Here is a 126678-nt window from a genome sequence, read left to right as displayed (position 1 = left end):
AACCCCTGCAACAAGCATTTAGGTAAGCAGCACTTATGTGAAATAATGTGTACTGGGCATAACGGCGGGTGCTATAATGTGTACTGGGCATAACGGCAGGTGCTATAATGTGTACTGGGCATAACGGCAGGTGCTATAATGTGTACTGGGCATAACGGCGGGTGCTGTAATGTGTACTGGGCATAACGGCGGGTGCTGTAATGTGTACTGGGTATAACGGCGGGTGCTATAATGTGTACTGGGAATAACGGCGTGTGCTATAATGTGTACTGGGCAAAACGGCGGGTGCTGTAATGTGTACTGGGTATAACGGCGGGTGCTATAATGTGTACTGGGCATAACGGCAGGTGCATTAATGTGTACTGGTCATAACGGCGGGTGCTATAATGTGTACTGGGAATAACGGCGGGTGCTGTAATGTGTACTGGGCATAACGGCGGGTGCTGTAATGTGTACTGGGAATAACGGAGGGTGCTATAATGTGTACTGGGAATAACGGCGGGTGCTATAATGTGTACTAGGAATAACGGCGGGTGCTATAATGTGTACTGGGAATAACGGCGGGTGCTGTAATGTGTACTGGGCATAACGGCGGGTGCTATAATGTGTACTGGGAATAACGGAGGGTGCTATAATGTGTACTGGGAATAACGGCGGGTGCTATAATGTGTACTAGGAATAACGGCGGGTGCTATAATGTGTACTGGGAATAACGGCGGGTGCTGTAATGTGTACTGGGAATAACGGAGGGTGCTATAATGTGTACTGGGCATAACGGCGGGTGCTATAATGTGTACTGGGCATAACGGCGGGTGCTGTAATGTGTACTGGGCATAACGGCAGGTGCATTAATGTGTACTGGGCATAACGGCGGGTGCATTAATGTGTACTGGTCATAACGGCGGGTGCTGTAATGTGTACTGGGCATAACGGCGGGTGCATTAATGTGTACTGGTCATAACGGCGGGTGCATTAATGTGTACTGGGCATAACGGCGGGTGCTGTAATGTGTACTGGGCATAACTGCGGGTGCTGTAATGTGTACTGGGAATAACGGAGGGTGCTATAATGTGTACTGGGCATAACGGCTGGTGCTATAATGTGTACTGGGCATAACGGCGGGTGCTATAATGTGTACTGGGCATAACGGCTGGTGCTATAATGTGTACTGGGCATAACGGCGGGTGCTATAATGTTTACTGGGCATAACGGCGGGTGCTATAATGTTTACTGGGCATAACGGTGCTATAATGTGTACTGGGCATAACGGCGGGTGCTATATTGTGTACTGGGCATAACGGCGGGTGCTATAATGTGTACTGGGCATAACGGCGGGTGCTATAATGTGTACTGGGCATAACGGCGGGTGCTATAATGTTTACTGGGCATAACGGCGGGTGCTATAATGTTTACTGGGCATAACGGTGCTATAATGTGTACTGGGCATAACGGCGGGTGCTATATTGTGTACTGGGCATAACGGCGGGTGCTATAATGTGTACTGGGCATAACGGCGGGTGCTATAATGTGTACTGGGCATAACGGCGGGTGCTATAATGTGTACTGGGCATAACGGCGGGTGCTATATTGTGTATTGGGCATAACGGTGGGTGCTATAATGTGTACTGGGCATAACGGTGGGTGCTTTAATGTGTACTGGGCATAACGGTGGGTGCTTTAATGTGTACTGGGCATAATGGTGTGTGCTATAATGTGTACTGGGGCATTACAGTGTGTGGTGTAATGTGAATTGGTATTATTATATGGCCTCACCCCTTCCGCACAAAGCCATGTCCTAAATTTTTGGTGCGCGCCTTAGGCACGCACTGTCCCTGTTTTCAGGATTATGTATTTTCTAGTTTTGTATGTATTCTGCTTTATATGAGTGGGCCAATGCACACTCCCCCCCCCCCAGGACCCCCATGTGTCATGCTGTGGGAAGGAGAGAGGAGGCTTTATTCCAATGGGACCCAGAAAAGGTCGGGTAGGACCCCAATTTTTCTATCTGAGGGGTCCCATGGACCCACTATTTTTGGGGGGTTTTCACGAACATTGTGTGTGTGGCATAATATGTAATGGGCATTATGATGTGTGATATATGTAATGGGCATTATGGCATGTAGCCTAATGTGTAATGGGCATTATGATATGTAATATAATATGTAATGGATGTTACGGTGTGTGTGGCATAATGCCTAATGGGCATTTTGGCATGTGGCATAATGTCTTAATGGGCATTACGGTTTGTGGTATAATGTGTAGCATAATGTGTAGTAGCTCTCAGTTCAGAAGTGAGACTGTCTGCAGGAGGCAGCCATTATATGGGACTTCTTGCCACCAATACTCCCACCATCCATACCTGCTCCACATAACTACTAGTGCTTGAGGAGGTGTGGACCCCAGAAATATCATGTATGAGGCCCCAAGATTTCTGTTGCCGGCCCTGCTGACTAATGGGGGCTATGATGCTACTACTGTCAGTGTACACTGTGCTTCCAAAGCAGCAGAACTTACCAGCCCAGCTACATACAGGTGGCAAGCACTGTACATGAGGTAATGACAGCTTATTTGCCCTACAGTATCAGAATGTGTACGTCTGGAGGTATCCAGAGCCAGAGTGCGATGACATGAGGTAAATCCGGTCCAGTGCATCTCCCTAACAAGAACGCTCCTTTCATCCAGAAGAAGGCCAGGTTAGTAGCTAGTACACACCACCATGAAGCCGAACCTTATCCATATAAACACACCAGTAGCGTAACTCTATCTATACACACACACACGTAGCCTAACCCTATCGATACACACACAGGTATCCTAACCCTATCTATACACACACACACACACACACACACCTAGCCTAACCCTATCTATACACACACACATAGCCTAACCCTATTGATACACACACACAGGTATCCTAACCCTATCTATACACACACCCACACATAGCCTAACCCTATCTATACACATACACACCTAGCCTAACCCTATCTATTCACACACACACAGACACACATGTAGCCTAACCCTATCTATACACACACCCATAGCCTAACCCTATCTATACACATACACACCTAGCCTAACCCTATCTATTCACACACACACACACACACACACACACGTAGCCTAACCCTATCTATACACACACACACATAGCCTAACCCTATTGATATACACACACACACACACACACAGGTATCCTAACCCTATCTATACACACACCCACACACACATAGCCTAACTCTATCTATACACATACACACCTAGCCTAACCCTATATATTCACACACACACACACACACACACAGACACACATGTAGCCTAACCCTATCTATACACACACCCATAGCCTAACCCTATCTATACACATACACACCTAGCCTAACCCTATCTATTCACACACACACGTAGCCTAATCCTATCTATACACACACACATAGCCTAACCCTATTGATACACACACACAGGTATCCTAACCCTATCTATACACACACCCACACACACATAGCCTAACCCTATCTATACACATACACACCTAGCCTAACCCTATCTATACACATACACACCTAGCCTAACCCTATCTATTCACACACACACGTAGCCTAACCCTATCTATACACACACACATAGCCTAACCCTATTGATACACACACACGGGTATCCTAACCCTATCTATACACACACCCACACACACATAGCCTAACCCTATCTATACACACACCCATAGCCTAACCCTATCTATACACATACACACCTAGCCTAACCCTATCTATTCACACACACACACACACGTAGCCTAACCCTATCTATACACACACCCATAGCCTAACCCTATCTATACACATACACACCTAGCCTAACCCTATCTATTCACACACACACACACACACACACACGTAACCTAACCCTATCTATACACACACACCCATAGCCTAACCATACTTTCCTACCTGACCCTCTCCATGAAGGACACAATGCTCTGTTCCTGAACTTCCCTGGTAATGTAGGATTGTCATCACCTGTGGTGAAACACCTTTTTTTATCAATTAACTAGCTCACCACAGGTGATGGCAATCCTACATTACCAGGGAATTCCAGGAACAGAGCATTTTCTCCCTGAAGGAGAGGGTCAGGTAGGCAAGTATGAGTCTAACCCTATCTATACACACACAGTCAGTCAGTCCTCAGGGCCCACACAGTGCAGGTTTTCCAGGTCTCCTCACAGAATCAAGTGAAATAATTAGCTCCACCTATGGATCTTTTAAAAATGTGTCAGTCAGTAATGAGTGCACCTGTCAGGTGATCTGCAAAAGTGAACTGTTTGGGGTCCTGAGGACAGAGTTTGAGAACCATTGGCCTAACCCTATCCATTCACCCTTCCCTCCCAAAGTCTAAAGCCCCGTACACTCGGGGGAGATATATTACTCAGCCATATATTGCTAGCAATATATAGCTGAGCAATATATTGCTCAGTTTCTCCTTTTCATCAGCGACCAGAGATGGTCGCTGATGAAAAGGAACCTCAGCCGGCGGTGCTGCAGAGGTAATCAGCTGGTCGCCGGAGCTTGAGAAAACGTGAGCGCGCACCCAGCGATTTATCGCCGGGGCACACTCCCATCACTGGCAATATGGTCGCCAGCGACCATATTTCCAGCGATTTCAGCCCCTATCGCCCCCGTGTGTACACAGCTTAACCCTAATCTTTCAAACACCCTGATATGCAGCATAGCTGTGGTGGGGAAATCTGGTGAGGGGGCGTGGTCAGCCCGGATGGGAAGGAGTGATATGAGGCGGGAGTAGCCCCGCCCCCTTGGCTTAGCACGCCCCCTCGCTAGATCCCACCCCCATTAGGGCTGCTTTGAGCAATTTCCCGGGCTGGTTTAAAATCCCAATCCGCCCCTGCCCTCAAGGCACCCCAGGGTGCTACGGCACACAGTTTGATAACCACTGGTATAGGCTGTCTTATTTAAATAAGATAAGTGATCAGGAAAAGGTTAAACATAATAAGTAAATACACAAACATAATAGAACCAGTAATGCACTCTCTTAGCTCACAATCTCCCACTTCATGGTAAGGCTCCTGTTTTTTCCTCCTGGCAGCTGCTCTCTGGTCCTTTGCGATGTTTGAGTTCAGATCCACACATACAGTAAATGTGGTAGAAGAAGCTGGTACACTGATCATGTGCAGCAGCTCTGCTCTGTCCCTTACACTGCATGATGTGGTGGCAGCTCTATTGATCATATTATATACCAGTGCTATTGTCATAATTTCAAGGCACTTGCCAAGAGGATGGGGGTTTCTGCGCAACCAGAAATCCCCCCTGCATTTGCCTATGAGGCATATAACACTGTTAACAAAAAAGTTCAAGGAGACTTTATACGCAACAAGTTATTACCCAAATGTACACTAAATCAAAGTCACCCAATTGCAGATCAATTCAAATAGAGTCTAATTTAATTAATTACAGTCTAAATATATTTAAACAGTCATAACATGTGCAGCTCCTCTGTAATCAAGGCACAATAAAAATGTCCGATAATAACTTGTTGCAGCCTAAGAACCACACCCAGGTGTCACCCTCCGATGGGTGACACTAAAATGACGACTCCTCCGCAGTGACAAGGACCTGGGTGCTGCACTGTGATATTATCATGCAGCTCCTGTCACTGAAATGGAGCAGTAGTGTAGGCAGACGAATCTCCAGGGTACTTGCTAATTCCAAGTGAGCTAAAGACTTTTCATACCTGGGGAGAGGAGCAAGGCCGAGGGCCTTGCAGTTTCACTATCCATGCCACCACTGGTTGCATTTAGTAACCCGTGTGGGTCCGTTTGGGTACCTTCTTCTGACCTTGCTCCTCCCCCTGTCCTGCCATGTCACGTAGCAGGTCCTTTAGCCCACTTGGAAATAGACCTAGCCAAATCTCCAGAGGCAGCCCAACATTTCCAGGAGTGCTCGGCACCTTTGAGTGATGAAAATAGGATCCAGCCTAGAGGTCATGCTCTTGACCCCATTGGTGCCCCTGGATAAACTAACAACCAATCAGCTCCCCTGTCATTTTTTCAAATACAGCCTGTAGACTCCATTTCATCTTTCTCTGAGCTTTGATAATTTTCCTCTATCATAATACAGATTTACAGTGACAGCAAAGTTATGAGCTACATCTAAAAGTGCAATTATATTTGAGCCAATAAAATGGTGCAATAGAACTAGACAGAGTAGATGATGCAACAGATAAAATATATATTAAAGTGTATATCAGAAATTCCAGGGAAATAGCATGTAATAAAACTTCGCTCATTTTTATCTCTGTTTTACTGGAAAAATCTGCTTGTTACAGCTGCTCCATTCACATTCGCTTCCTCTTTACTTGTCTCACATAGACCAAAAAGAAATACATGATCTAGCGTACTATTGTTTTTAAACCAGGGGTTTATCTATGGCAGGAATTTGTGAGTTGGACAATTTGGTCCCCACCCCTGACCGTTTCCTCAGCGGGCCACAAGTGCTGACGATGCATGCCTGTCCAGAGGCTGAATGATGTTACAGAGAGCATTCCAGGCACACCGCAGAGAGTTGGGGGGAAGCAGAGGAGACCGTATACTTCAAATGAGATTCCTGATGGATATTGCAACAACATTATGTTTAATATCCTCTCCAACTTCTATGGATGAGGGCAACTAGCTCTAGTAACCTCTTCCCCAAATGACATCGCTGATCACAGGTACAGAATTTAGGCACACAACATAAACCAGAGAATATACAGGGTGACTTTTAATCTGCACAATATTAGTGTATGACACGTTATTACTTTTATTTTATTATTGCTAAAGCAAATGTGTGTATGTAACTGCCATGCATGGGTCATGCACAGGCCAAAGATTTAGGAAGCACCTTTATTTGTGAAGTCAGGTTCTGAAACAACAATGCATAAATTGTCAAAGCTAAAAATGTAATGCTACCCATACACTTATGCAATCGGATTCGATGCAACATCGAAAGTGTGATGTCCATCGAATCCGATCGCATCTTGTGGTGCAAAAAGTGCCCCCTTTCAGCACCCGATGTCGCATGCCATCTTGAGATGGCTGGAAGAGGGCAGGGCCAGTGCCAGACAAGGGGGGGGGGGGGGAGGGTATTCGGCTGCTCCACACAGGGGGAGTCCAGGTATTGCGGCAGCAGACCAGCTGCTCCACACGTTGGGAGGGGTGCCGGCGCTCACCTGGGGGGGGGGGGGTATTCGACCGCTCCACACGGGGGGGGGGGGGGGGGGTGTCCGGGTATTGTGGCAGCAGGCCGGCCGCTCCATACAGGGGGGGTGCCAGGTATTGCGGCGGCAGGCCGTTGCGGCGTTCCACGGGGGGAACGGGTGATGCGGCCCTGGCCGCTTAGTCGCTCCGGAGGGGGGGGGGTTTGAGATACGGACACTGCCGCCACTCACCTCCATCCAGGGGGGGGGGACCTGCTCCAAATTGCTGCCCTCCAGTGGCCGGTGCCCTAGGCAAATGCCTAGTGGTGGCGCCGGCCCTGGAAGAGGGTAGGCAGAGGGCGGCAGAGTAGCGTAGAGCTAGCAGGCGGCGGGGTTTAGCGGTGACGGCAGATTTGTTTAAAACACTGGGCAGCCCAGAGAGAGCTCAGCCAATCAGAGAGCTGCCTAGTGTTTTAAACAATTCTGCCGCCACCGCTGACCCCGAGCCACCTACTATCACTACTTCTAGCGCTGCACTACTCCACCACCCTCTGCCCGCCCTCGCCACCAGCGGTTCCTCCGTCCACCTCTCCCAAAACCCTATGCCGGGAAAAGCATTAACCTCCGCCCCCACCCACGGATTGCATTTGAGCAATCGCATGCGGTTAAAAACCACTTGTGACCGCTCCTGCAATTCGATAGATTTTATGTACAGAACTAAAGATCTATTGACGCGACATTTGACGGTGTGCCCACGCTTCACGTTGAATGGTTCTTTAAAAATGCATACAAACGGCCAGATGTGGTCAAAATAAAATGATTGCATGCAATATCTCACAAGTGTATGGGCAGCATTACTCTGTAGACCTAACGACTATAATTTTTTTTTTATAATCGCAGAAACTAATTTTACAATCCTATTTCCTATTGTAAAATAAATGTATGTGATTATAAAAAAATGATAGTCATTAGGTCGTTAAGAGAGAGAATAATTACCAATCAGTTCCTTACTCTCATTTTTTTTTTCATGACAGATATTGGTCATTAGGTCGACATGTATTGGGTTTGACCACTGAAGGTCGACATGGCTTAGGACGACACATGAACTAGGTCGACATGGCTAAGCCCGACAGGGTTGGAAGGTCAACACAAGCATTAGGTCGACAATGGGAAGGTCGACAGTCAAAAGGTCAACATGGGTTTTTCATCCGCTGCCCAGCGTACATGGGGGGTTATTCTAGTTCACTCACAAAGGCACAATCACTCTCTAATGGTCAAAACCATATGCACTGCAGGTGGGGCTGATGTAACATGTGCAGAGAGACTTAAATTTAAATTTCGGTGGGGGGGGGGTGTGGTGCCCCAGAACTGCACACACCCCACACTCCCCTCAGGACACTAGGGGTTACTACATAGTACTATTCCCCACACAGGAGATATGGGGTTAATAATTCCCTGGGACTTCGCGCCACTGGAATGACTGGCAGGCGGATGGAGGAGGGGATTGGCTGAGGAGAGAAGGAGGAGTGAAGGCTGGGAAGGGAAGGACTCACGTGAGAAGGACGGCGTGCAGGGAGAGAAGAGGCGAAGCGTGATGGCGCCTGCCAAACAAAGCGTGTGGTGAAGAGGGAGAGCCCCAGGAAGAGAGGAGAAGGAGAGCGGAGGACGACACCAGCCAGGCAGCGTGGAGAAGCAGCGTCACAGCTGATCCACGGCGACCCCGGTGCTGACCGCGTCACCCGTCAGACGACGCGGCGGAGGAGAAGACCGAGAGGCTGACCGCCCCAGCCGCTTCCCCTATCCAGCGACAGGAGGGCCGGCGGAGTCACGGAGTGGGGCAACGCTGCGCTTGCAGCGCCCCCACTAGTGCGCCCCGGTGAGGAAGATCAGGCCAGCAGAGACGCCAGTGGTGTGGAGAGCCGAGCTGCCGATCGTGACGGGCAGGAGCCTGCAACTGCTTCCTGCCATCAGGTACCCACTCCCAGGCCAGCCTTCCAGCAGCCAGTCCCCAGTGCCGCCACCCCCACTGACCCTGCAGCCACTTAGCCCCAGTGCCGGCACCCCCATACTGGGGGACCCCCTCCTTTGTAACTGCACCACCCGCATCTAAGAAGGGGACCCCGTGCCTAAAGCCCCAACTTTCAGCCAGGAACCTTAGGAGAGAGATCCCAAGGGACCCGGATTCTCTCTGTGGGGTTATTGGTTCTATTCTAAGCTATACGGTGCCCAGCATATTGTCCAGTGGACAGCTCCGTTTAGTGAGGACAGCATCATCTTGTGGCCAATTCTGGAATACCTACCTCCGTCAGTAAGGAAATTCCTGTTTAGGGCCTTATACAGCTGCTTATTTGTTAAAGTTCCCTTCTACCTAAAGGATTTCATCTCTATCGTTATACGGACACTCGTGTGGACTTCACGCCCTCTCCTGTGCACAGGTAGACCGAGACTGGGCTATCCCAAGGGTGACGTCACCTCAATTAGTTAATCATACTGGTATACCGGTTAACCGATTTAGTATTTCAAAAGTATCTCGGTTGTGATTTGGTTATGTATAATGTGAGTTGAATACATGCAAAAGGTAGCCTCCAGTGTTGACGGTACCGTGTCGACTCGTCAACCCCATAGTAGCCTTAAAGCGGGGGTGTTTTACCCCGAGCACTGCCACGGTACCAGGAACACCTGGAAACTGTAGGGTCCTAGTGGGGACGGGCAGATACTGGTTAAGTTATCTATGTCTGATACGTATTGAGATTAACCCTTCAACCATTATTGCAGTCTACTGTTCCCTGTGATAGGTGCTGAGTGTTAGGACAACTGTTTGTCACTGTTACTATTCGCTGAACGTGCCTTAATCCCCGAGTACTGCTGCGCAGCAAGGGTCAGTGGGCACAAGTTGCCTTTATTTCCTAATAAATTTGAGTTGTACCGCAGAACGTTGTCCCCTTTCATTGAGGTGTCCCTCCTCCAGCCACCGGAAGACAGAAGAACGGACGAACCTGAGTCGCCACTGAAGCGGTAAGGTAAGGGGAACCCGTTCCCTTCGTGCACCGGCCACCACATAAAACTTGGCGTCACACCGAACAGGATCCGGGTGCATCAGGAGAGGGACAGCTCGGTGAAAGATGGAGCAGCAACAAGGCGGAGAAGCGGTGCAGCAGGTAAACCCGCAAAACCAAGAACAACAGGACGTCCAAGACACAACACCGGCTGCGACCATAACTCTGCCATACTACTTCGGGGCCCCGTGGCTCCCGACCTATAGTGGAGATGATGACCAGCTACAGAAGACCTCGTTTGCAGACTTCAGGAACAACATCGAATCCACGTTCCGGATGTATAAGCCTAGCGAGCAGCAGAAGGTGGAAATCCTGATGGGACAACTGACGGGGTCGGCACGCAGAGAAGTGGCCTCATGTCCGATGGGAGAGAGAAAAAGTGCGATGGACATGCTGAAGAAAATCTTCACCACGTTCGAAACGATGACAATCCCTGAGCTGAAGATGAAACTGTACGCCCGCAAGCAGCGGCCAAATGACTCCCTACGGGACTACGCCCTGAGTCTGCAGGAGACACTAAAGGCCATCATGGCAGTAGACCCGGAGGAAGTACGAAACGCTGATGAAGCCCTAACGATTCAATTCGTTGAAGGAGCGTCCCAAGAGAACGTTAAGGTTCAACTGCGATTGCTGAAGTCACAGATGCCAGGCAAGACCTTCCGGGACTTTAAGACGGCTGCTTTCGCCATCGTCGGTAACCCCAAGGGAAGGGAGGAAGAGTACCCGGAACTGATTGGCTTCAGAGAAGGGGTGAAACCAACGGGATCCACAGCCAGCGGCACGGAGAAGGTGAAATGGCCCCACGACTTGGCGGTACAGGGTGGCCAACAGCCCGACAGGGACGCGATGCAGACACTCCAAAAATAAATGGAGGGGTTGGCCGTAGGGATGGTAGAGATGCAGAGGGAGATGCGCCGAATGGCGAGCTCGCCAGCACAGAACTATTCGGAGCCAAAATGGAGAGCCGAAAGACAAAGACCGGCCCGAAGTAGGTGGGAACCGCCCCGAGAGTATGACCGGCAGCCTCCCGACCAGTTTGAGGGGCAGGGACGTCCGATGCACTACCGAAGCCAAGAGGCCGGACGCACAGAGAGAGGTTGCGACCAGGACAAAGATTTAAACCCCAACGCCCCGAGGTCAAGGGCCGAGCCTTGGGGAGGACAGGAAGTGTAGGTCCAGCTCCCGGAGATGGGCAGGCTTGCTGCGGCAGACAATACTATATTGATGCAAGCGAGTTACCTGCCACATCGGACCGTTACCCTCCAACCCGCATGAAGAACCAGGGAAGAGTGGTCTGGTTTCATGTACAACGGGGATACGGTTTTATTAATTGCGCTGACGCAGAAAGGGATATCTTCGTCCACTTCACAGCTATCGAGAAGAAAAATGCAAGAGATTCCTATCGAAGTCTCGGGGCCGGAGAGACAGTGGAATTCAACATCATCAAGGGAAGAAAGGGCCTCCGAGCAGCCGATGTCACTGGCCCTGGTGGAGTCCCCGTCAGAGGCACCCAATATGCCACAAGAAGGAAGCGCTGCCGGAATTACCCAAGTCGCCAAAGCCGTCCACGATACTACCCCCCGAAAAATCCACCTCAACTGAATGGTATGTACCCCAAGGGAACAGAAGATGGGAAGACGTCCGGATGTAGCCAAAGGAGTCCTCAGGTTCGAGTGCTGAGCGAGCCAATGAGGGACAAGCTTTCAAGATTCGAAGTGAACCCCAAGCGGGGGCTGAACTCGTACGCAGTCGAACCCATGTCGACAACGGCGGGTAGCTGGACCTCGAAGCTCGGCAGCGTCCGCCCAGGACTGGATCAAAAGCTAGAAGCAGCATCAAAGGATGATGGGGATGAAGAGCCGAATGGTGAAGCGGTCCTCTCGCCTCCGCTGCCCACTGACCCTCTCGAGCTATTGATGATGGTGGGCTGGTCCACTATGCCGCGTCAAGCCCAGTCTAGGCCGCCAGTTGAATCACGCACGCCTCGCGCGGCTGTGGAGGTGACCCCCGAGTCTGAGCTAAGGCGCTCCGAAAGGAGTACTCGGGGTACACTTCCCCGACGGTACCAGGATTAGATAGCTGCCTGTAATCTGTTGTACATATATTGTAACTGTAGAGCATTGTCATTGTACTGTTGCGATTGTAATTTAAGTGTAAAAGGACTATTATTCGCTATGCTGCGATGAACGGGGACACGCATCCTAAAAAGCGAGGGTGAATGTGGTGCCCCAGAACTGCACACACCCCACACTCCCCTCAGGACACAAGGGGTTACTACATAGTACTATTCCCCACACAGGAGATATGGGGTTAATAATTCCCCGGGACTTCGCGCCACTGGAATGACTGGCAGGCGGATGGAGGAGGGGATTGGCTGAGGAGAGAAGGAGGAGTGAAGGCTGGGAAGGGAAGGACTCACGTGAGAAGGACGGCGTGCAGGGAGAGAAGAGGCGAAGCGTGATGGCGCCGGCCAAACGAAGCGTGTGGTGAAGAGGGAGAGCCCCAGGAAGAGAGGAGAAGGAGAGCGGAGGACGACACCAGCCAGGCAGCGTGGAGAAGCAGCATCACAGCTGATCCACGGCGACCCCGGTGCCGACCGCGTCCCCCGTCAGACGACGCGGCGGAGGAGAAGACCCGGAGGCTGACCGCCCCAGCCGCTTCCCCTATCCAGCGACAGGAGGGCCGTTGGAGTCACGGAGTGGGGCAACGCTGCGCTTGCAGCGCCCCCCACTAGTGCGCCCCGGTGAGGAAGATCAGGCCAGCAGAGACGCCAGTGGTGTGGAGAGCCGAGCTGCCGATCGTGACGGGCAGGAGCCTGCAACTGCTTCCTGCCATCAGGTACCCACTCCCAGGCCAGCCTTCCAGCAGCCAGTCCCCAGTGCCGCCACCCCCACTGACCCTGCAGCCACTTAGCCCCAGTGCCGGCACCCCCATACTGGGGGACCCCCTCCTTTGTAACTGCACCACCCGCATCTAAGAAGGGGACCCCGTGCCTAAAGCCCCAACTTTCAGCCAGGAACCTTAGGAGAGAGATCCCAAGGGACCCGGATTCTCTCTGTGGGGTTATTGGTTCTATTCTAAGCTATACGGTGCCCAGCATATTGTCCAGTGGACAGCTCCGTTTAGTGAGGACAGCACCATCTTGTGGCCAATTCTGGAATACCTACCTCCGTCAGTAAGGAAATCCCTGTTTAGGGCCTTATACAGCTGCTTATTTGTTAAAGTTCCCTTCTACCTAAAGGATTTCATCTCTATCGTTATACGGACACTCGTGTGGACTTCACGCCCTCTCCTGTGCACAGGTAGACCGAGACTGGGCTATCCCAAGGGTGACGTCACCTCAATTAGTTAATCATACTGGTATACCGGTTAACCGATTTAGTATTTCAAAAGTATCTCGGTTGTGATTTGGTTATGTATAATGTGAGTTGAATACATGCAAAAGGTAGCCTCCAGTGTTGACGGTACCGTGTCGACTTGTCAACCCCATAGTAGCCTTAAAGCGGGGGTGTTTTACCCCGAGCACTGCCACGGTACCAGGAACACCTGAAAGCTGTAGGGTCCTAGTGGGGACGGGCAGATACTGGTTAAGTTATCTATGTCTGATACGTATTGAGATTAACCCTTCAACCATTATTGCAGTATACTGTTCCCTGTGATAGGTGCTGAGTGTTAGGACAACTGTTTGTCACTGTTACTATTCGCTGAACGTGCCTTAATCCCCGAGTACTGCTGCGCAGCAAGGGTCAGTGGGCACAAGTTGCCTTTATTTCCTAATAAATTTGAGTTGTACCGCAAAATGTTGTCCCCTTTCATTGAGGTGTCCCTCCTCCAGCCACCGGAAGACAGAAGAACGGACAAACCTGAGTCGCCACTGAAGCGGTAAGGTAAGGGGAACCCGTTCCCTTCATGCACCGGCCACCACAGGTGCACTTCAAACTGATATCTATATTGCAGTGTAAAAATAATGCAGCCAGGATTTACCCTGCACAGAAACAAAATTTTCTAACTCTCTCTGCACATGTTACATGCCTTTCAGAGTGAATCTGAATAACCCCCTATGTCATAATGTGAATTGGGGGTACGACAGATGTGTCCTCATGAAACTACCCTTTTATACCAATGTTTCCTCCATTGTGCCACTTTTTCCATAATTAGGGCCGAATTCAGAATGAATCGCTAAGCAGAGACTTTGCAAATTGAGCAGTTAACGTAACGATGGTGTATGCGTATCATTCACACTGTGCATGGAAAACAGCAACTGAAAATACGCATGGTCGTACACGCAACACAGCCGCTGTTTGACTGACAGGAAGCTGGCTTTACTGGTCGGAAACCTGACGTTGTGGTTAGAAAACAGCAGGTGTGCCCAGACAGTTAACATCAAGAGCGTCTCTGATGTCAGCAATGACCACTGCCTGTATAAGTCACAGAATAGAAAACAAAGGGGTTATTCTGGTTGATTTGCAAGGCTGCAAATTCACCCCTGACCATCGATAGGTAAAAATATCGATGGTCATCCATTGCATAGTTTAGCACTATCGATGGCCAGTTGCATTATTGCCATCGATGGCAACCATTGATGGCAATGGCAACAATGGCCATCCCTACAAAAAGCAGCAGAGTGTACCTGCTGGGGACAGGCCTAATTTCCACCAGCCACATGGAGCACAGCCTGAATGTACAGTGTGTCTGGGACTAGGGAGGCGCTGCACTCTAGCTCCCCCTACCTCTGACAGGAGGAAGCTGTCGGTTATCGCACCACAGTCAGTCTGTTCTCTAGAGAGCAGCGGCTGCTTTATACAGGTATATGACAGCTAGGCCGATGGATTGGCAGGCAGGGGTGGTTTCTATAGTTGGATCCCTCCCCCCCCCCCCCCCCCCCCCCCCCCGCCTATGCGGGTGATCTGGTCCTCCCCCCATTACCTGGAAGCAGGAGCTTCTGCAGCTCTGGGACTGTCAAACAGCAGTTTCTCCATCATGACACAGCAGGCTTGCAGGATATCTTCCAGTGACAGCTACTGCACTTCTTATACTCTGTTACATGCTTAAAAATATTGTAAATACATTTAAACTCTTCAGTGTTTTGGAGATATGTTGTGGAGAGATGTGATTTATCAGAGAATCATACCAACTTCCTACATACAAAGGATGGCTATGGTTCCTAATGCCACTAGGGGGAGCAAGTGTCACATCCATGCCGTGCTCACTAGTCTGACCTCTCTGATGCACTCTTCTAATATTGTACACATCAATTACATTGTGAGTAAGCTCTGTCCCTGCCATGTCAGCCCGCAGCCATATTGGAGAAATGTTCATGAAAAATACTCAGATCATGAGCTTTGCATGCGCCATTGACATCGCCACTGGCCACTGCTACCACCACCACCACAGGACCGCATGCCCTGTGTGTGAATTGTGCTTGCGAATGGGTGGAAGAAACCGACGTTTCGGGGCAACAACACCCCGTTTTCAAGGTGTAGAAGTGACGTCACTTCTACACCTTGAAGGCTGGGCTCAATGAGTACCTGTCCCTGGGTTGCTTCCTGTGATCCATGGCCCCCTTTAATTATTGAATGATTGAATTATTGTCTCATCTTGGCTCATTAACTCATGCCCTTTGTCTTTCTCAATTGTGAGCCTCACGTACATTCCTGCCTCATACTACCGCACATACTGTATTATTGTCCATGTCTTTTTGTTTATTTCTCATTTCATTTGCCGCTCATTATTGATTTGCCGCTCATTATTGAATTATTGATTTATTGTTTCATCATTGCTCATTTATCCATGCCCTTTTGTCCCTCTCTCTTACTTCACCAGCAAGCTTCTGTTACATTGATATTACACGCTGCCGCATTATTGCCACTGTATACATTTTTCTTGTACCTGATGTTCCGCTGTATATACTGACAGCATCCAGCCGCACATGGCCGGGTTCGCTCTCAAATTGACTGGCCTGTCTTATGTCATTGTGCAAGATGTACTGTAGTTGTGCTTTAGTTACCTCCGCTGCACATTTGCCATGCCTCTCTTTGACTTATTTCACAGATTTTTCTTTATGCAGGTTACCATAGCAACCCGCTCTGGTTGATGCGGGACGCGCTGTCTATGACATCAGCCCTGCTCACCTGGCCGGGGGAGCATGGGAACTGCAGCACGGGTGTCGGTGCGGGGTAATCTATTTAGGTAAGTGCTTTGTAACCATTCTTTGTACTCTGACGAAGGAATTAAACTTTCCAAAACTGTTAGCACCAGCTGTCACGGTGTCAGCTTCTCATTTCATATCAAGTACCTCCCTATGAGTGTCACCTGCACCGTGAAAATACTTGAGATATATATATATATATATATATATATATATATAGCATCAGTGTTGGGATGATATGTATAATACAAACGCAACATAGAAACATACATGTGTGTGCATTACATATTGCATCAGTGTTGGAGTACACTATGAAGCACCCACAATAGAAAGGGGTCCAGTTATTGGAGGCAGAATGACTAGACCTTAAGGAGAAGGTACTTTTACCAACTACCTACTGCTATATACTATACATAGCATACAGGGCCGCCATCAGGGGGGTGCTTGGGGTACAAATGTCCTGGGCACTGCCTCTCGGAAGAGAGGCCTCGGCCTATCTATCTCAAACTGCTGCCAACCAGTCACTGTTATCAACACCAGGTAGCAGGTCGCTCGCAGCCTGCCAGCACACTGTCCACCCGCCAGCTAGCCTCAGAGACTCCGCCTTCAATAGTAATCAGCGTTGCACACTGCCCGTGCCCCCAGCCTGGGAGACTCCTTCACTTAACTGTGCCGGGACATGGGTCACCTGCTGCCCGGTGCTCAAGCAGCAAGTGGAGCGCGGGATCAACATAGAAAGCCCCCGCGTACAGCACGGTATCCGGACTGATCATAGACTAACTCATGATAGACAGTCATATGGTCCACCAGTAATGGTCGACAGTGAAAAGGTCAACAGGGTCAAAAGGTCAACAGTCAAAATTGGCTTGCCGGCACAGTCTATTTTTTTGTGATGCTGATCCTATGGGGGCACATACCGGCATCGCAAGCTGTAAACACAAAGAGCTATTTGTGCTAATTTTTCTTCCGATTTTGACTATATAGTCAAAATTGGAAGCTCACATTGCACCAGTATGTATGCACCTTGTAGTCTATATAGAAGTCTTCTCAAGAAGTAAAAACAGATATCAGTCATCATGACCCATGACTTTAGATAAAATGCTTGATCATGACTAATTATGGTTGTGGTCCTTGCATATCTAATCACCTAAAGTCCTTAAAACAACTTGTATTCATGTTATTCATTACTGTCACTATATGCCATCTACTATCCACAGGAACACTATATATATATTTTATCTAAAGGCAAATTCACTCTCTAATGGTCAAAACCATGTGCACTGCAGGTGGGGCAGAAGTAACATGTGCAGAGAGAGTTAGATTTGGGTGTTATATTGTTTCTGTGCAGGGTAAATACTGGCTGCTTTATTTTTACACTGCAATGTAGATATCAGTTTGAAGTACAAACCCCACCCAAATCTAAAGGTGCCCATACACTAGTAAGATTTATCTGCAGATCTGGCTGGTTGGAACAAAAACATGGTTATGGATGAGTGACAGTTTGTCAGTTTTCCAGCATTTCCAAGCAAATGGTCAACTGTCATTTGCTCTTATCCATAACCATGTTTTTGTTCCAACCAAACAGATCTGAAGATAAATCTGCGTGTGTATGGCCACCTTTACTCTCTCTGCACCTGCACCCCACCTGAAGTGCATTTGGTTTTGTCCATTAGAGAGTGAATTTGCCTTTGCGCGTGAACCAGAATAACCCCCATTATAAGGAAATAATGGGACTGATTCAAGGGTGGAAACAAAGCCAATGTTTGCATAGTTCAGTTTTTTTTTTGTACGGTGAAAATACTAATTTTACAGGCTGTGTTTAAAAGTTGCACTGTTGTTGCTCCAAGCTTTACAACATCTCTCCCTATGTCTGTGCACAGATGAGATGTGCCCAATTTCTTGTAGTACGTTTTGTTAAAAAAACTCTCTAAAATAGCATGTAAATCCTTCCGTCTAATGGTGACATGCAGCCAATGGGGCAGACGTATTAAGTTTGGTGAAGAGTCAGGGCCGGTGGAAGACTTCTCAGCACCCTAGGCAAAACTTCAACCTACTGCCCCCCCCCCCCCCATACTTCCACCAATACCCACTTTTCAACCCCTTAAGGCATACTTGCCTAACATTCTGGAATGGCAGGAAGGATCCCAAAAACCAGGTGGTCCACCCAGCCACCCGGGAAGGTGGTCAAGTCTCCTGCTTTCCCTGGAGGTCCCCCTTTGCCATCCACAACAGAGTACAAGGAGGAGGGGGGATCAAAGTAGGTAAATATGCCCCTAGGAAAAGTATTGAGGTGAGGTCTTAGAAATTCCACAGCAGCCACCTGCATTAAGTACAACAAGGATCCTCATAGACATCAATGATTTTTTGATAGGCAGACTTGGTGGCGCCCCCCCCCCCCCAGGGCCCCGGCGCCCTAGGCAGTTGCCTAAAGCTGCCTAATGGTAGAGCTGGCCCTGTGAAGAGTTAAAGTGGAGAAAGTAGAAGGCTATAACACACCAGCCAATCAACTCCCAACTGTCATTTTTCAACTTCTTTCTCCCCAGGTCAAGGATCAGCTCCCCCAAATATGGACATACAGCCTGCTGCTTCTCCAGCTACCAGCTCTCATCTTTATTGACCTCTGCAGATACAAACCAGTCATCGTGTGTCAGGGCCTGTGCCAAGTCATCACCTACGGACTACTGTGCTTTGAGTCCAGTTTCCAGGCCATGCAGTGGCTTCAGGTTACATCAGCCATGGTCACTGCATGTGAAGTTGCCATCTTTTCTTATGTATACACTGTGGTGACAGCTGACCAGTATGACAAGGCCTTTATCTGTTGTAGAACATATAACTTGCTGGGATACACCATAGGAGCTCTAGGTGGTCAGCTCATGGGGACATATGGCCACTTCTCCTACTACCACCTGAACATTATTTTCTTGGGAAGTGCATCAATGGCTTTTATCATCGCCATTTTCTTGCTCATGCCCAGCATGAATGTGCCAAGTTCGGAATGTTTAAATGACCAGATCAAGCATAAGTGGGAACGCTGTGCACCGCTGCTGCAAGGTGGTGGTCAGGTTCCTCAAGCAGCAATGGCAGGACATCTGTGAGTGCTGTACTTCCAACACCAGATACTGGTCTATATAGTGGTTACTTGTGACAGTTGGCTCCCACCAAGCGACAGGTGCTTCCCAGGCACTCTGGGAACATCTCATAGCAAACACTGACAGTGTCTTTCTGCTTAGCGGAGATATGGAAACTGTAGCAGCGGTGCTAGGTAAAAAATAGATTACACTTTGTGGGTAATTCTGTGTCTCAATCACCCTAATCTATACCACACCCACATTGACCAGGGAGGGTAAGATCTTAAGCCCCATACACACTAAGCGATTTTAATGACGATATCGCTCATTTTGGCCCGGAGCGATATGGTTCATAATATCTTTCAGGACATATGCTCAATATCGTAATGATACCAGATGATGGGGGGGACTCACAACTGCCCCCCCCCCCCCCAGCCGCGGGCCAATGCTTGCGCCAGGCGGGCTGCAGGAACATCCCCAAAAACTGTGACGTTCCCACGGGCAGTTGGGAGGTATGTTGTCTCACATGTGCATGTAACACAGTGATATATGTCTGGTCACACTCCTATGACTTACACTACCCACTGTATCACCATGTCCTGTGCTATATAACTGATGCATGTCTCACTCCTAACCTAGGATGAACATCGCTGTGACGGTCACTAGGAGCAGATACACTTTTGTGTTTGGGTTGAACTTTGCATCCATTCTCCTGAGAGAACTTGTGACTCATAATAACTGGTCTCAATCTGGGGATCTATGATCAGGTAAGGAACACCCACAATGCATGTACAAACTATTACAGGCATTATTATGTTCTGCAAAAAAAAGTATAAAAATCTAGGTAATGATGGAGAAATCTCTGATTGTCCAGCATTAACTCTTTAACAAAACGGCACAATCTCCCACAACAGCCAGTCTGCAGAGAAAACGCCAACTTCTTGGCTTATCGCTGTAGAATAGGCCCCAGTCTACGTATTACAGATATACTGTATATTATTAAATTATAATCTCTCTACTAAAACCAGAACTTTACATTTCATTATATTGAATTTTCTCTAGTCTTCTTCTTTCAGTTTGTCGCCTGCAATTTATTATAACATACTGACAGTGATTTCCATCAGCATCGCAGTCTGGTCACTGATTGCCAAAAGGTAGAAAAGCAGCAGTCCCCCAATACTTGTGTAGTGATGTGCCCCGGTGCTGGGACTGCGCCCCTGCTCCCAACACCAGAGCAGCAGCAGCAGCAGTGACGGGGCAGAGATGGAGCTGTGTCCTCCACTGGACACAGCTTCCCCTGGCACAGGGATCAACTGTCTGATCCCTGTGCCTTCAGTCTGGGTGGCGAAGCGGCAGCGGGGAGTGACAGAGCGGCAGCGATGGGGAGCTTTTTGGGCACCAATGGAAAATGTCACCCACGGCGTTTAAACACTGCTGACGTTCGGGAACCAAACATGGCTCCTGAATCGGCGGCCAATGGGAGACGTCCACAGCGAGCCTATCAGCGCTCGCCGTGCCATACTCAGCCCCGGCGTCTGACATCAGATGCCGCCAGGAGGTCAGAAGAAGGAAGTCCCCCACCAGCAGAGTGCAGTATCGCTCCGGAAGTAGAAAGAAGAAGACAAAGCTGGAGGAAGAAGATGGCGAAGGCGGCCAGAAGTGTTCCGGTGGCCGCAGAAGAGGCCAGAAGATGCCGGGATTAAGAAAAAAAGATCTCCAGTGTCTTCTGCAAGAGGAGAAGAAGCGGCGCTGCCGCTGGCCAGGATGGGCCAGTGGCAGAAGGATAGATGATGGTGGCTCCTGGAGAGGCCAGTGGGGGTGGCAAGCAAAATAGCTAACAAAGCTCGCCCCCACTGCCTCTCCAAATGACAGGTAGGCGGCCCTTAAGCCACCTACACCACCCCTCCCTAGACCACCGAGGGTTCGGGCACTAGGCCCGTAGGCAGAGTTAGGCCCTTCCGGCCTGCGGGCACTGTTGTCGGGCCCGGGGATATTAAATTGTCGGGCCCCCCTGAGGGGCCCTTCAGGCCCGTAGCCCCCCTGAGGCCCTGCACCAGGCATTAGTCCCGTGGCCCATATAGCCAGGCGCTAGGCGATTGGGCTCATCTAGCCAGGCCCCCAGGCCTGTGCCTCTTACCAGGCCTCCAGCCTGTGCAGCCATTTTAGGCCTCCTGTGGCATGTGCAGTCATTTTAGGCCTCCTCAGGCCAGTCAGCCATTTTAGGGATTGAACCTTCTATTTAGGCATCTTAAGGCCTAACAAATACTTGGACCAAGGGTGATTTTCATCCTCTCCTGAAGGGTCCAGCCTCTGGCAACAGTGGGCTTTGCGGCAGCTCTTCCCAGGGCCAGGATTGAGTAAGGAAAAGGGAACAACTGTTCCCTACATATTGTCGCGAACAGCTATTCGTGGGCAAGGGCGGCTGTAGGTAAAAGTGAGGATAGGTAAGCAGCAAGTAACCTCCCTCTATATACGGGTTCTGTCATCTTATCTTATTGGTTATATGTTTGGTATAGTTAGTGTTGTGTTGACATGTTAGTCAATGGATGTTTAGACGTATTAGTCTTTGGTGTTTAGGCATAGTAGCCCTTAAGGTTTCAAAGTATTAGTTAACTAGCGTTTACATAGTATTGTTGAGGCGAGCGTAGTTTAGTCAGCACTGTGCTAGAAAAGGTTGTAGGACAGGGAGGTTGTGTTTTCATGCTGGACATCTCTCCCTATGTATGTGCACAGATGAGATGTGCCCAATTTCTTGTAGCACATTTTGTAGCACATAAACTCTCTAAAATAGCATGTAAATCCTTCTGTCTAATGGTGACATGCAGCCAATGGGGCAGACCTATTAAGTTTGGTGAAGAGTTAAAGTGGAGAAAAAGTGGAAGGATATAACGCACCAGCCAATCAACTCCCAACTGTCATTTTTCAACTTCTTTCTCCCCATGTCAAGGATCAGCTCCCCCAAATATGGACATACAGCCTGCTGCTTCTCCAGCTACCAGCTCTCGTCTTTATTGACTTATGCCGAAACAAACCATTCATCGTGTGTCAGGGCCTGTGCCAAGTCATCACCTACGGACTACTGTGCTTTGCCTCCAGTTTCCAGGCCATGCAGTGGCTTCAGGTTACATCAGCCATGGTCACTGCATGTGAAGTTGCTATCTTTTCTTATGTATACACTGTGGTGACAGCTGACTGTTGGCGTTTCTGCAATGGAATCTACCAATGATGTATGCAGCGGTCAGCTTCACATAAAAGATGGTCACAGGTGTTACCTTGCAATCAGATAGGATGAGTCTTGTAAAGGTATAACTTCTTTATGTATAACTGAGTAACAGGATCAATATAACATTACATAAGATCAGCATTCAGTGGTATCTTGTTCACACAAGATGTCTGCTACATGTGCTTCTCCATTCCTTCTCTTAAGACAACAACAAACAGGAAACATCAGAGAGATACAGGATTATAACAGCAGACAAACAATACATATGACAGTATATCGCCATCTACTGTCCCTCCAGTGTACATACACATGTATATGCATATGAGTGAAACCCACAGTCTGTTGCACATATTCCAACACTCACCAGTATGACAAGGCCTTTATCTGATGTAGAACATATAACTTGCTGGGATGCACCATAGGAGCTCTGGGTGGTCAGCTCATGGTGACATATGGCCACTTCTCCTACTACCACCTGAACATTATTTTCTTGGGAAGTGCATCAGTGGCTTTTATCATCGCCATTTTCTTGTCCATGCCCAGCATGAATGAGCCAAGTTCGGAATGTTTAAATGACCAGATCAAGCATAAGTGCAGGAACGCTGTGCACTGCTGCTGCAAGGTGGTGGTCAGGTTCCTCAAGCAGCAATGGCAGGACATCTGTGAGTGCTGTACTTCCAACACCAGATACTGGTCTATATGGTGGTGACTTGTGACAGTTGGCTCCCACCAGGCGACAGGTGCTTCCCAGGCACTCTGGGAACATCTCATAGAAAACTCAGACAGCGTCTTTCTGCTTAGCGGAGATATGGAAACGGTAGCAGCGGTGCTAGGTAAAAAATAGATTACACTTTGTGGGTAATTCTGTGTCTCAATCACCCTAATCTATACCACACCCACATTGACCAGGGAGGGTAAGATCTTAAGCCCCATACACACTAAGCGATTTTAATGACGATATCACTCATTTTGGCCTGGAGCGATATGGTTCATAATATCTTTCAGGACATATGCTCAATATCGTTAATGATACCAGATGATGGGGGGGACTCACAACTGCCCCCCCCCCCCCAATGCTTGCGCCGGGCGGGCTGCAGGAACATCCCCAAAAACTGTGACGTTCCCGCGGGCGGTTGGGAGGTATGTTTTCTCACATGTGCATGTAACACAGTGATATATGTCTGGTCACACTCCTATGACTTACACTAGCCACTGTATCACCATGTCCTGTGCTATATAACTGATGCATGTCCCACTCCTAACCTAGGATGAACACATACCTCCCAACTTGTGTCCGGATGAAATAGGGACACTCGCGCGGCGAAGCCGCGCGAGCGTCCGAAAAGGGGCGTATGCAAATGATGGCGCGGCTTATGCTAATTAGCCGCGACCTCATTTTCATACGAGAATAGACGCTGTGCGCATGCGCACAGCGTCTATTCTACTAGATTGGGGGGTCTCCCAACTGCCACCCCCCCGCAGACAATGCCTGCCGCGGGTGGGACAGCGGGACAGGACCCGAAAATCGGGACTGTCCCTCTAAAATCGTGACAGTTGGGAGGTATGTGAACATCGCTGTGACAGTCACTAGGAGCAGATACACTTTTGTGTTTGGGTTGAACTTTGCATCCAATCTGCTGAGAGATCTTGTGACTCATAATAACTGGTCTCAATCTGGGGATCTATGATCAGGTAAGGAACACCCACAATGCATGTACAAACTATTACAGGCATTATTATGTTCTGCAAAAAAAAGTATAAAAATCTAGGTAATGATGGAGAAATCTCTGATTGTCCAGCATTAACTTTTTAACAAAACGGCACAATCTCCCACAACAGCCAGTCTGCAGAGAAAACGCCAACTTCTTGGCTTATCGCTGTATAATAGGCCCCAGTCTACTTATTACAGATATACTGTATATTATTAAATTATAATCTCTCTGCTAAAACCAGAACTTTACATTTCATTATATTGAATTTTCTCTAGTCTTCTTCTTTCATTTTGTCTCCTGCAACTGCTATTATAACATACTGACAGTGATTTCCATCAGCATCACAGTCTGGTCACTGATTGACAAAAGGCAGAAAAGCAGCAGTCCCCCAATACCTGTGTAGTGATGTGCCCCTGTGCTGGGACTGCTCCCCTGCTCCCAACACCGGAGCAGCAGCAGTGACGGGGCAGAGATGGAGCTGTGTCCTCCACTGGACACAGCTTCCCCTGGCACAGGGATCAACTGTCTGATCCCTGTGCCTTCAGTCTGGGTGGCGAAGCGGCAGCGGGGAGTGACAGAGCGGCGGCGATGGGGAGCTTTTTGGGCGCCAATGGAAAATGCCACCCACGGCGTTTAAACACTGCTGACGTTCGGGAGCCAAACATGGCTCCTGAATCGGCGGCCAATGGGAGACGTCCACAGCCAGCTTATCAGCGCTCGCCGTGCCAGAAGGATAGATGATGGAGGCTCCTGGAGAGGCCAGTGGGGGTGGCAAGCAAAATAGCTAACAAAGCTCGCCCCCGCTGCCTCTCCAAATGACAGGTAGGCGGCCCTTAAGCCACATACCCCACCCCTCCCTAGACCACTGAGGGTTCGGGCACTAGGCCCGTAGGCAGAGTCAGGCCCTTCCGGCCTGCGGGCACTGTAGTCGTGCCCGGGGTTATTAAATTGTCGGGCCCCCCTGAGGGGCACTTCAGGCCCGTAGCCCCCCTGAGGCCCTGCACCAGGCATTAGGCCCGTGGCCCATATAGCCAGGCGCTAGGCGATTGGGCTCATCTAGCCAGGCCCCCAGCCCTGTGCCTCTTACCAGGCCTCCAGCCTGTGCAGCCATTTTAGGCCTCCTGTGGCCTGTGCAGTCATTTTAGGCCTCCTCAGGCCAGTCAGCCATTTTAGGGATTGTACCTTCTATTTAGGCATCTTAAGGCCTAACAAATACTTGGACCAAGGGTGATTTTCATCCTCTCCTGAAGGGTCCAGCCTCTGGCAACAGTGGGCTTTGCGGCAGCTCTTCCCAGGGCCAAGATTGAGTAAGGAAAAGGGAACAACTGTTCCCTACATATTGTCACGAACGGCTATTCGTAGGCAAGGGCGGCTCTAGGTAAAAGGAAGGATAGGTAAGCAGTAAGTAACCTCCCTCTATATACGTGTTCTGTCACCTTATTGGTTATATGTTTGGTATAGTTAATGTTGTGTTAACATGTTAGTCAATGGATGTTTAGACATATTAGTCTTTGGTGTTTAGGCATAGTAGCCCTTAAGGTTTCAAAGTATTAGTTACCTAGCGTTTACGTAGTATTGTTGAGGCGAGCGTAGTTTAGTCAGCACTGTGCTAGAAATGGTTGTAGGACTGGGAGGTTGTGTTTTCATGCTGGAGTGAGTACTCTTTACGTTTGTCTGTTTTCCCTTCCCTTGAGGAGGGGACTGCATACGGACGTGTAAGTCCTTTAACTAAATACCTAGGTGTGCGAGTGCCAATAGATGAAACTGGGTTTCCAATGATGACCATTCACTCAGCCGGTGAAGGTTGCGGCCACCCGTAATCCCCCACATTCAACCCGCTGTGCGTTGAACTGTGGAGCCTTCTTAACCCCAATTTTGTTCCTGACAGTACGGGCAAAGAATACCTGGAGGGAAGACCATCGTGTCCAGGTGCTGGAGTTTACCAGGAATGTACTTCATCACGGCCTGAAGGTGAGAGGTTTCGGCGCAGGTAAGTGGTCAGTATACACCTGCACGGCAGCAGGCACCACATTGCTCTGCCACAACAACCCTCTCACACCTGAGTAGGATGTCCATGCTCAGTTAGGCCCTTGCACAAAACTAGGGTCCCTTCCAGTGGGCTGGAAGCTTAAAGGCTTTGATTAAAAATGGTAATTCTTGCACCACTGAGTTACCGTGCTACAAACACCAGAGCAGAGAGCGACGCCCCAGACAGGAATGATGACCTGCATGGGTTTTGAAAGGTACCGGGTGCTAGAATGAACACTAGATCAAGATACCTTAGGTGTTATTTGCTAAAGGGTCTGTTCCTATGTTTTTATGAAAAGGATTGGAAATCACCATGTCTGAGATACCGCATTTTGAATTATTTTAAATAAAAAATAGTTTTTTTATCAACAGTGGTATTTATATAAAAACAATTGTATATTATGAGGAAAATAGCGCACTTTCCATTTTCCTATCATATATATATATATATATATATATATATACTAGGTGATTCATCGCGCCCTACGGGCGCTCTTCACACCGGCGTAAGGGGCTACGCCCCTTAATTTGTGAACATTTGTATTGTGAGAAATATGGTTAGAATTGTATGAAAGATGCCCTGTATTGCAGCTTCTGGCAGTGGGTGAGGGTCCAGCGTGGCAGCACAGGAGTACCGGACGGTGGCCCTGAGTCAGTGTCTCCTCCTACTGGGTGGGAGTTAGGGTGCATGAGAGCAGGAGGCTGGGATATGAGGCATGATAGGGGTATGTGGGCAACACAGCGTCAGCGATTACCCAGTGGTGGAAGTTACGGTTCAGGAGAGCAGGAAGCTGGGTAGTGATAGGGGTGTGTGGGCATACGGGGGACTAAAGAGGGTGGTGGACACTGTGCAGCTTCTGCCAGTGGGTGAGGGTCCAGCGTGGCAGCACAGAAATACAGGAGTCAGTGTCTCCTCCGACTGGGTGGGAGTTAGGGTGCATGAGAGCAGGAGGCTGGGCGGTAAAGCATGATAGGGGAATGTGGGCAACACAGGGTGAGCGGGTCTCCACTGGCGGAAGTTACGGGGCAGGAGAACAGGAGGCAGGGCAGTGTCCTCCCACATTGATGGCAAAAGTATTCAACATCGGCCATAAACCATCGATTATTTGAAAATCATTGATGGTCGATGGGCATCCCTAGAACTGGAGGAGGGTGGGGGACAGTATGCAGCTCCCGGCAGTGGGTGAGCGTCTCCTCCCACTGGGAGGGAGTGAGCGTGCATGAGAGCAGGAGGCTGTATAATAGTGGTATGTGGGCAAGACATTGATAAAAGTTGTGGCGCTGGTGCAGAGGGCAGTGGGGAAACCTGCAGTGCGGCAGCCAGGGCCGAATTTCCCACCTAGGGGCGGTACCTGCTTGTGGTGGAACAGGATCCCCCATTGTCACGGGGGTACGTGTAATGCGGGAGTGGGGGCCACGGTGGTCCGCTGGGGGGTGGAATTGCCGGAAGGGGGTCTGGGGGGTCTGCAAATTGCGGGAGGGGGGGTGGTGTGTGGGGATCCGCGGTTAGCGGGAGGGGGGGGGTCCGCAAATCGTGGGCGGGGGCGCGGGGGGGCTTGAATCGTGGGAAGGGGGGTCCGCAAATTGCGGGAGGGGGGTTGTCGGGGTTAGTAAATTGCGGGAGGGGGGGTTGCGGAGGTCCGTGAATTGCGGGAGGGGCGCGTGGGGTGCCGTGAGTCAAGGGGGGGTGGTGCGGGGGTCCGTGAATCACGGGAGGGGTCATGAATCGCAGGAGGGGGGGGTCGTGGGGGGGCTGCGAATCGCAGGAGGGGGGGTGTGGGGGGTTGCCGTGAATTGCATGAGGGGGGCGTGAATCAAGGGAGGGTGGGCGCAGGGAGGGGCATGAATCGCGGGAGGGGGGGTCGTGGGGGGGTTCCGAATTGCAGGAAGGGGGGTATGGGGGGTGCCGTGAATTGCGTGAGGGGGGCATGAATCGCGGGAGGGGGGGTCCCCGAATGTGTGAATTACGGGGCGGTCGCAAATCGCGAGAGGTGCCGAGGGGGCCCGCAAATCGCGGGAGGGGGGGCGCTACGGGGGGTTTCGTGAATCGCGGGAGGGGGGGTCGTGGGGGGTTGCGAATCGCAGGAAGGGGGTGTGGGGGGTGCCGTGAATTGCGTGAGGGGGGCATGAATTGCGGGAGGTGGGGTCCCCGAATGTGTAAATTAGGGGGCGGTCGCAAATCGCGAGAAGTGCCAAGGGGGCTCGCAAATCGCGGGAGGGGGGCGCTACGGGGGGTTCCGTGAATCGCGGGAGGGGGCGGCGCGAATTGCGGGAGGGGGGTCGCAAATCACAGTAGGGGGGGGTGCCGTGAATCGCGGGAGGGGGGGTCGTGGGGGGCCCTTTTAATGCCGGGAGGGGGGGTCGCAGGGGTCCCGCGAATCGCGGGAGGGGAGGATGCAGGGGTCCTGCGAATCGCGGGAGGGGGCTCGCGGGAGGGAGGGGTCGCTGGGGTCCCGCGATTTTCGGGAGGGTCGCGGGGGTCCCGCGTTTCGCAGGAGGGGGTGGTCGCGGAGGTCCAGCGAATCGCGGGAGGGGGTGGTCGGGTCTGGGACGGATATTAGACAGCACTTACATCGACAGCCATTACATCGACACCATTCGTTCGACAGCTCAATAGGTCGACATGGTTTTAGGTCGACATACCATTAGGTCGACATGTCATTATGTCAACAGCTCATTAGGTCAACAGCTCTCTAGGTCGACAGCTCATTAGGTCGACATGTTTTTAGGTCGACACTGCCATTAGGTCGACAGAGTCTATGGCGACAGTCAAAAGGTCGACATGGGTTTTTTCACTTTTTTTTGGGCCGAAATGTCGACACAGTTGACATGGACACAGTTTGAAGTGTACCGCAGCCGTTTGCTATGATTCGGGCACACTATTTTATTCTCTCACCACGCCCTAGTGGATAGTAGGGCATGAAATACCGCCTGTCGGCACATGTCGGCTCAATAAACAGTGAAAAAACACATGTCGACCTTTTGACTGTCGACATAGACACTGTCGACCTAATGGCAGTGTCGACCTAAAAACATGTCGACCTAATGAGCTGTCGACCTAATGAGCTGTCGACTTAATGAGCTGTCGACATAATGACATGTCGACCTAATAGTATGTCGACCTAAAACCATGTCGACCTATTGAGCTGTCGAACTAATGGTGTCGATGTAATGGCTGTCGATGTAAGTGCTGTCTAACAATAGTCCGGATACCGGGGTGGTCGCGGGGGTCCCGCGAATCGCGGGAGGGGGGGTTCGCGGGGGTCCCGCGAATCACGGGAGGGGGGGTCGCGGGGCTCCCGAGACTCGCGGGAGGGTGGAAAGCGGGGGTCCCGCGAATCGCGGGAGGGGGGGTGCGGGGTCCCGCGAATGGTGGGAGGGGGGGTCACAGGGGTTCCGCAAATCGCGGGAGGGGGGGTCGCGGGGGTCCCGCGAATCGCGGGAGGGGGGTCGCGGGGGTCCCGCGATTCGCGGGAGGGGGGTCGCGGGGGTCCCGCGATTCGTGGGAGGGGGGGTCGCGGGGGTCCCGCGAATCGCGGGAGGGGGGGTCGCGGGGGGGTCCCGCAAATCGCGGGAGGGGGGGGTCGCGGGGGTCCTGGCAGAGGGTAGGGATGTGCAGGAGTAATGGTGGATGGTGGCTGTGGAGTAATGGTGGATGGTGGGCGTGTACTGTAGCCCTGGCTGGGCGGGGGGAGGTGATGTCAAGGGGGTGGAACGTCATACACATGAAAGTGAAACTGTTCTACACAGGAACGTTCTCCACAGGGGTTGAGTGACAGATCTGGCTAAATATATAAGAGATATATATATATATGATAGGATATTTTCTGCCTGACGACGAAGGATTAAAGACTTCGAAACGTTGCAAATTGGTTGAGTCTACCTGTACATTTATTTGCTGAGTGCCACTCCCGCAACCTTTCTCTCTCTCTCTCTCTCTCTCTCTCTCTCTCTCTCTCTCTCTATATATATATATTTATTTATGTATGTATATCTATATTTATATATATATATATATATATATATATATATGAACTTAACTCCGTCCCCAATGTTAGGAAAAGTAAAGGACCAGCGCCATAACTGCGCCAATCCCACCCCATTGTCTGCCCATTTATTCAGGGTTCAAGAATCAGCTGGAGGCAGCACCATAGGTTCCCATTCAACTAAAGGGGTTTCCCCATAGCCAGTGGATACAGAGCCGACTACAGGGTATTCACAATGCCAGCTGCCAGTGTATTAGATTCAAAAACAGAGCAGAGCAGTCCTATACATTATCAACTTAGTGTTCACAAAACAAGAATGTGCATATCACATACGGCATGAGTGACATGTAAAGACAAGGATCCTAAGTTGCGAAGTCGAATCTGAGGGTGTGGTAATACCAAAGCCACTATTGTGCCAGCCTGGTGATACAGTCACAGCTGGTTAAATGTGGCTAGGGTGACAGATTTTTTGACCGCTGTGGGCAGGTATATAATAATAATAATAATTTTATTTATATAGCGCTCTTTCTCCAATAGGACTCAAGGCGCTTAACAGATAGAATGAATGTAATACAGTACAGAAAAGCTTTTCATAAACAACACTTAAGGGACTGAAGGAAACGCTTGAGTAAATAGGAAAGTCTTGAGTCTGTTTTTGAAGCATTCTAGAGTGGGGGTCTCTCGAACTGTGAGGGGAAGTGAGTTCCATAAAGTCAGAGCGGAATGGCTAAAAGCTCAACCCCAAGATGAATTACGGGAGATCCTAGGTACTGCTAAAAGTCCTTCATCTACAGACCGCAGTAATCGGGTGGGACAGTATGGAATCAGAAGGGCTTTGAAACTCAATAGATTGATCTTGAAAATTATTCGCCATTTTATTGGCAGCCTCGTGAAGGGAGTAGAGAAAGGGAGTAATGTGGCTAGAGCGGGTGTCAGTCCAGTTGGGTGGCTGTGCTGCTGTCTTGTCCTTTGATGTTAAGGTCCAATCATAAGGACCTCTGTTTTATCAGGATTTAGTCTCAGCCAACTGGCACTCATCCATTCCTGGAGCTCAGCTAGACAGCCATTTAGGGTTGCTATTGGGTTTACAGTGCCGGGAGCAAAGGACAAGTACAGCTGTGTGTCATCTGCATAGCAGTGGTAGACAAGGCTATGGCGCCTAATTATTTCACCCAGTGGCAGCATGTACACTGCAAAAAGCATGGGGTATAATATAGAACCTTGTGGGACACCGCATGGCAATGGCACGGATGAAGATCAGTTTACTCCAGATGAAACTCTCTGTGACCTGCCAGCAAGAAATGATTTAAACCAGCTTAGTACTGTGCCATCCAGTCCACAGAAATTTTTTAGCCACTCAATCAGAAGCCCATGGTCCACAGTATCAAATGCTGCAGAGAGATCCAGAAGGATTAAGATTGAACAGTCACCTCTGTCTCTTGCCATCAGAGGATCGTTTAGCACATATACCAGGGCTGTTTCAGTGCTAGGTATAGGTGGGACAGAGTTGTCAGTGTATCTGATACAGCAACAACTACATCGCAGTATAGACCAGACTGGGCGCTGCCATGCTGATTAGCCTCTGGTTCCTGTCTGCCCTCTGTCTTACTCTTACTTACTATATTCACCCATTGGTTCCACACGTATAAGCCTGTAACTGAGGAATCTTCAATTGGTTCCACACGTATTTGCTTTGAAATTTGTAGAAGGTGCAATGGAATCCATTCCTAGGTGCCCAAATGTCCGCCTGGTGTTAATGCAATCCAGGTGCCTCAATGACCTTGTATGGTCCACAGTGGGATGACATGCCCCTATCCTCAATAATAGTCCATCAATGAGGTGCTGGTGGAATTAGACTGTTGAACTGTCCAGAGAGTGCGGGCAAAATTGGACTGTGGACTTTGAATGTTCAGAAGGTGGGTATGCTACCCTGGTTCTGAGAGTCTTGAGGGCTGGTCTGGTTCCAATGGCGAGAATAGTTCAAAATTTGCACAAGCTTAGTGAGTTGAAGGGTGCACAGGTGTGATGGGTGGATCCAAAAGGGATAACTTTTAATGCGTTTCACTGCTTACCTGCAGATTTTTTTGAACCTTTGAAAACCACGTCAGCAAATTACAGCTGTTTTACAATTGATTAGTCTCTATGAGATTTTATGTATATTATTATTCATTATATATTATTTTTATCCATTATCAATTAATTTATAAAACTTAAATTGTTTTCATTTTCATTACCGGTGTTTAGCGCTGTCACATATTGTTTTTTTCCTGTATACCTTTTGACTGGGGGATTTACTACTCCTAGTACATTGTAACAGCAGCTTCTTGGCACACCAGCTCAACACAGAGAGCCCTCATTATATCGCTTGATATAAATTTTCTGCTCATGCTCCTTAGTCGCAATGGTGGAGATGCAGTCAATCAGTAGTAGCCAATCAGTCTCCGAACTACAGTTTGGTAAGAGGGCCACATTGGAGTAGGTGTTGGGTCATGTTTGATGTTTTGACCTTAGTTTGGACGCTCCTGTTGTAAATAGTTTATAAAAGACCTGAGGGTAATTCCAGCATGGACATAAATTAACCAAATTATGAATCATTTAAAATGATAGCGCATGGTATAGAGAGTACAGGTAAATGAAGGGAAGACGAAGGCTCGTGCTCCAAACTGGGACACTGAAACACAAACCAATGGAAACGGTAACCACTTGTATGGAGTAAATAGCTTAAACAAACAGTGTTAGGCTGGCTGCACAACTGAGCGATGGCCAATGGTCCCGATGGCTGGGCAGAATTCCCTACGGCCTGGACCATGCCCACCAGGGAGAGTTAATGAAGGATGGAATGATCGCTGTTCCGTCCTTCAATAATATGCACCTGATCGCATGCAATATCTTTCGATTGGCCGTGCAGCACGGCCGACCAGAAGACATAACATGCAACCCGTGAGAGCACGAACTAGCACGTACCCGCTAGACGACATGCATGATTGGTCATGCGGAAATGACAAATCATATACCAAAGATTTATCATTCTAAGGAGTTGGAGGATATCAGATTAAAGTCTCCACAGAGGATCAAAGGGTTGGATAATCTAGGAGTAAGGGAGGCAATGCGTTTTTGAAAAATGTATACGTTGGGGGCGTATATATGGCAAAATACTGTAAGTATGGTTTTGAATGGATCTTGAGAGAAACAACGAGAAACCATCTTTCAGGATCAAGTACATTGTCAATTACTTCATGAGGGATACCACTTTTAATAAGGATAACAATGATATGGGCTTTAGAGGAGAAAGGGCTAGAGCCTAATACCCAGCCACACTAACGTATTGAGTTTCTCAACTTCTGAGAGGACCAAATGGGTTTCCCATAAGAAAGCTAGGTAGATACCTTTCTTGTTTAAGCACATGAGGATTTTTCTTCTCTTCACATGGGAATTGAAACCGCCAACGTTCAACAAACCATTGTTTAAATCTGACATAATCGCATGTGGAGAGTGTAAATACGCATTGTTGTCTGAAAAATGAAAAGGAGGTTATGGAGGAAGAGGGAAGAACATTGAGGGAAAAATACACCACACAGGGGAGACATAGAACAGACAAGGACAGAAACATATAAATTCACCATCACGATATCACTATAGGTTAGAAAAGAATGAGAGAAAATTGTGAGGTACAGTGATATCAAGCTTCTGGCTTAAATTTAAAACTGTAAACAATAAAAAATGAAGACGTAACAAGGATCCGAACAGAATATAATAAACCATGGAGGAGAGCTCTGCAAGACTAACCAAAGTTGTTATGCTGGCCATACATATGCAGTTTGATTGTCAGATCTCGCTGGTGGAAACAAAAACCTGGTGACCTGAATGACAGTTTTCCAGCATTTCAAAGCAAATGGTCAACTGTAATTTGCTCTCATCCATTACCAGGTTTTTGTTCCAACCAGCCAGATCAGACAATAAATCTGTAGTTGTATGGCCAGCTTAACATAAATAAATAGTACAATATGGGGCCGATTCAGGATCGCCCGTAGCGATCCAAATTCAGCCCCTTCCGATGATAGGGATTTGTGCATGCGCATGTGCATACCCCGACAGCCAACGGCTTCTGCGGAGAGGGAGGGTCAGAGGCAGACACTGGACAGGACCAGGGGAATAGCCAATGTTTTATGGGCATCAGCCTGCTAGGGGCGGACAGCTGATGTCACATGACGTCAGCCGCCCGCCCCGCCTTCGTCCTAGCGCACATAAATAGCAGTCAGTTCAGACTGACTTTTATTTGTGAAGGCAGGAGAAATCATTCGATGGTCATCAACCATCGAATGATTTCTCCTGCTAGCGGTTGCATGCGAGGGGATGTGTTCTTGTTACACTGGGGCAGATGTATTAAGCCTGGAGAAGAGATAAACAAGAGATAAAGTGGCAGGAGATAACGCACCAGCCAATCAACTCCCAACTGTCATATTTCAAACACAGCTGATTGGCTGGTGCATTATCTCCTTCCACTTTATCTCTTTGCCAGGCTTAATACATCTGCCCCAATGTTACTGTCGGGATCCCGACTGTCAAAACCCTATACCACACCCAGGTTGCTCAAACTCCTCAAGAAAAAAAGTTAAAAATCAAACCTAAAAAAACAAAACTGCACATGGGTTAAAGTTCATTTAGACAATAAAAAACATTTATTAATACTTTAGAATCAGGGTAAAGAGGAATTACAATGTAATCATATTGTCACAATAAGGCCTTGGTAATTCCACTATGGAATATAAAAAACAATAAAACTAAACACAAAATAACAATAATATAAAACCTAATAGTTCCACAAAAGCATACAGAATTAATAGCGCTTTTATGCAGTAGCAGTATAACAGTGTTATTTGTTAGTATGGGCAAGCGTAGGATTAGCTGAATATATCCATATTAGTTGGCATTTGTAATGAAATCCTGTAATAGCAGATATTATACTGCAAGCTGCTAATTCATAAAAATAATTAGTGAAGTTGTTAGTTCCAATGAAAAAGCATGTAGTTGAACTGATTGTTTAGTTGTTATGTCTGCCCAGACAATATACAAACAGTACCCTGCAGATTGACACAGAGTAATATGTCACATATTTCCCAGTTGCTGGTGCTTAATAACCTTGAAAAAGCAACTTTATCCGTAGTTGGAATTTGATAGATCCTGGAGCTGTGTCCACTGTAAGTAGAAATTGGTGGTTGTGGCCGAAGAGCCCAGCACACAGGGTTAATTGCGGCCACAGCTCTGAAGGGGTTAGCCGTCTGCGCTGCGGCACCATTTTGGACAAGGGCACTTGACATGTTTTTAACTGTATGAGCAGCACTGAGCTGGGACTACACCATATATTTTGTATATTGTATTGAGGAATGCATTCTAAACTTAAAATGCACTTTGCACATTTCTGGAGGAAGGAATTTAGCAGTCTTTGTGACGAGGAAATGGGGGGATGCTAAATAGTCCTTTTGCTAATGTCTGGGGAATGACACAGCACTGCAGGTAGCAGGCTTTGTGTCTGTAGTTCCTGTGTAAAAGTGTTATTAAGGAGCCCAGCACGTAAAAACGGGAGCGGTACATCTGTCAGAACAGAATTAGGTCTACAGTCATTAGGTCGCCCCCGGAAGGTCGACTGGCCCCAAGGTCGACAGGGTTAAAGGTCGACATGGGTCAAGGTTGACATGACTTTCGGGGTCGACCTAATGACTGTCGACCTAAGTCTGATCTGACAGATGACCGTTTCCCGTAAAAACACATATTGTAAATTATATGTGCAGGCACTGAGCTGGGACTACACGTCCCATGCTGCAGTGCTGCAGGGGGATTAAGCCTGTGTAAGACAATGTATAAAGTGTACAATGTATTTAACATGTGGTGTGTGGCTTTGGAGCCTGTGCAGTGCACAGGCTCAGTGTGTACAATGTAACACATGTGTGCTTTAAATTTATTTTAAAGAAAAAGTGCACTTACTGTAGTTGTTATGTCCCAGGGGGAATCCAGAGTCCTGTGTGGGCAACAGGTTTCCCCCCCAGTCTTTATCCCAAAAACTGAATATTTTCCCAGACAGGGAAGGTAGCAGGGAACATTAGCTTTCTACCATCTGAGTGGTTCCCTGGGGCTCCATGGGGCTCTCCGTCGGCAGGCAGAAGACCCGGGCAGGGGATCAGGGCTGCCCATCTCTGGAGCTCACGTCTGGGCTAGAGGTGTTCAGCTGGTCCCCTGACAGGCTCCTGGAAGTAGGTTTTGGAGGGAAACCTTCCCCCTAGCCAGACAGACCGGCACCTGGATGGTACCTGGCCATCCCAGGTGGGCTATGGCTCAGAGGAGTAACCACTCCCCTCTGTCCATAGGGGTCAATACAGAGTGTGCATGTGCCCAATGCATGCTCGTCTCTGGCACTTAAGCTGATTGGTTGGAGACCACAGGGTGGGTTTACCCCCTGTGGTAAAGTGTATTGGAGTTGCATAAAAGGAGGGCTGCTGCCCTGTGTAAAATTGTACTTCTGCCTGACTTCAATACTGTAACATCATCTGTATTCTGTGCCTCCTAGAGAGATCTAGGAGAGGGCTCTTTTAAGAGCTTATATTTGAGCAAATACAACTTCTATTGCCTCAAGACGACCGCTTTCATCTTGCGACCAACAGAATTACTGCACTAATTCCGTTTTCCGGCTGTACTGGGTATAGCGTCCAGCATCTCTGAGTTCCGCTCTGCCAGCTACCGAAGCAGAGGTCTGGTCCATGACCAGTGGGGAACCAACCGACGCCAGTCGGGGTGTGTTAGCAGCGTGTCTACGCACACACTCCAGCAGGTAATACTCAGGTGCCAGTGTTTGGGCCTGAGGAGGTAACGGTGGTTCCAGGCGTCGCCTAAGTAGCAGCCTGGTAGTGGCAGCAATATCCCCTCCCTCTGCGTAGTGGGCAGAGTCAGTAGCAGGCAGTTACTGATGATAACAGGGAATCCCCTATTTGCCAGGTCCCGTAAGACCAGGAACCGCCATCTGCGGACTCGAAGGGCGTAGCCAGAGCGTAAAGGCAGGCGTCCGGTCACAGTGGTCTTTTGTTCATTGGAATCTGAAAAGTGTTGTGAGTACCGACGCATTTCTCCGCCTGCTTTGCGCTATCAGCGGCTTTCTCAAAGAGATGAAGGAAGACAATGTACTGCGATCGATCTGAATAAGGCCCATACTGTATGCCAACATTTATAACGTAGTAGTATACAATAAGTACATTTTTAGAATTATGTTGTATGGTATTAGAATGATGTTATCCAAAATAAGATACTTAAGAACTTGTGGAGGACTTAAGTAATTGAAAAAGCAACAGCATAATTGATGTAATAATTACTGTACTTCCTCATGCATGTGGACTCTAGACCTGCAATTAAATGTAATACATCTAATGCTGTACTTTCCATTATCTGTTAAACTTTAACTGTATCCTTTTTAAGTAGGTCTTGCACCACGCTCTAATAAGTTAGTCTTCAGCAGACATCAAACATGACGTGCACAGAGAGTTGGACGTCTTGCAATGGGTTCTCTCTGCTGTTGCTTACTCTGTTGGCCATCGCGTTCAACCTGACTCCACTCATTGCTGATTATGTAGAAGATGGGAGACTCTTCTATAGCCCTATTTCATGCTATGAGTGGTGGCTTCCAGGAGTGGTCGGTGGAGGGTTACTTGTGAGTATTACTTAGAAGGACTGAAACCTCTTCTAGCAAAGTAAGAGGAAATATGCTTTGACAATGTATGCAATGAAACAGTGTGGTGGTGGTGGTGGTGGTGGGGGACACTATCAAACCCTATAAAGAGGACTAGTTGGGGACATGCCACTTATAACCAATCAGCTTCTAACTGTCATTTTATAGGAGTTATCATAGATATTTATTACAGCTAAAAGCTAATAGGTTGTTGTAGACAACTTCTCTGCTTGCCCACTTTAGAAGTCTGGGAATAATTTGATCATACTTAAATAAGAAATAATTTAGTGGTAAATTTATGAAGGCTTCTATAAATAAAAAGAGGTAATGTTGCTCATAGCCACTAATCCGATTCTGTCTATTTATTACATTTCCTGTCAAGGCAACGTTCTCACCATCTGTGATCTGGGTTACTTCAAATGCAGTCATTATAAATGGCTTAATTCACAATATTATAAATTTTGCTCCATGAAATAAAATTAGCTATCTTCTATAATTAGCTATTCCTATAGAAAATATAAATATAATTAGTTATGTGTTAATGCACATGTGGGGCTGTCAGGATGCGTGTGCTCCAGTACAAGCAGACAGGCGAGAGGTATTCAGGATCCTTCTCCGAAAGGCAAAGGATAGGCTAATATGAACAATCAACATCCTCAGTAGGTATTAACAACCAACCAATATACAAAAAGCTAAGCTTTAAGGAACCTGATTAAATGAACCGTATTCACAGCACCATTGCCAGCTACTGTGTCTGTGAAAGTTAGCAGGGGTGTCGGCTGGCCTCCCAACAGTCGGGTCTCCGACGGCATTACACTGACGTTGGATTCCGACTGACAGGGGCTATTGTCCCTCGTAGAGATCCACGACCCACGTAGAGAGAGAGTAGAATAGGTGGTAAGGGCAGAGAACCCGCAAGGGGCTTTGTTGTGCTCGCCTCGCTGTCTGGGTCCGGGCAGTCGGAATTCCAATGTCGCACTAATGACTGTCGGAATCCCCAACAGTCCCTGTCGGCATGCTATACCATAAACCCATAGCAGATATCTCTAATGCATAGTTGCCCACTGCTTTCCACTTTGCCTGGCATGCCTCTCAATTAAAGTATATTGGTGTTGTTCTAACTAGAGATCGATCCCAACAATACTCAGGCGCTATCAAATTAACCAATAATACTTCAAAATGAATTAAACAACCAGCTTCAAATAAAAATTATGCCTGTGAGGGAATATAAAAATTTAAAAAGACGAACCGATGGCAATATATAGCTATATATATATATATATATATATATATATATATATATATATACACACGTAATATTACTGCGCTGTATACCAATGGTTTTATTATATAAAGTTATATACATTCAAATTAATTTTGTTGGTTATTGATGTATTTAATAAATATATAAAGTAAAATAAATATACAAGTACGATGTCTGTCCATGTCCATCCTGCTATTGGTATTTGTGGTTAATTTTACTCCGCTCCTGACCAAACTTCACTCAGATTTACAGACCATTTTCTTGGTTTGGGAAGTTGGGTATCGTTAAAATAAACTCCCTTGCAATAATTCTATATTTATTGCAAACCTTGCCTATTAAAGTACCTCTCAAATTGGTTTTGGATGTTCAGTCCCTTATTAGAGCCTTTGTTTGGGGATGGGGGGGGGGGGTAGACCACATTTCAAGCTGGATCTGAAGTAATTTCTATTGAATTGACAATTCCTTCCGGGTATTGATGGTAGTCAATCATGATATGCTGTGGGACTGTAAGAGTTGGACAGCTGATTAGTGGGAGCAAGATTGTCTCTTTCACTGAATTACAGGACAAATAGAATTTACCATAGAGAGTACTGGTGCTATTTACAGGTCCATCGCTTTCTCCAATCGCATGGCCCGTTTTTTGGATCCACCACTTTTTGAACACTTGAGTGGTAGTTTGGCTGCTCCATCACATAATATATGTCTGATTTAGAACCTCAAGTCAGTGGATATTTGTGGCTAGTATATTTCTTCCCCATTTTACTGGGGTGTGGGACCTTGAGTTGGGTGAAGAATTGGGTAAAGTTAAATATGGGAAAATATTTATCATCTTGTGGTAGAGACCCAATATAGGCTTGTAAGCTTGTCACAGAAAAAGAAAACCAAATTTTGCAGCGCTGTTAAAAATAAAAACCAATAACTAGTTGGATTGACTTCACAATTTTTATATAATAAAATATTTTTAAAAAGAATAACACAATTTAATAGGCCATATGGCCACACATGTAATACATAGACTGGTAAAAGTGCATGGGTGAAATAAGCAGAACTCGGATAAACTGAATTACTGTCCGTTCCTATAGTGCCTTGGAATAAATGATAGGACCACCTCTGTATTCAGAGTGGGTTATAGTTACCGTCCTCCTTGCTCAATTTGGGCGGAGAATGGATCCTGATGGAATATAAATTTCCCTTAGTACGTCCAAAAGTCCCTTTTTTGAATAGAGAGTCCTTTAGGTAGGAGTGGGGCTTGCCACTTGATGTTAATGGAGCAGGTAAAGGAGGAATATTCAGTCCTTTCAGGCTGGTTCGGGCAGTTGGAAAAGCAAATATGCTGGGGTCAGTAGTCCGCTTCCGCTTCTGGGGTTAGTGTCCATCTGACGCGTTTCGCTCAAAACAAGCTTTTTCAAAGGTGTAATTACACCTTTGAAAAAGCTTGTTTTGAGCGAAACGCGTCAGGTGGACACTAACCCCAGAAGCAGAAGCGGACTACTGACCCCAGCATATTTGCTTTTCCAACTGCCCGAACCAGCCTGAAAGGACCGAATATTCCTCCTTTACCTGCTCCATTAACATCAAGTGGCAAGCCCCACTCCTACCTAAAGGACTCTCTATTCAAAAAAGGGACTTTTGGACGTACTAAGGGAAATTTATATTCCATCAGGATCCATTCTCCCCCCAAATTGAGCAAGGAGGACGGTAACTATAACCCACTCTGAATACAGAGGTGGTCCTATCATTTATTCCAAGGCACTATAGGAACGGACAGTAATTCAGTTTATCCGAGTTCTGCTTATTTCACCCATGCACTTTTACCAGTCTATGTATTACATGTGTGGCCATATGGCCTATTAAATTGTGTTATTCTTTTTAAAAATATTTTATTATATAAAAATTGTGAAGTCAATCCAACTAGTTATTGGTTTTTATTTTTAACAGCGCTGCAAAATTTGGTTTTCTTTTTCTGTGTATATTTTCAGGTCTGACACACCTGATCTTGTTGCAGCTGCTTTTGAGTTAAGCAGGTCACACCTTGCGCCCCCAGGGGACCCCCCACTTGCTTCTATAGCAAGCAAAGGGACCCCTTTCTTTCCATTTTTGTAAGCTTGTCAATCTGATAGCAATGCCCTTTACTAAAACCCTTCTAGACAGAAGTCCTTATCCTTACTGCTACAATCCTGGGGGAATCCATTCCTATGCATCCTCCATTTGGATATTTATTTTCTTGTCCTGACCCATCTGGATATATATTGTGTCATTTGAACAACGCTGCCAAATCCTTTATCCCTGTATGGTGGAGCTTCTCCTATCTTCCAATAGTACTTGATTGGTTTAATAAAATAAACTTTTTAGAGACACCTGGTTCTGATGGATGGACTTTGAGGATTCTAAGCTTTAAAAACCATCATATCTTTTAATCCCCCCCCCGGTGGCTCCAAGGTTCAAATGCATGTTCTGAATTACACCAACACTTGACATCTAATTCGGATTGACTCTTCTCTCACTTCTATGGCTGCGTCTACACATTGCGTTTTAGCAGAATGCAGTTGAACAGGATCCTGTTTAGCTGTATATATATATCTATGGGAATAGAAATACCAGGGACCCAAGGTATTATGAAATGTATTTAAAGATATTCCATGGAAGCTATGAACCATATGTTATTAATTAATGCTGGTGAAGGGGGAGCAGCAGGTGGTACCCAATGTGTAGCATTTATAAGCTTGGTAGCATTGAAAATGTGGCTACAGAGTTTACTCGCAGACTTTGCGATTCCCTTGAGCAGTTTGCAAAGTGTGGATGGGGTCTTTTGGACTGGACAACAAGAAAACCTTGTTAACAAGAATGACAATGACACCCAGTAGGGTGTAATTACAGGACAGTCCCACCAAACAGGTAGCAATGTACCCTTGTGCCCACAGTGTCTCCAACATAAATCAGAGTATATCGGGAAAATACAATGAAGTTATTAGTAGATATCTGTCTATATACTATAGACTATAGACTGTCTATACAAAATGGCTTAGAAGTTTATTTCCGTATACAAACAAGGACGGGGCACAGGGAATGGATGCAAAATGCAGAGAGTGCTCTTTCTATAATAATGCTCAGTATTTGGCAATTTTTAGTACTGTGCAAGGTCCAACAAGGGAAAAATTAGAGTAGGTAAACATTCTTAGGCTGTTTTTGTGCTGGATATTTCCTTATCCCTTAAATGACCATGACCTTATTACAATAAACACATTAATTAAGGTTTATGTGACTATCAATGAGTTGTGGAATTACTGCATATAAACACATCAATCATCAAAGCAATCCCTATCTGGCAGCTACGTAATAATGTTTAATCATAAAACACATAAATATACAGAACAGTCATCATCAATAATACGAGCTCGGATTAGGCCAATATAAAAACAATAACAGAAAAATGGGGAATAAAAAATAATAATACGATGGACCAAATTCCTGGGATGTTGATATAGGTGTAGAAATGATACACACCCTTTTACAGAGTTCAAGTTGGAATGCATTAGATGCTCCTGGTAGCAAAAGTTCCGGAATAATCCCCAGCATGGGGTGGGATAATTACCCTGTCAGATGTATAGAGTCCGTCTGAGTATTAGTAGGCAAGTTGTTCTCGCTGGGCTGTACAACGGAGGGTACTTATATGTTAGTTGGGCTAAGCTATTTGCTTAGTTTTCCGTGTCCCCTCGCGGGGCTCGCTACGCTCCCCAGGCTTCGGGCTCGGTGGCTCACTGCGCTCGCCACACTATATAATATCAACTCCATACCGACATGGATAGTGGGGGTATGAGCGTAGTAACTATAGTGGGCGCCCAACTAACATATAAGTACCCAACGGAGACAGCAGGGTCCTCAACCACTTGGCTTTGGCCTGAGGAAGGTGTGATTCACATACACTGAAATGCGTTTTCACCCCTGTTCTGGACCAGCACCAAAGCCAAATGGTTGTACAATGGCTGCTATCTCTGTTGTACAGCATTCCTTGAGTACCCGTATATGTGTGTTTAGCAGCATTACCAGTGGTGCAAGTAGAATTTTTTTCTTGGTGGTACTGATGGCCTCCACCAAAAATGGGCGTGGTCATGTGTCATGAGGGGGCGTGGCCACACAAAGCTAGAGGAGTGACTAAATGACAATAGTGGCATGGCATCAGGAGACAGGGAATGAGAAAAAGGGAATGACTGGGGGTGGGTTGGCTTTTGCTTGGGGGAGAGCTGAGCAGCTTGTGTTTACAATTGCGGAGCCTGCTCTTCATGCTGTCGGCGCCGCTGATGCCTGTCAGTGTGACAGGGTAAGTCAGCAGTAGCCGGTAGCTGAATACAGCACCAATAATAACGCTGGGTGGGCGGGCTGCAGATGCATTATATTTAGACTTAATCTAAAAATAGAATTGACTGGGTTAAGGGGTAAGTGGTAAGTGGTACTGCGTACCTGCAAGATATTTCTTACAGGTACTCCGTACCACGCCGTACCCCCTAACTTGCAACACTGAGCATTACAAGGAGAGCTACATGTGTATTAGCCTAGGGCACCTGGAACCTTTAATCAGGCCCTGACCAGTGGTCCCAAGATGGCACCCAACGAAGCTCCACCCCCTCTACTCCTATACATCTAGCATGACAGAGCCCCAGGTCTCAGCAGCTCCGTCATTTTGACGAGCTGTTGACTAGTATGATATTAATATACTGTATGCAAGCATGTCCATGTTGGTGTTTACTTTTAATCTGGTTGATGGGGTGCATACAGAAATAGCCGTTAGCCCTGGATGCACACCTACAGTATGTGATTTCTGGGTATTATCAAATACGTATTGTTTTTATCAATTCTTTCTATAGGTTTTACCAGCTGTTTCAATGAGTTTATCAGCCAGGAAGAAAGGTAGCTGCAATTCCAGAGCAGGGGTAAGTAAGTACACCTTAACTGCACATCTATTTGTTGTCAATTAAATTAAAACGAAGGTGTTAGTGTAAATGTAAAAGCAGGAATCGATTGTATAGGATATATTTTTATCCTATATCAGGCATGTCCAAAGTCAGGCCCGGGGGCCAATTGCGGACCGTGCTGTCATTTCAAGCGGCCCGCTTAAAATTAAAAGCTGCAGGTGTCATTGCCAATACAAAAGAGAGATACCAGTAGGCGCCTCTTGCACACAAGTATAAAATTTATTGAATAAACATATCATGCGAACATTATTAGTACTGTACAAATTAATAAACACAGGATATACACAAGAAGTAGATGTGATAAATAATGAAATAAGGTACTAATGGAACAAATTAATACCAATAAAATTAAATTAAATTAAAATACAAATATTGAAAAGTAAAGAAAAATAAATAAATAAAAATAAAAATAAAAATAAAAATAAAAAATATAAAGAATAAAAAATAATAAATAAATAAAAATAAAAATAGATAAATTGAAAAAAGGGGAAGACAAGGGGGGGAAAAAATTTTTTTTTGGAAGAAAAATTGCGCAGATAAATGTAAAAGTATTATTATTAAAAATGCATGTGCAAAATTAGCAACTGTTTAAAGTGCAATATATAGTTACCAGGTCCTGGTTAATTGGTTTCTTTTCATATGCGCATATGAACCAGGAGATGATGTCCCAATTGGGAGATAAGTCACCACCACTTTGTGGGAATGAAGGAAGGCTGTGAAATGACCCAACAGGGTATTTGTAATCCACAAGGGTTATTTTCCAAAGGGTTGTGAGAAATCAGCAGGATAGATGATATAGCGCTGTAGTCGACACTTGTGTCGATGAGGTCGGCAGCTGTAATCTTGTATAACAAACTGGTTACTCTGCAACAGGTTTGGGTCCGAGATCGTAAGCCATGCCAATTGCCCTGCGTGCTGTGTTAGTTGTTAGTACAGCGGCTGTGCCGGCCAGAAAGCCAAACACAAGCCGCTAAACACTGACGCCGGCAAAGGCTGTGTATCGGTCTCCTGCGCTCCACCAGAGACACGGGGCGGCTGTGTGTTTGCAGGGAATTCGGTGTCTGCTGCCGTCTTCCGTTAACTGCCACTGCTGCGCCCGTACGTGATTACCAGGGACCGAGGACGGGTGAATATAGTGAGACTCTGGAATTGAGTATTTACCTCCAGGTCCTCTGGTTCAGATGGCGGCAGCAGGGCTCAGGTCCAAGACGCGTTTCGCCGCACTACGGCAGCTTTTTCAATTGGGGATAAGAGGTGCAGCTATGTGGGCCGGTTTTATACCTTGATTTTGTGCACAGGTGTGTGTGGCCAGTTGTCTATGGCTACACAATTAGCAGCTTCATTACGGTGTTTCACTTTAAAGCTCAGCTGCAGCAATCATTACAGCTTTCCTATTTTGCTGTTTACTGCACAAATAACGATCAGTTCTGTTAGCACATGCTTGCATATATAATATATGCATATAATCACAATAAAAATAAAAATAAAATCGACAGGAGAATATTAGAAAAAATTATTAATAAAAATAAAAATAAAAATAAAGATAAAAAATAGAAATAAAAATAAAAATAAAAATAAAAATAAAAATAAAAATAAAATTAAATAAAAATAACTATAAAGATAATAATGCAAATAATAATAAAAATACAAGTGAATATAAATATAGAGATAAAAATAATAAATCAGTTATAATTCTGCAAGTACAGAATACATTTTGGGACAACACTATATAGTATAGCAAATCCAATTGCTGGTACACATAGGTTTTATAGTGTATACAGACATTTCCAGGGGCAGGCATTGCATTTCTCATTATATTTCGATGTGTCTTTAAGATACACACTTCAAATATTTGTTCATATCCTGATTTTAGAAAAGTCACACTGACTCTCGCTGTCATTGCCAATACACAGCAGCAGAGACAGCGTTGTCCCCAGCTGCAGCAGCCGCAGGCTCCGGGCTGCATGTGAGATCTCGCGATAATAGCTGGATCCGGCCTTCCCCTGAGGAGCTGTCCAGAGGAGAGACAGCACATCAGCACTAGGTTCATGTGTTGCGTTGCTGTAGCAGGGATCACCAGAAGGGGGAGATTTCACATCCTTGCTCCAGATGACAAGCTGTTAATACATCTTGTCAGTGCTGCTACTGCTTCGCATGGGTAAAGAGGTGAAGCTGGAAGCATTATACCCAGACTGTACGTGCAGGTATAATTCATCTACCTGAAGTTAAGAAGCTGGAGCCAGGAGATTGCCACATAGGCAAGGAGCCTAGAGGGGAGGAAGACTGGATCTCTATTCAACATCAGCCAGGACTAGGACAGAATGCACTACTGCCAGGCATGCAGGTGAAGCTGACTGTGGGTCGCATTAATAAGCAGGTGGGCGGCACTGCAGGACTCCAGAGTGCATACAAAAGAGGGAGAGTGGGTAACAAATAAATAATAGGCATTATTTAATCAGAGTCCTTACTCTACAAATAGTACTTGTTGGTTAATGCAGTAGAGGTATACACATATAATTCTGTCTACACACATAAGCAACTATGTACATATATGCTGCAACAATAGAACTATGTGTATTAATAATCTGTCCCAAGGTGAGAGCTCTGGGAGTCTCTAAGAGTCAGTGGGGTTATCAAAGTAAAGGTGGCTAATGTATCGTGTCCAGGTGGCTAATGTACCGTGTCCAGGTGGCTAATGTACCGTGTCCAGGTGGCTAATGTACCATGTCCAGGTGGCTTGATGAAGTCTGTACTATTGGCGAGTGCGGATGATGATTCTGGGGAGCCAGCATCCAACATCCCCCAAGGTCCAAAAACATGCCCTTCTGTCGATCTTGTGCTCACCTCATTGAGAGCGGTAGCTAATGGAGTAGGTGCTGTGTCTTTGTCCTGTAGAGACGGTTGATGAGCTGTATACAAGCCACCCGCTGTACAGCCAATTGCTTCTTTGGAAGCAGCAACTTCCGCATAATTGCAGTCAAAGTGTCGGTATGTATACCGCTGTATGCCGACACACTTCAAGCATTGTCTCCACCTAATTCCCCTTTTTTTATTTATTCACATAAAAGCCGGTATTATGCTTGGCACTGTATCATAGTACATCACAGTTGTAAATACTTTTGATATAAGTCACTTTGGGGCAGATTTATTGAGCATAATAAAATTCAAAAGTTTCTGGTGACAACGCACCAGCCAATCAGCTCCTGTCCTTGACAAAGCTGGCGTTAGTCTAGGGAAACGCGTTGGTGGTGCTGTTTTGGCTATCCTGATCCAGAGAGAACGTGGGAACATACACCTGCTTATTCTTCTGACCACGGGTCCCCAAATAAGTGGAATTCTTCGGCTAAATACCTGTCATCTTGGATACAGAGTGCCACGAGGTTGTAGTCAGGCTCACTACATCAGCCACTCCCTCGGTGGGCACACAGGACAATCCAATGCTGCAGTTACAGGACTCCATCCAATTGGGACCAGTGCATTGTGGACAGTGCACAGGACATACTCCCACCCCGATTGGGGTTCATCAACCCACGTGAGATCTGATCACTGAGCTATTGATATATATTATCTTTTAACTGATTCCCCCCAATGTATACATTTTTATTCAATTGATTCACTAATTTTTATCTGAGCGCTGCTTCCCCTTGTGTTTTTCTTTTTGAAGTTCTTCATGGGGATTGACCCTCCCACCTCCAGCAACTGCTTCTATTTAAGAAAACTCAGCATCAGCACTCCCGGGGGACAACATTTTGGTGTTGGCCCCATATTGCACTCTTTTTTTAAACAAAGTCTGTAACATGGCAGTTAGGAGCTGATTGGCTGGTGCCTTATCACGGACACTTTATCACTTCCCGAGACTCTTTGTTTTCTGTGATATTAATACAGTATCTTTTATTTATAAGTCCCAAGTGGTCCACAGCGCCATACATAAGGCACACATTCGAACAATGGTTCCTAACTCCGGACCTCAAGTACCGCAAACAGCTCACTTTTTCAGGTCACCTGTGGATTTTTAAAATGTGACAGTTGGTGATGCACAGTGCACCGGCTGGGTGACTTGGAAAATCTGAACTGTTAGGGATACTTGAGGACCTGGCAAGGGATGCAAATAGTTTTAGCGTCTCCACAATGAAAACAGCACCTATATACCCCCCCCACACACACACACACACACACACACACACACACACACACATACACACAGTTTTCAGTTTTTGCTCAATATGTTCAAAAGTGCTCACAGCCTTATGGGGCTTTAAAAAGTGCCACTGTTGCCGCGCTGACTCTTCGGTGCGAGATATGCACAACCGTTTGATCTACTAGTGTCCATGCACCATATGTTACATAGTTACATAGTAGATAAGGCTGAATAAAGACTTGCGTCCATCTAGTTCAACCTACGTTTTAATAGCTTATCCCTTGTAAAAGACAGAATATGGTTCTTATTAGTACCCCTGGATATTTTTATCCAATAAATGCTTGTCCAACCTTATTTTGAACGTATTTATTGTATCTGCCAACACCACCTCTCCAGGAAGAGAGTTCCAAAGTTTGACTGCTCTGACCGTAAAGAAATTTTTTCTTTTGAGGGAACGAAATTTTCTTTCCTCTAAATTCGTGCCCTCGTGTCCTAGTTTCCTTTCTTGCAGTAAAAAGAGTGCTTGAGAGTTCCTTATATTGGCCCCTGATATATTTGTAAATATATTTGTAAATGTTGAGCATGTCCCCCCTTAAACGTCTCTTCTCTAGTGTAAATAGTCCTAGCTTGCTTAATCTCTCGTCATAGCTTAAATTCTCCATTCCCCTAATAAGCTTTGTTGCTCTTCTTTGGGTTTTTTCCAATTCCATGATGTCCTTTTTATAGTGTGGGGCAACTGAGCCACTCCGAGAGGTGCATTGTGCCATCTTTTCACTTACATTTTGCATCTTATTCACATTGCAGATGCAGCAGAAAGCAGAACACCACACATGGGGTTTATTCTGATTTCATTGTCCCCCGATGGTTTTTTTTTTCTGCGCATGCGCATTATGATTTATGCACATGTGCAGGCTCCCTTGGCGAACTAACTCTGTGACTTGTATAGTCACCGGCTCATTCGCACGGAGCAGTGTGGGCAGGGGGCATGGGGTGGTGGGCCCTGGTCGCGCCCAGCGTTTCATGGGATTACGGCCAGGGCGAGGAGTACCGGAGGCGGGGGGCTGACGTCACATGATGTCAGCCACCCTCCCTGTCTTCGTTACGCTGCCCGAAAATATAAGTCAGCCTCCACTGACTTATATGTGCGAAGGCTGGAGAAATCATTCAATGGTCGGTGAGCATTGAATGATTCTCCTGCTGCGGGCACAGGCGAGGGGATGTGTGTTTATGACACATCCCCTCACATGGTTGCAAGGGGATACAGCGACGGCGGGGGGGGGGGGGGGGGGCGACTCTGCGGGGCAGGTCCTCTGGGACTTGGTAAACTGCGAGCTTCGTAGCTTACCGAGTCAACCACAATCAGGGCCACAGTGTACCAAAGGCACTGGGCTGTGAGTTCGAAGCACAAAAGAACTTGGTGTGAGATAAAGCCACAGTCACTGGATCATAGCACTTCCTATACCGATTCCAGAGCACATGCCATTGATCAGTGCAAGGGAGCCATGTAGTTCTATTGCTCCCAGTGGTTTTATTTATGTGAATAGGATGCGCATTTTGAGCTAATAAGTTACTTGGGGCCAGATGCACTAAGCTTCAAAAGTGATAAAATGGAGAATGATAAACCAATCAGCTCCTACCTGACATTTTTCAAACACAGTCTGTGACATGGCAGCTAGGAGCTGATTGGTTGGTGGTTTATCACTCTCCATTTGATCACTTTTGAAGTTTAGTGCACCTGGCCCAAGGTGTGGCTGAGTCACATGGTACTATTGTAAAGCGCAACGGAATCTGCTGCGCTATATAAGAAACTGCAAATAAATAAATAAATAGTACACCAAGAGGGGCTACTGGAGCCCAGTGTAAGATCACACGGTACTTATGTAATATCTGGGCTCCCGTTTTTCTTATGAGACCGCGTCCCCTCGCGGGGCTCGCTGCGCTCCCCACGCTTCGGGCACGGTGGCTCGCTGCGCTCGCCACACTATATAAAATCAACTCCATGCGTAGTTGGATAGTAGGGGTATGAAAAAATGGGGTGCATTTAACATAGGAGCCCAGATAATACATAAGCACCGATCACACATCTGTACTTCAGCAATAAATTGTGTACATGCACTAACATATGTGGTCTGTGTCCCGCAGATGCTGTCCTCCTCCCTGTTGAGTGTTGTCGCTATTATCGGAGGGGCTTATTGCACTGTGATAGCCATCTTTGCTATCAGTAAAGGACCTCTGATTTGTGAGAAGGGGAGTAAAAGCTTGGAACAGTGCGATTATACACTGGGTAACCTCAGGTAAATGTATGATCCATCCCCCTCCGGCAGCCCCTCAGAGTGGTTGTCTGGTGGGTTTATGCCATTTACACAACAAACACATTTTCCATCATGTAAAAAGTAAGAGAAGGTATTTAGCACCGTAGCTTATAATGATGCATGTCTGAGTACAAGTGCTTGGTGTCATATTCTCTGAGCTTATTCTAATGTTTCTGTAAATATTGTAATTGAATGCTGTAGTTATGTACGCAGACATGGGCCTCTGAGGGGCCTCCCTATACCATATCCCTCAACATTGGTGGCAGTGGAGGAGGGAAATCAGTGCGCGGCGAAGGCGCGCCTGAAATTAGGGAGCATGACCGCCCGGTCAGGGGACGTGGCCAAGTACGTGGTGTACCCGCAAGGCAACACATAACCCAGCATTTACCGCCAATTACCCTGCATTTCAAACGCCAGTTTATTTGGCCGCCACCGTCAGACCCCCTTCACACAGGAGAGCAAATTTCTGGGTCTAAAATTCAGACCCGGAGATTTCTCTATTATCCGGATCTTAAACTCCGGGTCTCCGACCCTGGTCATTTGCAAGGTCGGAGACCCGGAGTTTAAGATCCGGATTGACCCTTTCACACAGATAAAGGACCAGTGTATTTAATGAAATTCCCGGGTGGAACTGCTTCACCTGGGAATTTCATTTTCTGTTTGAAAGGGGGTATTCGTCATCATAGTTACAGTATAATAAATTGCGTACTAAACATTGATTAACCCTTGAGCGCCAAGTGAATTTGTCAAAATAGGCCTGAAAATTGGCAAACATTTTTATTCATCATAATGATCTGGAATATTTACCTTATATATATGAAATATCTTTTTTTTACACATATTTTATTTTAATTTATATAACAAATGTTTTTAGCGTATATTTTGCACATCGCTCACAAAGATGTTGTCACTCAAAGGGTAAAATTACTATTTTTATTTTTATTTCAATGGGTTTATTTACTAAGAACCTTAGTTAACACTCAATGGGGGAACCAGTTAGGTGCGAGCAGCTTGCACCCATGAGCGATTGCGGGACGCTGTACAACTGTAGTATCTGGCCTTATAAAATATACACCACTCCATGGAGTAGCGAGCACTTTGAGCAAATCAGGATGCAGATCTTCAGGGGCGAAGGGCCCGCAGTTGAACTCCCTTATTGGTTGCCATTGTTGGGGTTGCACTTAATTGGATTCCTGCAATATTGTTCTACCCCTCTAATTCTGGTGCTCCTCCGGAAGAAAACCCTGCTCCTGATGGATTTCTCCTGCTGACTGGAAGGCTGATTATGCTAGCACTGGGATACAGCTATCTGGTCATGCGCAGACATTAGATTGCCAATGCCATCCTGTAAATGGATAGATTTTCATTGTCAGAATCCAATTAACCTGCCAGTATATTTTGATGTGGGGAAAAAACCCCACATGAATGTGGTGAGCATCTAATGTCATGTTAGGCATCTGTAGAGATACAGCACTTGATTAATGAAGTGGAGGTTATAGGACACAATGAAATATACTCAAACAATAATTGACATTGCACCAATACTTATATTCCTTTAACATAGTTCAGAGTATGTGGTTAGTGTGTTGGTGTGTGCTCTTACCCATGGAACTGTGGGCCTTATTCTAGTTCACTCTTTCTGACAAAATCCTTCTTATGGTGCCCATAGACAGTCCGTTCCCGGACCGTCCGTTCTGTACTATGAGATGCGCGCTCCCGCGCATCTCATCGTACGGTACAAAAAAGTATGTGCTGCACATACTTTTTGTACTAGGTACACATCGCATCGGATCACAGTGCATGCACAAGGCATGCACTAGGGATGCGATCCGATGCGATGCGTGCTAATTAAGTGCCGAACGGATCCGTTAAATGGACCGTGTATGGGCACCTTTAGATGGACAAAACCATGTGCACTGCAGGTGGGGCAGATGTAACATGTGCAGAGAGAATTAGATTTGGGTGGGGTTTTTCTTCAAAGTGAGATCTATATTGCAGTGTACAAATAAAGCAGTCAGTATTTTCCTTGCACAGAAACAAAATAACTCCTTGCACAGAAACAAAATAACTCACTGACCGTTACTGGTGTTACTGACCAAACTGACCGATTACTTAATCACAGTCATGATTACTGAGCATCACAGCCTGAGGTTGTTCCGTCATAATATTTATCCATCCAGATAAACTAATAGCAAGTATCACCGGGTTTATTTAAAAAAATATCTTGTATGAAAATATTACTGTTAAATGGCTACATGTCATTGATAAAGCCTCATAAAGAGGATGTGAAGGTGATGCCCATAGCAATCAATGGGGCTGATTGGTTGGTGCATTATAGCCACTTTATAACCACTGTTCCAGGCTTAATACATTTGCCCCAATTTGTGATACCCAAAACTCACCTAGAGGTTTCACTTCAGTACAAGAACAAAGAAAAAGTGAAAGATAACTGGTTAAGTTAATATACACACACACATGAACAGCATACATTACATATACATATTAAAGACAACATGTAGACGATATATGAAGATGTACATGACTATCTATTAAACTGATCATTTACAACTGTCTTCATCTTCCTCAGCAACTTCCAAAGCCTGAATTTTGACCTACAGTGGTTCTTGAATGGTAGTTGCTTACCAACATCAAGTAACGTCAATATGACACCGCGGGGGATTGTGCAGGAGAGGGTAGCAGATTTCGAACTGGATTTGGAAATCAATGAGATCACGCAGAAGATCATCCACCTCACAGTGTTTGTGGCTTTGTCCGTCATTGGACTTTTAGAAGCCATAGCTGCTCTTAGTCAGATAGTGGCTGGTCTGTTTGGATTCCTCTGTGGAACCTCCAAAAAGGATGATTACGATTAATACGTAGATTATATCAACTATTCATGCAAACAAATAAAATGCAAGATTCACAGTTATTGGCTAAAATGTAAAATTGTTCAGATATATTATGTTCCCTTTAAATACAACATATTTTGTGAATTTTCTTTAATTGGTCTGAATGTGTCAGTTTGAGCAACAAACCAAAAAATTTCATCATTCTCAGTGGCTACAGTGGTGGTTACGAGGTTGCACAATCAAAAAGGGGGCAGGACTTCAAGAAAGAGGTGTGGCCTCACATTAAGCCCATTTACTTTAGTCAGGGTGCATGGCTTCATTGAGAAGCCCCCCATTACAGCACTCCATGAGCTTGTCCAGCAGGTGCAGTCTAATCCCAAAAAATCCCGGGATTGGATACTCTAATCCTGGGATTTAAATCTCAGACATTTGAGGGTCAAATCCCGGGATACTGCCGATCCCGATCCTGGGATTGGCCACCCTACCGAGAAGGAGACAGCGTTTTGGTGTCACCCTCTGGAAGGGTGATTCCCGGGTTCCTTTCGTAGCCTTTGCTTGGCTACACTGGTGATAGGTACAGTAGTTGTCTGTGGTTTTAGGGATTACAGACTGTTTCCTATCAAAAAGTCCCCTCACAGTAACTGGGTGCTAAAATAGTCTCCACACAGAGAATGTATGATAGGTAATAGGGCAACATAATTGTTTTTAAACATTTTCTTTACATGAGATATAAGAGAAATGCTTATGATGCAGGATCTCTGTGATTCCTCACTGGCTTTGTTCCCCAGAGGAGATCAGCAGCCAAAGACAATGTTTATTGCTGAGGGACTTTTTGAACTCCATATATAGTTGTCAGTTCCTTTAGGACTAGCTTCACTAGGTCACTGAGCTGCTACCTGGGTGATATATAAGAGTGAGACTAGCAGCACATGTAGCCTTTCCTCTAGCTGAGCTATGTTTAGCTATGGTCAGATGAAACTGTAGTGATCTATAGCCACATACACAGCACAGTATATACAGCGGTAATAAAAATAGACACAAATGCTAAGAAAGCTGGGCAAATACATGTTACTAATGCTGCTTTCAGACCGCAAAACTGGCTTTGACCCTGTATTTGGAAACGTTTCCAAAAACGGGTCTGCCAGGTAAAACCCCTTTCACACCGCATCTCTTAAACGGTATATTACCGTTTAAGTGCGGTTTTTTTTACACTGGCAGACCCGTTTTTTGGAAACTTTCCAAAAACAGGGTCAAAGCCAGTCTTCAGCGCGTGCCGCCCCCGCCCCCCCTTCCCCGGGGGTTAACACCCCCAAATCCCCCCCACCCGAGGGCTAACAACCCCCCCCCCGTGCAGCCGGTACCTCCGTTGCGTGATCCGGCACTGCAGTTGGTCGGGGAAGCACTTATGAAAAAAAGTGTGTTTCAGAAAATGGCTGCCCCATACGAAAGACAGTTTTTTAAAACAGGTTTTCCTATGGGGCAGCCATTTTCTGAAAGACGCTTTTTTTTCATAAGTGCTTCCCCGACCATACTTCACTGCCGGGATCCACAACGAAGGTACCGGCTGCACGGCGGGTGTCGACACACGCGCCGCGTGGGGGGGTGTCGACACATGCGCGGGGGGGGCGACACGCACGGGGGGGGGCGGCTCCAGTGCTGAGAATATTTAATGAGTGCTCATTAAATATTCGCTGCTCTGAATTTAGGAACCAGCTCATTGGCTGGGTCCTAAATACCGTTTCAGACCCGATTTTGATGCAAAAATACCGGGTCTGAAACGGGTAGGACCCTCCATTTTAACCGTTTTACAAAATCGGCTTTTGTAAAACGGTTAAGGGGCACCTTTCAGACCGCACAAATGACCGTTTTAAAACGGTAAAAAAACGGCAATATACCGTTTACAAAGTGCGGTCTGAAAGGGGCATAATATGTGTGAGCTATGTCAATGAGACTACATTCTGTACCCATCAGTTTCTGTTGTACCTTTGCACTTTTTCTACATAGATCCAATAGGGAAAAATGACACTTGAAACAAGGGTTATGGGTCAAAGGGTCGACAGACCTAAGGTCGACATGCCTCAAGGTAGACACATCTGAAGGTCAACATGGGATTAGGTCGGCATGGGCTAGGTCGACATGGGGTTTTTCATGTTTTTATCCCGAATGTCAACACAGTCAACATGGACACTAAAAAAGCATGGCTCGCTACGCTCGGCACATTATTTTATTCTCCCACCATGCAATAGTGGATGATGGGGCATGAAACACCGCCTGTTGGCACACATCAGCTCCAAAAAACGTGAAAAAACCCAGTTTGACCTTTTGACTGTTGCCCTAGCCCATGTCAACGTGATACATGTGTCGACCTTACCCCATGTCGACATTCAGGTATGTCGACCTTGATGCATGTTGACCTCCCACTTGTCAACCTAGTGAGCATATCCCTGGAACAAGACCCAGCTGGATGTCACCTCTCAGGATCCATTTATAAATGAAGTAAAACTGAACAGAAAAAAGCGTATAAATGAAATGAATGAAGCAGGTGGCTATGAGGTAGGCACAGGTTGGACAGGCAAGTGACAGTTCCCACAAACATGAAGCAAATGCCTCAATATGGAAGCAAGACTAGCGGATGACAACGGAGAGTGCACCTGAACATGGCCTTGTCCAGCAAATATGCTCACTGAAAAGCAATGCAATGGTTCTCAAGTGCGCCTTAGTTAGGCCAAAACATTTGTCTGTACAGATGTACTGTAGTATTACATTTGTATGCAAACTTCAACTGTATACACACACCTGGACAATTTTACAAAAGACTCAACAATATCATCACCATGCACACAATATTAAGTGCACACGTCATTTTAATCACACAATATATATATATATATATATATATATATATATATATATATATATATATATATATATAAATATATAATTCACAAGGATCATAAGCAATTAATCACTTCAGATAAAGTCTTCCAAGGATTGATTGTCCAACCTATTGTGTAGTATACACACTACTATTTGTACACAATATTGTACATCCTATCTTCCATGCAGCAGCCCAGATCACTTAACACAGGTTTCAGGCCGTGTCACGGTGGCTTGAAACCTTTCACACCACTGGCTGGACCCAGAATATTGCTGGGCTTATCACTGCTGGCAGATTCTAGAGCACATATAGTCATCCGATGGTCTGCACATGTGTAAACCCTGAATGTGACTGGCCGCAGCGAGTTACTCACTCGCTGGACCGTTCGCATCGGGGAGGGAGTGATGGTGGCGGCGCTGGGCCATGGGCAATTCCTGCCGGGGGCGGGCGGCTAATGTCACATGAGGTCAGTCGCCTGCCCTGTCAAAGGTATCATACCTTTGATAAAGCTGCTGTAGCAGGGAAACGCGTCAGCAGTGCTGCTGCTCTTTCTGCCACCTCCACCACTTTGGATTGTAGTCTGGACCAGCCCAGTAGAGGATCCCATTGTTCCTTTTCAACAAACATCACTGCACACCATTTCAAACTTCATCACCCAGGTACCTGAGGTTCTCCATCTAACTGTCCTAGATCAACTCCAGTGGATTGCGGTTATTTGTGCCATCTTGGGCCGACCACGTGGATACCAGGACATTTCAACAACTAACATATATGGAGCGGTAACTATGTTTTCCTCTAGATAAACCTGGGCTTACTAGGAACGGACTCTCCTATTGCTGCTATAGTGTGGAATTGGGCGTTTATTATTAATTATATTTTATACATACCTATTATGTTTATTGTATTTATGTGTTCATGTGCTTGTTTTTTATTTAAGTAAACAATTTTTGTAAAGATCATCCAGTTCTCTTTTCAAATTATTTTTAGCGCTGCTACCACCTTTGTGTTTCTGTTTTCATACCTATACAGGAGTAACTAACCTGTTACATCACAGCTTCTGGAAACCCACACCTACCAAGCGCCCCCTAGACCCCTCCCCTATCCTGGACGGGTTCGACATTTTTTCTTTGCAAAACAAGAGCTATAAGCATTACTTTCAACCCATCCATTCCTTCCTACAGGTGCCAGTCTCATTCAATTATTTGCTTTATTTAATTTAGATTGTTTGGTGTTTGTCAATCTTTGAAAAGCTTTATAAGCTTTATAAGCTGTTTTTTTTAATCTTTATTACTCCTTGGCTGTTGTTTTTTCTCTCCAATTCACAAATGCTTTTACTACCTTTTATCTGTATTGATTATACCAGCCACTTCATCTATAAAACGTTGCACACAATAAATCCAGGGTGGTTGAATTCCCGGGTCACTGGACTTTGCTTAACCATGTTATAGCCCAAGTTTTTGCAGCACTGTGAAAAGGATATATGTAATAACCTCTAGGCGCTGCTTATTTATATAGCACACATATATTCTGCAGCGCTTTAGAGAATAATTTGAAGACTCACATCAGTCCCTGCCCCAGTGGAGCTTGTACAAGCACACACAGACATTGTAGGGTTAATTTTGCTGATAGTCAATTAGCCTACCAGTATATTTTTGGATTGTGGGAGGAAACTGGAGTACCCAGAGGAAACCCACGCAAGCACGGGGAGAATATACAAACTCCACACAGTTAGGGTCATGGTGGGAATTGAACCCATGACCTCAGTGCTGAGGCAGTAATGCTAACCATTACACCATATGTACTGCCCACATTGTTTAATTCCTTCTAAACATAAGTCTTCCAATATATGATATGAGTTGTTATAGGCTAATACTTATAATCAAAAAAAATAAAATAATTGGACTTCTTTCGTCTGCCCATTAGTTTTTGAATGGTATGGAGATGAACACTTGAGTTTAACTTATAAAGCTGAACATAGAGATCTTCAAAACATGGCGACAACTAAACATCTGACAATGGTCAGATACCGCTGACAATGGTCAGATACCGCTGAAGACCATTGAGCTTAAAAATTGTAGAGCTAAATAGTTTTGCTAAAACTGGAGCTGATGTTAGAGCTTTAAAAGAAAAAATAAGCTGCCATTTATGCGCAATCTACCTCTAAAGCCCTGCACAGCCGGGGGCAGTGGCTGATGTCACGGGCCGCTATGCGGCACCTTTTGAATATAAGGCTGGCGTCTGCTGGGAACAGACACTGGTTCTAGTTTTGTTGCAGCCATTGGTCAGTGCAGAGTTTTCCTGGTTCCCAGGCCCTTCAGCCCAGAGGTCCTTGTGCCTGTCAGCATTTCCCAGTATTTCAGCTTGTTCCTGGTTCCTTGTTTCCAGCAGCAGTCTGTCAGCCTGCTTACCCCTGGACTTCCTGTGAATTTCCATCATCCCGATAAGTTAGGGGTTGCATACAGTTATTATCTTTCTGGTTTCATCTTGTGTATTGTTGCATCCCTGCTATTGTTATTCTCTTAATTACGTTTCCATCTTGTGTATTGTTACACCTGGTATTTTGTATTTAGTGTGTCATATTTTAAGCATTGTTGCTTCCCCGGAGACTCTGGGGGTACCCCATCCTGTGTGGGTCCTTTACTAGCAATCCTCTTGCACTCTCCCTGCCTCGACAGACCCGTTGTCTCATGTAAGGCCTGGAAGCATCGAGATTGGATCCGTCGTAACCAGCTCCTTCAAACACGGCTGTTAAAGGTGAAGCCTAGCACCACACATGTCCGCCGACCACAGGTAGAGGCAATAGAGTTTAGGGTTCAGGTTTGGCGGTGCCTCCCAGAGTCCTAACAGGAACATTTATGTTTGATTGTCTAATCAGAATCAGGGTGGAGATAAACACGTTAAAGTAGTCAAAAGGCTTCTTGAGCTGCAGGTGTCCAGTGTACTGGATTTGCCCCTTTAAGAGGCAAGGCTCTAATGAACTTAAGATAATAATTGGCGAAGCCAAGGAAATGCTTTATTGCTCTTAAGATGGTTGGCTGAGTACAATTAACGATTTCTTTACTGTTCACAGGGTCCATCTCCAGCCCTGTTCCTGAGATAACTTATATGGGACCTCAAAACACATTTCTTGAGTTTACAATACAGGTGATTCTTACATAATTGAACCAGTACCTTCATGACCACTTGCATATGAGATTACAAATCAGTGGAGAAGTTTAGGATATCATTAAGATATACCACAACGGCTTTATATGGAAGATTTAAATTACAAAATGCTGGAAAACAGCCGATAAGACTGAAGGTCATTACTGAGTGTTGACAGTGGTTTTCCATTCATTTCCTTGGCTGCTAAAGATCAAATAAATCTAATTTGGTAAAAATAGTGGATCCTTTAACTAGGTTGTACAGTTCCACAATAAGTGAAACTGTATATATGGCTAATATATATATATATATATGTTCTTAATGATCCATCCTTCTTAACAAATAAACTTGCTCTGGCAGGGGGGAAGAAGGAATAAACAATTTGTCAAGGTTTTACATTATATATTCCATCATAGCTTAAGTTTCAGGGATAAAAAGTGGGTAAGTCCAATCTGTCAGTGACATTTTCCCAGGGATAAATTTTTTTGGGACAATCCCACTCCCCATGTGGAGGAATGGAGTAGGCACCCTGCTTACTGAAAACATTGGAAAAGGATGAATACAGGTGTGGTACTTGAGGACTGTTTGACAGAGAGTTACCACACATTAGAGACATGCCTGGTAAACCATTTTCTCCTCCATGATTTTATTTTGAAGTCCAATCTATTTGAGGGTTGTGCTTAAACAACTATGGTAACCCAATAACTATTTAATGTGAGGATTGAGGAATAACTTCAAATTCTAACTTTCCACTGTGCAAAGTTCCAGTCTGAACACAGAGGGGAAAAGTCAGTTGAAAGACCTGACCATTACGAATTCGACTTTTGTTGCAGTCCGTTAGAAAAATTGAGCGCTCCAGGGCTTGGACAAGAAGGTTATATTTTTGAAATGCTGCTTGTGAAATAAAGTTAACTGCAGCTTCAGAATCCAGAAGAGCCTTTACCTCTTTAGATCCCAAGGATGTTTCCAATTTCACAAAAATTACAGACTCCAGACTCCCACAATCAATCTTCTCCCATTACAGATTAGGAGGCGTTTAAAGGCTGAAGGAGACAGGAAGACACCAGATGATTAGAGTCACCACAATACATGCATAAATTCTCCTGGTGTCGAACAAGCTCTATTAATCTGCGTAGGCTCCTCTGTGGGGACAGGAGCCGGAGGACTTAACATTGAAAAGACCAGAACCTTGGTCATTCACTGCATCCTATCTCAGCCTGGCATTCTCTGAACTTTATTACACAAGGATATCAAGTCGTTGAGATTGGTGGGTAAATCTTTTGTAGCCAAATCATTAAGGTCACCCAATCTAGAGCTGCCCCGTAAGGAGGGATACAATATACACAAGTCAAGCTTTGGCAGTTTGGAAGTTGGCTTCTTGTAATGTAAAGTGTACACAACACTGGTTTAGGAAACCCCAACACAATTAAGAATTCCTTTCAAATGTATTAGGAGTAGGTGTCTGTAAATGGGAGGCTGGGTAAGGAAGAGATGGAGGGGTCACTTGTGCTGGCATTGGAATGGACTGTGGAGGGGTGATGGTTCTTGGTTGAACTTCTTGGTGTAAAGTTAAGTTCTGTAAACACTGGGCCAGCTGACATAGAGAAGCCTCCAATTCCTCCAAAAGGGCACAAAATACTCTGGAGAAGCTCTGCAGTTTGTCTGTTCACTGTTTGGATACACCACTATCAAGCACAGGGGTGTGGATTGATTCCAAGAAGGTTCAGAAATGACTATGGACTTGACTAATTCTGGATGAGACCTGCCATCTCCTAACTTCCTTCCCACACAGTGCCACGCCCCACTTCACCGCCTGCCGCCTTAAACATGTGGCTGCCTTAACGGAGATCTGCCGCATCGCATAGATAGGTAAGTAAAGCACCAGAAGATTGCTACGGTGGTGATCAGTGAGCCCAAGTTCAATGGATACACCTTGATATGTGTAAAACCCTGCATATGGTCATACGCAGACAACATGTACATACTGTATCAACATGTACTTAGTGAACTGAATCTGGAGAGTTCAGAAACAGCTGTTATGTCCCAGCTCTGACACAGAGTTCATAAAGGGAGTTCCTACTCAGCCATAAGTGCTCAGGCATGTATGCAGCAGTTACTGATTTATGGCCTTTTTATGGGCAGTCCTTCTGCCTGCTCGCAGAATAAGCCCATGGACGCCTGTTTTCTGTAAATCCAAATGTCTTCCGCAGGGTCACTCTGGCAGCTTCCTCTTCGGCAGCCATGATGGTCTCCCCCAGGGCCTTCAGCAGTCAGAGTCTTATCACTTTAAAAACAAAACCAAGGCAACACATTTTGCAGGTTATCTGTTGACAGTCAGTATACATATGTGAATACCTCGGAAATTATTGAAAGCATAACATTCCAATACATTTATCTACATTAAAGGAACACACAAGTAATTGTAATCTAATCCCATGATGGGGCCGAGGGGTAGATGTATGATACAGCGGTATGGAGGAGAGATGTTATCAGTGCACATCATGTGTAGTGATAACCACTTCTCCTCGATGTAGGACTGCAGTAATTACCAGAACAGGAATCCACAAGGCGAAACACAATGGCCCCCACAGGGAAAAAAACAAAAAACCTATTTGCCCCCATATAAAAAACAAATCAGACTGATCCCCACAGGTAACAAAATAAAATACACTGGCCCGTTACATGAAAAGAAGAGACCAGTAAATAACAGCTGAACTAGTGGTGGCGGCTGTAAACTGGTGTGGGCATCTCTAGATCTGGGGGCATACTCGACTGTCAGGGAGCCGTCCGGTACCCCTTGAGAACAGCCCAAGGCACACTAGTGGGCCACTGCACAGTGATTGAAAAACTCTGTATTAATCCAGTTTGCCTAACAATTGTCTGTTTTCCAGTGTATTCCAAACATTCTCATTTGCTCCTATACTTACCAGACTTTTGTTCCCACCAGATATATTGGACAGGTACCCAGTTTACGGTGCACCACGCAATAAGGAATTATAGTCCCAATTAAGCAATAATAAATACTGACCAGATTTAAAAAAATGTTTGATGAGGAAAGGGACAGAGGGATGGGATATGATAGGTGCACATGGGGAGGTAAGAGTCAAGGAAAAGACCTGCATATATTACTGATGACACATGGAGGTAAGTGAACGAGGAGAATAAAGGACAAATGAGAGCAAGGATATATGTGACGGATGAGTAACTGAGGGTTATCTGAAGCCTTCCATGAGAGCACAGCTAAGCAGTACCACTCAAGGCCATTGTGTGCCGTGTAGAGCATTATCATTTTTTTGTTGCTGAAATGTTCACTCTCAAGGTGCCCCATACACGCTGTGTTTATACTGTGCGATGTGCACTCCCACGGGCATCCCATCACATAGTTCAAAAAGGATTTGCTGCACATATCTTTTTGAACTAGTTTACTATTGTCACTGTCTACTATTGTAAAGCGCAACGGAATCTGCTGCGCTATATAAGAAACTGTATATAAATAAACTAGTTCCCGAATGCATCGCATGCAATGCGATCTAGGCCAAAACGCATGCGATAATCGTGTGTACACAGTGCGATTTTTGCTAGTGGACAATTTTGACTAGATGCACTATGTCCATGTTCACTATGTTAGTCTGTGATATAATCAAATTGGCCTTGCCTGCACACTCTGTTTTGCTACGAGATACTGAATTAGTGGGGCTGCGCATCAGAACTAGCTGCATGTTTATCACGGTGCGATTTTGGCTAACCCTCCAGGGCCCAGTCCTTCCCAAACTTTTTCGAATCACAGCACCCTAGAGTATCCGAATTTGTTCACAGCACCTATAGGCCAAATGTTTAATGAGAACTTCAGAATAAAAAAATGGAATAGATTGCGTTTATACAGTATGGCATCCTTAGAGGTCCAGTTATGTGATGAGGAATAGGATTCACTTGTTTATCCACTTATTTTACAATTGAAAGTCACAAGCACTTATTTTCCTTGTTACATTGACCATAAATAATTTGAAAAAGCTTTTGCACATATTCCCAAAGAGAAAAGAAGTAAACTAGATCCAAAATACATACAATGCAAAAGCTTTACTCCCGGAGACACGGAGATGACTGACACTTGGCTTTATCCCGGACCAGGCCTCTCGTAGCATTTTACCTTTAACAGCTACTTTAGGCCACTTTTCTATAATTGTCACTTCTCAGCTCCCTTTGGTCATAGGTTAATGTTTCACTGGACCGTTTTTGGGGGTGGATCAGTGCCCACTGTGATCCTGTACGCATGCAACATGTCTCCAGCATCTTTGTTGCGGCAAACATTCAGAGTCTGTATTTCCCAGATGTGTGATGCTGCTGTAAATGTGGGCAGCTGCGAAGGCTCGGGTGGGAGTCTCTATACAAATCCTGGGCTTCTATATTACAATAGTTTTACATATCCTTTAAGTCAGATATTGCATCAGCAGCAACATTAGCATACAAATATGAATCATATATGCTTAGGTAAGAATATAGGGCACATGGTCTGTCTCTAACAGCACCAACTTATTAGTAATGTAAAAATCAAGAACGAAGCCAAAACCATCTCTACTGTAGCGAGTCAACCAGAACTGTACTGTCACTGTTTTACTTGTTCCTATTCTGGCTGTTGCACAGTGATCCAAATGAATTCCTAGTATATGCAAGTATACTTGGCCAAATAAAGTGGATTCTGAAGTGCTGCATTATGCTACTATGGCGTGGAGTATCCCCGCTACCAGGGGCACAGTGCATACACACAGCTAGGGATCAGGTTGATGGTACCAGGACCCATCTTCCTACCCCAAGCTGCATGTGTGCATTACGCCCATGTCTGCGGGGCCACCCAACGCCATAGTAGCAGAATGCACCCCATCTGTTGGTATTTTGAATTGATGTTGCACTTGGTTTATATTGCGATAGTTCTGCTGCAGTATGATATATTGCATTTCAGCGTCATCGCAAGCTGTATTGCACCCCCTGAAAGCATTGTCACGTCAAAAACGCATCTACAGTATCATAGTACTGTACATCAGTTTTGCATCCAAAATTAACATTTAAAAAGATACATTACTGTAAAGTTTATGGGTGTGGTATAGGGTTCCAACAGTCATTATCCCGACAGGCCGGACCCAGACAGCATGGTGAGCACAACAAAGCCCGTTGCAGGCTCGCTGCGGGCACGGTGGCTTGCTATGCTCGCCACCTATTCTATTCTCCCTCTATGGGAGTCGTGGACTCATGCTCCATTCTACTACTATGTTGTTGAGTGTCCCGCTATCAGGGGCACAATGCACACATGCTGCTAGGGACAGGTTGATGGTACCGGGAACCATCTTCCTACCCCAAGCTGCATGTGTGCATTGCACCCATGTCTGCAGGCCACTCAATGCCATAGTGGCAGAATACACCACATCCATTGTTATATTGTTTGCTAAAGTGAATGTTTTGAAACAAAAAAAAACTACATTTTTCTACAAGATGCAGGTTAAATAAAACAATTTGTTAAAATGACAAGCAATGTGTGGTGTCATTTTCTTACCTTGCAATACTTGTACTGAAGCACCTAGATCAGTGATTTCCAACCTTTTTTCCTTGCGGCACACTAAATAAGATTTGAAAATTGCCAAGGCACACCATGAGATCCCCACAGTGCAAAACACATTGGCCCCTACAGGAAAAAAAAAAACCTTATGGCCCCCATATAAAAAACAAAAATACATTGGCCCTTTACATGAAAAGAAGAGGCCAGTAAATAACAGTTGAACTGGTGGTGGCTGTAAACTGGTTTGGGCATCTCTAGATCTGGGGGCACATTTGAGAACAGCTCAAGGCACACTAGTGTGCCACGGTACAGTGGGTAAAAAACACTGACCTAGATAATAGCCTTGCAGGTTTCAAAGTTTATGTGTCCCAAAGCCTGGGCAGGTATGTGTGTCCCAAACTGGAGGTCCTGAAACAACTGCCCAGTAGCCAGGTACCGCAGGGTAGCCACAAGCCTCTCCTGAGCAGATAGAAAACAGCCATCTATGATCTATCGAAAGGTGAGCTTCATGGGAAATCGAACACAATTGCACAAATGTATGGCTAGCAATACTGTTTTATCCACATGTGGACGCCATCTTCAATTACCATATAGGTATATATATGTCCAACTGCCCACAGACCTTTATCCCCTTGATAAAGTCTTTTGAATAAGACAAAACACATTGGAGATATCCTGGACCTCTATTATGGGCAGATATGCTCTTTGTTTATTTCTTGCATGTTTATATAGTACCTGCATATTTTTTTTTTTAAATAAAACTGTTTGCACAGACTATTACAAAATATATTTTTTAAACGTTTGGGTTATTGGACTTTTACCACTTGACTGACTGCTGACCACAAAAAAATAAAATAAAAAAATCACGTTGATGGAAATGCCTAATTAATTTTTGTACGTTTAGTCAATAGTAGGCGCTTGGTAACATTACATTTAATACTAAATCCTTTTTACCCAATCGGTAAAACCATGCACAACTCTCCCTTCTGTAATAAAAACAAATCAAACAGTTTCTTTATTTTATTTGTCTTCTGTACAGTTACATAGTCTTTGTTGTTTAATTCTATAGTTCATAAGCCGGACATAAAAAAAGCATTTCATAAAAGAAAAAGCACACAAGAGATAAATAAATTATAAAATAATTCTACAGAATCCTTCCGGAACTCCATATCCGCACTAATCCATGGTCCATGGAGTGCAACGCTGCACCAAGTGGAACCACACTCCTACCCCACACCAATCCAGGGCCCGCTGGGGGGCACTATGTGTTGACAATTGCTAAGAGAAAACAACATCTACAATGTTCTCCTTATGATGGACACTTCCAAATTTTTAATCTGGGTTTTGTCATATATTTAAAATTATTTCACAAATGAACATACTCTTAACGATACTACTTCTATAATAAAGCACTAAAAATAATTTTGTAACCAAGCCTCTAAATTTATCTCTGCACACCGGAAATATTGGAGAACCCCATCCATACTCATTGTATATGACCTAGCTTTGGGTGTGGGATGCTGCAACAGCTATTAATTATACAGGAAGAAAGTGTTGGAGAAGAGCTTCCAAACTCTACTCTTCACAACTGAATAGGGACATATGCCAGCCTATAGCATTTTTGGGATACAGCCTGAAACTTGCGCTACTGTGGTTTGAGACACAGTGGTCATTAGACTATTGTTTCAGCATAGCTGCTTTGAACTGGGCCTCAGACCTGATCAATACACCATGTCAATTCTCAGAAGCAAAGCTGAAAGTACCATATTTGGTTAGTCAATAAATAGGGCCCTTGTTCTCCTGCAACGAGATCAATAAAACACTCACAACTGGTAAAGTCCAAGGACAGGTTTGAGAATGACTGCTGTAATTAGCGCCACCATCCGTACACTACCCTGGGTACTTGGAGTTTCAGGTCATCCAACGGATATAAAAACACAACACAATTGAATCCTATCCTGATATTCACACACGGAAGGACGAGGTGCAACACTGGGACAACACATTGCACAAACATTTTTTTTAAATAATACATATAGAATTCTGTTTTATACATATGACTTCCTCTGAAAAATTATACATTTTTAGTAAGTGTGCAACTGGAATGCAACCACCCAAGCGTCCATCCCACCAAGTGGGTTGGGGAGTTAAATTGGCTGTGATAGGACCTTGTATTATTTTCCCCTTACACCATAGTGGTAATACGGCTGCAATTAGATTTGATACAAGCAGCAGAGTTGGGAAATATGTACAGGATCCCACACTTAATAATGACAGCTTCTATTGTATCTCATTATCTCAGCACTCTAATGCTTTGTAGTTACCTCCACCCTTTCCCACTAACGTATCATGGAAATATCGAGGACAAGTTCATATGATTCGTACAGGTAAGGAATAATTCGTGCACGCCACAGTTGGGAAAAAGAAAGTAAGCCTTGTTCTGAGAGACAGCACAGATTCTATAGGAGCAGGTGGTGAATGAAAATACACATTTTACTTTATGCCAATCACAGCCAGGAATGACTGCACTGTCCCGGCTGGGGGAAGAGAAGAGAAAAACCAGGGACATTGATGCAGAGTTCTCATCACCGAGAGATCACTTGCTGGCTGCAGATTTGTGCTGTGGACCCAGGTTTCCACCAATTGACGGCTGTGTTGTAAGGTTTGGTGGGTCTTAGTGTAAAGTCTCTGTACAGTCCCTCAAGGGGACGTGTGTGGGTTCCTTAACGTCTGAACCAGAACCAGCTGTTAAGTAGCCAGAAGGCCACAGTGATGGAGTACAAGACCATCTCTCGCTTTACACGCTCCTTGTTCTCCTCTTCCAGGAGGAGGAGACGTCTGTTCAGCTTGATTATCTGTGAATTCAGACAGTCAATTGTCACAGCATTAAAACATCAGATGGAAACGTAAACGGTATTCCTTGTTTAACAGATCTTATAGAGCACAGGTTCTCAAAGTCGGTCCTCAGGACCCCACACAGTGCATGATTTGCAGGTCACCACACAGAATCACAAGTGAAATAATTAGCTTCACCTGTGGATCTTTTAAAATGTGTCAATGTCTAAGGAACGCGCCTGCCGGGTGATCTGGAAAACATGAACGGTGTGGGGTTCTGAGGACCGACTTTGAGAACCCCTGTAATAGAGCGATTATTATTGGTACAATTTCACAAACATTATAAAGCCACAATCCCAGGTAGGATAAAATTGGGACTTTGCGGTGACTTGCCTTAGGTCAATGGTAAATAGCTCAAACCCTATTGGTTGACATGGACAGTTGGTCGACACAAGAAAAAAGGTTGAGTTTTTCACAATTATTTTGCTTATGTGAACTTTTTCATATTTCAGAAATGTAGTCCACGTGGATTGTAAACGGTACAGTGTGCCAAGCGCAGTGGTAGCAGAGCGAGCATGGCAAATGGAGAGCCATGTGATTGGACATGTTACACTAACTGGGGGTCCATGTCCTGTAATGTACAAATTGACAAAAGTGTGAAAATCTCATGTAGACCTTTTCACGTGTCGACCATTTCTGTGTCAGCCCTTTGCACATCAACCTTTTGGGGTTGAACTAGACACTGTCGACCCTATGATATTCATATTGCAGTCTCCTAATAATTTGTCCATGAATGCTGGGCTTGTGCAACTCTGTGGAAAGACCACGAACTGAGTAATATCATGAAGGTTATGGCCTGTAATTGGCACCGCTTACACTATGCAGTCATGAAAATATGGGGGCCAGAAATAACCCCCAGCTATAAGGTGGGCAGGAACAACTAGGACACATGCGTAAGACTCATCTACTAAAAACAAAGCTGAAGATTCCAATATAAAGAGTTAAATGTTTGTAGCAAATACTGTCAGGGTGCCTGCTGCATCAGTCTTTAAATATAATTATGTTTCCATTAGATAAATCATATTGCAAAGCCTTAAAAAGGGGCGTAATATGGGGGGTTATTCTGATTCACTCGGAAAGGCACAATCACTCTCTAATGGACAAAACCATATGCACTGCAGGTGGGGCAGATGTAACATGTGCAGAGAGTTAGATTTGGGTGTTTTATTGTTTCTGTGCAGGGTAAATACCGGCTGCTTTATTTTTACACTGCAATATAGATATCAGTTTGAAGTTCAAACCCCACCCAAATCTAATTCTCTCTGCTCAAGAAACATCGACCCCACCTGCAGTGCACATGGTTTTGTCCATTAGAGAGTGATTGTGCCTTTTCCGAGTGAATCAGAATAACCCCCATTGTGCTGAGGTCACAGCTCACTTCCAACTCAAACTAAACAGTTCCCGAGGAACACTTGAAAAGTTCCCACCATACAGGCTGATTTATTTTTAAAACAAGGAATCCAGATCCCAAACCGGTGTACAAAAGATAAGCAGGTTATACAAGACAGTTGGACATGAGAGGGTTGGAATGTACCTGTCGTCTTAGTGAAGCTGCATCCACTAAATTTAAGTCATCCGGCGTTCCATCCATAGTGGAGTCGAGTGTTGAAACGGCATACCTAGGGGAGAGACAACATGCATATATAGAACTGATAACATCTGCAGATAGAACGGATCACTCCGGAACCCTTACAGCTGAATACTTTGTAATGTCCACTAACAAAAGGTTTACAACTAAAAATGTGTAACTGATTAACCCTGTGAGTACCTAGTGAATTTGTCAAAATAGGTGTCAAAATTGGCAAGCAAACATTTGCATTCACCATAATGACCTGTAATGTTAACCTTATATAGGAAGTATCATTTTCTCTTTTTTCACACACAAAATATTTACATTTGAATTTATATAACAAATATGAATGACTGCCATTTTTAGGGGGTATTTTCTCAGAGATGCTGCCACTCAAAGGGTTAAGGAGGTATTCACATTGTTGATCTAATGGCTTCAGCTGAAAGCAGAAGAGAAGCGTCACTATAGAATTCGGTCTCGGCTGCCATGCGTAACGCCAGCGAGTTCCTAGGATAATGTGCTGCATTAGGATTCCTTAAAACACAGCCCTGTGCACCATATTCAGACATGATCTCATTGGATCATAGGATCTTCCAGCACGGCGTATCTCACATGCCCTCTGTCAAACTAGCAGCGAGATTTTGTGCAAGCTTTGTTTCTGTCACCCTCCCCATACATTGTGGGTTTTGTAAGTGCCAAGATTACAGTTATCCCATATAGAGGTTCTAGGACTATAAAGTCCGGCCCGGCATTTGGAACACGGATCCAAGCCAGGTCGGATCCGGGATTTTGCCGCACACAGGCATCCATTCTCCTCGTCCCTACCACCGCTGCTGTCTGCACAGTACAGTACACAGTGGCGGAGGCTGTGTGCACGGGTTGGGATCATTTGGTCTACATGATGGTCGACAGTCATTAGGTCAACATGGGAAAAGGATAAAGTTCATTAGGTCGACAGGTCATTAGTTCGACAATGTCTAGGTCGACACTCAAAAGGTCGACATGTGTCAGGCACATTATTTTATTCTCCCGCCACGCCCTAGTGGATGTCGGCTCAAAAAAAAAAGTGAAAAAACCCATGTCGAACTAATGACCTGTCGAACTAATGACCTTCCGACCTAGAACCATGTCAACCTTTTCCCATGTCGACCTAATGGTGTCAACCTTATGACTGTCGACCATCATGCTGTAGACCAAATGACCGCATCTCTTGTGTGCCCCCCCCCTCCCCCACCACGTACTACCTGCGAATGCTGCGGTCCGGAGGTTGGGCCCAGCGTACCAGTTTACACTGCCCTCTACCCAGGTCCCGTGTAAATGTACACGGGTTAACCCCTTTTACACCGCCGCTGACCCGGGTTTTTGCGGCGGTGTAAAAGGGGTATTCATTTATGATTGCCGTCACCTGTTCTGAAACACCTTCATCATTAACTAGTTTAGTACATGTGCAGTCAATCTTAACCACTACCTGAAGGCAGGGGTCAGGTTGGAGAGTCTGGAAACATAGTAGGGTTCATTGTAGCCAGATAACCACATCTGGAGTTCGGCTATGGTTTATAATTATACCATAATCTTGTTATCATACCCTTGGCAGGGAGGATTATGGTGGGTTCCAGGGTTTACTCAAGTGTGTCTTAGCAAATTGTGTCCATAGTTATCTTGTTTATTTTGTATTTGTAATTATTAAAATAACTTTACAGGGACTTTGTTTTTCTTTAAGCATTGAATATTTTGTATTAATCAATGGAAAGAACTCCAAAACACATCCACTCTGAGGGAGCACGTGCGAGATCTCACTACTAACGCAAGATCTCCTGCACAGCCTGGAGACAGCACACAACATAGCCAGGAACATCACTGTCCCTGCTGTGGAGATAGGGCAACGACACCTGCAGCTGTTGAAATCAATAGCTGCAGGAGTTGGAATTAAGATGTATTAAGCCTTAACAAGATAAATGCAAGGGTGATAAGGAGAGATAAACGTCCAGCCAATCAGCTCCTTACTGACTTATTTCAAACACAGCCTGTAACAGTCTTGTTAAGGCTTAATACATCTGCCTCAGTAAGTGCTACTGACCGTCCATACATTGCCCCTGCATATCGCCTCTCAGATAGGCAGCACGATAGAGGCGTATTTCCCCATCATTTACGGCACACCGCCCAACCATCTATGGAGGAAAACCGGTATCAGTGCATGTAACTTACGCTGCTACCACTTCTTCCCCCATAATGAAGATTAACACATCCCTCTGTTCTACAGTGATTTCTCAAACCGCAGTGATTTTGGAAGCTATACTGATTGCGGATCTAACTTGGGGCGAGATGTACTAAAGGGAAAATGCGGTAAAACCCCCGTTTTACCGCATTTTCCTATGTACTAAAACCCGTTCGCCATGTCACCGCAGGGCAGGGTATCGCCACCTTTGGGTGGCGATACCCTATAGAAGCCTATGGGCTTCTTTTCGCCGCCCGCCGCGTCGCCGCAACCCCGCCGCCTCGCCGACCCCCCCTTTCCCCCCTCCCTTGGGCTTACCTTCTTGCAGGTCCTCCTGGACCCCGGAAGGTAAGCCCTTCCTCCCCCTAGCAACGCAGCCGGACGTCCTTCCAGCTGCAGGGGGAGGAGGAAGCGCCGGGGACAGCTTGCTTAGCTGTCCCCGGCGTGGATGCTGCAGAAGCCGGCTGGGAGGTGACGGAGACCCCCCCGCAGACCACAGTACAGGTATCGCGGGGGGCCTCCGTCACTGCATCGCGATGCCAGCCGCATATGTTAGTACATATGCGGCGGCATCGCGGCGGGGGGGGCGCGAAGGGCGGCGATGTATTTTAATACATCCCGCCCTTGGTCTGCTACTGATTTACCCCATTCCAAACAGTCAGAGAATATGCCTACTCTGTTATTTACTAATAGCATTGTTATCCAGGTGTGAATGACATATATCCCTCCTCCAAGGCTTTCTCCTTTAGTATACCACATTAAAACCAAGCCTGCTTCTTTACATCTCAGCCTTCAAAAGTGTGGTTCTTTCCAGGACCATTCAGTATGAAAGCACAAACCCGGGTTTCTATGTACTTAGCCTTGGGTAGAACAAAAATAGCAACTAGGCCCTAATCTTTAAAACACAGCCTGTACCATGGCTGATAGGAGCTGATTGATTGGTATTTTATCTATATCCACTTTTTCTCTCTCTATTGTTTAGTAAATAGACCTCAAAATGTCAGAAAATCCGTATAACAAAGGAGGGGAAAAATAAATAAAAAAGTATCCAGTCTGGGTCGCAGCGCCTCAGCTGCTAGAAAAATAAAACAATAGTGGCAAGACGTGGAGAAAATTAGACAGAAATACAAATACACTTGGCAGCTCGACAAGAGACACAGAGAGCGAGCACATCACTCAATGCATGGCTAGCCATGGAGTCCCCAGCTGCAAGACAAACCCGCCAGTCAGCCAATGCTGTACAGTCTGCAGCCTCAAAAACCATGGCGTCTCCAGCAGAAACCAAAATTGGACAATCTGATAATATTCAAGAACTGCAGTTTTGATTCAAGCCATGGCGAGAATTTATCCACAGTATGAGGAGATGCACCCTGAGGTAATTATTGGGAACGTGTCCAGGCAATGCATGCATGGCAGGGCTAAGATATGGGGGCAGAGAAAAGTGCAAATTACACTTACGATAATTTTGTTTCTTAAGAACCACTGAATGGCAGCCTTTACTCTGGGTTACTTCCCAGCTCCACACAGGTGTAGACCCCGCCCACCTTGGGTATATACAGCCTCCTCCCCCTTCCATCCTCAGTCTTTTTACCATGTATATGGTATTCATGTATATAAATTGGAAATCTCAGAAGAAAAAAGGGGGGAAACTATAGGCTGCCATGGAGTGGTATTCTCACCCTCAATTGCAGCCTTTACTCTGGGATATACAAGAACATTCTTACAGGGGGTGGGGGTATACCAAAAAAGGTATGAATAGAGAACCGCATCGCTGCGGCACAGATGTCTTTAACGGAGACTTGTACCTTTCTTGCCAATGACACAGAAACATGCCTTTAGCTTTTCTGGAACCCCCAGACCGTTCTCCTTCTATACGAAGGAAATGAGTTCCTTGATCCATCGTGATATGGTACTTTAGAGGCTGCCTTGCCCCCCTTGAATGTAGAGTGAATAGCTGTTTTGTCTTTGTAGATAAATAGAAATTGCCTTAAGCACGTCTAACATATGCAATTCTCTTCATTTCGTGTTGTGGCTCTGGGAAGAAGGCAGGCAACACCACTTCTTGGTTTAAGTGGAACTCGGAAAGAACTTTTGGAAGAAAATTCTAATTAGTTCTGAGCGCCATCTCAGAAATCTCCGGTATGCTTTCTTGCATATAGGTACATGGAAATAAGAGTCTTTTCAGTCTATGCCATGAAATCTAGATGCTTTACTCCCGTTAGAATCGATTTTAGTGTTTCCATGTGGAATTTCTTTATTTTCTTATGCATATTTTGCCATTGTGTAGACATCAAATCTTTACGGACTTTGTAAACATGAAAAACTCTGGTTCTTACGGATCTATCCTAAAACAGACAATTGTGGTCATCCACCAATTCAGTCTCCTTATAATCCATGGATTTATAGAACTATTTCAGAAGACTGTCCACAATCTCCAAATTAAAGGACCTATCCTTTTCCAGGATTTCTCCTGATTCTGCCTCATCTGAGTCTTCAACAAACAATATAGGGGAATGACACTCTAAATCCAAGCTAGTCTGAGATCTTAACCTCTCAGCCCCTTGCATTTCTCTTAATTCATCCTTAGTCACAAAGGATTTTCTCATCCATTCCATAAGCTGCTGTATTATGTATAGGTTGTATCCCAGCAAGCTCACTACATTCCTTTTATTTATCACTGTATATCATACAGTGGTTTCTGGAAAATACTAATAAAATCTAAAAAGTGTTTAGCACAAGACATTTGAAAATATAAAAAAACTCTGCTCTCCAAATGATAACCCTTGGAGCAACAGGTCCAGCGGAAGATTCAAAAATACATGTATGGAAAATGTAAAGTTCATGTCAAGTCTACTAGCGAGTAGGATCATTGCTGCCACGTACATCCTTCCATTTTACTTCTCAGAGATAGTACTCGGTAAGCAAAAGACAGGGGGAAAGATTCCTGGCATTGATTTCACAGTCTTTCAGTTGCAGGAAATGTTACATGCTACAAATAACTACATCACCAACTTTAAGAGTGCCTTGGAAAACATGCTATTCTAGTAATCATCCATGCTAAAGGGCACCGACTGCTGAACATCAAGGCGATTCAATGCACCAATGTCTAAGGAGGTAGCGATCATTGTTATTGGCCAAGACTGTCAAAACAGGGACATTGTGCTTATAAAAAATAAAATAGAATTGGAGATTTTGTGGAAACCTTCTTCAACCTGGGAACCTGTGTATCCCAGTTAGTATAGAATAGAGTGGCTGGAAGTTAGGAGGGAATCACCAAGAATAACATTGATTTTGCCCTACAGCAGCCTCATGCCTCAATTTTATATGTAACGACGTCCACATAACAGTAGAACAAAGAACTACATATCGCACAATTGTTTGGACTTGCCAGTAACACTTATACACACTGAAACATGCAGGCGGCCTATTTTATGAATATTTATTTAATTTAATAATTCCTGCATTATTCAGTCTTGTTACCAGAAGACTTGTTGGCTGTGGCGACTAGCCACCACCAAGAATGGGAAAACTGTTCCATGAAGCCATCACCCCTCCTGTAAGAAAGTTCCCCTAAGGGTTACATTTCAGTCTTCTCTCCTCTAACTATAAAGGTGCGTACCCACGGTACGATTTATGTTCCGTATGATATTGTATACGATTTCCCAGGAAAGTCCCAGTGGTCCTAAATGCTCTTAATTCAGGGGATGTATTGGAGGTTTCTAGGATACCACTGGTTTCCCTTCTCCACCTAAAACTGGCTGAATCATAAGCGTCTCCAATTCTGATCCGCGGCCTCGGGCGCACTGCATCAGAGTCAAAGATCGGATGTGGTGCAAGTAAGATCTGTCAGGCCAGACAGCCTCCGGCAGTAGTGAATTGGATCGCATAGGATATATCTCGCATGCAAAAGGATCACATGTGATATACTGCATACGATCCTGCCGCCCCCGGAAGCTCCCGTGTGGTTCAAGGGAAATCTTATGCGACTTCTCCTTCAGAGAACGTATGGCCAGCTTTACAAGTGAATGAATTGACCTCAGATACATTTTTATTTTAAGCCCATTCTATTTTATTGGCTATATGGCCTCAAGAGCTGTACATCATACCCAAGGTGAGCGGTTTCCATTGAGCCAAAAAGTGATAAAACCATCTTCCAATAAAGCAATATAGTTCAATGGATTTCATCACTGTTTGGTACCACTTTTTTGACTTTCATATTATTTGAGACAATGGAGTGATTCAGTTAGGAAGTGGCGATGTACTGTGCAATGACAGCACATCACAGGCAGCAAAAGGGCTAGTTTATATTTACTCAACAGAGACCCGCAGGAAAACTGGGGATGTGCAGCCTAACACACTGGGAACTTCAGTGGCACAAACTCCCCACGTTACAATCAGCCCATATAACACCAAGGTCCCTTTCCTCTCCTGTCATTAGATCACCATTCAGCTTGGATCTTGTTTTGGTTTCCCGCTGCATTATTTAACATTTGTACGTACAGTATTCCATTTTAAATCCCACATTATAGTCCAGTCTTATTCTTTTGTCTTAATTTTGCCTCTTCTGGGTATTTTACACCCTTGCAACGGTTACCTGCAAAGCAACATTCCCATTGCAGGCCACGAGCAATGTCACCAATGAATACATCACACCGAAGACCGATCTGCTGGTTACCATCTCTTCATCTAAACTTACACTACTGACTACAAACCTAGCTGTGTCACTATCAGATTCTGACTGATCATTTGTAGGACACCTAGGTTATCCTACAGCTCAATTAACGAGATAAATCCTCTCTCAGCCACTAGATTTGTTTTGCCAATCTCAGCAACAAATCCACGCTACCTGCATGTGGTAGTCACTAGAATGCTACTAAAAATTGTAGTCTTCATTCTAGCACCCTGCTCCTTGTAAAATCCCTGTAGTTCCTCCTTCCTGCCTGGGGTGTCGCTGTCTGCTGTAGTACTTCAAGAACAGTCTGGTTTGTATCTCAGGGGCAGATTTATTAAGCTCGGTGAATTGATAAACTGTCTGTTGTTTATCACCGGCCAATCAGCTCCTACCTGTGAAGTTACAGGCTTGGTTTAAAAAATGACAGGTAGGAGCTGATTGGCTGGTGATAAAAACCAGACAGTTTATCACTTCACCGAGCTTAATAAATCTGCCCCTCAGTGTTGAGATACAAACCATACTGTTGTAGAGACATCACAGCAGAGAGTGACACCAAAGGCAGAAGGATATGCAAGAACTGCAAGGATTTTTCAAGGAGCAGGGTGCTAGAATGAAGACTAAATTGTGAGTATACAAGTAACACTTGATTAATTAAAACTATTTTGGGTTGATACATAGTTCACTATTTCTGACAAATTCCTTCTTAGATGGACAAAACCATGTGCACTGCAGGTGGGGCACATGTTACTTGTGCCGAGAGAATTAGATTTGGGTTGGGTTTTACTTCAAAGTGAGATCTATATTGCAGTGTAAAAATAAAGCAGACAGTATTTACCCTGCACAGAAACAAAATAACGCACCCAAATCTATTTCTCTCTGCACATTTTACATCTGCCCCCCTGCAGTGCACATGGTATTGTCCATCAAAGAAGGAATTTGTCAGAATGAACTCGAATAAGGCCCATAACCTCTTAAGTCACACAAGTTATTCTGCAGCCCTAAAAAGGTGTGTGTATTAAATTGTACGATGTTGTGGATACCGTATGCACACAACACTGCCTCAACTCCTTTGTGTCAGAGTATATGCTGTTGCTCTAGTGTAGGTGACCCTCAATGTAACAGTACACAGAGAATAATCACTGAGGCAGTCAAGTATTGCAAGACAGAGCATTACCATTAAACTTCAATGTAAGACATTTAACATGCAGCATGTGAGACAAAAGAAAAAACATGCAGTGGGTCAGAAACACTCAAAATCATGTACAAGAAAGGTAGCAGATTATTTTAAGATGATCACCTCTCCCTGGAAGCTTTTGCGTGGATCCATTTCCCCATCACACTAGCACATTGCAAGGAGAGATTAAGGCAGTACTAATTAATGGGCAGCAGAAATCTCGAAAGCAAAGTGATTTTGATTGAGAAGCACAATGGTCTAGAGACAGCACACTGGCGGTAATGAAGTGCGAGTTACCTGGTGTTATCATGATGAGGGACGAGAGCAGAGGCTGAAGACCCTCCACGTAAGACTGGCCTGGAGAGTTCAGGAGGGAGACAAGGATAGAAAAAAGGAGGTGTGAAGACAAGTAGGACAGGAATCAGGGAGTCAGTCAGCAGCTGCACATTTGGGTGTCAGAAATGTCCACGCTGGCGTGGGCACATTAGGAAGACTACAAAAGGTCTGGCAGTGAAGGAAGGAGGACAAGGAAGGGAAGACATTCACCTGCGGTTTTCATCCAGCACATCGAGAACCTGATGATAAGCCCTGCGGGTGGAGGTCTGGATGAGCGACAGAATGCCACGGGCAGAGAATAGGTCTGCTCCATCTGCGGGGTGCGAGGGAGCAGGGCACGGGCGGCCTGTGGGGGCAGGTGGAGTCAGGCTGATCGGACAAGAGCAGCAAAGAGAAACATAGAAGTCAGGCTGTGTGCATGTGAAAAAGAAAGGTGGTCACACATGACAATGACAAGGGATATAGCATGACGGATGAGGCTACGGAGTGATGGGGAGGTGAAGGGAGACAGAAAGAAGGATAGGATGTACATTATTGCAGGAAAATAGAGTAGTCTCCAGCAAGTAGGAGGATACAGTGCTACAGGAAAACAGAGATGGAGTGATAGACACAGAGGGATGAAGGGTCAGAAAACCTGGAATACGAAAAGTGGAGAGAGAGAGAGAGGATTGGGGCAACGTGCTCTCACTGGGAGAACTATAGCTGGCAGTGCCATGCATGGGATAGAACACAAGGGAAGAGAGTGAACAGATAATTCTCGGGCAGCAGTGCTTTACAGCTTATACAGATACTTGCCAAGGAATAGGTTAGCACTGTTCCTATACACAAGGGGCCAGTCATGTTTGTAAGCAAAGCACCTTAAGAATAATGTTATTTATATGGTGCTCTTTTGTCAATAGGACTCGAGGTACTTGGCAAAACCGTGTTGCACTACAGGTGTGGCAGATGCGATGAGATTTGGGTGGGGTGTGTTCCAGCTGAAATCTCAATTGCAGCATAAAAATAAATAGAGTGGTCTTACATTTGCGGGCTACATGCAAAAGCAGCCAGCATTTATCCTGCATAGAAAAAATAATATAATCCACCCACATCTAAATCACTCTACCCATTTGAAATCTGCCCCACCTCCAGTGCAATGCAGTTTTGCCCAGTTGCTTTCTTTCTTTCTTTTTGCTTTACTTAGAAACATAAATCAGTCCCAAAGTCAGAAGTTAAACACGGAACCAGACTGGGAAATACATTACCTGGGTAACCTGAGGCTAGGCAAACTATTACAGAGCAGCAGCATAATAGGGGAACGGAACAGTGCTGCTGCTACTATACAGGAGGTAGATGTACAGCTATAATTAGGAGAATGAGTGGGCAGCCTTCTCTGCACAGCCAACCTAGGTACATGTCATAGCAAATTGGAAGAATGATAATAGTGAGCGGTTACCACGAATAAAAGGGGTCAGATTTTTAAACTAGCATTACAAACCCCTTTTATAAACTTATCAGGCTAGAATAAAAATATTAAAATAATAATTAGAAGTCAATTATAACAACAAATGACTACAAAGATGAAAACATTCCTGCAAAGTATATATATATATTACTGCAATGTGAAACACACTGCAGGGTGGCTTCTAGTTACTAGATGGTAGAGCAGCTGGCCACAATCATTCCTTATGGAATATGACCTTTGTCTAGTTTTTGCTGTGGTGCCGGTGGTGCGTGCATGTTCACATCTGCTTACGCCCAAGCATAGAAATGTTATTAGCCAAATCTACATGTACAGCGGGTGCTGGCTTCCAAGCAAACAAAGGCTATGCGACTTTACAAAATTGGCTAGATGGTAAATTCCATCTGGTTTTATTTTAACCCAACTTATACCACTACAGATATTCTACTGCTTAGGAAATCCTTGGGGCAATACGCACTAGCCTGCAATGTGCCGGCCGTTCGGGAATTCCAATGAGTCAACCTGTATTTTTAAAGCAGAAATCATTTACAAGGCCAGACCATATCTGCTTTTGTCTTGTAAAGGATTACTGCGTTACAAATATGGGCAGACTCGCCGGAATTCCTGAACAGCCTGCACCTCATAGGCGATTACTCATTGCCTCTGGTGTTTGCTGCCCCTTTTAGTTTTGGCTTCAGGTGAGGTATCTCCCACCTGGCAGAGGTACCCTACAAATTAAAGACCTATATAAATGTTCCTAGGCCAGGCAGAATACAATAGATTTTAAACAATGTGTATTCTTTACAAGTCAAAAGTACCAATAAGGTTAGAAAAGGGGCAAACTAGATGGGACTTACAATCTATGCAAGGACATGATTTTGACATCTGAATATGTCTTGATTTTAGAGTTAGGGATACTCGCCTTGTCCGTGGAAAAAACTTCATAGTTGACATGATCACTGTCAACATTCTAGCAATATCTAATATTTAACATATTGTACTTCCATTCCATTCTAACATTCTGAATGTCAACATTTTGCGCCACACCCCTCCAGCCCACTCACATAGACAGAAACACTTATTTTAGCAGGAAGTGTAATATGCAAGGAGAATACGCTTCCTGCTGAACACAAACAGCCTTCTTCTGCATATCCTCACTTGTGATTGAGTTCTGAAAAGCTTTATACACATTCCCAAATGAATTCCCTTAGAAGAAACACCTGAGGAGTAAGCGGCTTGCATTGTACATAAAGGCAACTGTGCAATACTTCACCACCAAGTCTACACACTGCAGATGCAATTCTGCGCTTACATGGAGTCATTCCTGACGAGCTGCCCATTTTGTCGAGCAAGGTTCTCGCTGACGGACCTCTCTCTTTTCTGGCGCCCCATAAATCGTGCCTAGGAGTTTAAGTCAACAATATTAGTGAGGGAGCTCTTACAGTCATTCCATTTATCCTGCTTTGTGCACTTTAATACCTCAAGAAATATGCTGCGGACTGTTTACTCATCATAATGGTCTAAACCAGTGGTTCTCAAACTTGGTCCTCAAAACCCCCCACAGTTCATGTTTTCCAGGTCACCCGACAGGTGAACTCATTACTGACTGCTACATTTTAAAGATCCACAGGTAGAGCTAATTATTTCACTTGATTCTGTAAGGAGACCTGTAAAACATGCACTGTGTGGGGTCCTGAGGACCGGCTTTGAGACTCTGTGGCATACTTGCCTACCTGACCCTCTCCATGATGGAGAAAATGCTCTGTTCCTGGGCTTCCCTGGTAATGTAGGATTGCCATCACCTGTGGGGAGCTAGTTAATTGATAAGAAAGGTGTTTCCCCACAGGTGATGGTAATCCTACATTACCAGGGAAGTCCAGGAACGGAGCATTTTCTCCCTTATGGAGAGGGTCAGGTAGGCAAGTATGACCTGTGGTCTACACTGAACGAGATAAACTGTAATGGTGCGTACACACAGGAGCGATTATAGCAAATATCGCTGGAAATATGGTCGCTAAGTGACCATATTGCCAGCGATGGGAGTGCGCTCCCGTTTTCTGCCTGTAGTGATCGCTGGTCGCAGGAGCTTGCTCCTGCGACCAGCTGATTTCCACTCCCGGGCTCCCCCGACAGTTTCTTTTTCATCAGCGACCATCTCTGGTCGCTGATGCAAACGGGACACCGAGCGATATATCGCTCAGCGTGAGCGATATATCGACCCGTGTGTACAGGGCTTTAGTAATATTAATACAACATTAAATGTGACCGCTTTTGAGGTAGCAAACACTGCTACCTCAAAAAAGAATGTTGTAGTTTGAGAACCTGTAATATTTTGTACAGGGAGTTCGGAAAGTTCCACAGTAAAGGTGGCCATATACACGCAGATTTATCTTCAGATCTGGTTTGTTGGAACAAAAACATGGTTATGGATGACAGCAAATGACAGTTGACCATTTGCTTGGAAATGCTGGAAAACTGACAAACTGTCACTCATCCATAACCATGTTTTTGTTCCAACCAGATCTGAAGATAAATCTTACTAGTGTATGGGCACCTTAACTCTCTCCCCACAGAGAACTTGCAAAAAGTAAAAAAAAATAGTTTTTAAAGAAATTTACATGAAATAAAACCGAACTTGTAATGTACATGAAGCGTTGTCCGTCCCAGAGCTGCAGAGGAGATCTGCAGGAAAAAGGCAGTGCTTACTGCAGAGGGACTTATTGAACTCCCTGTATTAGAATCTGAGACAGATAGCTATAGAATACATTTTAGGGTTGCAGTCTGGATGCATCTGAGCCAAACATACACAACTCAGAAAACGGACGGCAATTCACATTCCTACACATCTGTCACATTTCCACTTTTATATGAGTGGGTGTAACTGGGTGCGTTGTGGGCTTGCAAATGGAATTGCAGGTTATTTAGAAGCAAGTGAAGCTTAGGTGGTATGATCACATGGATTTGCAAATACATTCAAAAAGCAGCATTTACTTCTGAGCACGCATCTGTGCCAGATGTACTTGTGACTGTAAATCAGCTTCGTAAGGTTGATTATTAAACAGTTACCACAAATATATTAAAGTATTTCACCATAAAAAAAACAACAACAGATTATAGGCACAGGTTGATGAATTGTGCAGCAAAGGCAGCAATCAGTCTTAGAACAGACACCAAGAAGCAGCAATGGGGGAGACAAGTCTGGGTATTCAATCCCAGACACTATTTCCACCTGTGGAAATAGAGACGGTCACCTATTCAATGCTGCCGTTTGACAGCAATGAAGGCAATTTCCAACAAAACAGATCCAACTTTTTAATTTTAATTGAGATCTGTTTTGTGGTAAAGGGCCACAGATTGTTGAATTCTTTGCCATTTCTCAACAACCTGCAGCCGTTTTTGCCAAACCTCAACTAACAGACACTCGGAACATTGAATTCCGACTGTCGAGTTGCAGGAGACCCAGATTGAATACCCTTTAACATTCTATTATGTACTGCCCACGAATAGAACAATTTATTTCATGGAGACAGCGTTTATCTAGGGGTCTTATGTGGGTGTTTGGGTGATTACTAACAGGCAATGTGTTTTCTCCTTTGTACTGGTGTGTGCACTTACCTCTTCACTTTGTGGTGTGACCGGTGTAGGTCTTTCCAAGTCCAAGAAGTCCAGCGGCCTTTCACTGAGGGTCAGAATCCGAGGAGGGGTCTTAAGTGCCAAAGGTTCAAATGGTGTTGTCTGAATAAGATCCAGATCGGGAGGTCTTGAAAAAGAGCCCTCCTCGCTTTGCCCTGTAAGAGTAATCAAACATAAGTTCAAATAAATGCAAGAGAAAGCCAACATGCCGTAGGAATGCAGCAATCTGTAGGTTGTGAACAAAAAAGCAGAATGCAATGAGTCATCTAGATTTGTTTTCAGCTGTTTCACAGACCACGGACATAGAAACATGAAATTTGACGGCGGATAAGAACCACTTGGCGATCTAGTCTGCCCCTTTTTAAATATGTTACCTCAAACCATATTTGATCCTTATTTTTTTTTGTAAGGATATCAATATGCCTATCTCAAGTATGTTTAAATTGTACTACTGTATTTGCCTCTACCACCTCTGATGGGAAGCTATTCCACTTATCTACTACTTTTTCTGTGAAGTCATTCTTCCTCAAATTTCCCCTGTATCTTCCTCCCTCTAGTAGTGTCAGTGCATGTCCTCGTGTTCTGTTGCTCCTCTTCCTGTAAAGAATGTCTCCCACCTGTACCTTGTTAAAACCCTTGATATATTTGAGTTTTTATCATGTCCCCCCTTTCCCTTCTCTGCTCTAAAGTATACATATTAAGATATTTTAGTCTTTCCTGGTACGTATTGTGATGTAGGCCATGCACCATTTTAGTTGCTCTTCTTTGTACAGTCTCTAATGTATTTATATCCTTCTGGAGATATGGTCTCCAGAACTGAACACAATACTGTAGATGAGGTCGTACCAATGACCTATACAGTGACATTATTACCTCTTTCTTTCTACTTCTGAAACCTCTCCCTATGCAACCAAGCATCGGACTCTCCAGGAGGGACACAATGCTCTGCTCCTGGACTTTCCTCTTAATGCACGATTACTTTGATCTGTGTTGAACAGGTTAATTAATAAGAAAGGTGCTTCAACATAGGTGCTGGCAATCATAGATTAGGACAGAAGTGCAGAAGAAGAGCAATGTGTCCCTCCTGGAGAGGGTCATGTTGGGAGGTATGTAGCATACAAGTGCGCACATACAGTACACATTACTGTTTTGGGGAAAACATACACAACCCACATAGATGGGCCATGACAGGGAATTAACTTATGACCACAGTGCTGGAAAACTAATGCGGACCACAACACCATTTGTGCCGCCCAGCAGGGAATAGAACAGCCTTTCAAAAAGGTATAATGCATGTTCTAGCAGAATATCAAAACTTGTCTAAATACTGGCTTTGGGGATAATGTTACTTGTGCAATATTTGTTACTGAATTGTGGACTTAAAAGGCAGTAAACACAAATATAACTCAGGGGAGAAAGGAACACACCCACCTGCCACCACAATCCTCTCAGGAACTTGCATCATGACACCGGACATTGGCCTGCTGCCCTGAGATTGGGGGTCAGAGTCTGCACTGTTTGAAGCCACTTTGAGCTTCTCAGGGACCCTCATTCTCTGACTGATACCCTCCGTGTACTCCATCTCGTACTGCATACGATTGATCTCTGCCATTTCTGGTCCGGGAGGGGAGAATCCTGCCCCGTTCATCCTGGATAAAATTTCAAACATATCACTGCTGTGCTTGAAGGAGAAAAGAGCACAGTCATTTCCAAGAATAAATGTGTTGCTTAATTAAACTGGTAGAGTAAAGGCCCATACACACTTGAAGATTTTCATTTCAAAAGACTTTGCCAAAATCTGTGATAGATATATCTTTCACCAAAGTAGTGCGTACACACTGAGCTATTTTCCCCAAAGAGCGAGAGATTTTCAGGAGGCGAAAGACTTTGCTGAAAATCTTTCATTATAAATGGGCTGGGTTTGAATTCCAAGGGTTCCATACAGATGGAGCCGGCCTCTTTCTTGCAGGGGCTGGCTATTCTATCGCCAGCCCACGCCAGTGGCTGGCTCTCGCCAGGGGCGTGTGCACACGAGACACTTGCGCGCGCCCCGCTTTCTCCGCCGCCTCCCCTATGCCCCTCGCCGCCCGACCCGCAGCGCCGCCGTCAAGGGACTGCCACCAATGTATATTTATTTAAATGCAAACTGCCCACATATGTATTTATTTAAATAGCATGCGAGGACTAGACGGGGGGCGCAACCCCCCCCCCCCCTGCACCCCCGGAGCGACTCGGCGGCCAACGCCACATCACCGCCACCCCCGTGGAGTGACACGGCAGCCCTCACCACATCACCTGCAGGCCTCTCCACCCCCGCAGTGCAGCCATGCAGCGCCGACCGCATCACCCGCCAGCCCCTTCCCTCCCTTGGAGCGATGCGGCCGCGGCTGCATAATTCCCCCGTGGAGCAATGCGGCAGCCGCATCACACCCCTCCAGTGGAGTGGGTATATTATATATATATATATATATATATTTTAATATATATATATATATATATATATTTTAATATATATATATATATATATTATATATACATATATATTGCTGATGCATTTACATTAATATATTGGTGGCAGTGGGCAGAACATTATACACATTGGTGGCCAGGGGGGCGGGGCCAGCAGGGTGCACTGTGTCAGGGAGCAGTGCTGTCTGTTCCTGTGTAGAGCAGGGCGGGGCGACTCGCCGGGGAGCAGGGACCTCAGCAGCAGCAGCAGCCGGCCGGGGAGAAGATGACAGGAGCGGCGCGCTGCGGACCAGCTCGGTGAGTATGACAGGCGTGGGGGCGGGGGGAGGCAGCGGGGCGGTCCGCCGGGCTGAAAGTGGTTAATCTTTCAGCCCGGGGCAGCGTACAAACATGGCGATGATGGATGAAAAACCATCCATCATCGCCACATCTGCTGGTAAAACCAGCAGATGAACCACTTTACTAGCGATGATGCGGGAGCGCGCATCATCGCTAGTCAGCAATCTCGGGGGCATACACACTGGGCGATTTTCAGCCGAAAATCGCTCAAAACGGCTGTTTTGACCGATTTTCAGCTGAAAATCGTCAAGTGTGTATGGGCCTTAAGAATGCAGGGACAGAAAATATATGTGCTACTGTTCACGCTCATAACTTGGAAACCACAACTAAGATATCCCCTGAGAGATAGACAACACTGGCTTCCAGTAATGCATAGCTCTGGTGAGGAACAGAAGCAACATTAATAAGGCAGACAGTGCATCTATAACAGTACAAAGTGGCAGCTCTCGCTTACACCACAGCCTCTAGATAGGTGGGTTATTAGAATACTTCGACACTGACGTCTGACATACAATTGTTAAGTTTTTGTAGTGTAACAGGATTGTTCTGCATACAGGCAAGACTGAACATAATGCATATGAAATATTTATCGTTACAACATCCAAATTTAGAATAGAATGTAAATGTTGTAGAATGAAAAGAGTACTCCAGGACAGGAATACAGGTATAGTGGTTACTCTAGGTGCAGAGTGATCAGTGATGAGGGCATATTTGAATTTTGAGGTGCAAAACTTTAGACTTCATCACTACAGCTACAGTAGCAATACATTGTGCCGAAAAGAAATGTTGCTCTTCAAAAGTAAAATACGCCCACCTCAATGATCAGCAGCCCTGTTCTAGGTGTGAACAACCTCCTCCCTCCATGGCCTTTACTCTTCCCTGCACCCACCACCAACTTCTACGGTGCATGGCTATTTTTTGTGGGATGGCCATTCCTCTTGGGATGATTCCTGTTGCAATCACGTTAGTGCACACATTGCCTGGATAAGCTGCTATTGGAGCGCCTATACTGGATGTGATTTTTAATACAATAGGGCAGAAATTAATTTCTTACTGCTTATGTAGAAGCAATAAGAAATCTAAACCTCAATGAAAAAAAATATATAGATTGGTCCTTTAATGTTGCAATTTCCTTCTAATACACTTATTTGCATTACATATAGTGTCCTATGGTGTTTACATAAATGTGTGGTTATATTTGTGTATGTAGATAAATATATACTGTAGATAGGAGGGACCTGTCATCAGGTAGATGGTGTGGGCAGGTCCAGATGCCCTTGAGGGGGAAACATTCATAGATTTAGGGAACCAAAATGTAATTATCGCTAGCACACAACCAAAAAGGTTGTGGCGGCCCTGCATGCACCCATACACTGCACCAACTGGGACCTCATAACTGCTTTTACTGTTCAATCATCCAACTGATGGGGGCAGTTAAGCTTTGTACTCTTGTTGCACTAGTGGGGTGGGGATTGCTACCCCAGCAATGGGAATTGGGGATCGAGCTGCTACCGAATTTTATTACTACCCACCAATAAGACTGGGTGAATGAGTGAATGATGGAGAATGGGGGGACGACGACGGACATTTCAGACCATTTCAGACCATTGCAGGTCACTTGTGTGACAGCTGCAGACCAAGTAGGGGTCAGGTACTGTAATGTGACACACACAAAGCCCTGTGCTCACACATACTGTATACCCCCCAGTGAGTGTAAGGCCATAGTACAGTACAGCCATAATCTGCAATTCACCGTTACTCACAGGCTCTAACCGTAAACGCAGCTCCGCCGCTGCTTCCAGGAGATAATGACCCAGCTCAGCCGCCGTACCCAGGAAATGGCAGCGTCCAGTCACGTGACGCTGAGTGAAGGGGGAAGGCGTAGTTCCGCCAGTAGGGGATGCGGCTGCGTGACGTCATTAACAACATGACGCATTGGCTTAGGCCGGGGTCCTACTGTACGTGCTGTTGCTGCTCGCTCCATACAATACATAACTCGAATCACGTATCAGCTCAGACGCTCAGTGTACGCGGTCATACAGCGCCGCATCCCAGATGGGAATACCGATAGCCAGGACTTCTACACAGGATGAACCGCTGATACCACTGGCTGGCCACTGAGTGTCGCTGCAGGATCATAGACGTAGCGATGGACATCAGAAGACCGCCATCAAATGATGGGTGGGCTTCCGCCATCGAATCTTTCGGTACTTGTGTATTATCTGGGCGCCCGATATATCGCATCGCATACCACTACTTAAGGCCCCCATACACTAGCCGATTTTGGTCCGATTTCGGCCAGATCAGTCGGATCTGGCCGAAATCGGACCAAAATCGGCTAGTTTTGATGTCCCCTCAGATCCGATGCGCGGTCCCGTGCGCATCGGATCTGCGTCGGGTGGTCGGACCTGCTGCACGTCCGACCACCCGACTTGGGACCTAGTGGGGCGGCGCGGCGGTGGAGGGAGCAGGGGGGGCTGGGGACGCTGCGGGGGACACAGGCGGCATAGAGCCGGGCAGGGGTAGCCGGGAGCTGTCAGTGCTAGAAAAAAAAAGCCTATACAATGAATGGGCAGCCTGTGATTGGCTGAGCGCTCTCTCAGCCAATTGCTGACTGGCTGAGAGAGCGCTCTCATCCGCGTCCCCTCACCGGCGCCCCTCACGGGCTCGCTGCGCTCGCCACACTTCGGGTTGGCGGTACGCGTCCTCCGACCTTTTCATACCCCCACTATCCACGTCGGCGTGGAGTTGATTTTAGATAGTGTGGCTATCGCAGCGAGCCACCGAGCCCGAAGCGCGGCGAGCGCAGCGAGCCCTGCGTGGGGACGCGGAATACATGCGAACTAATATGTGTCCGCTCGCCACGCTTCGGGCACACTATATAAAATCAACTCCACGCTGACGTGTATAGTGGGGGTATGAAAAGATTGGAGGACGCGTACCGGCGTTGATAGTGGGGTGGCGTTAACAATGGGGGGGATTTGACATAATAGTTACCTATAAGGGTGGCTGTACAATTAAAAATCGGGTCTGATCGCATCGCATGCGATCTGGCCGCATGCCATGCGACCCGATCTGATAGACCCGATTAAAAACGGCGGCGCCGTGCTAGGAAACAAGTACCAATAATACTATAGAAAAAATAAAAAAAACAGGATTTATGCATTCACAAAAAAAAAAAACATTTTGCGCATGCGCAAATATCTTCAGCACATGCACAGAAGCTCTGCAGCTTGGATGGTCAATGGGGTGTCTGAGGGTGGGAAGGACCATCATATCAGTGTCAAATGTTTACCATTCGATGGTGGCAAGCTTTGGAATGCTGCCGTCAAACGCTAAAAGTACTACCTTCAAAACAAAATCAAATTAAACTTCGCAATGTGAAGTCCATCCCTACACAGATGTTCCAGTCATTGTGACCCTATCTAGTAGGATCAGAATTGCAGTTAAATGAAAAAAGGTATGTGAGGTTTTTTTATTGCGCTCCAATTTGCTGCTGCCTGGAGTCATTATGCTGGATATGATCTAAAAAACTGCTGCATACCTCCCAACTGTCACGATTTTAGAGGGACAGTCCCGATTTTCGGGTCCTGTCCCTCTGTCCCACCCGCGGCAGGCATTGTCCCGCTGCGGGGGGTGGCAGTTGGGAGACCCCCCAATCTAGTAGAATAGACGCTGTGCGCATGCGCACAGCGTCTATTCTCGTATGAAAATGAGGTCGCGGCTAATTAGCATAAGCCGCGCCCTCATTTGCATACACCCGCCCCCTTTTCGCGCGCTCGCGCGGCGAAGTCCCTATTTCTTCAAGCCAAATGTTGGGAGGTATGCTGATGTACAATAAAGAGTGTTATGCTGGGTACACACCAGGACGACTAGGGCCCGATCCCCACAATCTAGATCCAATTCCGATCAATTGGATGTAGATTGTGTGCTGATTGGGCCCTTTTCTGACCTGGTGTGGACCGATACCGAGCCGATGCGCGGTCCCGCGGGTCGGTCGGTCGTTATTGAGATCCTACCTGCTGCAGGTAGGATCTCAATGACGACCATACAGCCGGGTGCGGGTCGCCATCGGATCGGACCCGCTCACGGTGCACATCGTGAGCGGGTCGTGCCCCCCCGCGTCACCGTGAGCGGGTCGAGCGAGACACTGACGACCCGCTCACGATGTGCATCGTGAGCGGGTCGTCCTGGTGTGTACCCCGCATTATAGTTCATTTGTCTCTGGAGACTGTGTAAAAGACTATAATCATTCCACAAAACCCTATTTTTCTTACTTTCTATTTATCTTGGACTTTTACGAAATGGAAGGGTGATTCCCAGGAGCAAAAGCATCCCAAAAGTCATGATGCTGGCGTTCAGTACGCCAACACAAGCATCCGGATCGGTAAGTACGCGGACACGGTTAGTGTCAGGGTTTGGTTTAGACACTTAGGGGTAAATTTACTAAGATACAGTAGGAGATCTATTGAAGATGGGATGTTGCCCATAGCAACCAATCAAATGCTATTAACTTCAAGATTCCTTCCTTTGGGATGCCGGCATTGGTATTCTGACCGCTGGTTATCCGTATGCATCCCGCAGCCAACCACAGTTGTATACATGGGAAGTATCATACTTGCCTACTTTTGATTTTTCCTCTCCAGGGTTCTCCAAAGGCAGAGTGTGGGGGGGAGGGGTGTTACCAAACCCCACCTAAATTAAATACAAATGGCAGGATTGTGGAGAGGGGGCATGGCTAATATGATGCTGCAAAATGATGTAATTTACATTATTTTAGCACTGCCCCCTCCTTGAAGAGCTGCGAGTCTCGCATTCCCCCCCCCCCCCTCCATTGAAGGGGCAACTGGGGGCACCGGGGAGCATGCAGGAGACATGTCCACCTTCCCAGGAGGCGGGAGGGCCACCCTAATTCCGGGAGGATAGGCAAGTATGGAAGAATATGAACTTTCTCACGTGAAAAGCCTCGCTGTTGCTGTGATGTGTTTGGACAGCACGATTGCAAAAACAGCATGCGGTTTCAGCTATCTCACTTGTCAGAACAGTACAAAATAATAATTAAAGGGTCCTCCAAGAGGGGATACAGACAAATTCCAACACTGGCATCCCGAAGATGGGAATCTCAACAGTGTTAGGTAAGTATAACTGAACCCCGACCCTCCCTTCTACCAGCTGTATGCCCCGCCCCCCCCCCCCCCCCAGCCTGAACATTACCCACTACACTAACATCCTAAAATAGTGTGGTTTGTCCTTGAGCAAATCGTTTAGTTTACAAACAGCACATGAAAGCGTAAGACGACCTGCATTTTAAATAAACTGAAGATTAATCAATTTCACAGCAGGCATGAAATGTAATTGTCTGCAACCTGTAGGCATCAAAGAGATTCAAGCGAGTCTGTTCAATGTTTTAAAGTGGCAAACATTTAAAAAGCAAAACCTATTACATTTCCACCCAGGTCATTTTGGTGCTCAGCTATAAGCTGTGTAAGCCTGGTAACACACAAAGAATTTATAACTTAAGATCAAAACAAGTGTGTCTCAATATCTGGGATAGACTGGATTTAGAGTCATCTGACACTCTGAGCCGCTACAAATGTTTGTGTTTTATGGATGTCAGGGGTGGGGTCCTAGGGTGGACACCAGTAATGAGAGGTGTGACCCTGCGGAGACCTTTCAGTAGTACTGCATACAAAGACTAGGTTGCAAGTGCACAATTCAATATTTCAATTTATTAAAAATAATCATTACAATTAAATTTTGCATTTAGAGCGAGGTTCTTCGCATAATTATGGCCATAAGTAATGGCTTGCCCACCGCGTCCAGGTGACCTCATTAGTCGGGAAAGACCCTAACATGAATGTGACCAGAAAGGGCTTTGAAAGAGGCATTAGGCTCGGAATATGGTCCAATGTGTTGGTGTCTTTTAAGGTTCAAAAACTGATTGGTCCTTGCTATTCAAATACCTGCAATTTTTTGGGGTGGCATTTTGATGATGACAAAATTGCTTAGAAGAATCGCCCCATGCTTGCCTCTAGATTCCAAACCTAAAAGCATTTCCAGAAAACTAATCTTTTTAGACAAGCTTATAAAAATACCAGAACCGCCCAAATAACGTTCATAAGTTTTCCTATCTAATTACAACCCCTCTGTACAGTCCACACATAGCCATCATTTATTTTTTTCTTCACCTTCACATCCTCCTGAACCCTGGTCAACATTGCTGTGTGACTACAGCCCACCAGGAACCTCTGCTATCTGGCTGGACCATTATGCAGTAGATAACACCTATCCTAGTGTATCAATGCCTGTTTCCCTGTAGAGTGAAATAGGGCCCATGCACTAGTGCGAATTGGGCCTATTTTACACGATTTCCACCCATTGGGCCGATAAATTGTGCAAAAAGTGTCAAATCGTATGTCATTTAATTCCGATCCGTTGCACATTCCCATGCATCTTACATCATATCCAGAGATTGTGACCGCTGCAGCAAGGATGTATAGTTACCAGAGCGGTGAATACGATCGCATGAGATACATCGTATGCAAAATGACCACATACGATGTATCACATGCGATCCAGCTGCCGAGGATCACATTCGATCCAGCTTCCTGAAAACCCCTGGCTTTCAGGAAGGCTGTCTTAACAGTCACCCTATCAAAGCCAGACATGGAGGATACTGGTGGAAGCAGGGCCCCTAGGGTAGTAAGTCTGGTCTGACAGGGAACCTTAGGAGGTCACTATCGACAGACAATTAGAGATTTGCTTACCACGTTCAACATGGCCAATTGGGGAGACCAGAACGAAGGTTCATTTACATTTTCACTGCACCCATTGTAGAATGGACAATGGAGAAAATAGGTACATTATAGAAAAGTCCATTGGACCCACAGAGCATCCACTAGAAAAATCTCCCAATCTAATGTTCTGGAAAAATAACGGGGAACTATGAGATTCAGCCAGGACACCACGAGGTTTATATAAGGGCAGTCCTTCCAACTCAATAACTGCTGAAACAGTGTTAGGTGAAGAGACCACTCCCCAGGGTGGATGTCCAGGAGGTTGAGATAGCATGTAAGTTCTCTACTGTAATGTAAATCGGCTGGTAGAAACTGTTTCACCCACTCGTGGATCCTGCTGACTTCACAAACTGACTGGTGAACTTCATGTGCCACCCTGATGATTTATGTAAGCGAGCTGCAGGACATTTATGGGTAGACAAGATTCTCTGTCCATCCACTGGAACTCACATTTGCTCTGAACTGGAGATTCATTCCATCTGGAGAGAATCCTGGAATGGAACTGGGCAAACTTTTTCCATTTTTAAGGTGGATACCATTTTAGCTACCACTGAAGACCCTGGATAACAGGATGCTAGAGTTTAAAGAGGCCTCATCTAGGTAGACATTAACCTCTTGAACATTGGGGGGGTCTTTCAGACCCGCTTGTCAGGCTGTGAATTCAAAACCCAAGTGGTTTTAGAAGTACCGGTACGCTGTGCACATGCGCGAGCCATCTGGCCAAAGGCAGCGAGTGAAGGCTAGCCTTCACTTGCTGCTCGCAGGGTGATTGATACCCTGTGGGCTTTTGGGGGCGTGCCACCCATGTTTTCTGGGAATTCCCCAGAAAACACAGGTGTTCCCTCGCCATTGGGAGGGAAGGCTGCTGAAAAAAAATCATTAAATGGTGAATGATTTTCCGCCTGTGAACAGCTGCATTCGCAGCTGTACACAAGGGCAGTGGGAGTGTGGTGGCTACCTGCTCATTGGGCTCTGAACACTTGCAGCCCAATATGCAGTTCTGAATCAGGCCCATTTTCCACAATAGGTAGCAGGCCAGTTCTCAGGACTCTTGCGTGAAAGCCCTCATATAATAAATCAGCCCAATGCACCAAAGCCTTGGAGATCCGAGCCAAGGCCATTGCTGGGCGCATGGCCACACCAGTAGCCAAATATCCTTAAGAAATCATTAATGCTGCTTTCACACCGCAAAACCTGCTTAGACCAGGTATTTAAAAAGTTTATTTTTTTAAACGGGTCAGAGCAAGTTTAACCCCTTTCACACCACATATAAATACCTGGTCTAAAGGAGGTTTGCGGTGTGAAAGCAATACAGTAAAGCGGTACGTTCTGGCCAGATTACCCCCCCCCCTCCCCCTGTCATGTCATGTCATGCCCCGCATATGGATTACAGTGTGAACAATTGAGAAATATCTTAGCACGATACTGGGTCCTGAATACGGAGCATATAAACAGCAGATACAAGTATGTACGGAGGCAGCACTGCACACCGCATCCTTCTGGGTCTTGCCTCCGCGTGCAGAATAGAACTGGGGAGCCCGGACCCGACCACAAACCCCGGTGGAGCGGGATAACATCTCAATGAGCTGAGCGGGCGCCCCTCCCCTCCCCCCTCCTGAAGCACGCACCGCTGTGCTACCGGCTATCTGCAGCGCTCTCCGGCCATACATATGCTGGAGGTAGGGACATGGGGAGTGGGAAGAGCAGCAGCCAGCCCCACAGCCTGGATCCTACCTGGGCAGCGCAGCGCAATGAATAATCGCGCTGGGGGGTCCCTGCACCTACTAGTTCCCATCTGCTGCAGGGACCCCGCCACTGATCTAACAGACACTGCAGGGACCCCCTGCCCCCAGCGCGATCATTCCCCTCCCCGTGCTGCCCAAGGGCGGGGGGGGGGGGGGGAGGAATCCCGTTTCAGACCTGTTGTGACACCAAAAAAAACGGGTCTGAAACGGGTAGGACCCTGCTTTTTTACAGTTTCCAAAAAAAAAACGTTTTTTTGGAAACAGTAAAATCACTGCACCTTTCAGACCGCACAGAATACCGTTTTAAAACGGTAAAAAATTGGCAAAATACCGGGTTTTTTTGTGCGGTCTGAAAGGGGCATGAGCTTCTTATTTGTGTCATCTTAAGGAAAGCAACATTCGGCAAAGGCAGCATAGTGGCCCTAGATCTTCCAACTAGGCAGATGACAGAAAGATTACCGTCTCTTTTTTTATGTTTAAATAAAGACAGATCCAGGGAGGATGCATCAGCTGTGTCCTTAATATGCAGAACAGACTTGACCGCAGCAATGAAGTCTTCACATTGAACAAATTAGAATGTTTCTCCTTGTGAGCTGATGATAAGTTGCCCTCAGAATCCTACTGTAAATCGTCTTTGTAAAGGTGTGGGGAAATTTCTCTCCTGCTTGTGGTTCTGGAGGCAAGTGCCTGACATAGCTAGGTGCAAGCCTACCCAGGAACTGCAACTTGAGACACCGGTGCTGTGCTGCAGTGGAGCAAGAAACACAGAGGTCACATCCTGAGCAGAAGATACAAAATGGCATTATGAGCGAGTGGCACTACTAGGGTCATTATGAACGAGTGGCACTTCTGGGGGCATTATGTGTGTAAGCGGCAGTACTGAGGACATTACATGTGTAAATAGCACTACTGGGGCATTATGTGGCACTAAAAATGACATGGGGGAGGACATGCGGGGTGGGGTTGCCATTCTCAGGCTCCCACTCCTACAGAAGAGAGTCCAGATCTCCCGCAATCTAGTGAAGTGTGCAGGATGAGAAGATTTTATGTTAACTCACCATTTAGCCACACCCTACACGTGGCCATTTTGGGTGCAGGGCCTAGTGATTGATAGCTCGCCCACCTCATGCAGCATCTCCTCTGTGAGCTTCTCATGGTGTGGAGCTGTTTGTTATGTAAGTATGGTTATGGGAGTGCCTTAGACGTGTCAGCGAATGTGGTTACATAGGAGAACGCCCCACTACTCACATAGGAGGCAGTGCCAGATTAAGCCTTCGGGGGGCCCGGGGTACTTTAGCCAGGGGGGCCCCCTTGCACTTGTCATTACTGGCCGCACACTGCATGGGAGTATATTACACTGTCAAAACACAGAGTAAAGGCAGGTCAATGGGTAACTGCGTATATATATATATATATATATATATATATATATATATATATATATACACATACATACATAAATACTATGGAAGTCGAGTTACACACACGCCATTTTAGGATAGTATGGCCGCCATTTTGGTTCGCAGAGTTGCGCAAATAAAGTTTCCATACCCGAGTATGCGTGGCAAAGTGGACCAGAAGAGTAGCCATACTATCACACATAAATTCATAAATACATACTGACACTAAGTAAAATATAGTTAAAGGTTTAGAACGCCACACATAGCTTAGTTAGCCCTGCATACATCTGTCTGTATCGTGTTTAGTACCGTTCCGTTCAGTTCATTATGCAAAGTATTCCGGTCATTGCGAATATTTCGCAATATACACTGCCCGATAGTTATGGACATAATCCATAATCCAGAGACAGTTTCTGTTGAAAGAATGTAACAAAGAAATCCAGATGAAACCAGTTCTTATCACTGGTGACGCCGAAACCACCGAACAAAGGACTCTTAAAGTTCACTCCCCTGGACCTAGCCAAACCAGGTGTATCAGCTTACCCCCCAATCACAGCTGACCTGACACTCGACCCCTGACCAATGAGAACGGCCTTTGACCTCCCCTTTCTGACCCTATAAGATAGGCGACCCAGAGCAGCCAAAGTCTCTTCGGCACATCTACCTTTCCCTGACCTGACCACCGGACTATAGTTCATCCCTGAACGATAGTGAGCTCTGACCGGACTACACTTCGCATATTTGATGAGAACGGTAACGGTTGCATTAACGGTATTTATCCTTATTGTATTGATTGGCTGATTGTGTCTTGTATCTGTTTTCTTTCCCCTTAGCAGAGTCTGTTTAGTATTCATTGTTAGTATATTGTATTACTTTTTATACCTGTTTATTCTTATTTCTGTAACCCCCTTTTGTCCATTAGGGACTTAAATACAACCTTTTACGGAGTTCTTATCTCCTTATTTCTATACAGTGGTCGTGTCTGTTTATTCGCATAATAGCGACAAGGTATATTACGGACACTGTCCGATAAGGTATATTCGCAATTTAGAGACAAAATACTGCGAAGGAATCTCTGATTAAGGTACTGGTTCTCTGTGTACATAATACAATAAAAGGTACACTACGCTGCGCTACGCTTTGTACGCACGTAGTTAGGTATAAAGGGTACGTTGGTTGCGGACTTATTACGTAACCTGCGCTTTTCACTTATTGTCTCTCTGGTCATATTTAATCGCCATTAACAATTGGGGGCACGTCCGTCCGCTCCACATTCCAGAACTCAGTACCAGGCGTGCGACCCGACCTATACCAGCAAAAGGGTGGAAGTATTATCCATTGCTGGATAGGCCAGGTCCGCGGCGGTGCGGGGTTCGGGAAGTGCTAGCGCTGAACCCGGAGTACAATAAGAGAAAGCCACGTGTTTTAAAGTATATCATACCTAAGTGTTTAGTAAACTGTACTTCTGCCTGCCACAAGTAGTTTAACGGGGTATAGTGTCTTGGGTTGCTTGTTTATTACAGTATATGTACCACGTGCGATAAGGTTCGCACACGTGGAATCTGTGTTTATTATAGTACATAGAGGATCCCCTCTGGGCAAAACTATAACTTTTATTGTTAGTTACTGCAAAACCAGAGACTCCGCCACGTGGCGACAAGCCCTGGGCCTTTTTGCAGTAACGTAAAGCGTCTATTGTGTATTACGCAAGGTGCGCGCGCACGTGCCCATATTGGGAAATTTTCGCATCTTTGTACGTGATTTACGGATTAAGTGCGGGATTTATTTCGCATCTTGATACGTAACTTTCGGACGGAGTTAAGGGATTTATTCCACATTTAGGCGCAATTACTGCGTATAGCGAAACCCGAGTGCAACCTTGCAAATATACTATAGAACACGTGGGTGGCCGATTCATCGGCGGCCTGTGAACAGCGCATGTACACACGTGGCTGTTCATTGGTACTGCACATGCAGCACACATAGGAACTCAAAGGTGAACAGTATTGAACCACTAGCTTTATTTAAACAGTATAGCAATATACTGTGGATAAGGTGGTGATTAAATAAAGAGAAAATAAGTTTTTTTTTTCTTTTTGTTCATTTTCTCATTAAGCAAGCAACTCAAGCATTATTTTAATAGATTCCTATAGCGTATTATAAGGGATTTATACCTGCATAAGTATCTAGTGACAAGCTACCGGCCTGGGAAGATTTTCTGTACAGAAATATTTCAAATATATGCATAAGACCAAGGTGTAACCAGCGCCCAGTGTGAAAAATAACTGAGGCGAACGGGTGTGTGACGACACGACTCAAGCGCAGTGTAGTCCAGTGTAGGACAGTCCAGTTAGGACCGGGTTCACGTGACGACGTGCCCATAGGAACTGCCCCTTCAGTGGAATTGATTCCGCTAGGAGGGTACAAGAAGATACATCGGAACGCACTTGTTTCCGATTAGCTACTTTAGAAATCCAATTTTTGGGGGTATAGGAAAACAAGTTTGTTATACCCTGGAAAAATTGTGCCGCACCAACCAAGTTGGCTAGAAGTTCGCTGCTAGTTGAAAGACTTGGTGATTGAGTATCGTACCTCGTATCCTTCGCACCTGCTTGACTGTGGGATGTTCTAGGAAGCTGTAGAAGTGAGTGTTTGGGGAGCTCTCAGATAAGTAATAACCCACCGATATCTATTAAGCTGTGAACGTTTATTCCTGTAATTATGGGTAATAACGGGTCACGCTGTGATAACGTGCATGTTAGGGAGGAAGCAAGCCGGCCAAAAGGATCGGCTGCTTTTATTATGTGCAGGAAGCACGGTGAACTCGCAGTTGTTTACCAAAATAAATGGAGAAAAATGACACAAGGCAGCAAGTTAGAATTTCCCAGTGTTGGTAGCTTCGATCCGGAAATCTTATCGGCAGTAAAAGATGAAATATGCCTACTCTCCAGTCGTAAGGAGAGAGTGAAGCATATAGATATTCTTAAATTGTGGCAGAAGGAAGGACAGGAACAATGGGGAAGCAGAGGTCTGGCAATACCTGACACAATCAGCCAAAATATAAATGCAACCGCTGCCATAATAGAATCAGCTCCCCCACCCCCATATGTGCCGAAGGGGATAATGACTCATAAGAAAGGTATAAGTAATAATGTATCCGTTGCTAACCTGTACCCTGTCTTATCCCCTTACAAGGAAACCCGAGAGGAAAACGAGCAGCTGTTGGCACTGGCCGTCTCTCATGCAATTAATATGATTGAGGGAAAAGCTCAACCCGCTGTTGAGGCCCCAGCACAGGAGGAAGAGACGGCTGATGCCAACAGCATAGTATTGGACTCAGGTAATGATGCACCACACAGCACAGACACAAATGACTCCCAAGCAGGTCCCAGTAATGCGAATGTGGTACAAACATACCCTGTACGCACACTGGAGGTTCCCTATGGTAAGGCAGACAGAGAGGGTGTGATACCTACCAGAAAGATGACCATGCTAAACCCATGGACACGGTTAGAGCTGCGGTCCATCATTACAGATTTCCCTGATCCTAGGAAAGATCTGGCAGTGTGCCGGAAATTTGTAAGGGATCTGGGAAACTCTGATGAGCCCACCAACAAGGATTGGAGAATCATGTTGAGGGCCTGTCTCCCCACTCACATTGACATCCCGAAATTCATTCAGGATAGTGGATTGAAAGTGGACAAGGACATAAATGATGAGATCAACCAGGAAAATATACGCCTGATTAACTTACAGTTGGGAGTATATTTTCCTGCGGCAGTAGAATATAGCAAGATTTTCACCATCAAACAGAAAGATGGCGAAACTGCTGCTGATTATTTTACAAAGGCCTTACTGGAGGTATCAAAGTACACTGGTGTCTCCGAGCCTAAGGACGACCCCCACCTGAGGGAGATGATTGTCTCTGTGCTGGTGGAAGGGCTTAGGGAAAACCTGAGAGCCAGAGTCCAAACTTCTTTTCCAAATTGGCGTGGAATGACAGTGGATGCCCTACGGGAATCTGCTGTGGACCACGACCGCAACATTAAGAAGCACAGGGAACTGCAAACTGACAAACTGATGATGGTTAGCATCCAAGCCCTTACTAATGCCCCAAACAAAGCTGCATACCAACGAAACACCAGGGACACAGGTAGAAAGCCAATTATCTGTTACAACTGCAATAAGGAGGGACACATTGCAGCTCATTGTAGGTTAGGAAACCACAGGAGTTATCAGACACATAAGCGAGAATGGGAATCTCACAAAGGTGAGACACGGAGATACCCAGCCCCTAGACAATGGGAGGAGACAGACAGGTCACGCAACATGCCTCCTCCCCATCTGATGGCTGACACTGTGCTAAGGGCAACCCAGGTCAGACAATAGGAAACAGGTCATACCTGTATCCTACAGCCAGTTAGATTAACTCAACACCTTAGAGAGGAACCTCAGGTGAAGGTTGATATAGCTGGAGTAAGGCAAACCTTTTTGGTTGATACAGGGGCGGCCAGATCTGTTCTCAACACTCCTCTTCACTTGGGTTTCACTAACCAATCAGTAGCGGCAATTGGGGTAACAGGAAAAATACAACATTACCCACTGACGAAACCAGCGGAGGTTACAATCGGGCCTCTGCATACCAAACACTCTTTTCTGTTGGCTGCAGCGGCCCCGACTAACCTCCTAGGTAGAGATTTACTATGTAAAATGGGATGTGTCATCTATTGCACTCCCGATGGGGTATTCCTAGACACTCCTAAAAATCTTACACAAGAAGTGCAAGATATGCTGGACAGTCCTCAGAGGCTAATGTTGTATTCCACTGTTGTAGAATCAAATCCATCTAGGGTAGCTGAAATTACAGCACAAATACCGGGTTCCCTTTGGACTAAAGATGGACAGGACGCTGGGCTAATGGCAAATGTAGCTCCAGTAGAAATCCGCTTAAAAGAAGGCAGGATAGCCCCAAAAATACCGCAGTACCCTTTAAAACCTGAAGTTGAGCTAGGAATATTCCCAGTGATCCAACGATTGCTCCAACAGGAAATCCTAGTTAGAACTTCCAGCACGGCCAATAGTCCCATCTTTCCTGTGAAAAAGAGCGGGGGGAGGGGCTACAGACTAGTGCAGGATTTAAGAGGGGTAAACAAGGTAGTTGAGAGCCAATTCCCCGTAGTGCCAAACCCAGCTGTCATCCTAATGCAAATCCCACCTCACTGTACTCATTTCACAGTCATTGATTTGTGTTCAGCATTCTTCTCCGTCCCTTTGCATCCTGACAGCCAGTATCTGTTCGCCTTTACTTACAGAGGAGTACAGTATACCTGGACACGACTTCCCCAGGGGTTCATAGACAGCCCCAGCATCTTCTCCCAGGCCTTGCATGATTGTTTACAATCCTTTCAACCCATGAGTGGTTCGATACTGATACAATATGTCGATGACTTGTTGTTGTGTTCTGGGTCACTGGAGTCATCAGTGGATGACACTAGACAGCTACTGATGCATCTCTCAGAGACAGGACATAAAGTATCAAAGGATAAGCTGCAATTATGCCAGACCAGGGTTAAGTATCTGGGACACTGCCTTACCCAAGGGCTGAGACACCTCACCGACGACAGAATCCAAGCGATTCAGAACATGGTACTGCCACAGACCCAGCATCAGATCCGTACGTTCCTAGGCATGTGTGGATACTGTCGCAATTGGATCCCAGGATTCTCTATTCTGGCATTACCACTGCAAGAGATGGTTTCCTCAACTAAGCCTGATCGGGTCTCTCATACTGAGGAATCTGAACTGGCTTTCGAGGAACTAAAGGTGAGCCTAACCAAGGCCCCAGCACTGGGAATGCCAGATTATGGGAAACCCTTTGAACTGTACGGAACTGAATCAGGTGGGTGTGCGGCAGGAGTGCTTGTACAAAAACATGGTGATGCCAACCGACCAATAGCGTACTACAGTGGCCAGCTGGACACAGTAGCACGCTCACTCCCAACTTGCTTACGAAGTGTGGCTGCAATAGCACAACTAGTAAGTAAGAGTGAGGACGTAGTGTTGGGACACGATTTAACTGTTCATGCTCCCCATGCTGTCTCTGCCCTCCTAAATTCTGCCCAAACACGTCATGTGTCCTCAGCACGGTTCACTAAGTGGGAACTGGCGCTGATGGCCCCAGTAAATATTACCATCAAAAGATGCAACACACTAAACCCAGCCACATTCCTTCCTCATGTGCCTTCCAAGGCACAAAGGGTGGAGGGTGATGGGAATGTTGCTGAATATGGTAAAGCAGAGTTTAGTGAGAGTGAGGACAAACATGATTGCATGTCCTACCTGAATCAGACCTTCACAGCACGTCCTGACATAAGCGACAACCCATTAAGTGAGGTAGACATAACCTTATTCACAGATGGTAGCTGTCATAGACAGACGGACACGGGAGAGCTGTGCACAGGCTACGCAGTAGTAGATGGAGAAGGTATTGTGGAAGCTGAACCCTTGGGACCACCTCACTCAGCACAAGTAGCGGAACTGGTGGCACTGACCAGAGCATGTGAACTGGCCCAAGGAAAATCAGTCAACATATATACCGACTCCAGATATGCTTTCGGAGTAGTCCATGATTTTGGAGCCCTATGGCGCCTCCGAAATTTCATGACGGCGGCTGGCACACCAGTGGCGCATGCGACATATATTAGGAGACTTCTGGGAGCTATTCAGCTTCCAGACAGAGTGGCTGTTATCAAGTGCAAAGCTCACACATCAGAGAAGGACCCGGTGTCACTTGGTAACAGCCGCGCTGATGAGGCAGCAAAAAGGGCCGCATGCCCTGTAAATATTTTCACCCATCCCACCAACCTTTGTACACTGAACATGGTATCCACATCCAAACTGATAGACATGCAGAATTTGTGTTCCCCACAGGAAAGAGCAGTATGGAAGTCGAAGGGATGTGGCCAAGAGTCTACCGGACTTTGGAGAGATGGACACGGGAAACCAGTGGCCCCCAAGGCATACCCTCCTAGTCTAGCCGAGGCGGCCCATGGGCTGACACATCTTGGGAAGGAAGGTATGTGCAGGTTGGTAAAGGCCTACTGGTGTGCACCAGGGTTCGCTTCTCAAGCAGGTAGAGTGGCAATGTCATGCCTCACCTGCTTGAGGAAGAACGTTGGAAAAGCCATCCCAACAGAGCCATCCCACATCCCTCCTACAGAAGGCCCTTTCCAGGTAATACAAATCGACTTCATACAGTTACCACCCTGTAGAAATTTGAAATATGTATTAGTTTGCGTTGACATGTTTTCCAGCTGGGTGGAGGCTTTCCCCGCTGCCTCCAACACTGCTACCTTTACAGCAAAGAAAATATGTCAGGAGTTTGTCTGTAGGTATGGTATCCCAAAGGTCATTGAGAGTGACAGAGGCACTCATTTCACAGGAGAGGTCTTCCAAATCATGTGTAAACTCCTGGGGATTAATAGTAAACTTCATACTCCATATCGTCCCCAGGCGAGCGCCAAAGTTGAGAGAATGAATGGTACTATTAAGAACAAATTGGGTAAAGTTATGGCTGAAACAGGGTTGTTATGGCCAGAGGCATTGCCTATTGTGCTGTATAGCATTAGGACCACTCCCAGGACTCCGCTCAACTTGTCCCCCTTCGAGATATTGTTTGGTCGGCAGCCACACATCATGATAGACCCACAGGATGATCTCAAATGTAACAATGAGCTAACTGTACAGTATATCCTAAAGCTAAACAAACAGCTAAGGGAGCAACAAAAGCAGCTGAAGTTACTGAACCCTGATATGCCTACAGAGAATTGTCATAATCTTAAACCAGGAGACTTTGTTATGATCCGAAATTTTTTACGCTCAGGTTGTTTGATAGACCGTTGGGAAGGACCGTACCAAGTTTTGTTGACCAGCACTACATCAATTAAAGTCGCAGAGAGAGAGACTTGGATACATTCGTCCCACTGCAAGAAAGCCAGTAACCCAGAGTCCCAGTGTGCAGAGAGCGAGAGAGAAGAAGTGTCGCTAGAAGCATTGTTTCGGGAACACTGAGAAGCAGCCAAGGTCGAGCAACCTGAGCGAACAAAGGTCTAAGAGCAGAGCAAAATAAAAGTCCCCTGGTAGAGATGATGGAAGGACTCCAAGCAAAAGGTTCACAGTTATGCATATATGTCTTTGTTTTCTTTCTGTGTTCTTTTATTCACCCAAAGATACTCGGTGGCTGCCACATTCTAGAGCGATCGGAGCGGAGTTCTGACAGTGTAATAATGGACCCAGATATGGGTGAGGTAGAATCCCTAAACCAGCTTGACACTTTGCCCATGACAGGAGAAGGTAAAAGATATGAGGGAAACGTAGTTCAAGGGCTATGTGATGAGTTATTGTCTGGTGAGTACTGTGTCTGTAGATATTGTCAACCTAAAATGGAAGAAGAATGCATCCAGCGATGTCAGTCGACAAGTAAGGCAACTACCGGCCGACATCCCTTGAGTGATTACCACTCACTAGTGGGTAAGGTTTTAAACCAAACAGAATGCTGGGTGTGTTCACAAGTGCTACATAAAAGGAGTAGTGTAGGCCTAGTCCCATACCCGCTTAATATTTCAGAGATAAGCGTATTAAATAAGGGGAGGCCATTGGATAAGAGATACCTGTATACCAGGTCCCCTAGTCTTAGATTACACCCATACCAAGTGGATAAATCCCTGGTATGTATGAACTTCTCGAGTTCCAGAGCGATTGGTACTTGGGAAGTGACATGGCATAACCAGACAATAACTTACTCCCAGCGTCCCGATGGAGAGCCTATTGATAAAGAATTGTTGTTAAAAATCCGAACCAGTGGGAGACACTATAAATATGTCTACACGGTGAAGAGAAGTAAAATGATGGCCGGCAGAGTATCAGCCGGCTACTGTAATGTAACCCTACAGCCAGAAATCTGTGAGGAACAAGTCAGGGAACAGGGGACGGGGATGTTCTTATGGATAATGTGTGACAAGATCATGAAATACTCTGTCCCTTATTTTCTCCCTGACGATGTTTATTATATTTGTGGTAGGAGGGCGTACAAATGGCTCTCCATGAACTACGTTGGTATTTGTTATCTAGGCAGAGTGTTACCTGAAGTGATGACCCTCACACATGATGAGATGGTGGGCATACACAGAGGTATACCTCCTCCTTACACTCATACCCATTATGATCAAATCCATAAAAGGGATTTAACAATCAAGAAAGAACCCCTAGCTTCTGAAATGATACACGAGTCGTTCGGTATCCAACTCCTCATTGCTTTAGATATCACCCATACCGCCAGAGGAGTCATAAATTTTAAATATATACAAGCATTAGCTAGCTTGGTAGATAACATCACAGAGATTTATGATGACACCTTTAGATACACTGGGAAGGAGTTGCAAGCATATAAAAGAGAGCTAGTCCAACATCGGATGGTGCTGAACTATCTGACAGCTATGACAGGAGGATATTGTGTCACCCTCTCTACACAGTTTGGGGTGAAGTGTTGTACATATATCACCAACAATACTGAAGACCCAGAAGAAATCATTGATCATCGGATGGATGAGATTCTTCAGCTTAAATGGGAATTTAGAAGGGAACATAATATCAGCCTGGCAGAAATAGGTAACAAAGTTAGTGAATGGACCTCCTGGTTGAATCCAATGCACTGGTTCTCTGGTTTAGGAGAATGGGCGCAAGGGATCATAGCTAGCATAGGAAAACTTCTTCTCTGTATCGGTGGTGCCATCATAGTCTTTGTGCTATTGTTCAAATGTTTAAAGGTGGTGACCCGGGGAAAGACAAAACGTACCGAAATAATGAGTGTAAGAACGAGAGATACAGAGGAAGACCAGGGTTTGGTATATGACCCTAAAATCGAAACCACCTCCCTTTAAAGAAACCATATTTGTGAACGTGTATATGTTGTAACCACCCCTGTTTTTATTTTTATCCCAAAATTGTACATTATCCTTCGTGACCCTGAGTAGGTTGTTCGATAAATGCGGCCCATCGTTTATCCATGATCCTGGATCGGCCGAGAGCAGATGGTTTACTCCCCTTATATGTTTAATTCATGTATCCCAATTTCTCTGTTAGGATTATGAATTTCTGTATTGTCGTGTGAAATGTTTTGTATTGTAACAGTTTTATAATTACTGTTAAAGGGTGGACTATGGAAGTCGAGTTACACACACGCCATTTTAGGATAGTATGGCCGCCATTTTGGTTCGCAGAGTTGCGCAAATAAAGTTTCCATACCCGAGTATGCGTGGCAAAGTGGACCAGAAGAGTAACCATACTATCACACATAAATTCATAAATACATACTGACACTAAGTAAAATATAGTTAAAGGTTTAGAACGCCACACATAGCTTAGTTAGCCCTGCATACATCTGTCTGTATTGTGTTTAGTACCGTTCCGTTCAGTTCATTATGCGAAGTATTCCGGTCATTGCGAATATTTCGCAATATACACTGCCCGATAGTTATGGACATAATCCATAATCCAGAGACAGTTTCTGTTGAAAGAATGTAACAAAGAAATCCAGATGAAACCAGTTCTTATCACTGGTGACGCCGAAACCACCGAACAAAGGACTCTTAAAGTTCACTCCCCTGGACCTAGCCAAACCAGGTGTATCAGCTTACCCCCCAATCACAGCTGACCTGACACTCGAGCCCTGACCAATGAGAATGGCCTTTGACCTCCCCTTTCTGACCCTATAAGATAGGCGACCCAGAGCAGCCAAAGTCTCTTCGGCACATCTACCTTTCCCTGACCTGACCACCGGACTATAGTTCATCCCTGAACGATAGTGAGCTCTGACCGGACTACACTTCGCATATTTGATGAGAACGGTAACGGTTGCATTAACGGTATTTATCCTTATTGTATTGATTGGCTGATTGTGTCTTGTATCTGTTTTCTTTCCCCTTAGCAGAGTCTGTTTAGTATTCATTGTTAGTATATTGTATTACTTTTTATACCTGTTTATTCTTATTTCTGTAACCCCCTTTTGTCCATTAGGGACTTAAATACAACCTTTTACGGAGTTCTTATCTCCTTATTTCTATACAGTGGTCGTGTCTGTTTATTCGCATAATAGCGACAAGGTATATTACGGACACTGTCCGATAAGGTATATTCGCAATTTAGAGACAAAATACTGCGAAGGAATCTCTGATTAAGGTACTGGTTCTCTGTGTACATAATACAATAAAAGGTACACTACGCTGCGCTACGCTTTGTACGCACGTAGTTAGGTATAAAGGGTACGTTGGTTGCGGACTTATTACGTAACCTGCGCTTTTCACTTATTGTCTCTCTGGTCATATTTAATCGCCATTAACAATACATACCATATGAAAAGCCTATGTTTGTGCCTCTGCACCTTACTCTGTAGGAGACCTCACAGTCCTAGTGCTGCCTTTGATTAAAAACCCTCCCATGACTAAGCTGCTGCTGCTGTTTTCCATGGGCATGTAATGCGCTTCACCAATTAGAGCTCAGCACAAACCTCTCAGCCTGTGCCCTCTGGTTTAAAGTGTCATGGGACTTAGTCAACTCCCAGTAATGCACTGCACACTTGTGCAATCAGTGAGCCTTGGCTCCCGATGCTCAGCACCATTAATCATTGTCACATTGGCAGATAGATGAAGCTGCAGCACTACCAGCACTCCCATGCACAAAACCTTCAGCTAAAAAAAAACAAACTTTTTTTTTTTTGAAAAATACATGCCAACCACAGGGGGCCCCTAGCTAGTGGGGGGCCCAGGAGGCACAGACCCCTTGTGCCTCCATTATAATCCGGCCCTGATAGGAGGCCATACTAGGACACCATAAGGCTGATGCAAGTTTTGACTGTGTGACTGCTGGTGGCATCTTAGAATGCACTAATCTGTATTATTGTGTGTACGGGTGCTGACAATGTGCGTCTCTGTCTCGGACATATGGCTGTGTACAATGGAATGGCTTTGTACACAGCTACGGGTGTACCTGTGTCCACATTTGCATCAGACCCTCTGTGTGGTGGAATATCTGGGTGAGTCCCTCGGCATGGGTAATCAGAGACAAGACAATTTACTGAGCTGTGCGCTAGCGTTGGACACCAGAACTCATTGGAACCTTACACACAGGTTATTTTAGGACAGTGATCCCAAACACTAAGCAGCTTCTGGAACTGCATTGCATACATTGGCAAAGACAATCTGAATTCCCCAATTTAAATGACATTGAACTAGCATAGCACAAATTGCAGCCCAAAAAAAAGGAACAACTTGTTTTGTGGTATATATGGGACTCCTGGGGAGTAGGTTTATCTATTGAATTTTGCAACACGAGCATGTCCTGCATGCAGTACTTGTGTGTGGCAGGAAGGAGGTAAGCCACAGGCATGGGAAATATTCTTTTAGCAAATAAACTACAATATATTATACACACCCATACCATTTTTTCTTGTTTGATGCCATACCCTTGGTAAACCATAGTAGCTGCTGAAACCTGTAGTTCCACAGCAAACAGAAAGCTTATCTATACCAGGGTTGCCGACCCTCCCGAAATTTCCATGAGTCTCCCGAAAATCGGGGCTCCCTCCCGGCCCCCCGGAAGGGTGGGCAACCCTCTCGGATTCAGGGGGGACCCCCGCTGTCCCCCAGATCGCGGCATTAAAATGCCGCAATCCTCGGGTCTCAGAGGAGGTGGCAGAGTTAAAATGACACAATCGCGTCATTTTAGCCCCGCCCCCTCCACGGAGATCTCTGAATTCGCTGGTTTAACAGCATGGGGGTGGGGCTTAGTGATGTCACGCTTAAGCCCTGCCCCCTGAGCGGCTACTGAATCTCTCCTCTCCGGGCTTCTCCCGGAGAGGAGAATAAGAAAGTCGGCAACCCTGATCTATACAACTGTGCTGTACTCAAACAAAACCCATTAAGTAATTAAGTTTTATTTATACTGTGTCTTTTCTCCAACATGGCCCAATGTGATTTACAGACATCAAAAACAATGCACATAGAAGGTTATTCTGGTTCACTCGCAAAGGCAAACTCACTCTCTAATTGACAAAACCGTGTGCACTGCCGGTGGGGCTGAGAGAGTTAGATTTGTGTGGAGGATGTACTTCAAACTGATATCTATTTTGCAGTGTAAGAATAAAGCAGCCAGTATTTACCCTGCGCAGAAGCAAAATAACACCCAAATCTAACGCTCTCTGCCCATGTTACATCAGCCCCACCTGCAGTGCACATGGTTTTGTCCATTAGAGAGTGAATTTGCCTTTGCGAGTGAACCAGAATAACCCACATAATCCAGAGGGTTTAGGTAGTACAGCAATAGAAAATGTATAACTTCCTACTGGAGGAGGGGGGCGGGGGCTGCCCAGTTGCTAGGAGAGCGCTGGGCATGATCCTAAAAAGGATAAAAACAGGGGTTGCCCCCACCCATCAGCTCCGCCCCTTTCATTGCTGCAGGTCCCGATTTCAGAATTAGAAATATTGGGAGGTGTGGACAAGTCACACAAACATAACAAAACCTTGAGCACACAGTAAGCATAATGCAGGCTCCGTTGGAACGGGGCGTGCAGCGGATGGCGATTCTATCGCCAAGAGGTACTCTAACGGAAGCTGCTCCATCCGTACCTCAAAGGGTAAATCAACCGAAATATATTTTGCTTAATTAAATTTATATAAATATAAAAATCCCTGATACTTGAAACATGACTTCTTCTTGAAATTGGCAACTCAAACATCAGACACACACTGTTGCTTAAACTCAACAACCATGAAAATATCCAATTTAGGGGGTTATCCAGAGCGATCAGTTTGACTATCAGATGATTGCGCCTGCGCATGGATCGTAGCGCGCAGGCGCAAGCCAAAATAGCGTCCCCCTCTGTGCCTTTGCTATATTGGAGACCAGGGCTTAAAGTGAGGGGGAACGGGGTGGAACTGAGTTCCACCACCTCAAATGGTGAGGTGGAACATTTTAACCTCCACATTGGCTCTGCACAGTAATAATCTCCCCATCAGGTATCCCCCAGGTCCACACTTTTCAACTCACCATAACCTTAACTTAACCTTAACAACTAAACTTATCTAATAAAAAAGACACAGACACAAGTGCTGGCGTTTCAAAATGAATGTCAAATTTATTTGACAATTAACTAAACTATAAAATGGTGGCGGCACCAAAGAACGGTCACTATAGGAAAGTGGGGTTAAAGATGTCTACCATACACACCATCGCTGGTGATCACTCTCCCCGGCCATCCACTCATGCTAGTGGTGACCATCCCCCGGGCAGAAGCATGGTCCATGACCATAGATGTCAGGGGAGAGCGACACCCCACTATCTACACACACACATCAAGATCTTACAAGGATGACCGTTCTTTACCGCCGCCTAAGAGAGAAGAAAATAGGGAAGGGTGGGTGGGGCTTTTCAGAGGAAGCTTCACATGTAGCATGTGACTTTTCTTACCCTATCTATAACCCTCCCACTGCTCTGATAGGCCTTATGCCCATTATGATTTACATATCAGCTGACCTTCCAAGTGTAACCTGAGGAACCCATCAGGGGTTTATGCTCCCTCATTGCTTATTCAGCATTCATGATTCTTTCTCACAGCAAAGCATTCTAGTCTGCAGGGGGATGCCAAATAACATACCACTGGCCCTGTCTCTGCCTATTGGGGGGAGGAGAGGGGATGTAATTAGGTGGCATAGAGAAATGAGTTCCCCCACCTCTGCATGACCACTTTATGCCCTGTTGGAGACTGACCCTTTGCTAAACAGCTGCTGTGGAAATAAACCCAATGTAGTTCCTGAATAGAAATCATTGTTACTTCATATTCTCTGGATTAGTCATTTGGCCAGAAGGACTTGGTAAAGATGGACAGCTCATTTGCCAAGGTGATTGATCTCCTTCAGGATCTTCCTAGCCCACCACATATCTGTAAATATCTTTAAATTCCTCCCAAGACAACATCCCGATTTTTGAGAAAATAAAATGGTGGCGTCATTGCAATGACAACTCACCCCTCTCACGCCTAATAAGACAGACTGCTTACATCAGGGTTGCCTACTTCCTGGCTGCCCCAGCCAGTTCAGTGAGGCACAGGGGGCGGGGCCACTGACAGGGCGGGATGAGGGCAGGGTGGCCAGCGGATGATCAGTGTGGGGGCTCCGGGAGGCTTGCCTACTTTTCCAGGGGGCCGGGAGGTTGACCCGATTTCCCAGACCCTCCGGGCCATTCCGGGAGGGTCCAGGAAACAAAAAAATGTGGTCGCTATACATTTGCAAAGAGCAGCGTGGCTTTCCATCTGTTTATACGGATATAAGAAATAACTGTAACCATGACTAGTCTGGACTTGTTTTCTAGAGCAAGGTCATGTCAGGTAACCGTGTCACAGCTGCAGTGGCATGCAAGACTTGCAGGAATAGGGGAACAAAATAATGATTAACAAGAACTTAAATAGTATTAAATGGATAATTTTTTTTTGTTGGTTTGTTTCATCGCACCAAATTGGATACCCCTTTACTAGAAAGTTGATATACTGCACAGGAAAACTCACAATGTTTGTATATCACAAGTGTGCAGTGGATAACTATTACATTTACAGTGGACCTAGAGAAACCATTACACCAGTGGTAGCCAACCCTAGCCCTCGAGAGCAACCAACAGTTCACATTTTCCAGACAACCTAGCTGCTGCACAGCTGCACTCATTAATCACTGACACATTTTAAAAGATACACAGATGGATACACTGTTGGTAGCTCTCGAGGACTAGGGTTGGCTACCCCAGCATTACACCATTACAATCCAGTGGTGTTTGCTTTGTGTTATTAATACCAATAACAAAAAGGTTGAAAACGGTTTCCGAAACTGTTGGATTTTATAACAAAGATAAATGGGTCATTCTTAATATTTAATAACATTAGTTCTTTGTCCTTGTATAGAGCAAAGAAAATGTTATAATAACTGAATACTGAGTGCAAAACCATGGTCCCGATACAGGCTGATCGCTACTGCTGTGCGATATACTGCACCTGACAGGTGTTTTAGGGGAGGGTGTGTGATGTCAGCTCCAGTCTCCATCAGGCTGATTTCATTTTAGCCGCCGGGTAAGTCTCAGACGACCCAGAGCCTGCGATAAGTGGTGACCTGTTGAAAAATCATTCGATGGACAGTGTCTAACAAAGGGATTTTGACATATTTGCTCAACTGTACAGGCTTCATTAGATGTACACATCTATTTACTCAGCGACCACATTGGCCCAGATGTATCAAGCTTCACAAAGTGATAAAGTGGAGAGTGATAAACAACCAGCCAATCAGCTCCTACCTGACATTTTTCAAGCCCAGTCTGCAACTTGACAGGTAGGAGCTGATTGGCTGGCTGTTTATCTCACAATTTGGATTTTACTATAGCAGGAAGTTGTCTACCTGTAGGGCTATTTCACATGCTTCGGCTCCTGCTGGGTGGCGAAACCCCGCACGGCCAGGAAGCCGTGCCGCACACAGCAGTTTACAATGGTAGGGATGGCCACAGCCCGGCAGCCGTCCCTTGCAATGGTGGGATCCGGCTGCAACCGGGCAGCCGGGCCGTGGTCGTCCCGTGTGAATGGACAAAATTGTGTCCATTATTAACTAGTGTGTGTGGCAGGCATATGGCCGGAGCGTGTGAAGTAGCCCATACAACGGCTGCTGTAAATTCGCTCAGCAGCAATCAGGCCCTATGTCGTAAATTGTATAGAACTTAAAAGAAAAGCAAGTTTTAAAAGAAACCTGCATAAATATCTTTACTTACAGTATGTCCGTAGATCTTCACTGAAACGTGGCAGTGAGCATTGACTTATGTACTGCATATTAACTAAAGATCTTTTACAAGTAAAATGAGCTGGTTATGCTAGCCAGGCAGGATTACAATGAAGTGCAAGTTAGCAAATAGTGAAAAACATATGGGGCCGATTCAGACCTAATCGCTGCTGAGTGAATTTGCAGCGGCCAGCGAACAGGTATTCGGGTTTGTAAATGCCTATTCCCAGGATTTGAGTTGGTCAATTAAAATTTGATTTTTTTTCCCCTATGGGCCATGAAGGTTATTTTATTCACAATGGTGTTAGTACTCAGGCAGGGCCCCATTACCAATTAATTAACATGTATAGCCTGGCACAGGCCGACCAAAAAAAATTACATATTTCATGGCCCCTGGCTCCAGCTCCCCTCGGGAATAAAATAACTTTCAGGGCCCCCTTCACCAGCCTAGTCCAACTCCAGTGAGTTCATCTCAGGCTTACTTCTTCAAAAGAGCAGCAAGCACTGTCTCACATGGCATCGGGCTGCTGGGTAGTGTGGCAGTGGCACTACTGTTGTGGCACTGCTGCAGACAGGCAATACCAGCAGGGGTCCCTCCTCCAAGCCTTGCCACACCGCTGCTGTGATGAGCAGAGCAATCTGCAGTGTCCATCCTCTGCTTTTTATGTCTGGTAGGTGCAGTTGAAGGGGCAGGCCAGCATAGGGGAGGGCTGTGCTGAGTGACCTCTGACATCATGAGGTGCTGTGCACAGCCACTCAGTCAGGCTGCACCTGAGCCACGTGCTCAGCGCTACCTGACAGAAACATAAAATGACTGATGCACCACTCAGTCCTGAAATCCCGGGATTGAAAGCTCTGATACAGGATTCAAATCCCAGTGATTTTGGCCCTAAATCCTGGGATGCTGACGATCTCGCTATTGGCCACTGGAGGGCAGCATGCTTTAATTGAATAGTTTTAAAATGATATAGGGCCAGATGCACTAAGCTTCAAAAGTGATAAAATGGAGAGTGATAAACAGCCAACCAATTAGCTCCTACCTGACATGTCATAGACTGTGTTTGAAAAATGTCAGGCAGGAGCTGATTGGTTGGTTGTTTGTCACTCTCTATTTTTATCACTTTTTGAAGCTTAGTGCATCTCACCCTTTGTTCTGTTGTAGCCTCTGCTACAGGAGAGAAGAGAATGCTGATGTAGTCTCTTTCCTTCGAGTACATGATTTCTCTGAGCTCCTGTCCCTGTGTGTGCTAATATTGCACTCAGATCGCATTGCATGTATGATTATTTATAATTGGGCACATACTTATAGGTATAGAATTCTAATGAATGGGCGATATATCTGTAGTGCATGGGATGACCTCCTGCATGCCCCACGTACTAAAATCATACTTGCCTACTTTTGAAAAGTAGTTTCAGGGAGATTATGGTTTGTAGCAGAATTTTGAACAGCGCCCCATTGAGGGGGCGTGTCATACTCCACCCAAAGGGGCGTGTCTAGTTCCATATATGGAGAAATTGTGGAAAAAGATTGTGAACGTGGCACCTAGAAGCATGGGTGTGTAGTTTAAAATGACTTATATCCAAATGTAGATGAGCCCCAAAGCAGTTAGTAAGAGCTACTGTACTTGGTAAAGTGCTGGGAAATGGTGCTGAGGATTCCATGTAAATGTATCTATCTCTCATTCCTTTTTTCCCCAAAAATGTAACAGTGTAATGTGGGCTAGGTGACATGAGGGAGATTGCTAGACTAATGAGGGAGAGAGGGAGATTGCTGCTATTTCAGGGAGTCTCCTGCAGAATGCAGGAGGGTAGGCAACTATGACTAAAATGGGGATGTAGCTTTTCAGACAGGGGTAGTGGCTTCACAGAAGCTCCCTTGATGTTACTAAGGTGTGTGTAGTCTCACAGGAAGCCCCCAAATACCTTACAGAATGTGCCGGCTTCCCCTGGAGAATGTGGCTGCACTGCCAGCTCCTGTCACTGTGACAGGAGATGAGTGCTGCACATATTATGAAACTGAAGCATACAGCTCCTGTCACTGCGGGGGGATTCAGCATTCCAGTGTCACTCCCTAGAAGGGTGACACCCAGGTTTTGCCCACACGCCCCTTTCAGATGCCTATGATCAGTGGGTGTGTTCCCCCAATATGTCTGTGGACCCTGTGGATGCCAGCCTTGAACCCTTCTCACCTCCCACTTCATATATTCCGCACCTTTTACCCCTCAGTTCCTCCTTCATTATTTCTCCCACCAATATACGCCATTCCCCCAGATAGGTAGCGATATCTACAGTAGTTCATTCGGTACTTGTGTATTATCTGGGCGCCCGATATTTTCATCGGGTCAGAAAAATCGCGTCAATCGCATCGCATGCAACCAAATCGCATGCGATGCGATGGACGCGATTTTTCCATAGGAATCAATGTTAAATGGTCCCAAATGGTCCCTGAGACCATTAGGGTCAATGTGAAATGCCCCCCAGGCCCCCCCATTGTTTGTATGCCCCCTCATTGTTAACGCCACCCCACCATCAACACCAACCCGAAGCGTGGCGAGCGCAGCGAGCCCGCGAGGGGCGGCGGTAAGTGTCTTGCAACCTTTTCATACCCCCACTATCCACGTCGGCGTGGAGTTGATTTTATATGGTGTGTCGAGCGCAGCGATCCACCGAACCTGAAGCGTGGCGAGGGGACGAGCATTACTTCACTGGTATTATGCGTCCCCTCGCCACGCTTCGGGCTCGGTGGCTCACTGCGCTCGCCACACTATATAAAATCAACTCCATGCTGACGTGGATAGTGGGGGTATGAAAAGGTCGGAGGACGCGTACCGCCGCCCCTCGCGGGCTCGCTGCACTCGCCACGCTTCGGGTTGGCATTGATGGTGGGGTGGCGTTAACAATGAGGGGGCCTACAAACAATGGGGGGGGGGGGCCAGGGGGGCATTTCACATTCACCCTAATGGTCTCAGGGACCATTTGGGACCATTTAACATTGATTCCTATGAAAAATCGCGGCGATCGCATCGCATTGCATGACTTAAGTTAAGGCATGCAATTAACATTACCGGGCACCCAGATAATACACAAGTACCGTTCATTCTCTTGGAAGGGCACAGATAAACAGGTTACACCCCTTAAGAAAGTTTCCGATAGAATTGAATCGCATGGGAGGGGACCATCTACATTAAAGCGAGGAAGAACATTTTGAGAAGGAGGAAGATCCATAATCATAATGGGGCCCCATTTTTGAGTACCATCACATGGACCCCCTTGATTCCTCAGATGAGTACACCTCCATGAACCTATTATTGTCAAATGGTGAATAAAGGGTTTTCTATGTAAACGTACTTAGTACCCTCATCATCATTCCTTCTATGCACCTTCACACTGAAGACCTTATTCAGGTCCGTTCACAGCAGGGCTGCGTTCGCACAGGGACCAACATTGTCTTACTCATTACGCATGCGCATTCACCCACGGCGAACAGACTGTTTTCCAGGTGCACCCACCCAGGACATGGGGTGGCATATGGGAATGCCTAGCATTTCATGGGCATTCTCATGCTAATGAGGTCATGACGCGGGTGCGGGGGGCGGGCAGCTGATATCACTCAGAGCATGCTCAGAGCAACCTTACATATGCGTGCACCTTCCACATCTTTCGATGGTCGGCGAACATCGAAATATGTGGGTGGATCCCCCTGGCCGGCGAATGGATGTTACACATTTGCATGCCACTGTGAACTTCCATTCGCATGCCCTGCGTGCAAATTGCTCTTGTGATTTTGTGGCGGCAGCCAACCATTCGCAAGGCGGGGTTTGGTGGACTCGCAAGGTTGTGAATTTGCAGCCACCAAAGCCAGCCTTGCGATGTTCAATGATTGTAGAGTCCCAGTAACTTTAAAACAAATCCATGCTGTAGCGGTCAGCTTTATTAATATTATCCTGTATATGGGGTCACAAGGGTTCTGCATCCCCCAGCAAAGTACATAAGCAAATAAACAAAACAAGAAAAACTGTGACTTACAGTACAGGGCAATGTAGGGCAAGTACATGGTATATAAACATAGCTGCATTCACGGAGGTGACACTGAAATTACAGTAGCATCAGGATGGCTGAGACTGGTGGCTTCATGTCGTTGTAAGGAGTATGGTGTAGCAGATAGAGCTTCAATTCTGACAGACAGACAGGTTACAGAGATGGGATATATAGTGAGCATGGAACAGAGCCTAAGGATGAGAGTTGGTTGGGTCTGATGAAGAAGTGGGTTCTGCAGAAAGGTGGAAGGTCTGATGGGGAGAGGTAGAGAATTACAGAGATAGGGAGCAACTCGTGCAAAATCTTGGTGGCAGGAATGGGAGGAAGTTATCAGTAGGGTGGTGAGGTTTCATGTATTTGTAGTGCGAAGAGGCTGAATGGAAATGTAAAGGGAAATAAAGTCCGTAATGTGTATGAGTAGGGAATGGGTGTGAATGCGAGAAGCTTGAATTGGATTCTGAAGAGGAGGTGGAAGTAGTACTTGGTGAGGAAGATGAGCTGGGCAGCAGCATTCAGGTTAGATTGAAGTAGATAGAGGCATTTGTCAGTGAGGTCAGATAGAAGATTACAGTAGTCCAGTCTGGAGAGGATTAGTTAGCGGATGAGGGTCGTCGTAGCATCCAAGGCAGCGTACTTGGGGGCTAGAGGAGATAGTTGTGCCATCAATAGATAATAAAGTGGGAAGGGATCAGCTCAATTTTCAACACTTATTGCCTATGATGTCATAAAACCTTGCACTGGCCCTGCTTCAGAGGCCATATTTAGATGGATTTGAGGTGATTAGCTAGAGTAGACCAGGCTGTGGTAAATGTTGCATCAATTTTGGATGGTTGCATCAGCCTTAGAATTAGCCCCACTGACCTCAAGGCTGCGGAATGTATGCATTCCATCACTGCTTACTAATCCATTGCCTTCTAGCCCCCCTCTAGATCTGCAGGTCTACTACCACTGTAATGTCTGCACCAGCACATGTGATCTCTTACTGATGTATTCATTTCTTCATCAAGGGCTCTCTCTTACATCCCACCCAGAGAGCACCTAGGACAGAACCCACGGTGTGCCTGTTGATTACAATCTGTGCCATCTTGGTAATAGCAGACTCGTACACTGCACCAGTACATTTGCTATCTTCCGGGTCGATTATCAGCAGACTGATTGACAGGAAGTGACGCTTTGGAGTTTATGGGAGTGGCTGGAAAAACACAGGTGTGCAATGGAATTTTGGGGGGCATTTATTTGCGGTCAGCTCCTATGTGCAGATACATGGCATCTGCATACCTACAGACCACCGCTTAGCCCCAATGTTCCTTGTCTTTGCATATAGGGTGTGAATGTGTAAACAATTGCAATTCTCAATGGCTCCGGTGGGTGTCTCTCTTCATATATGGGCATAGCATCACTTTCTAACATTAGCAGCTCTGTAGCCTAGAAAATCGCAATGGTGTACAAACATGACTTAGGGGCCCATTTATTAATGGACGGAATATTACCGCCCAGATCCAGCTAGCAGGGACAGGGCTCTGAAAGGAGCCCGTCCCTGTGAAGTGCTGAGCCGGGCCCCGGGGCGGGGTCTGCACATGCCCCGGCAGCAGTACGGTGTGTAGCCCATAGGCTACAATGAGCTACTGCCATTGCAGAATGTCTGTAGCTCAGGGATGCGATGCTGCCCGATGTTGATACATAGGTTTCTATGGGGGAGGCGGCCTGCAGCGGTACAGGATGATACATTTGGGGGATACTTAATATCTGTGGCCTAGCCCCGGAAATGTGTGCTTTCGGGGATTTAGCCACAAATATTGATTAATAATTGCGGCCCATTGTCTAAATGTAGAAGCCACAAACCACAGGCATTTGCACCCCCCCCCCCTTTCCGGCATTGATACGCCTCTGCTACTGTATAAGCCCAGACTACCCATGAGCTATCATGGCGGAATCCGCACATTTTCACAGTCTACCACTGGAGCTCCAGTGACTGCATTGATTTCTGTTGCCGTCTTTCCAACATTCAATTATTCTTGCATCAGTCTGGCTACAGGAATGTTAACAAACATCCTGGAATTGTACGCGTAACATAACCGTGGGTTTCAGAAAACTTTTCTTTTTGAGCTCTGCAGTTGGGAGTAAACATGTTTTTGGGATATTACAGACTGTCGAACATTTGACTTATCGGGGTGTGAAATATGAAACATAAAAATGTTTCAGCTGTGCTGCAGCGCTGGACAGCGTTTGGCTGCAGTTCAGAATTGTTGAACTCATCACAATCAGAACCAGACAAATGTTCTGTGTCTTAAGGCTCAGCAGCCCCATAAAACTCAAGATGCTATGTATGTAAACAGGCTTGGGAAAGAGGTATCTTTCATCCTGTGCTTGAACTACGACCATCGGCGAAGCCCATCACGCTGAGAGTTGTGTTATATCAGCAGCTACACTAACATAAAAAAAAAACAAAAAAAACCCAATGTTTTCGTGTCACGCAGAAATGTGCTGTACTTCATCACAGTATGCTTTATTATTTATTGCTGTACTTCATCTCTGCATGCTTCATTGGCTGCTAATTATGATATAATCATGCAGTATGTCATTTTAGAGGCAAATGACAATGCATCTACTTTACTGAAACCTCATTGCTCTGTTTCCTGTCTTAACCACTTAACGGGCTACAGGTTTTAGAATTTGCGCCGGAGAAGGTTGAGCAGGTGTGAAGTAAAGGAAAGCATTGGCCGCAATGGCATTTTGGCTGCCTATTATAAGATATTTGCTGATAAGACTCTCCACAAGCCTCCAAACTTTCAAGTTCTACACACATAACCCTCTGAGGCACTTATGTACAGTATTATATAGATTCCCTTCTGGACTTGTATCTTGGTGGGACTGCTATGCTATTACTGATGCCTGTCCTTGTGTTTCCCTCCTATGTCCCTATAGATTGTAAGCTTGCAGCAGGGCCCTCCTACCTCCAAGTCTGTCTGTTGTCACCCAGTTTGTTTTATCACTGTCTACTATTGTAAAGCGCAACGGAATCTGCTGCGCTATATAAGAAACTGTAAATAAATAGCCTGGCCCCATACTCTTTTTAACTTCATCCTTCAGGTAGAACCTGGTCCAAACAATTATTTTAAGTCTGAATTACAGTTATTAACAAGGTTAGATAAAGCATTTACTGTCTGTGCCAGTTATGCCCTATTCCTCTACTGAATTGTGATGGTAAATTATATGCCAAAATATTGACAACCAGACTTAACCCTGTCCTCCCCTGTCTTCTGTATGACTAGGTGGGCTTCATCGAAGGCTGACAGTCACAGTGCTCCTTGCCATGTGAGATTACATGCTCATTGCCAGGTATTCTATGCTCATTGCCATGTAGGATTACATGCTCGTTGCCAGGTATTCTATGCTCATTGCCATGTGGGATTACATGCTCGTTGCCAGGGGTTCTATGCTCATTGCCATGGGGGTTAGATGGTCATTGCCATTATTTATTTACAGTTTCTTATATAGCACAGCATATTCCGTTGCCCTTACATGTGGGAATACATTGCCAAGGGGCAATACATGCTTTCAGTAATGGGGGGACAGACGGCGCAGGGCAGAAGTGACATCAATTGACAGCCGGGCAGAAAGCGGGGGGCTGCCCGGCTGTATTCAGAACACTGCAGGTTCCAGCTATTTGAAATCTCGTGCTGCCATCTGCCAGATCTGTGAGCCAATTTGGAGCTCCTGATTTGCTGCCGGACCGCAAGCTCACTGATTGGCTCGCGGACCAGGCAGGGGGCAATGCAAGATTTCAAATAGCTGGGAACTGCAGTGCAGTGCAGTGCTCTGAATACAGCTGGGCAGCCTGCTACTCTCTGTCCAACTGTCAGTGCTTTCAGTTTTTCCCAGCGACTGGTCCCCCCCCCCCCATTACCACGAGCAGAAATGTCAGAAGTGACAGCACACATTAGAACATTACAGGGTGCACAGGACTAAACATAGCAATAACTGAAGAACTAAAACAGAGCACAGGTAACAATTAACACAATTCTTATTACACAATACAATACACATGTAGGGAAGCAGAGGAGCAGTCTGCAGTCTACCAGGAGCAGGTTGTCATTGGTAGAGATGAATGAACACAAGTAAGAAGAGATGTGGGCAGTGGCGGGCTGGGCCGGGGGGCAAGATGCCATGTGCCCCCCGGGCCGCTCTACCAAGTAATGCTGCGGGCCGCCTGCTTGTTTACCTCATTCTGCTGTAGCCGGGGCTTTCAGAATATGGCCTCGACTACAGTAACATGGCCGTCTGCATTGATGACATGTCCAGGGGTTACGGCCGTGCATTCGGTTCCTCCTGGCAGTGACAGACGCAGCGGACAGCGGGGGTGACGCCACGACGCCGACGCCACCCACGTGTGTATCTGCTGGAGGAAGAGCCGGTGCCTGGCGGGCGGAAGGCGGAGGGCAGACTGCTGAGTAGTCGGACGGAGGATGACAAGTCAGCCAGGCAGGGTGAGCAGGCCTGTGGTGTCCTGGCAATATTTTTTTTTTAACAGGGAGAGAAGCCTGTGGTATCTTGTTACTATTATTATATAGTGGTGTGGTAATATTATTATTATACAGGAGGAGCAGGCCTGTGGGAGTCATTATTATTATTATTACTATACAGAGGGAGCAGCCTGTGGGAGTACTCCTGTTATTATGCAGGGGGAACAGGCCTGTTGTGTCCTGGTATTATGCAGGGGAGCAGGCCTGTGGTGTCCTGGTATTATTATGCAGGAGGAGCAGCCTGTGGTGTCCTGGTATTATTATGCAGGAGGAGCAGCCTGTGGTGTCCAGGTATTATGCAGGGGAGCAGGCCTGTGGTGTCCTGGTATTATTATGCAGGAGGAGCAGCCTGTGGTGTCCTCCCGTTATTATGCAGGGGGGAGCAGCCTGTCCTGTCCTTCTGTTATTATGAGGGGCGCTTAGCTGTTATTATGATGCAGGAGGAACAGGCCTAAAAGGAATGACAGTCTGGTCTGCTGAAATGGAATGCCAATTGACTATAATGAGAGAAGATTTCATTTATATGTATATTTCAGAAATTATTAGACCTACAGTATGAACTATATTTTTTGTACACATCTTGCTAAGACCATTACACATACAATAATGCAGAATGACGGCTGCCTCCTATGGAATGACAGCCCTTTAATTCGCATACTGGAGCTGTTTCAATGCTATTTTTGCTTAGGGATGGCGAATTAAACGGCCGTCATTCCATAGGAGGCAGCCGTCATTCCGCGTCATTCTGCATGTAACATATGTGTAATGGTCTTAGCAAGATGTGTACCAAAAATATAGTTCATAGGCGTAATAATTTCAGAAATATACATATAAATGAAATCCTCTCCCATTATAGTCAATGGGCATTCCTTGTTAGCAGACCAGACTGTCATTCCACTGTCATTCCTTTTAATACATCCCCGTCCTTTTATTATACAGGGGAGCAGCCTGTGGTGTCCTGTTATTATACAGGGGGAGCAGCCTGTGATTTGTTGTTGTTGTTGTTGTTATTATTTTTATACAAGGGGAACAGCCTGTGGTGTTGTTATACAGGGGAGCAGCCTGTGGCGTCATGGTATTATACAGGGGGAGCAGCTTGTGATTTGTTGTTGTTGTTACTATTATACAAGGGGAGCAGCCTGTGGTGGTGTTATACAGGGGGATCAGCCTCTGGTGTCATGGTATTATACTCCAGTTGGTATAATCAGCTCCAGGCCTAATCTTTTTTTATTAATAAGAAAAACCTCCATTTAACGCTGTTACTTATGGGCCAGTGCTCTGGACTTGTCCCCCAGGCTGAAAGTTGCCAGCCAGCCCCTGGATGTGGGTATAGATGGCAGGTGAGTAATACCCCTTTTAGACCAAAACGCCGGGTCGCACCCGGCTTTTTGGACCCTGGTTGAAGCCGGGTGCGACCCAGCGTTTAGGGGCATTTACACCGGACGGGCTTAAACGCCCGCACTCCCCTCCCGCCCCTTCCCGGCGCTTGAAGATGACAGCGCGATGTCATCTTCAAGTGCCGATCGACGCCACCGTACCCGGAACCCTGCTGGGGGCAGCCCAGCACTAAGGTAAGCTGCTAGGCTGCCCCCAGTCCCCGCATGCACCCCCCACCATTGGACAGGAGGTGAATGGATGCCGCACACAGGCATCCGTTCACCTCCCTCCCCCGCCGCTGCTGCTGTCTGCAGAGTATAGCAGACAGCAGCGCCGGCTGTCAGTGTCAGACTGACAATCCGTCCAACCTGCGGACGCTGCGATCCGCAGGTTGGACATTCCCCATTCATGTAAATGGGAGCCGGGTCGTCCGACCCGGCGTTCCCATTTACACCGCCCTCTACCCAGGTCCTAGCCGTGTTCTACCCAGGTCAGGACCTGGGTAGAAGTCCCGTGTAAAGGGACACGGCGTTAGGGATTTATCTTCTTTGTATTATTTTAATCATTGATGACAGGGGAGGTCAGCCCGGGTGTGGTTTAATACCCCGACAGTCCGGATTCCGACAGTCAGTACCCTGATGTCGGAATCCCGACTGCACAGCGGGGGGAGCGCAATGAAGCCCCTTGCAAACTCTGGCACGGTGGCGAGCTGCGCTCGCCATCTATTTTATTCTCCCTCTATGGGGGTTGTGGACCCCCACGAGGGAGCAGTCGGGATTCCGATGTTGGAGTACTGATTGTCTGAATCCAGACTGTCGGGGAGCCATCCAGCACCCGGCCAGCCCACCATCTAATGATTTTTCCAGTATGTGCAGTCTGTGCGTAACCAAGACTTACTCGACAGCTGTGATAGAAACAAGCTGATTGGGACTGGAGCAGACATCACACACCCTCCCTCCAACACCTGGGCACATCTGCGTTTTCTCTGATGGTCTTTTACAGTCCTCTGCTTGTCTCCACCCTCTGCTTCCAGATATTTGTAATGGGCAGCTGGAGGCACCGCTTTCGGTGCCTCCAAAATCAATTTAAATACTATGCAAAGTTGAAAATTATTAGATTAATATAAAGATACTTATGACACAGAATATGTGTCATAAGTATCTTCTTTGTATTATTTTAATCATTGATGACAGGGGAGGTCAGCCCGGGTGTGGTATAATACCCCGACAGTCCGGATTCCGACAGTCAGTACTCCGATGTCGGAATCCCGACTGCACAGCGGGGGGAGCGCAATGAAGCCCCTTTCTGCCAACTTTCTGCCAACCAACTTGCGTACGGCCAGCAATAAAAAAAAGTTGCGGCAATCATGTTCGTGGTACACCTGCCAAACTGTAATGTTTCCTAAGCTTAGGGAGGACAGTAACCACAGTAATACGTATTAATATTTGTATACATGCGCAGTCTATCAATAATCGCTCGAACTGCGTATTCGAAGCTTATCAGGTCTGAATAACCCCCTATGTCAGGTAAGTGGTTGAAGTGTACCTGTTCCCTACAAACAGTGGAGACAGCAATTTTAGGTAAAAGAAGATTTGTGAAAATGCAGACTTCATCAACTGAATATTGGCTCCAAAATGGCTGCCTCTTCTGTGTTAACTTTTCGGAATATTATGAAAACACATATGGCATAAGAATTAGAAACCTGTTTTGTATTATTAATTACCATTATTCCATTTTTTCTTTGTTGTTTGCTAGCTTTTTTCCCCCAATACTTTTTGAAGATTAAATCCAGCTGCTAAGCCTGTGAGGAAATATTTTCTCCTCTTCCCTTCAAGGGGCCATATAGGAAAACAGAAGCAGACGATACTCTCCCTTTATGAGTTCTCCTGTATTGGAAATTTTCCAAACTGCAATGCATGACAGCCGTTGAATAGTAACACACTGAAACATAGAAACATAGAATTTGACGGCAGATAAGAACCACTTGGCCCATCTAGTCTGCCCCTTTTTTAAACATGTTACGTCAAACCATATTTGATCCTTATTTCTTTGTAAGGATATCAATATGCATATCCTCAAGTATGTTTAAATTGCTCTACTGTATTTTCTTCTACCACCTCTGATGGGAGGCTATTCCACTTATCTACTACTCTATCTGTAAAGTAATTTTTCCACACATTTCTCCTGAATCTTCCTCCCTCTAGTTTCAGTGCATGTCCTCGTGTTCTGTTGCTCCTCTTCTTGTGAAGAATGTCTCCCACCTGTACCTTGTTAAAACCCTTGATATATTTGAAAGTTTCTATCATGTCCCCCATTTCCCTTCTCTGCTCCAAACTATACATATTAAGATCTTTTAGTCTTTCCGGGTACGTTTTGTGATGTAGGCAGTGGCGTAGCTACGTTTTGGGCGCCCCCCGCCGTTAGGGGGGGGCGCCCATACCCACCCCCCGCCGCCGCCCCTTCAAGCACCCCCCCGCCGCCCATGCTAACCCCCTCCCCCGCAGTCTTACCTATCGCGCTGGTCCCGGCGGCTCCGTTCTTCTGCTGAGGACCACCACAAAATGGCCACCCCCATACAGCAGACAGTTTGAGAGAACAGTGTGCTATATGGGGGTGGCCATTTTGTGGTGGTCTTAATCAGAAGAACGGAGCCGCCGGGACCAGCGAGTTACGTAAGTCTGCGGGGGATTGGGGGGGGAACTATAGCACCGCAGCCCCCGGCGCCCCCACATGCACAGCGCCCCCCCGCGGTGCTATAGTTACGCCCCTGGATGTAGGCCATGCACCATTTTAGTTGCCCTTCTTTGTACAGTCTATAATGTATTTATATCCTTCTGGAGATATGGCCTCCAGAACTGAACACAGTACTCTAGATGAGGTTGTACCAATGACCTCTACAGTGGCATTATTACTTTCTACTGCTGATACCGCTCCCTATCCAACCAATCATCTGACTTGCCATCTTAATTGCTTTGTTACATTGCCTACCTGCCTTTAAGTCCCCTGAAATAGTGACACCTAGATTCCTCTCTTCCTCAGTAGTTTCCATTATAGTGCCATCTCCTATATATTTGGCTACATCTGTCACTCAAAGTGGGTGTCTGTGTCTATAACGCTCTGTTCCTGGACTTTCCTCTTAATGTGTGATTGCCTTCATCTGTGCTGAACACCTTTCTGAGAAATTAACCTGTTTAAAACAGGTGATGGCAATCATACATTAAGGGGAAGTCTAGAAACAGAGCATTGTGTCCCTCCTGGAGAGGGTCATGTTGGGAGGTATGTGACAGAGAACCAGCCCAGTGAGCCCACAGACAGTGCCAGGCACCCACTGCCTTCCCATGTTGCCCAGCACTGCTACTCCACAGCCACCAGGTGAGCGCCCCCCTCCCGCGATTTTCGGCAAAACCTCCCCCCCCGCGCGCCCCCCCCTCCCGCGATTCGCGGCAAAAACACCCGCTCCCCCGCGACCCCCCCCTACCGCGATTCGCAGCAAAAACACCCCCGCGACCCCCCCTCCCGTGATTCGCTGCAAAAAGAACCCCCCCACGACCCCTCCCGCAATTCGCGGCATAACCACCACCCCGCGACCCCCCCCTCCCGATTCGCGGAAAAAACACCCCCCCCTGCGACCTCCCTCCCGCGATTCGCGGCAAAAAGACCCCCCCCGCGACCCCCCCTTGCACGATTGGCGGCACCCCCCCTGCGACCCCCCTCCCGCAATTCGCAGCAGCCCCAGGATTAAATGGCACATGCAAAACACTGACATGGCTATGGTCGACAATGAAAAAGGTTGACATGAGTTTTTGAAGATTTATTTTTAATTTTTTTAATTTTTTCATATTCATTGTCATGCGACCCCCCCCTCCCATGATTCGCCGCAACCCCCGCCCCGTAACCCCCCCTCCCGCGTTTCGCGGCACCCACCCCCGCGACCCCCCCTCCCGCAATTCGCGGCAACCCCCGCGATTC

At 46.0% G+C, this 126678-nt stretch overlaps 3 protein-coding genes and 1 long non-coding RNA gene across 9 annotated transcripts; 3 read left to right on the top strand and 1 right to left on the bottom strand.

Moving 5' to 3' along the window:
- The first annotated feature begins 5496 nt into the window (after positions 1 to 5496).
- LOC146063014 (uncharacterized) lies at positions 5497 to 11114 on the top strand. The gene is made up of 2 exons (XM_083175021.1): positions 5497 to 6726; positions 8226 to 11114. The coding sequence occupies exon 2, from the start codon at positions 10314 to 10316 to the stop codon at positions 11112 to 11114; it is 801 nt and encodes a 266-aa protein (XP_083031147.1). The 5' UTR covers positions 5497 to 6726; positions 8226 to 10313.
- A 4209-nt stretch (positions 11115 to 15323) lies between these two features.
- LOC146062749 (uncharacterized) lies at positions 15324 to 27095 on the top strand. Its single transcript, XR_014471498.1, has 3 exons — positions 15324 to 16436; positions 18939 to 20230; positions 26287 to 27095. It is a non-coding gene; the product is annotated as an uncharacterized LOC146062749 (long non-coding RNA).
- A 7837-nt stretch (positions 27096 to 34932) lies between these two features.
- Positions 34933 to 54535, top strand: TM4SF20 (transmembrane 4 L six family member 20). Its single transcript, XM_083178352.1, has 4 exons — positions 34933 to 38105; positions 44250 to 44315; positions 50638 to 50789; positions 53395 to 54535. The coding sequence occupies exons 1-4, from the start codon at positions 37923 to 37925 to the stop codon at positions 53678 to 53680; spliced, it is 687 nt and encodes a 228-aa protein (XP_083034478.1). The 5' UTR covers positions 34933 to 37922; the 3' UTR covers positions 53681 to 54535.
- Positions 54536 to 66546: 12011 nt separating this feature from the next.
- MFF (mitochondrial fission factor) lies at positions 66547 to 87887 on the bottom strand. Of its 6 annotated transcripts, none has more exons than XM_083178347.1 (8): positions 87734 to 87887; positions 84594 to 84811; positions 83145 to 83317; positions 80842 to 80930; positions 78299 to 78457; positions 78050 to 78109; positions 69656 to 69740; positions 66547 to 68081 (listed from the first exon to the last, which is right to left on the bottom strand). In XM_083178347.1, the coding sequence occupies exons 2-8, from the start codon at positions 84808 to 84810 to the stop codon at positions 67950 to 67952; spliced, it is 915 nt and encodes a 304-aa protein (XP_083034473.1). In that variant the 5' UTR covers position 84811; positions 87734 to 87887; the 3' UTR covers positions 66547 to 67949. The 6 variants fall into 6 exon arrangements, with proteins under 6 accessions (XP_083034473.1, XP_083034471.1, XP_083034472.1 ...); XM_083178345.1 differs by having other exon boundaries at positions 84594 to 84838; positions 87734 to 87869; XM_083178346.1 differs by having other exon boundaries at positions 84594 to 84843; positions 87734 to 87838.
- Between the last annotated feature and the right edge of the window lie 38791 nt (positions 87888 to 126678).

The sequence above is a fragment of the Crinia signifera genome, chromosome 3 (assembly GCF_055691185.1).
Source record: "Crinia signifera chromosome 3, ASM5569118v1, whole genome shotgun sequence".
Lineage (NCBI taxonomy): Eukaryota > Metazoa > Chordata > Amphibia > Anura > Myobatrachidae > Crinia > Crinia signifera.
The sequence above is the reverse complement of the archived record's forward strand: the minus strand, read 5'-3'. Positions and strand labels throughout refer to the sequence as shown.

Bases quoted from the DNA above. Each gene is read 5' to 3' on its own strand.
- MFF (XM_083178345.1), bottom strand. From the start codon at position 84,831: ATGTTTGAAATTTTATCCAGGATGAACGGGGCAGGATTCTCCCCTCCC. The intron at 83,318-84,593 runs GTGGGTGTGTTC...TTACTCTTACAG, and splicing joins TGAGAGGATTGTGGTGGCAG to GGCAAAGCGAGGAGGGCTCT. The intron at 78,458-80,841 runs GTAAGCGCAGAA...TTGTCCGATCAG, and splicing joins CTCGTCAGGAATGACTCCAT to CCTGACTCCACCTGCCCCCA.
- LOC146063014 (XM_083175021.1), top strand. From the start codon at position 10,314: ATGGAGCAGCAACAAGGCGGAGAAGCGGTGCAGCAGGTAAACCCGCAA.
- TM4SF20 (XM_083178352.1), top strand. From the start codon at position 37,923: ATGACGTGCACAGAGAGTTGGACGTCTTGCAATGGGTTCTCTCTGCTG. The intron at 44,316-50,637 runs GTAAGTAAGTAC...TGTGTCCCGCAG, and splicing joins GCTGCAATTCCAGAGCAGGG to ATGCTGTCCTCCTCCCTGTT. The intron at 50,790-53,394 runs GTAAATGTATGA...CATCTTCCTCAG, and splicing joins TATACACTGGGTAACCTCAG to CAACTTCCAAAGCCTGAATT.